The sequence below is a fragment of the Phoenix dactylifera genome, chromosome 12, assembly GCF_051530095.1.
Source record: "Phoenix dactylifera cultivar Ajwa chromosome 12, Ajwa_hap1_PhDact_Kaust_v1.1, whole genome shotgun sequence".
NCBI lineage: Eukaryota > Viridiplantae > Streptophyta > Magnoliopsida > Arecales > Arecaceae > Phoenix > Phoenix dactylifera.
This window is the reverse complement of record NC_143201.1, coordinates 13141011-13275131: the sequence shown is the minus strand read 5'-3', so window position 1 is coordinate 13275131 and position 134121 is coordinate 13141011. Positions and strand designations below refer to the sequence as shown.

Genomic DNA, 134121 nt, shown 5'->3' with positions numbered 1-134121 from the left:
TTCTCAAGATGAGGTCGCCAGGTTGGAAGACCTTATCCTTGACCCTTGAATTGTCATATCGAGCCGCTCTCTGTTGGTATGTCCTCATGTGGATTTGAGCTCATTCTCTAGTTTATTGTAGTAGATTAAAGCTAGCTTAGAGCCGATTTAAGTCTATTTAGTCGTCGAAATTTTCTACCCGAAGTGACGGAAGCCCAATCTCTAATGGGATCACCGCCTTTGTTTCAAAAGCATGGTTGAAGGATGTCTCTTTGGTGGGAACTCAATGTGTTGTTTGCCCACAAGACATTAAATAGCTCTTTGGCCTAGAGTTCTATTGCTTGGTCCAGTCTTGCCTTTAGCCCCTATAAGATTGTTCGGTTGGTCACCTCTGCCTCCCCATTGGTTTGGGGGTATGCTAACAAAGTGAACCGATGGTTGATTCCAAGCTCGGTGTAGAATTCTTTGAATCAAGCATTGCCAAATTGATGCTCATTATCCATGATGATCATCCGAGAAAGTCCAAACTTGCAAATTATAGCCTTCTAGACAAAGTCTCGAGTTTTTACCTCGATAATTCGAGCTGCTAGTTCGATTCCCATCCATTTGGTGAAATAATCTAGAGCTACAAAGAGAAACTTGCGCTGCCCAATTGCCACTAAAAAAGATCCAAGTATGTCGATTCCCCATTGTGCAAATAGCAAAGAGGCACTCATCGACATCAATGGAACCACCGGTCGCCGTTGGATGCTCGCATGGCATTAACATCGGCCATATTTCTTGACAAAGTCGGCCACATCCTTTTGTAAGGTCGGCCAATAGTATCCCTGTCGGAGGATCCTGTAGACTAAAGATCTGGCCCTAAGTGATTACCATCGATTTCTTCATATACTTTCCAAAGAGCGTAATCTATCACGGTCAGACAGAGGCACTTGAGGAGTGGCTATAAACATGATCTCTGGTATAACTTGTCATCAAAAATGATATAGTGGGAGGCTTGACACCTTACTCGACGGATTCCAGCCCAATCTATAGAAAAATTTTCATCCTTCAACAAGTCGACAAAAGGATCCATCCCGCTCAGCTCGACGGTTGTGTTTATTATAGCCTCGGGCTCGTCGATGCTCAGCATCTCTAGGACTTCGAGGTACGTGGCTTTAGTCAAGCCGACAGTCTCCAAAGTGGCCAATTTTGATAATAGGTCGGCCCTTGCATTTTCCGCCCGAAGATTCTGTTGTACGTCAAAATTACAAAAGATTGAGGTAATGTCCTTTACCTTTCATAGATATTTGATCATCGATGGACCTCGAGCCTCGAATTCTTCTTGCATCTGGCCGACGACTAATTATGAGTCACTGAAGACCTCCATGCTAAACCTCGAGCTCCTTGGAAAGCTTGAGCCTGATGATGAGCGCTTCATATTCAGCCTCATTTTTTAAGGATGAAAATCTAAATTGCAGTGCATACTCCGTGATCACTCCATCTCGGCTAGTTAGTATGAGTCCAGCCCCACTGCCCTCCGAGCCTGATGATCCATCTATATGTAAGATCCACGGCTGCTTTGATTGACGGTCGAGGCCTATACTCCAAGTTGAACTGTCCGAGCTCTACTGCCCACTTTGCCAACTGACCTACATTTTCAGATTTTTGCAAAATCTACCTTACCAGTTGCTTGGTTAGGATTGTGATTGAATAGGCTTGAAAATATAGTCGAACCTTCCAAGCTGAGAAGATGAGGACGTAAATCATCTTCTCTAGCTTGAAATATCTTGTCTCGAAATCTTATAGAATCTGACTTGTGTAGTAAATCAGTTTCTAACATTTTTCTTCTTCTTGTACTAGAACCGAGCTCACAGCAAAAGGAGATATGGCTAAATATAAGTAAAGCATTTCTCTGACCTAAGGTTTTATGAGGAGAGGTGACAAGTGAGATACTCCTTCAGCTGGTCAAAGGCCTCTTGACACTCCTTGATCTATTAAAATTTCTTCAAATGCTTAGGATCTTGAAGAATGGAAGGCAGCGCTCCGCCAATTGAAAGACAAATCTTCCAAGTGTAGTGATCCGAACAGTTAGGCGTTGAACTTTTTTCATAGTCTTTGGTGGCTATATTTCTTGCACTGCTCAAATTTTCTCCAAATTCACCTCGATGCCTCATTGCATCACCATGAATCCCAAGAATTTTCTAGAGGTGACTCCAAAGGCACACTTCGTTGGATTGAGCTTCTCTGGTATTTTTTGAGGGTCACAAAAGCTTCCTCTAGGTCAGTTATGTATCGATACACTGCTTGACCTTTTATAAGCATGTCATCCATATATACCTCCATATTTTGGCTGATTTGCTCTTTGAAGATCCTGTTGATGAGCTGTTTGTAAGTTGCTCCTACATTTTTTAAACCAAAGGATATTACCTTGTAACATAGAGGCCCTTGCCAGTAAGAAAGATTGTTTTCTCGTAATCTTCGGGCGCTATTTGGATCTGGTAGTATCTAGAGAATGCATCCATTAAGGTTAGCAATTGATGTCCCAAGGTCGGATCCACAAGCTGATCAATCGTTGAGAATGAAAAACTGTCTTTTGGACAAATCTTATTGAGGCTGGTGTAGTCGATGCAAACTCACCATTTTTCATTAGCCTTTTTGATAAGTACAATATTGGCCAGCCAATCAGAAGAGTTTACCTCAGGAACAAAGCCGGCCTCTAAGAGTTTGTCAACTACTTAGTCTATGATTTGTTGCCTTTCTATGGAGAAGTTTCTCTTCTGCCTCATAGGTCAGTGAGTCGAGTTCAAGTTGAGCTCGTGAACCATCACCTCGGGGCTTATACCCGGCATATCAATAGCCGACTAGACGAAGACATCAGCATTGGCATGAAGAAAGCTGATTACTTTGGCCTGATTTTCTTCATCTAGGCTCAAGCCGATTTGCATAGTTTGGTTAGCTTCATCTTTTCTTAAGAGGACCCGCACCAATTCTTCGACCGGTTCTTCTCGCTACTCCTTGAGTTTATCTCTTGTGTCCAGCCATTCAACCGGTAGAGTTTCTACCGACCTCTTCCCTTTGAGGGTGGCTATGTAGCATTGGCGAACTATAGTTTGGTCACCTCGGATTTCTCCGACTTCACTTCTTGTAGGGAACCAGACAAGCAGATGGTAGGTGGACACCATAGCTCAGAAAGCATTGAGACCAGGCCAGCCCAAGATTGCATTGTAGGTTGAAGGGACCCGAATCACCAAGAAGACTAGCCTCAAAGTGTTGCTTTGAGGCTTTGGTCCCGAAATGACTGGCAGATTGATCACGCCTTCTATAGAGACAAAATCTCCTGAGAAGTCGACCAGGGGTGTATTGACTTTCCGGAGTTGTTCAATAAGTAGCTTCATTCGTTAGAAAGCATCGTGGAACGACACTTCAGTCGAACTTCCATTATCAATAAGAATTTTCTTTACATCATATTTTGCAATTGTAAATAAAATGACTACAGCATCATTGTGAGGAGTCTGTACTCTTTCCAAGTCAGCATCAGAGAAGAAAATGGCATCTCTCGTATGCTCTCTTCAGGGTAGCTTCGGACTCTTGAGGAGCTCAGTTGTCCTAGGTGCTTGGAGCCTCGATAGGTCCACTAGCGATGGTGTAGATGACCCCCATTGTTGAACGATTATTAATCAGCTCCAAAGGAGGCAAATTAGAGGCTAGGGCAATCCTTCCTCGGTCATGCTAGGTGTGCACATAACGGTCTAGCCGTCCACGCTGGATGAGTGCCTTGATCTTGTCTTTGGGTTGGATGCACTCCTCAATATCATAACCGTGGTCATAGTGGAAGCGATAGTACTTCTTCTTGTCTCTCTTGCTTGCTAGGGCCTTAATTAGATGTGGGGTGTGCAGGTAGCCTCAGCCTTTAATTTCCACAAAGATTTGAGTCCTTAGGGCAGTGAAGAGAGTGTACCTTTCAAACTTTCAAGGAGGGCTCTTGGGCCATCGCATGCTATCTTCACGTTGAGGTAAAGAATTCCTTGACCCCCCCCTCACTCTTCGCGCCCTATTTTGTCTCGTCAGGGAGGTCTCCTGCCAACTGATGAGAGCACAAAAGTGCGATCTACACGCTACCTAAATTAGTATTACTGCTAACATATAATGAGAAATTCACTGGATTAATATTATATTTGTGTTTGGCATAGATTATTATAAATTAGAGATAAAATGCACATTGAGTACAAATTAACTTCAGAAAGATGCCAACCCAAGCCGAGCCATCTATCTTCCACGAAGCACCTCTGATCCAGCATCCTGTGCGTCCATTTGAACGGGTTCATCACAACCTTCTGAAGTCCTCCCACGTGTAGTCCATACACCCACATATCCTACTTAACATGGCTCAACAATTACGTCCTTCCATATCAGCCCATCTCCCCCCACGGCGATCTCCAGCTTCATCCCGTGCGAAAACAGGGGAGAAGAAATGATCCCACACGTCCGCGTGCGATCCTCCGTGTCCTAGGCTCCACGTCTGTTTCCTTCTCCGTTTGAGCATTTCGGGCAAGTATCCAGCATCTTCCCAACCGTCCGTGATTCACCTCCCAGCCTCACGCATTCGTTCCAAGCTGCATCGCATCCCTCTCTTCCGGATTAGCCTCCTTCCTTTTTTTTTTAAGCGCTCCTTCCGTGGTCCAAAAAAGTAAGTCGATGAAGCCTCCAGAGCCGATCCAGCCATTCTCCCAGCCTCCTCCGCAATCCACCCAGCCGTCCGCATCCATGTCCTTCTGGATTCCCTCCTCCGCCTCTGCTTCCGCATCCAAAGATCCAGCATCTCGGCCTCTCCCATTGTCCACGATGCATCCGGATCCACCTCCCGGAATCCTAGCTTTCCGCGATGCATGCCCGCATTCATCTTCCATGGATCCCGCGTCCGTTTCGAAGTCGTGATCCCGTGCACAATCCAACCCTTCCGCATTCTTCCAAGTCTGCGATCCAGCCATCCACATTCATCTTGCATGGATCACCCTCCCACAGCCAGCTCCCGTGATCCCATTCTCCCGCGCACGATCCCAGGCGCCCGTTCCCCCTCCTCTCCACGCACAATCAAGGGATCCATGGCTGGCTTCAAGGCTCTGGCGATCTATATGAAGGGAGGCTCTCAACGTAAGAGGGGAGGTGGGGGGTTCTCGACGGGTTCAAAAATTTAGAGGAGGCGGACGAACAGAGTTCTGGTTCAAAAGAAGAAAAAAAAGGGAAACAGGGGAGCGCTCTGTTTTTCCAAGAAGAAGGAAATAAAAAAAGTATTTTATTTTATTTGTTTGGGGAGTTCCACCGAGGGGGAGCCATGCTCTGTTTTCTTTTCTTGTTTTCTTGTTATTTGTAGAAGAAAAGAAGAGGAAGTTTCTTGTTATTTCTTGTTTTCTTTATAGAAGAAAAGAAGCATTAGGCTTCCAATCTTCATTTTCTTATTTTTGTAATCAAATTTCTTTTTATAAAATCCATCAATTTTCTTTCATGCAATCCATGTTCTAGGTTCAGTTTAATTTATATTTTTTATACAATCTATTAATTTTTCTTTTATGTAATCCGTGTCTAAGTTTTAATTTAATATTCTGCAATTTATTGTATGCATTCTAGAATTCTTATTTTAATTGCAAAAGTTTTATTTCTTCCCTTTGTTTATTTTTGAATAGAAAACTAGCTCTGGTTGGTTAAAGATTAAATATCCTCAAGAAATTATTTTAAATATATATATATATATATATTGTCATGAACTTAATAGAGTTTCTGTTCTCTATTTGTGTGCTCCAATCGTCTCCCTGTAGATTGACCTCCTACAACCACTATTCATCGAATTGAGAATGGTAAGAGTAACATAGAAATATTTGCTTGGTTGAGATTTTGACAACGACACCCTTTTTAAGTCATCCTCAGATCTATCGAAAGAAAGCCGACAACAAATTTTAGCGCCGTTGCCGGGGAGGCAAGGCGAGTCACAAGGAAGATTCAGCGAACGCCACTAAGATCAGGTGTAAAATTTTCAATTCTAGCCTTGATTTATTTTCTTAGATTATTTTAATTTTGCCTTATTTAACTCTTCCTAGATTAAAGTTAAAAAAAAGTAAAAAAAAATTGCTAGTAATTGATAGGGTGCAATCCTCCGAGGTTATCATACCTCTATTGGAGCTCCTCACGGAGTAATCGCCGGAGCTTATTCAACGGGCATTTGGAGATTGACAGACGCATAAGGATTAGTTTTTAGTTTGCATTCAAATTATTCCTATATAAAAATTTAAATAAACAAAAAAACATAAAATTAAAAAAATTAAAAATAAATATATAAATAAAAAAATTTGCTTGATCATTTAATTAAAGGAATTTAATGTCATGCCATAAAATATTAAAAAAAATTTATGATTGTTGCATGTAGTGTAAAGCATTTGCATAAAATATTCTAAGGATAGAACCCACTAGGAGATTGACTGACGCATAAGGATTAGTTTTTAGTTTACATTCAAATTATTCCTATATAAAAATATAAATAAACAAAAAAAATAAAATTAAAAAAAATAAAAAAATAAATATAGAAAATAAAAAAATTTGCTTGATCATTTAATTAAAGGAATTTAATGTCATGCCATAAAACATTAAAAAAAAATATCATTGTTGCATGTAGTGTAAAGCATTTGCATAAAATATTCTAAGGGCAGAACCCACTAAAAAGATAAGGTCGGGATTTCATCACTCGTCCTTAGTCCAAAAATCATCACAGTGCATAAATATCCTAAGCCTAATCATATTAAAAATAATTAGACATTGGCCTTAGGATTTTCGAGCTCAATAGGCTCTTGGAAAGAAGCGACTGAAGACCACTCCAGTGAGAACTTTAGTAATTGGTGATGTCTAGGCAAGTTTTATAACAGTGAAAGCTGTTATGGGAATTGTGGTATTTAAGTAAGCCTCGTGCACCACCACACACCCTGGGACTTACCTGGTCACTAGTTACTAGATCTTCTTAACTGGTAAGCTCAAGTTTAATCTGAAGGGGAGATTAGGAGCTGTCTAATCTAAGAGAGAATTTTAGAAATTTTTACCTAATAATTCTCCACGCAACTAGATTTAAGAAGCTACTAAACCTCACTTAATTCTAAGACTAATAGAGTCAAATTGTTGTGTGGTGTTGGTTGTGGTCATCTATGTCTAGCTCTTCTTTTCTCTTAGGATCTCATTCATTTTAGGAGTCAAATCTAATGAATTATTGATAGTGTATGCATGGTAGAAGGTTATTAAGGGGTAAGTTAACACCATTTGATCCTGAGATTAACAAAACTTTTCATCACAACCAGCGAACTGTAAGCCAACCGTCAATCTCTACAATGGGTGAATATATTAGAACTTTGAATGAGTTGTTCGCACCCGCATCCGCTAGTCCCCCTACTTGCATAGTGTTACCAATTAATAATCCAACCCAATTCGAGATTCGAGCTGCAACAATAAACATGTTACCCAAATTTCATGGATTTGAGAGTGAACAACCATATATTCATCTAAATAAATTTTTGACAATCTGTCAAACGTTCAGAAATCAAAATTTAGATGAAGAAGGTATTAAATTAAGGTTGTTTCCCATGACTTTAGAGGATCGTGTTGTTGCATGGTTGTATTCTTTTGCTTCAAATTCCATCACATCATGGGAACAACTATCTAGAAAGTTCATGGCTAAGTTCTATCCCATGGTAAAGACTGAAAAAATTAAGGATGCCATCAGAACTTTTAGAGAAAAATTTGAGAAGAAATTTTTCCAACTTTGGAAAAGATTCCACGATCTTTTGGTCAAGTGCCCCCACCATGGGCTTGACAAGGCTGATTTAGTACATTTCTTTTACAAAGGATTACCTCCAGCACATAGGAACATGATTGAATCCATGCATAAGGATAGGTTCATGAACCAAACCCCTGATCAAGCCTATGAGTTTCTTGTGGACTTAGCTGAAAATGCCCAAAATTGGAGTAGCTATGGTCAGGAGGTAGATAGAGATAATTATGGGTCTAGAGAACCAAGTACCTACGGAATAAAAACAGACCCAGAACTCAAGAATGTCATGTCCAATCTGGTGAATGGAGTGAACAACCTGAGCAAAAAGTTAGATGCTTTTACTGTTTCAACTAACTCGAACTCACACAAAGAGTCAAATCCCATCATGAAAGTGGAACACGAGCCACAGGGCTTATGTATCTTGTGTAACAGTTCTGAGCATCTAGTGGAGTGCTGTCCTAGTTTACCCAATATTAAGGCTGAGCAGGCAAATGCTCTAAATTTATATAATGCCTTTAAGAAACCCACTCCCAACTCATTCAGCCCAATTTATCAACTGATAATAAGTTTCACCCGAACTTCTCATACAGACAGACTGAACCTATTCAGCATCAGGATGGTCCACCAGATTTTCAAAAGAACTTTCCTAGGATAGGTCCATCACAGATGAACCAATCATTGGCTCCACCTATTCCTACTTATAGTGCCCCTATCCCTCAGCAATCTATATCGATGGAAGCCATGATGGCTAACATGATGAAGCAGCAACAAGACTTCATCCAACAGCAACAACAAACCAATATGGCTCAAACCCAAACTAACCATTTTCATGCGCAAACAATTGCAAAACTTGAGGTTAGTCTGAGCCAAATAGCTAACTTTCTAGGGGATAGGAAGAGAGGTGAATTACCCAGTCAGCCAGTGCCTAATCCTAGTAGGCAATAGAATCAAGGGCCGAGAGACCAGTTTCAGATTGACTCAAATGAAAATCCAACCCATGAAGTCCAGGCAATTACTACTTTACGGTCTAGCAAGCAAGTGGACAACAAAGTCCAACTTTCTGTATAAGAAAAAGAGGAAAAGCATGAACCGAACCCCACTCTGAAAAAGGGACAAGAACAGGGAACACAAGGAATAGAGGAGAAACCAATAGAGACATACACACCCAAGGCTCCCTTTCCTAGAAGACAACAAGATTCTAAGAAAAATCTCAGTATGATGAAATCATGGAGGTTTTTAAAAATGTCCAAATAAATTTACCCTTCCTAGATGCCATCAGACAGATCCCCTCCTATACAAAATTTTTAAAAGACCTCACTATGGTGAAAAGAAAAACAAGTATTCCTAGGCAAGCTGTGATGGAGGCACAAGCATATTCTCTCATTCAACAATAGATTGCCCCAAAATACAAGGATCCTGGTTGCCCCAGCGCTGAAATTAAAATAGGAGAAACCATCATTCGGAGAGCCCTCCTAGATTTAGAAGCTAGTGTAAACCTGTTACTCTATTCTGTTTACACAAAGTTGGGTTTGGAGGAATTAAAACCCACCAATATCACTCTCTCGTTAGCAGATAGGATGGTAAAGTACCCTAAAAAAATTGTGGAGGATGTGATTGTAAAAGTTAATGAGTTCTACTACCCTGTGGATTTTGTAGTCCTTGAAACTGAACCAGTAAAAAAATTCAAAAAATCACATTTCGATGATCCTAGGTAGACCATTTTTGGCCACTTCAAATGCTGTGATCAGTTGCCGAAATGGAATAATGACTCTAGCCTTTGGGAACATGACAGTCTAACTCAATGTTTTTTACAGTAGTAGTCAGTCAACTGAGATGGACGATTTGGAAGAAATTCACATGATCGAAAATATAATTAGCAGTTCTTTTGAAAAGTCAAATTATTCTGATCCATTAGAAAGATGTTTGGCTAATTTCGGTCAAGATTGTGAATCAAGTCAGGAGGTTAATGCATTATTAGATTTCATTCCTGTGATGGATACTAGTAGATGGGCTACCAAGTTTGAACCATTGCCTATTACGGAATCTCAACTAGTGCCATCCAATGTGAAACCTCCCCAGCTAGAACTTAATGACCTTTCTGAAAACTTGAAGTATACATTTCTTGAAGACAACAAGACCTTACCAGTTATAATTGCATCGAACCTGACTAAAGAACATGAAGAGAAGTTGTTAAGTATCCTTAGGAAGAATCAGGAAGCTATCGGTTGGTCTATAGCTGATATCAAGGGGATTAGTACTTCTGTGGTCCAACATAAGATACATCTAGAAGAGGATGTAAAAATCTCTAGAGAACCACAAAGGTGACTTAATCCAGTCATGAAGGACGTAGATCGAGCCGAGGTCATCAAGCTTTTAGATGCAGGGATTATATATCCTATTTCTGATAGTCAGTGGGTAAGCCCAGTTTAAGTCGTACCCAAGAAGTCCGGCATCACTATAGTAAAACATGATCAGAATGAGTTAGTCCCTACTCGAATCCAAACAGGATGGCGAGTATGCATCGACTACAGGAAGCTTAATGCCATGACTAGGAAAGACCATTTTTCTCTACCCTTTATCGATCAAATGCTAGAATGTCTAACTGGCCACTCTCATTACTGTTTCCTCGATGGTTATTCTGGATATAACCAAGTTCCTATTGCACGTGAGGATCAAGAGAAAACCACGTTTGTCTATCCTTATGACACTTTTGCCTATCGTCGCATGCCTTTTGGGCTATGCAATGCACCGGCTACATTCCAGCGGTGCATGATGAGTATTTTCTCAGACATGGTGGAGAAATTTTTAAAAGTTTTTATGGATGACTTTTCTGTATTTGGAACAAATTTCGATGAATGTCTGCACCACTTGACACTTGTTGTAGAACACTGTAAAGAGAAAAACCTAGATCTTAACTTAGAGAAATATCATTTTATGGTAGAATCAGATATTGTTTTAGGACACATTGTGTCACAAAAGAAAATTGGGGTGGATAAGGCCAAAGTAGAATTATTTGCTAAATTGCTACCTCTCAAGACCGTTAGGGAAATTCGATGATTGTTAAAGCATGCGGATTTTTACCGCCGCTTTATCAAGAATTTTAGCAAAATATCGAAACCCTTATGTGATTTGTTGGCCAAAGATGCTATTTTCAATTTTTCGCCAACTTGTATAGCTGCTTTCGAAAGACTAAAGTTTGAATTGACTTCAACACCCATCATAAGGTCTCCTGATTGGAGTCGTCCTTTTAAAATCATGTGTGATGCATCTGATGTTAGATGTATGCCCTAGAAGCCAATCTGGCTGACACATTGTTAATTCTAGGGACATAATTTTGTACTTGACTATTTATTATTGAATAAATAAAAGGCATCTTTTCATTCATATTATTTATGTGTCTATGAATCGTCCAAGAAATTAATAAGATGATGATGCATATTCTCAAGAGTTGAAAATTTGAGCCATGTATCATTGGTGATTAATTTCTAAATGCTCCTGATCAATGGATCATCACAAGGACGGTGATCGATCCGATCAGTGCACAGATCACTTTCTTATAGGATGGACGAGACTTGAGTCCATAGTGTAGGGACACTGAAGTGATAGTGCAGGTGCTTGTTAGAGAACAAGGGTACTGAGCGTGACCAAGACAAGAAGTTACTTGGATGTCTATCCACTCGTCAGTGACTTGCTTGATGTTGCAGTAGTATGACTGGTCCTTTGACCTGCGGTGCTTCGGCTACTCACAGTGAGGTTATTGTAGTTTGACTACACGTATACATGGTCTCTAGTCATATGGGTCCTTGTAGTGTAGATTGGCTGCAGTAAGTTCACTGTAGGAGTAGGATATGCACTTACATGGAATCTATCGACCTTGATAGAAGAGGAGTGATCCTATGTGATTTGTTAGACTGAGTTCTAAGACCTTGGCCAGGGCAGTAATATAAAGTGGAGAAAGAGTTTTCCACTATCGAACTCGAGTCAAATAAATCTTGACATATGACAGACGAAGGGGTTTGACGAGTTATCCATGACCTCCGTCCTGTAGGGATCCACGATAGAAGGACTGTATCACATGATAACTGCACCTAGAGGTTCATCATTCTATTCTGCTGGGTAGCCACTACATGCTGCTAAGTGTCACTGGTGGATGGTGGGACTCATAGGGATTATCTCGATGATCGATAAGCCCTAATGAGTAGAGTTGGAATCGTTCTGACCCATTGAAAGGAGTTTTCAATGATATTGTGATAGAGATCACAATATATCTCACTACCAGTCAGAGTAGAACCTATGGGATCACACACACTAGAGGCATTGACCGATCCGATGGTTGAATCGTGATTAGGAATCACAAGTAATCAATTCGATTGATAATAAGCTGAAGAAGGAACAAAGAGAATTAATTAATTGGACTTAAAACAAGAGTCCTACTTGGAGTAGGATTTCTAGAGTCCTAATTGGATTAGAACTAGGAATCCTACTTGGATTGAGATTCCTACTTGGACTGGGATTCCTACTTGGACTGGGAATCCTATTTGGAGTAGGACTGGGATTCCTACTTGGAGTAGGATTCCTACAATCCTAATTAGATTAGGAGTTTTGAATTAAATTTGGATTCCTACTTGGAGTAGGATTCCTAGAGTCCTAATCGAATTAGGACTTCGAATTCAAATTAGAGTCCTAATTGGATTAGGACTAGAATTAAACAAGTCCTAATTGGATTAGGATTTCTTAAGTCCTAATTAATTATTAATCTAATGAATCAACATGACTCCTAATTGGATTAGGATTGAAGAGTTCAATTGAGTCATGGTTCATTCAAGTTCTAATTGGATTAGGACTAGCATAGATTGAACCCAATTGATTCATGATTTGGACTAAACCAAATAGGAGCCCTAGATGCCTTTATAAGGCTTTGAAAGGAGGTGCCCTAATGAAAAGATAAAGCCCTCCTCCTCTCCATCACGTGGCCACCCTCCTCTCCTCTCTTTTCAGCCACCAACAACAAAGGGAAGAAAAGGATCTTGGTGGCCTCCTTCTTCCTCCACCGTTTGGTTCCAACGCAAGGAAGAAAAAGAAGGCTGCAGGGCTTCGTTCCTCTTCTTCTCTTCATCCTTCTTCTTCCTCCTCCCAAGCACAATCAATGATTGATTGAAAGGGAGGATATCAGCCATCAAAGTTATCTCTGCAAGGGAGCTAGCACCCCGGGGAGATAGAAAGCTTGGATCGGTTTTCTGCTTCGTGTGGATACCCGTAGAGGCCGGGCACTTGAACGGCTTCAAGCGAACCTTCATTCTAAACCACGATCATCAGTTTGCAGTGATCATCTACCCGCACAAAGGTGAAGATATGATCTTCTAATGTTATTTAAAAGTTTTTAATCCTTATCTATCTACGAACGGTTTTTAAACAACGTTCATGCGATGAACGGTTGATCCCGCACATGCCTCTTCCGCTGCATCTGAATTTTTGAATTTTCTGCGGCATGGGCGGGTTCCTAACAGTGGTATCAGAGCCTAGGCATCGTAGATTAAGGTAAGGATTAATTATTAATAGGCTTATTAGATCTGAAAATTGAATGATCATGCATGCTGAAAATTTTCTGCATGCAGATTTTTCTAGGGTGCTGATGTTTGCATGCTAATTTTTATGTGATAAAAAGATGATTCTAATTGCATTGTTAATGGGATTACAAAGTTTAGAATCATGATTAGCATGATCAGCAACCTATGTCATAAGATAATCAATTAGTTTTCAGATCTGAAAATTATAATTGCTGCATGTGGTGATGATCATAGGATTCAAACCCTTTTGGTATCAAATGTAATGACCTGCGATGTGATCTGTGATGTCATGTAATTTTTCAGATGCTTGCATGCATCTTATTTGATGTTTTGAGAGGCCTGCGTGCCTCCTAAAAGGAGATGTAATTTATTATTATTTTTATTTTACATCTGGTTGTATTTCTGTAATGTGATGTACGTCAACGATCAAGTTGAAGACAAGGCATGAGATGAACAGGGGTCTAAGCGGTTGATGGCGATTGGATCAAGAGTTGGTCAAGGATCGAATCAAGGAGGCTTGGATTCAAGAATTGAAGACCAATTGATCGATTGACGTGCATGTGCTTGTAATACGACCTAATTAGAATCCATGATCATCACCTATTTAATGTTTAGCTTTATTTTGATGCTGCAATTATAACTGCCTGCAATATGCCGTTTGCATGTGATGTGAATGAGAGTCGGGTAGATAGGTTTACATGTGATGTAACAAACCCAATTGAGACCTAAATTAAAACCTCCTCAATCAAGTCAAGAGTGAACCAACATGAGCAAGTCATATTAGATTAATTGATCTAATTGGTGTCTAGGAAAGCATGAAAGGTGGTTACTTAATTAGGACCTTACTCTCTGAGTAAGGGGAGCCTCCCACCTGCTTACCTGGCCAATTGTTCGATTACCTCTTATTAAGAGCTCAAGTTGCAAATACTAAGACCTGATTAACCAATATTAAGGCAATAGGTCTTCCACTGTAGTAGAGCTGCTAAGGCCTTTCTGATGTTGATTTGTCTCGGCTGGATACAGTGGTCAAGTTGCATCGGGGGGCTGGACCTCTCTATAGACATGAGATGTTGTAGGGTAAAGATGGGGTTGGGCACCAATAACTGTTAGGTGAGGACCCAATGACGACTTTATTCTTACGGTTATACGGTGGGTCTGACTTAACTAAGAAATGAGACCAATAACTGTTAGGTGAGGTTTTCATGGCTTAGAGACCAAGTTACACTGCAACATGCTTGAGAAGCATTATACAAGAGTTGTACATTCATCAATCTATGTGTCACCAATAACTGTTAGGTGAGGTGGCATGTAAATCGGTGGGACCGCAGTACCCACTAGAAACCCTAGTCGTGTAGGATTTCCGTTTTTCTACCAGGGGAGTGTGAGGAATTCGAGAAAATAGTGGGAGGTATATTTGTTCTAAAAGACCCTAGAACAAATTAGAATCAAGTACAAAATTCTAACTAGAATCTTTACTCTCTGAGGATTATAAAGTCAGCTTCTAGACTCTTAACTCATATCCTATAGAACAATCGTTTGACCAAACCCAATTATAAAGACTGGCTCCGCAAATTTCAAAATAGTTTTGAATTATGAGAAATTCGGGTATATGCTAGACCATGGAATCCCCGTGTTACCAATCCGTCCGATCACTGATCAGTGTAAGACGCTTGTTAAAGTGGACGAACAATGACAATAAAGTTAGGTGCCGCACAATGGCATCCATGTCCAATGCATTACAATGCCAGCATGAGAACATGAAGACTGCCAGGGACATTAAATCACCTGCAAGAGTTGTATGGTGATCAGAGTTACGCAGCTCGGTTTGAAGTATCCAAGAGGCTCTTCAAAGCCAAGATGCACGATGGGCAGTATGTCCATGATCATGGTTTGACCATGATAAAGGACTTAAAGAAGCTTGAGAAGCTCGGCATGACCATGCACAAGGAACTGCAAATGGATTTGATCCCATAATCCCTTCTAGCTTCATATGAACAATTTATAGTAAATTACCATATGAACAAGATTGTATGCACCAAAACAGAATTGTTAAAAAAATTGGTAACTACCTTAGGGACGCTGAAGAGTTCAAGGGGCATCGTTCTCACTGTTGAGTTGATTTCTACTTCCAAGAGAGAGTCTATTTGGAAGAATAAAAAGCCTGCGAAGAAATAGAAGACCGACAAAATGCCAAATGAGGAAGTTCCAAGAAAAGGCCAATTGCAAGGAAAAATGTTTCCATTGCATCATGGACGGCCATTGGAAGAGGAACTATCCTACATACATGGGAAGGCATAAAGAACATAAAGGGTGACAGACCTTCAGAAGGTTTGTCAGATATGCTCAGGATACTTAGGGACTGTTACCTAGTGCTAGCAGAAATTTAATTTCTGTATTTTATTTAGCACAGAAAGATTTTTATTTATTTGAAAATTAAATTGATTCAAAATGGTTTTATGATTGACAGTCTCTATCACATACATATGGATGTATCTGTGAATATATCTGAGCAAACAGTGAATACTATAGGATCTAATAGATCCAAAAATGAGATAAATCTAAAGTATTTATGGCACCTCAGGCTTGGCCATATAGGAGAAGACAGAATAAACAAATTGGAGAAACATGAGCTTTTGGGCTCATTGACTTTCAAGTCATATTTGATTTGTGAATTCTGCCTTCAAGGAAAGATGGCCAAATTATCCTTTATAGGACACAGGGAGGTCCACTGAAATACTTACCCTAGTACACACTGATGTGTGTGGCCTATTCGATGTGCAGGCTAGGGGTTGTAATTTTTTACTTCATTTTACCGATGATTACTCACGGTATGAATATGTGTATGAGACACAAATATGAAACTTTTGAAAGGTTCAAAAAGCTTAGATATGAAGTAGAAAAATAAGCACAAAAAACTCATTAAGGTTCTTCGATCAGATCGAGGAAGTGAATACCTTAATGGAGAGTTCCATGATTATCTCAAGGAGAATGGTATAGTTTCATAATGGACTCCTCCTGGTACACCTCAGCTCAATGGAGTGTCAGAGAGGAGGAATCGGACTCTATTGATATGGTCCAGTCCATGATGAACTTCACTGATTTACCCTTGTTTCTTTAGATAGATGCCCTATTTTCAGCTATTTACTTGTTGAATAGAGTTCCCTCTAAAGTCCATTCCTACCGCACCATATGAGATATGACATGGTAAGAAATCAAGATTTGGGGATGTCCGGCCCACGTCAAGAGACTACAGGTAGATAAACTAGAGGCTAGGACCATAAGTGCTCGTTTTATAGGATATCCTAAAGAGTCATTAGGATACAATTTTTTCATCTCAGAGGATCACAATGTGTTTGTGAGCCGTCACGCCATCTTCTTGGAAAAACCAGTTTATCCTTGATAGAGGCAGTGGGAGGAAAATTGAGCTTGAAGAGAAAGTCTCTGAAAAGCAACGAGTCATGGATCCTATCGAACCGATTAATACAGAGCCAGTACACGATGTCCCTCAACCACCTCGCAGATCAAGTAGGGTCTCCCATCCTCCCGATAGATACTTAGGTATACTAGAAGAGGATACCGAGGAAATGTTCCTAGTGGGAGATAGGGATCACATCCCAAAACCTACGACGAGGCGATATCTGATATCGATTCCAAGAAATGGATGGAAGCTATGAAGTCAGAGTTAGACTCCATGCATTCCAACCAAGTTTGGACCTTAGTAGATCCACCAGAAGGTATTGTACCTATTGGATGCAAATGGATCTACAAAAAGAAGATAGGTTCGGATGGAGAGGTAGAGACCTATAAGGCAAAGCTTGTGGCGAAAGGGTATAGTCAGCGCGAGGGTATTGACTATCAGGAGACCTTTTCACCTGTAGCCATGCTGAAATCCATCCGAACATTGCTTGCCATTGCAGCATTTCATGATTATGAAATCTGGCAGATGGATGTGAAAACAGCTTTCCTGAATGGAAATCTTGATGAAGACATCTATATGGAACAGCCTTTGGGTTTCACTTCCAGTGATGGAGATCACAAGGTCTGCAAGCTGCAAAAGTCCATCTATGGACTAAAGCAAGCATCTCGGAGTTGGAACACTCGTTTCGATGATGCAATCAAAACGTTTGATTTCATCAAAAATGAAGAGGAACCGTGTGTTTACAAAAGGGTTAGTGGGAGTGCTGTCGTATTTCTCGTACTGTACGACATCCTCCTGATAGGGAATGATATTCCCATGCTAACCTCGGTCAAGGTCTGGTTGTCAAAAAGGTTCTCCATGAAAGACCTTAGGGAAGCATCCTATATTTTGGGAATAAAGGTCTATAGAGATAGATCTAAAAGGATGCTTGGCCTATCACAGAAAATGTATATAGAGAAAGTGCTGAAAAGGTTCAGCATGAAAAACTCTAAAAGGGGTCTCTTACCCCTAAGGCATGGAATTAATCTCTACAAGAAGATGTGCCCCAACACATCTGAAGAGATTCATCGCATGAGCAAGATCCCCTATGCATCAGCAATAGGGAGCCTCATGTATGCCATGCTATGTACATGACTTGATATAGTACATGCTGTGAATGTCACGAGCATATGTCAATCAGATCCAGGCAAAAAGCACTGGATAGCTGTGAAGAACAGTCTTAAGTACTTGAGAAGAACTAAGGACATATTCTTGGTCTTTGGGAGAAGATCAGAGTTGAATGTAGAAGGATGCACACATATTGATGATAGAAAGTCTACATCAGAATATGTGCGATGGTGGTTCAGTAAATTGGAAGAGTTCCAAACAACCGATCATTATAGATTCTACCTTAGAAGCTGAATGTTAAGCCGTATCTAAGGGTGCAGTGGAAACCTTCTGGTTAAAAGTTCATTGCAGAGTTAGGTGTAATATCATTAGATGCCATAACACTTTACTGTGATGACATTGGCACCATAACACTAGCTATGGAGCCAAGGTCTCATCAGAAGTCCAAGCACATAGAGCGGCGCTTCTACCTCATACACGACTATGTTGAGAAGAAATATGTAGAGGTGCAGAGAGTAGACTCCGCGGATAACGTGGCAGACCCGTTCACTAAGCAGCTAAGTCGGCAAAAGACTGAAGCCCACCTTAAGAAGATGGGGCTTAGATATATGACTGATTGGCTTTAGTGCAAGTGGGAGATTGTTAGATGTATGCCCTAGAAGCCAATCTGGCTGACACATTGTTAATTCTAGGGACATAATTTTGTACTTGACTATTTATTATTGAATAAATAAAAGGCATCTTTTCATTCATATTATTTATGTGTCTATGAATCGTCCAAGAAATTAATAAGATGATGATGCATATTCTCAAGAGTTAAAAATTTGAGCCATGTATCATTGGTGATTAATTTCTAAATGCTCCTGATCAATGGATCATCACAAGGACGGTGATCGATCCGATCAGTGCACAGATCACTCTCTTATAGGATGGACGAGACTTGAGTCCATAGTGTAGGGACACTGAAGTGATAGTGCAGGTGCTTGTTAGAGAACAAGGGTACTGAGCGTGACCAAGACAAGAAGTTACTTGGATGTCTATCCACTCGTCAGTGACTTGCTTGATGTTGCAGTAGTATGACTGGTCCTTTGACCTGCGGTGCTTCGGCTACTCACAGTGAGGTTATTGTAGTTTGACTACACGTATACATGGTCTCTAGTCATATGGGTCCTTGTAGTGTAGATTGGCTGTAGTAAGTTCACTGTAGGAGTAGGGTATGCACTTACATAGAATCTATCGACCTTGATAGAAGAGGAGTGATCCTATGTGATTTGTTAGACTGAGTTCTAAGACCTTGGCCAGGGCAGTAATATAAAGTGGAGAAAGAGTTTTCCACTATCGAACTCGAGTCAAATAAATCTTGACATATGACAGACGAAGGGGTTTGACGAGTTATCCATGACCTCCGTCCTGTAGGGATCCACGATAGAAGGACTGTATCACATGATAACTGCACCTAGAGGTTCATCATTCTATTCTGCTGGGTAGCCACTACATGCTGCTAGGTGTCACTGGTGGATGGTGGGACTCATAGGGATTATCTCGATGATCGATAAGCCCTAATGAGTAGAGTTGGAATCGTTCTGACCCATTGAAAGGAGTTTTCAATGATATTGTGATAGAGATCACAATATATCTCACTACCAGTCAGAGTAGAACCTATGGGATCACACACACTAGAGGCATTGACCGATCCGATGGTTGAATCGTGATTAGGAATCACAAGTAATCAATTCGATTGATAATAAGCTGAAGAAGGAACAAAGAGAATTAATTAATTGGACTTAAAACAAGAGTCCTACTTGGAGTAGGATTTCTAGAGTCCTAATTGGATTAGGACTAGGAATCCTACTTGGACTGAGATTCCTACTTGGACTGGGATTCCTACTTGGACTGGGAATCCTATTTGGAGTAGGACTGGGATTCCTACTTGGAGTAGGATTCCTACAATCCTAATTAGATTAGGAGTTTTGAATTAAATTTGGATTCCTACTTGGAGTAGGATTCCTAGAGTCCTAATCGAATTAGGACTTCGAATTCAAATTAGAGTCCTAATTGGATTAGGACTAGAATGAAACAAGTCCTAATTGGATTAGGATTTCTTAAGTCCTAATTAATTATTAATCTAATGAATCAACATGACTCCTAATTGGATTAGGATTGAAGAGTTCAATTGAGTCATGGTTCATTCAAGTTCTAATTGGATTAGGACTAGCATAGATTGAACCCAATTGATTCATGATTTGGACTAAACCAAATAGGAGCCCTAGATGCCTTTATAAGGCTTTGAAAGGAGGTGCCCTAATGAAAAGATAAAGCCCTCCTCCTCTCCATCACATGGCCACCCTCCTCTCCTCTCTTTTCAGCAACCAACAACAAAGGGAAGAAAAGGATCTTGGTGGCCTCCTTCTTCCTCCACCGTTTGGTTCCAACGCAAGGAAGAAAAAGAAGGCTGCAGGGCTTCGTTCCTCTTCTGAGGATGATAGTGTTATTTTGATGATTAACAAGCAATTATCTAGAGTATGCTATAAGTTAAATTGATACTTCATTTATAAGTTCATTACTCTCAGTATATTTGGTTAATTGAAAATAGATACATGATCTTGTTCATTTGAATGAATCTAACCTTGAGATGCAGCAAAGTGTGGATTGCGTCGACCCAAAGGATGATTAGGTCGACCCCGGCACATCAAGAAATCATTTGGCACACTTCTGCAAAAATGGCACAGATGAACAGTGAGTTGGGTCGACCCAAGAAAAACATGAGTCGACCCAAACATCAAGATCCTCAAACAACTCAGAAAATGGTTCTCTGGATTTACTGAGAGGGTCGACCCAAGAAGAAGTTGAGTCGACCCAAGTAAGCCTTGAGTCGACCCAAAGAAAGGTTGAGTCGACCCAAATGAAGAAAGGCTGAAATTCAAGATTCTGAATTTTCTGAAAGTTGGGTCGACCCAAGAAAAGTTTGAGCTGACCCAAGGTTGGGTCGACCCAAGAAAAGTTTGAGCTGACCCAAGGGAAGGAAGGCTGAATTTCAAGTTTCTGTGTTTTCTGAGAGGGTCGACCCAAGGAATGTTTGAGTCGACCCAAGTGAAGGTTGGGTCGACCCAAGGACAGGTTGAGCCGACCCAAACACGGGCTGAACATAACGGCTAGTTGTGCAGAAATGCTTTTTGGACTCCCAACGGCTATAAACGGCTAGTTTCTTCAATCCAACGGTCAGAAAGGACTATTTGGAGGTTGGAGAAGTATTTAAGAGGGAGTATTCATTAGAGGAAGCAAGCTTTGGAAAAATACATCAAGTGCATTCAAGAGAGAACCCTAGCAAGGCAAGCTTCATCCAAGTGCTTCATTCAAGAATCAAAAGAAAGTGGTTGAGCAGATTCAAAGAGTCATCAAGAGCTCCATCCACCCTTGAAGAGTGAAGCATCCTTGACAAAGAAGAGAGAAGTCACATCAAGCGATAAATATTCTCTAAACTCTTCTTTGTAGATTATATTGTTATATTTGCTCATCTAGGAGTTTAAATCTTCTTCCTTTGTTTATTAAACTACTTGTAAAGGTTGGTTGGTTAGCCCGCAAAACCAACGGAATAGGTTGATTGGTGAACCCGAAAAACCAATTGTAAAGGTTCGTTGGTAAGCCCGTAAAACCAACATAGGTTGTTGGTAAGCCCGTAAAACCAACGTAGGTTGTTGGTGAACCCGTAAAACCAATTGTATAGGTTCGTTGGTGAGCCCGTAAAACCAACATAGGTTTTTGGTGAACCCGGAAAACCAAAGTGTATAGGTTCGTTGGTGAGCCCGTAAAACCAACATAGGTTTTTGGATTGTGAGCCCAGAAAACAATCCAACTGTAATCCGCGGGATTATAGTGAATTTCCAAGGGGACGCTTGGGGAGTGGACATAGGTGCTAAGGAGAGCACCGAACCACTATATATTGTTGTGTTTGTGTTGTGCTTGTGCTTACGTTTATTCTTGCATCATCTTCTATCTTTGCACTAGTTTAAATCATTCAAATAGTTTAAGGAAGCATCCACCGCACTTAATTAAGAAAATGTTTAAAGCACTAAAATTTAGAAGAAACCAATTCACCCCCCCCCCCCTCTTGGCTTGTCACCTTGGGCAACAAGTGGTATCAGAGCAAGGTGCTCTAATAGTACTCATTGATCTCACAATCAAGAGTTAAAGATCATGACAACCCAAGTGGGATATTCTATGAGTGAGGGACAATTAATTGATAGACCTCCACTATTTGATGGTATAAACTACACATATTGGAAAGCACGCATGCGCATTTTCATTCAAGCACATGACTACGATTTATGGAGTATCATAGTCAATGGGCTACACACAAACACTAATCATGATAAAGAAAGGGCTCAGCAAAATGCAAAAGCCATGAATATTCTATATTGTGCATTGGATGATAGTGAACTTAATAGCATATCTTTTTGCATAACTGCTAAGGAAATATGGAATATGCTTGAAGTTAAATATGAATGCACTAACGTTTCTAGTGAATTTGAAACTAGTTCCAAAGAAGAAGAGCATCAAACTGAAACTGAAAATCTATGCTTTGGAGCACATGAAGATGAGGTATGTACTCGAACACAAAGTGATTTTTCATTCAAAAATCAAGTACATACTGAAGCTCAATCTGATTTTACATTTGATGAACTTCATGATGCTTTTTCTGATTTATACTTAGAATATAAGAAGCTTAGTTTAAAGAATAAAAAGCTAAATCAGAAAAATCTATCTCTTGCTGAAAGCTATAATATAACTCAGAAAAATAATAAATTACTTTCAGAAGACAATGAAAGGCTAACTAAAGAAGTTAACAAATTTAAGCCTATAGTTGAAAAATTTACTATCAGCTCTGAAAAACTGAACTTAATGATAAATAATCAAAGAGCTGAATTTGAAAAGGCTGGATTAGGATATCAATCTTGGTACACACAAAAATCCCTTAATGATATATGTGTTAAATCCTCCACTATCTATCCTAAAACGGATTCTAATTTATCTGATGAACTTAATGAACAAAAACAGAAAATTAAAAATCCATCATCCACTTATATTAAATCAATGTTTGTTAAATTTAATAGGAGTATGCAGAAATACATTCCTTATAATCCTAAATTCTGCAAGCCTATGGACAAAATAGCCATTAAGAAAATATGGGTTCCAAAAGGAACAATAATAGCTAACCTACAAGGACCCAAAAGAGCTTGGGTTCCTAAGTTGAAAATCTGAATATTTTCTGTAGGTGTGTCTAGCACTCAAGGCTCCAACAAATCCTAATTTAGAAATTGGGTGCTCTAGACATATATTAAAGAATGAAACTTAAAATATACTTTAGAAAAATAATTGAAATGAAAAGAATAATGAAATTAGTAATCCTTGCATCTCATCATTCTCTTTGCCTTAGTATCTAATTAAAACATAAATTGGAGGTATTAATCAATTTTGTGATATAGGTAATATTTTTAAAAATATAATCAAATCACTTCATTTTATAGTATGCCTTACTTACTGCTGGATAAGTTGCTAAATGATTAATCAATTTATTAAGAATAACTCTATGAATTCTCTATCTACTTGATTGAGAGTTTTTATCAATGGTATTATCTTATTGATCATAGACATGAGAATGTATACTTGGTATGCCTTTAAATATATGCACTATGAATACCAAGATTAAAGAAACCACTTTTGGCATATAAAATCAACTCATACTAGTATGGACTTAATCTCAAAAGACCTTGTCATTGGTTCACTTAGATTAATTTTCGCAAGGTCAAAGTTTGCTATATATGTCATCTAGAAAAATAAACTAGATCTTTTATTGAGAATATAGTTTATCACTTTGATTCTATGTAACAATCTGAATTTTGATAGAAACAACTATTTAAGATAATTTGATTAAAACTTAACTGGTATATCTTATTGATAATTATCTTAAGCAAATAGAATCTAAGCTAAATTGCTTTTGAAAATAAGAAATTGGTTTGACTTTGATAAATCTTCTTATTGCCTCACATGGGTGTCCTTGAACCATATTATTTAATAAAGTTATCTCTTCAGTTCAAGTGACTTGTGCTTGCTTATATTTACGCAATCTCTTGAGTAAAGTGACTCAAATTCAATTATTGTCATGTCTCATGTTGAGTCATCTAGTTAAGAGATATGTTGTATGAATGTTTTTGTATCCTAGAGAACCTAATGAATTGCCTTCAAGAAAAGAAAAAGATTTTGCTAATGATACAGGATTTGTGAGCAAGAAATTTCAACTTGAAGGACACCTCGATGAAAGATACAACAAACATTCCCTTGGAAACAAAAAAAAAGAGGAAGATTTTCTTCAGCTAAGGGTGTAAAGAATCTAAAAGGTATTTGGCTTGAAGAATGCTAAATGTACTGGTAATCTAAACTCTTCTTTTGTGAGTTAGTTGAGCAAAATTAATAGTCTGAAATTATATGGTAGCATGATTAAACCTTTAATTGCTAATCATCTTAATATCATGCTTCATTCTCATGCTAGTGATAATTGTTTAATGGTGTGATTAAATTGAAGTTTACTTTTTCCTATATAATGCATAATCATGAAATACACAAGTTTATGCCTCAAATCTCTAATTCAAAATAACTTGTGATAAGCTATGAATCATTGGGCATAATGAAAATGCTGTTTGCATGATATACATTTATATGCAGCATATTAGATTAATTCTTTATTCTGCTCTTTCATATAAATTACTTGAGAATAACAAAAAGAGGGAGAGATAAAGAAAAGAAAATGAACAATTATTCAAGGAAAGTAAAATCTAAGTAAAGGCAAATGCTCCAATCTTTAGGAAAAGCAAAACAAGCATAATATATTTGGCACATTTGTAAGACTAATATGAATATTCCTTTGGAAGAGATAAAATCCGTAATTAATTACAAGAAAAGTTTGAAGTGAACATTTTAACCCTTCTATATTGCTCATCATAGGGATGGTGTCAATGGGGAGGCTAGTGGTAGTACCCGGCACTATTTGACCCAACTATTCGGTGTAGGGTATATTAGGGACGGCACAAGAGGGAGGCTAGTGGTAGTATCTCGTGCCCCTTCCAACTCCACCGGATAGGGAGCAAATAGAGTATAGAGCATAAGAAGGTAAAAATGAAAGTATATAAGAAGAATCAAGTCAAATTTTTAATCACTTAAAAACACACTTTAAGGATGAAATCAGTACAAGATTATATTTAAATAGGAGGAGTTTATTTGAAAAGAATTGATTTTGATCATTGACATGCTTGCTCTTAATATTTTAATGCATGACTTAACACATAATATATTTTGCATATGGCATGATGTCTTGAATTATGGGTTCTCAATATTTTGTAATGCTCCATGCTTGGACAATTTGATTGAATGTTTGAAATACTACATAAAATTTTTATTTGGTATTATTGAAAAGAAATTTCAGAATTGTCGTTCACAATCATCTTTAAAATCTGAAAGTTGAATAAATTTGTAAAAAGGAGAAGAGAAGGATATCTCTATTTAGGCAAAATGAATTGATTTTGTTTTATCCTTCAACTTGCCTAACTTTGGTATATAATGTTCAAATTCATACCAAAACTCAACATAAATATGAATATTCTGAATATGCTCTTATATGTTTGAAATATGTGTTTTCAATCGTAATGATTTAAGATGAGCTACAATGTGAAGATACATATCTCAAATTACAACTTTGAAAGCCTCCTTGAGAATCTTTATGAAATTCAGAATCTGATTTTGTATAAAAGCTTAAACTCAATATGAATTTCTAGATAAAACTACAGCTTAAGAAAAATAGAATAATTCTGATGCCTTGATTGCTTGCCCCGATACGCATCTGAAACATATCATTTCTTATCTTCAAAGTGTACTAATATTGGTCTGAATGATGTGTCTTTCGATGATCTTGATTGCAAACAAATATTTTTAATATATGATTTTATTTTGATATTGAAAAGATTTATTGTGCTTCATATATACATTGCTGAAAAACTGTGATTAAGAAATTGAGTTCTATAAATATATATACTTCAATGATCATCTATATGTTTTTCCTCTCCTACATTATTAAAGACTTCCATCAAAATATATATGTATATATATATTATTAAAAGAATGAATGATCTTAAGTCTAGAAATATTTCAGCTCACTCAAATGATTCTTAAAAGAAAGAAAATGTAAATGCTTTTGAAAGAATTTGAGCTTCAAATGAATCATTTTCTGATTAATATTTCAGTACATTTTCTCAAAGATTAAGAGGAAGCATAACTTGTTCTTAAAAGATTAAAAAGAGTGATTGCTATAAATTTTGAATAATTCTAGATCACTCTACATTCTTGATATCATAAAGTTTCAGTTTTATTCACGTTTATCATTAAAATCTGAAATTCAACAAAAGATAAGAATAATTAAAGAAGAATGCATCTTTTAAGGGGGAGCTTTAGATATTCAGTATCTTATCCTAAAGTTACTTTAATTTGATGCATACCTTGAATTTTATGGATTGATTTTGATGAACCTCCTTATATTGCAAGACTTGCTTTAATTATATAATAAGTTTATACCTTGAGATGAGTTCTATAAAGGTTGTCTTATCTCAAACCTTGAGTCTTATGAAAATAAAATATATTTTCGAGATTGACAATTTTATTGAACAAATTCTAAAACTCTCAAATGGAATGATTAATTAAGGGGGAGAAAGAAAATTTCAGAGGGAGAGATCATATAGAACTTAATCGTATAAATTCGCATCTAAAGATGAGACAAAGAATACTAAATGTAAAGTGGTATTAAACTTTGTGCTTCATTGAATATCTTTTGAAAGTTGGATTTCCATCTGTATTCATCGGTAAATCATTTATTTCTGAAAATTTAATTGAAAAGGATTCCATCTATCTTAGTTTTGAAAATTTATCTTGGAATCTACTTATGAGTTCTTATTGGCTTGCACTTTGGTGTTTCAATCCTGAGCCAATTCATTTTAATTGATTTTGATGCTATGATCTTTAAAGGAGTAAAAGAAAGTTTTTAAGAGAGCTCTAAAAGAACTTTCAAAGCCTTGAATATTATATCCTACATTGCATAAATTCATATTTTGGTATCTATGCTCCAATACTTTTATATCATGAGAGAACTTTGAAGTCATTAAGAATTAAGGATTCAACATAATCTTATGTTTTTCGAGTATATAAGTTTTGATCTTTATTTGCTCTTACACTATACTCTGAAAATTAATTAGATTGCTCTCATCTTGTTATATACTTAATATATATATATATATAAAGATGTTGAGTTTTCATTCGTGCCTTCTTTGAATATTATTCTTGATACTCCTTGAAATAACTTGAAAAAGATTCCATCTACACTTGATTTGAAAAATATCTTTGGAATCTACATTTAGAGATCACTTCTGGCTTACATCCTTAATATCTCATTCCTAAAGCCAAACACATAGAAATAAGATATCATTTTATTAGGGATCGTGTGCAAAATGGAAACATATGTATTGCGCATATATGTACTGAAAAACAATTAGCCGACATATTCATAAAACCCTTGAGTTAAGATAGATTCTGCACGCTAAGGAGAGAATTAGGTATATGTGATCCTTTTTATTGAAGAAATATAAAAGGGAGCCAGTAGTCTCATGATACATTCCTCCAATTTTTAAAAATCCATGAAACATGAGTCAAACTTGTTATCTATAGATTCCTTACTCATGTATCATTGTCCCAGAAAGAATTTATAAGGATTGGAAGCAAGAAAAATTTTTAGAAGCAAAAAGGAAGAGAAAAGAAAAATTCTGCACTTGGGTCGACCCAACCCAGAATAGGGTCGACCCAACGTTGAGTCGACCCAAGAAAATTCTTGAGTCGACCCAACGTCGGGACCCCACTATTAAAAGGGGGACCCGTGAGCTATCTAGGGCACTGTTTACCCTTTGTCCTCTTCCGAAAACCCTATTTCCCACTCTCAAATCTTCTCCAATCATCTCCAAACAGTAGATTACTTCAAGATCTTGGAGAAATGGGACCCGAGAGAGCCGTAGCCAAGCGATCCGAGAGAGTCTCACGATCTTGTTTAGAGACTAGGATATGTATCTAGTTCTCATATGTATTTGGTGGTTATCATGCATCTTTAAATCTTGATTGAGGAACATTGTACTTATCTTTATTTTGGGCATTAATGTATGAAAATGTTCCTATTTTGATCAATGTAGTCTGTAGTTTGTTCTTTGTTGCATCTTTTCCCATATATATATTTTTGATGATAACAAAAAGGGGGAGAAGAAAAGAAAGAGTATATCAATTTAAGAAAAGAAAAAGTATTTTATTTGAGAAGTAAAGAAAGAGTATATAAAGGAGAAGAGGAGAAAAGAGTATATAAAGGGGGAGAAGAAAAGATAGAATATTCACTTTAAGAAAAGAAAGAGTATTTCATTTGAGAAGTTAAGAAAGAGTATTAATTTTGGGAGAAGTAAAGATAGTGTTTAAAGAAAGAGTATTAACTTTGTGAGAAAGAGTGAGTAAAGAAGTTATGAAACAAAAAGAGAAATATATTGGCAAACAAATTGAAAATCATATAAGAAAGCTTATACATCTAAGGGGGAGCAATTTGCAACAATGAAATTGACTAAATCAAAAATTTCCATCAAAGTTCAGAATTTGGCACATATAAATTCAGAATTTGGCACGCACCTCTCGCACCCCGATACATAACCTGAAACTCAGAGTTTATCTCAAATTTTTGAAGTTTCATTGCTAATGAATTATAAATGAAAGGGGGAGCAATTCAAAAAGTCAAATTGGCAATATTTGAATGATATAGGGGGAGATTTCACAAGTATATATGAAAAGCTGAAATTCAGCAACTTAATCCCTTTTATAAACTGATTTTAAAGACAAGTATCAATACACTTATACTCTTTATTTTGTAATCATCAAAAAGGGGGAGATTGAGGATGATAGTGTTATTTTGATGATTAACAAGCAATTATCTAGAGTATGCTATAAGTTAAATTGATACTTCATTTATAAGTTCATTACTCTCAGTATATTTGGTTAATTGAAAATAGATACATGACCTTGTTCATTTGAATGAATCTAACCTTGAGATGCAGCAAAGTGTGGATTGCGTCGACCCAAAGGATGATTAGGTCGACCCCGGCACATCAAGAAATCATTTGGCACACTTCTGCAAAAATGGCACAGATGAACAGTGAGTTGGGTCGACCCAAGAAAAACATGAGTCGACCCAAACATCAAGATCCTCAAACAACTCAGAAAATGGTTCTCTGGATTTACTGAGAGGGTCGACCCAAGAAGAAGTTGAGTCGACCCAAGTAAGCCTTGAGTCGACCCAAAGAAAGGTTGAGTCGACCCAAATGAAGAAAGGCTGAAATTCAAGATTCTGAATTTTCTGAAAGTTGGGTCGACCCAAGAAAAGTTTGAGCTGACCCAAGGTTGGGTCGACCCAAGAAAAGTTTGAGCTGACCCAAGGGAAGGAAGGCTGAATTTCAAGTTTCTGTGTTTTCTGAGAGGGTCGACCCAAGGAATGTTTGAGTCGACCCAAGTGAAGGTTGGGTCGACCCAAGGACAGGTTGAGCCGACCCAAACACGGGCTGAACATAACGGCTAGTTGTGCAGAAATGCTTTTTGGACTCCCAACGGCTATAAACGGCTAGTTTCTTCAATCCAACGGTCAGAAAGGACTATTTGGAGGTTGGAGAAGTATTTAAGAGGGAGTATTCATTAGAGGAAGCAAGTTTTGGGAAAATACATCAAGTGCATTCAAGAGAGAACCCTAGCAAGGCAAGCTTCATCCAAGTGCTTCATTCAAGAATCAAAAGAAAGTGGTTGAGCAGATTCAAAGAGTCATCAAGAGCTCCATCCACCCTTGAAGAGTGAAGCATCCTTGACAAAGAAGAGAGAAGTCACATCAAGCGATAAATATTCTCTAAACTCTTCTTTGTAGATTATATTGTTATATTTGCTCATCTAGGAGTTTAAATCTTCTTCCTTTGTTTATTAAACTACTTGTAAAGGTTGGTTGGTTAGCCCGCAAAACCAACGGAATAGGTTGATTGGTGAACCCGGAAAACCAATTGTAAAGGTTCGTTGGTAAGCCCGTAAAACCAACATAGGTTGTTGGTAAGCCCGTAAAACCAACATAGGTTGTTGGTGAACCCGTAAAACCAATTGTATAGGTTCGTTGGTGAGCCCGTAAAACCAACATAGGTTTTTGGTGAATCCGGAAAACCAAAGTGTATAGGTTCGTTGGTGAGCCCGTAAAACCAACATAGGTTTTTGGATTGTGAGCCCGGAAAACAATCCAACTGTAATCCGCGGGATTATAGTGAATTCCCAAGGGGACGCTTGGGGAGTGGACGTAGGTGCTAAGGAGAGCACCGAACCATTATATATTGTTGTGTTTGTGTTGTGCTTGTGCTTACGTTTATTCTTGCATCATCTTCTATCTTTGCACTAGTTTAAATCATTCAAATAGTTTAAGGAAGCATCCACCGCACTTAATTAAGAAAACGTTTAAAGCACTAAAATTTAGAAGAAACCAATTCACCCCCCCCTCTTGGCTTGTCACCTTGGGCAACATCTTCTTCTCTTCATCCTTCTTCTTCCTCCTCCCAAGCACAATCAAGGATTGATTGAAAGGGAGGATATCAGCCATCAAAGTTATCTCTGCAAGGGAGCTAGCACCCCGGGGAGATAGAAAGCTTGGATCGGTTTTCTGCTTCGTGTGGATACCCGTAGAGGCCGGGCACTTGAACGGCTTCAAGCGAACCTTCATTCTAAACCACGATCATCAGTTTGCGGTGATCATCTACCCGCACAAAGGTGAAGATATGATCTTCTAATGTTATTTAAAAGTTTTTAATCCTTATCTATCTACGAACGGTTTTTAAACAACGTTCATGCGATGAACGGTTGATCCCGCACATGCCTCTTCCGCTGCATCTGAATTTTTGAATTTTCTGCGGCATGGGCGGGTTCCTAACATCTGATCATGCAGCCCTTAAGTACCTTCTCACAAAGAAGGATGCCAAGGCAAGGCTCATTCGTTGGATCCTATTGCTCCAGAAATTTGATCTCGAAATTCAAGATAAAAAGGGATTTGAAAATGTAGTGGCTGACCACTTGTCCAGACTGATTGTTGAGTCATCTGCAGAATCCTTACCTGTATCCGAAACTTTACCGGATGAACAACTAATGATGATTTTCCATACCAATATTCCATGGTATGCTGACATAGTCAACTACCTCGTTACTGAACAAATGTCCAGCTCTTGGACCAAACAGGAGCAATTTCACTTCCTAGCTCGTGTGAAGTGGTATTTTTGGGATGAACCATATTTATTCAAATACTGTCCTGATCAGATCATCTGACGGTGTATCCCTGAATACGAACAAAGGAAAGTCCTTTCCTTTTGTCATGACCATGCTTGTGGTGGTCATTTCAGTGGTAAAAAGACGGCTGCAAAGGTTTTACAATGCGGATTCTATTGGCCCACACTATTCCATGACTTATACGAGTATTGTAAAGCATGTGACCGATGTCAAAGACTAGAAAAAATTTCAAGAAGAAATGAGATGCCCCTGAACCCGATCTTAATTGTAGAAATCTTTGATGTTTGGGGTATTGATTTTATGGGTCCTTTTTCTATGTCGTTTGGGCACCAGTAAATACTTCTTGCTGTTGACTATGTGTCTAAGTGGATTGAGGTTGTCGCGTGTAAGACTAATGATCACAAAGTGGTGATCAAGTTTCTTAAGGAGTCTGTATTCGCTCGCTTTGGCACCCCTCATGCTATCATTGGTGATAGGGGGAAACACTTTTGCAATAGAATATTTAAAGCCCTTGCTAGGAAGTACAACATTACCCATAAGGTCGGTACACCGTATCATCCACAAACGAGTGAACAAGTTAAGATTTCCAACAGAAAAATCAAGACCATCCTTGAGAAAACTATCAATCCATCTCGAAAGGATTGGTCCCTTAGGTTAACAGATGCATTGTGGGCATATCGTGTGGCCTACAAAACACCAGTTGGAATGTCCCCATATAGGATTGTCTATGGCAAGGCTTGCCACTTACCTGTCGAGTTAGAACACAAGGCCTATTGGGCAATCAAACGCCTAAATTTCGATCTCGATAAGGCGGAAGAGAATAAAAAGCTTCAGCTCGATGAGCTTGAAGAAATTAGGAACGATGCTTACGAGTGTGTTAAGAAGTACAAGGATCGCATGATGGTCATGCATGATAAAATGATCACTCGTAAGGAGTTTCACGAAGGACAAAAAGTTCTTTTAGGGCTCGTTTGGTTCACGGGAAGCATTTTTTCTCCTAAAAATATGATTTCTGGGAAACAAATTCCTATAAAGAGGATGCCTAAGAAAGTACTTTTGGCATGTTTGGTTGACCATGGAAAAGTGACAAATTTCCAAAGTGCTTATGTTTGGTTGACCATCCACTTTCCTAGAAAGTTATGTATAATTTCTATTATGCCCTTAATAAAAATTAGGTTTTTAATGCCTCTTTAATGCTTCTTTAATGCTGAAGGAACTTTTTGGAAAAAAAATAAAAATGGAGTGATTTCTGCCTCATAGAAAAGTAACTTTCCCATGTTTCTCATGGAAAAGACTTTTCCATAAAATGTGGGAATCATATTCCCATGGGAATACAACTTTTCCTTCTCTCTCCTTTGAAAACTCCAATCAAACAAGAGGCATCTCATTACTTTTCCGTTGACCACACTTTCCCCCCTTCTTTTCCCGCGAACCAAACGAGCCCTTATATGATTTTCGATTACATCTATTCCCTGGAAAACTTAAATCTCGCTGGACTGGCCCATACACGGTAGAAAAAGTGCATCTGCATGGTGCAGTGATAATATGCAATTCCAAGGATGATAGGTCGTTTCAAGTCAATGGATATCGTTTAAAACCATACCTTGAGTATCTGAGTCCAAAAGTCGAGGAGACACTTCTGACTGACCCTGTCTATTATGAGTAAATTGGAATTGTTTGGCTGAAGACATAAAACTTAGCGCTTTTCGGAGGCAACCCAACATGTAAAATTACTAACAGGCAGGTTTGGAGGTATTTTTTCCAATCTTCAATTTATCCGGCCATAACAAGGTCTAATATCAGGTAATATCTTCTCCGCCCTATTACTGTTTAAATTTCTCAACATTAAGGACAATGCTGAATTTAGCTATGGGGGTGAGAATATTTTAGATTTTTCTGCCTAAAAAGATTTTGTGCCTAAAAAAGAATTTCAAATTTTTAACTCAAGTTTCAATCTTTTTTGCTGTATAAACTAGAAATTGCTCTAACAATAGCTTTGAGTTAGAAATATGATAGCAGTTCTAGCTTGAGTTTTCGTCCCACCTGTCTCCTGCTAACATAATAGAAGATGATTTAGCACCTACACGTAAGCACATGAATAGTGGGGTATGTGAACTTGCAACTAATATGAATATTTTTAATCTTCTGGATAATTTAAACTTATATGTGTGATGAACACCCTAAAAAAAGAAGAAGAAAAAAATAAAATGAGTTTATTTTAAGTCTTCTCACTGAGTAACCGGATCTCTTATCTAGCAAGCAGCAAGTGTTCGCGTAAAAAGATGAGAATGACTGAGATTAAACTCTGAGTGACTAATTTGGCCTTGGAGCCTAGTTGACTTGAGTTATTAAGTCTGTTAGGGTGTCTCTACACCTAGTGCCCTGAGCCATCTGGATCGGAAGTTATTGGCCTAACACTCGCTACATGGGTCAGTTAGAAAGCTTAATAAGGCTAGATATTGCACAAGTTATTCTACTTAGTATTCAGTATGATGAAAAGTTAAATCTTGGGTGTTCATTACCGTTTAACTCTAGAAAGTCTTGAAAATTAGAGTGATCATGTTGGAAGTAGGTGAAAGCCACTCATTTATATGATACTATCTTGCACCTCACTACATTCTTGACTTGTTAGCAGATAGATAAGGTGTAATGAAACTTGAGTTAGCGTCTGCTTAAATATGATAGCAATAAGTCTCTATTGTCCTTGCAATTCTAGGTTCATACAGTAATACTTGTTCAAATTTCGAGTTAAACATTGGAAATCCCTGACTGATGAAGTTTGTGGGTAACTTCACTACAAACTCATACGAGACAACACTCGTCCACTAGAGTAACCTAGAGGTTTAAAGGCTTGTTGCACGTGCTAAGTGCAATCATGATTCCCTACAAAAATGGGTATGTATCTCAGTTTTGTGTACTTAACTTCAATAAAAAGCCATAAGTTAGACTACATCTTTTGTACTCTCATTTTATCATTTGCCTGTTAATTGCTAGATATTGCAATAAGCTAGTTGGGGGGTATGATGAGAGCACAAAAGTGCGATCTACACGCTGCCTAAATTAGTATTACTACTAACATATAATGATAAATTCACAGGATTAATATTATATTTGTGTTTGGCACAGATTATTGTAAATTAGAGATAAAATGCATATTGAGTACAAATTGACTTCAGAAGGATGCCAACCCAAGCCGAGCCGTCTATCTTCCACGAAGCACCTCTAATCCAGCATCCCGTGTGTCCATTTGGACGAGTTCATCACAACCTTCCGAAGTCCTCCCACGTGTAGTCCATACACCCACATATCCTACTTTCCATGGCTCAGCAATTACATCCTTCCATATCAGCCCATCTCCCCCCACGGCGATATCCAACTTCATCCCGTGCGAAAACAGGGGAGAAGAAATGATCCCATGCGTCCGCGTGCGATCCTCCGTGTCCTAGGCTCCACGTCTGTTTTCTTCTCCGTTTGAGCTTTCCGGGCGAGTATCCAGCATCTTTCCAACCGTCCGTGATTCACCTCCCAGCCTCACGCATCCGTTCCAAGCTGCATCGCATCCCCCTCTTCTGGATTAGCCTCCTTCCTAGCAGCTTGTAACAGCGCTCCTTCCGTGGTCCAAAGAAGTAAGTCGATGAAGCCTCCGGAGCCAATCCAGCCATTCTCCCAGCCTCCTCCGCGATCCACCCAGTCGTCCGCATCCATGTCCTTCCGGATTTCTCCTCCACCTCTGCTTCCGCCCGTGATGCATCCAAAGATCCAGCGTCTCAGCCTCTGCCATTGTCCACGATGCATCCGGATCCACCTCCCGGAATCCCAGCTTCCCGCGAAGCATGCCCGCATTCATCTTCCACGGATCCCGCATCCGTTTCGAAGCCGTGATCCCATGCACAATCCAACCCTTCCACATTCTTCCGAGTCCGCGATCCAAGCATCCGCATTCATCTTCCACGGATCACCCTCCCACGACCAGCTCCTGTGATCCCAGCATCCCCAGCCTCCCGTGCACGATCCCAAGCACCCGTTCCCCCTCCTCTCCACACACAATCAAGGGAACCATGGCTGGCTTCAAGGCTCTGGCGATCTATATGAAGGGAGGCTCTCAACGGAAGAGGGGAGGTGGGGGGTTCTCGACGGGTTCAAAAATTTAGAGGAGGCGGACGAACAAAGTTCTGGTTCAAAAGAAAGAAAAAGAGAAATAGGGGAGAGCTCTGTTTTTCCGAGAAGAAGGAAATAAAAAAAAGTATTTTATTTTATTTGTTTTGGGAGTTCCACCGAGGGGGAGCCATGCTCTGTTTTCTTTTCTTATTTTCTTATTATTTGCAGAAGAAAAGAAGAGGAAGTTTCTTGTTATTTCTTATTTTCTTTGCAGAAGAAAAGAAGCATTAGGCTTCCAATCTTCATTTTCTTATTTTTGTAATCAAATTTCTTTTTATGAAATCCATCAATTTTCTTTCATGCAATCCATATTCTAGGTTCAGTTTAATTTATGTTTTTTATGCAATCTATTAATTTTTTTTTATGTAATCTGTGTCTAAGTTTTAATTTAATATTCTACAATTTATTTTATGCATTCTAAAATTCTTATTTTAATTGCAAAAGTTTTCTTTCTTCCCTTTGTTTATTTTTGAATAGAAAACTAGCTCTGGTTGGTTAGAGATTAAATATCCTCAAGAAATTATTTTAAAAATAATATATATATATATATATATATATATATTGCCATGAACTTAATGAAGTTTCTGATCTCTATTTGTGTGCTCCAATCGCCTCCCTGTGGATCGACCTCCTATAACCACTATTCATCGAATAGAGGATGGTAAGAGTAACATAGAAATATTTGCTTGTTGGTTGAGATTTTGACAACGACACCCTTTTTAAGTCATCCTCAGGTCTACCGAAAGAAAGCCGACAACACCAACGAACTCACAATAGGTGGCCATGGCTTCCTCCATGTTAGCATATTTTCTTGCTCGTGCCAATATTTCAGCAAAGTCGGCAGGAAAGCACTTCTCCAAGGAGAAGAGGAAGCATGACCATCGTAAACCGCCCTTCCTTGCCGACATCGTGACCTATTGATCAGATCATGGACCTTCAATGTTGCCGCATTGAAACAGTTGACATTATCCCTAAGTGACTCTTTCTCCCTCTGCTTGATGTCGAGCCGTGCATTAGAACCACAACGCTGCCTTCAACTGGAGACAAAGTGCACTACGAAGAGACGTCCATGCTACTAGGAGTGAATGGATTCAGGCCGAAGCCCTAAGAACCAAAGCTGAGCCGCTTTGCAAAGAATTGCAAGGAAGGCTTTGCAAAGCATGGCATCGGTGGCTTCATGCAGCATCATGAAAGCTTTGAAACTCTCAGGATGATCCAGAGGATCCAAGCTGTCGTCATACGGATCTACTTGGGGCATCTTGAAACGAGATGAAATCGGTTCTTTCATGATCTACCAGGAGAAGGGGGTTCCGAGAAGAAATTGAGATCATTGTTTGCCTCCGAAGCTGGTCCCCTAAGGGCCTGAATTTATCACCCCATCTCCTCGATTTTTCTATCGAGATAGACGTCCAACTGAGGTGAGGGCTCTGCATGGCGAAGAGGCGAGAGGCTTGAAATAGAGTCCTTGTTGGAATAGGGGCTTGGAGTACGTCGTTTTCCATCCCAACCAGGACTTCATCGGGTTTGCCGACTCTAGGGAGATGCTCTGAGTCTCGGCCTTGAGAGTGGTGGTTGATAAGGCACATTGGCGCATTGGTTGCTAAGAGTGGTAGTTGGGTAGAACAAATTTTGCCCGAACTGGTTTTGGCCATGCCGCAGTTTGCTACAAGCCCTAAACTATCGTGGTCAAAGTCTGCACTTATTGAATGATCAAGTTGAACTGCTCATTATTCACAGGCGCAACAGGTTGTTCCGGTGAAGTTTGTTCTAGGCTCCGCAATGATTTTCACGAGGCCGGAGCGCGGCATTGCCAGGCATGTCCACCGCAAGCTCCTCACGATCTCATGTTGGTGATTCCTCCCTTCGCTTGATATTTTTGTAGCTGGGGATTCGTCCTCTAACGCCAATCTATTGCCACAGAATCTTAGACTAAGGTCGGAGTGCAGCTCGGCTGAATGAGGTAGCAGAGGTGTGGAAAAGTTGATCTCCTTCAGAGATGGCCTACAAGAAGTCCGCTTCTAAAGAGTTTCCGGCAGGGGACCCTCCGATGCCTAAGTTAGAATAGAGAGAAAACAGTGTGGAATGGAGATATTTTGGCAAAGTAGAGTTCTCTCTAAATGAACATCACATAATTTACTTGAGGACCCCCTAAACTATCTTTTTATATAGGGTAGTCTATTTTGTCATTACTTGAGTTGATATGACGTGCGTTAATGGCCAGTCGTACGTTTACAGCGTGGGCATCATTTTGTGTGGGCAGCATACGGCATTGATCGTGCACGGACTGCAGTATTGCCACAACTGTCGGTTGTCAAAACAACAGTCTTTATCAGCACATACTGATCGACTCCTCGGCTAGGGCCGAAATTGTTCTTCTGGATTTACACTGAAGTCAAGAAGGTCAATCCGATCCCAGATCGAAGTGTCCAATATTTTTTCCATCACCGTATTTCAGCAATAGTCATTTATCCAGTGGTTAGGAGTGGATATCCATTTTGACCATCTCATTAGAGCAACAAAAAATAGCACCCATCATCGCCATTCTATGATTGTGTATATATATATATATACCTTATCATTTATAACTTGAACTTTACTGATTTGTGAGAATTTAACAATAAGATTATTTTACCACCATGGAATTATTCCAAATCAAAATAATGACAATTATTGCAGTTAAGATCCACTATTATAATAACAGTCAACAGAAAAGCTGCAGCTATTTGTCAAAATAACTATTCATTCATAAAATATAATTGAAACTATTGATTAAATAAAAAATTATTTCAAATTAAAAAATAGAAGTATTGTTTTATGTATCAAACCATGTGAATTTTAAATACTAATCAAAATACATTGATATATAACTGTCGTCACAGCAATATATAATGATCATGCAAGAGGTGCTATTTAGGCATCAGTTATTCAGATATATAACAGGCTCGTGTTGCTGGTAAAAGTTTTACCAGCTTGAAATGGCATTGTATAAGATAATGATGTCAAATCTTTGGGTATTAGTAAATTGTAGGCTTAGTTATATTTTTTTTAAAAAAAGGGGTAGGGTAGGCTTCTTTCATGGCCATGAAGTAACGATGAAAGAATGGTAATTCTATAGTTTTAGTACAATAGAAGGGCGACATAAACTTTCTCCCAAGCATGCTGGCTAAAAAATGCAACACAATAATAAAAGTAAATGATGGTGGATATATATAGACACCCACATACAAACGTGCTTACGGATGCATACATCTATACATATATATGTACATATATACATACATATATATATATATATATATGTATATTGCATACGCACATACATCCATACATATGCATGCACATAAATATATATGTTGTGTCAGTCCATACATATGCGTGTGTATGCCACAATGAATCATGGAATCCTAAAAATTATTTATTGCAATTTGTATGTCAACAAAAAAATCAACTTTGATACCAACTGTAGCCTCATTAATGTTGTTATAAACAAACCTATTTGTTCAACCATGATAAAATCAGTACATCATCATTAAGTGCCCAAAACAAAAGACCACATTTTAATATATAAACAAAGTATTGAATTCCAAGGACATATACAGTTACCAAGCACTCCCTGCTAAGCTCGCTAATAAGAGAATGTGATGAAAAGTTTGAAAGTGAGGATCAACATGGATGTTTCATTTTGATTGGGCCAATTGATTATTTATTTATCCATTTGTTTATTTACTTATATTTATTTATCTGTTTTCAAAAAAAGAATTGTCGAGGTATGAACCATAAGGGCTCTCCCCCTACTTTTTTCAGAGAAAGGAAACTGAATGCGATGTGCTGCATGACAGGGGACTGACTACCCCTTTCAAATTGAGCACTTAAAAGTTGACCCATTTAAAGATGTTAGGGACTATTTGGTTGCTTGCAATTACCAAATTGCAGTTGTACTTGGTTGCCATTGAATTGCAGATGCTCAAAGCAAGTGTTTGGATGTCTACAATTACAACTGCAAGTTGTGGTTCAACTGTAAAAACAGTCTCAAAACTTGTAAGTGGTACTGTAGGTAGAAATGATCGCAGTTCCAACGACAATGAATTTTGTAATTGATAGCTTTTTGGAAGGGATCTCCTCACTACTTCGACCATCCCCTTTACTTTCTCCTCACCCTTACAATATATTATAAAATAAAACATTTCAACTAATTGTCCTCAATAATGGCAATTCAATGATTTGACTCCGCTAAGATTTTTAAGGTTGACAGCCATATCAAGCAACAGTGAGCTCCCAAACCAAATATGTAGTTAGATGCGGCACCAAGAAATCATATTTACTCCAAGAATACATGCTTCAACATAACCTAATCAACATTAACCGAGGGACAACCTTTGGAACACATAATGCAAACCTATCATTTTCCCTTTCACGAGAGGGCAATAAGAGTTTTCATCATGGAACTCACGTCAACCGACATATGTGCTCGAACACCAGCATAAAGTTACATATAAATATCAATAGTTATCTCATTCTTTGATATTTTATGTTCAGCCACTATCTACAGACATGAGATGCAACAAAATAACAAAGGATATCTTCGCACTCCCTCTATCTCCCCCCAAACCCAGGGAGAGACATGAACGAGCTATGCACATGACAAACCTTTTTTTTCTATGGTTACCTAATGAATGATACATGTAATACTTATGAAAGTCCTTTTATTTATAATATCTTTACTAATTTTCTGTTTTTGAAGTAAAAATATATATAATTTATAAGGATTTAGATATTTTGACATCTCTCTCCTCAAATATATTTCCATACAAATAATCATATATTCTTTTTTTACTACATCTTGCATGAGATTTTAAGTAGAGATGCAGCATAGAGGGAGGTTCTCCCTTTTTGACCAAAAAGAGATGGTATGTTCGTAATTGAAATATTTAAGGATCTTTATGGTTGACTAGAAGATATGGCAAAGAGATACAGAGCGATCCTAATCTCTCTAAACAAAATAAGTAAGACTTATTTGAATGAATTCAATATTTTAAGAGTGAAAGACTTAACAGGAAGCCAGGGTTATAAACGAGACCCACATTTAAACAAACAACAAGCAATATTTATCAAACATTTTTTAAAACTCTTATTTGGATTCATTATCAGTTCAATTAAATTAATCCAAGAGGATATTTCGATTATTTACAAAAGAACAATCAAAAACTCTAGGATGACCAAAAACTCCAAATATTTGCTTTTGGAAGTACTATATCTGTATATATGTACATAGGCATTCATATCTAATTGTCTGAATAAAGTATACAAGATAATCCTTTGTACAGAAAAAGGATTATCTCTCATTCAATTATACATCTAAAGAGCCTAAATGGTAAAATCGAGCATCAAGTTGGGACATCACTCCATCATTGAGAGCAACTTGTATTTGTACAACAGTAATCATCAAATTTAAATTTTGAACCCGCACATTTCGCATGTCTTGTATACTGAAACAATATTTTTCCAAGCACAATTTCCCCATCTCCATTTGTCAAAAAAAAAAAAACAAAGCACTTCTGCTCCAAAAGTCAGAAATCCTTGCGTTGCCTTTTAGGTTGATAATAAAAATGAATACGAAGGCTGTGTTCAACATACAACTTGATGAGACCTTCGATTATATAGAACATTACCTATAATCAGTCAGTATAGTCGTTTCCTGCAGTCAACAGCTCCACAATAACATGGCATCTTAATAATTTTTCCATCTCGTCCAACTACACTATCCAAAGCATAGCCATAGTCATATGTGAGCTCCTGCACATGACATGGAACTTTTTTAAAAAAAAGGAAAGGACAACTTTTATTTGCAGTTTTAAACAATTCAGCAAGATGCTTTAAAATAAAGGAAGCATCAAATTTCTATATAATTTTGTCAGGAGTATATCTGACAGTGGTTGATATGAACATAAATCAAACATTACAAATAACGTTCCTTCGTAATTTTGAAGCAAATTCGACATTCAACTTTGACGCCCCAAAAGTTCTACTTGAAATATGCCATTCTATGTGGCAATTAAAATGCTTGTCATTGCTATCATTGTAAATATAATTCAAAAGTCACAGTTTGGTTTCAAAACTTAATAAGTCATGGTGATAATGAACGCATATATAAATATAGGGGCACAGGCACACTTACACATGAACAAATCATGAAACATATGCTACAGTTAGACATGCCAAGGGGTTTGGGTTGTCTCTTTCACGTGAAAGAATGATTTATCTTCTTTTGCGATGTCCACCACTTGATCGTGCCTCTCACATATCTCAAATCACTCCAAACATTTTCCATCCACCTGCACAGCTCTCAAAGTGCCCATTGCGCAATCCACCAGTTGACATCATGAAAGGTGAATCATTCTTTCGCACAAAAGATACAACCTGAAGATCTACCTATTCATGCAATACTTTGTAGGAATAAATAGTAAACATAGGTTAGTAGCCTTAGTTATGGTCAGTGATTAACTTTGTAATTGTAAAACTTATTTTTCTGATTATAGAGCACAATTTGTCAGACATATCAGCTTAAATTTCTCCACAATATTTTTGTTATTGCATCTCCATATCTTTATTTTTGTTAATTTTTCAAGTTTCGTACTCATCATTTCACTTCCTCTACATCCCCTTCGGGATAATTGAGGCAGGTGGGCTGATGGACAATAATAGCATTGAAAATATCATCTGAAATTAGAGCATGCCCCTTCTAACGAATAAGAAACGAAAAAAAAAGTAGCTAGAAAGGAACAATGAAATAGTTGGTCTATCCTTCTAAAGGTGTCTGTATGAAGAGCATGGCACATGCCCTAAAAGTAAGGTGCAATATATGTGTGGGCACGTACATATTTCCCTAAACAGCTGCGTGAATGTATGGATGTGCATATACACACGGAAAAGCACATGTAAATACACATTGACAAATATATTCAATGAACTAATGACATTAGACATATGTGACTACAGAAGTAACAAAAGAAACGTACATTTTAATGCAGACACATAGAAAGGCTTATAGTTTCAAATACCATCACTTACAGATCCGCACATGAATCACAACACACAACACACTTGAACCCCCCCAAGGAAGCATGGATATGGATAAGACATGATACAGGTATGCAGATTCAGCAAATCTTGAAAATTAAGATATGATACGTTAGAATAAAGCAATAAATAAATCTCTTTTTTCAACATATATGATTAAAAAACACCCAACAAGCATGATTAGTTCATAGTAGAACACAATATGACTCACACTCCACATAATGACATACGAGCATAGTTCATACAATGAGGCAGCAAACAGTTATAATTTAATGCAGCAAAAATTAATCGTTGCAATATGATTGGTGAGAAAAAACATAGCACAAACTATTGAATTTATAATCCCAAATCATTGAACTTGATCTAAATATTTTAAAACAAGTATAAATTAAATTTAACTAATTTAGATGTTTCCAAGATCAAACTAAAATATGATATCACACCATTGAAATATCAATTTTATTTTTGTTTGATACATGACCAAAAGACCTCAAAACTTCACAAATTTTGGTTTCTAGCTATTTTATATATCATAGATCATGATTAATGGTTTGGATTTTCATTTTGAGAGGTCCTTCATTGGTTTCCAATGGGAAGCATTTGGAGCAAAATACTCACTTGTCTCCAAATGCTTCCAAGAGGAAATCAATAAAGGATCTCTTAAAATGAAAATCAGCACCATTGGTTATGATCTAAAATGTACAAAATAATAAGAAACTGAAAATATTTACTATGGAGCTCTCTTGCCTATGCTTCTAGCCAACAAAAATTGAATGGTTGCAATGTAACTAGTAAGAAAAAACATAGCATAAATGATTAATTCAAAATTCCAAACTGTTGATATTGATCTAAATATTTTAAACAGATGCAAATTAAATATCAACTATTTTACACATTTCTATGATATAGATCAAACTACAACATGATATTACACCGTTGAAGTTATTGATTTTATTTTCATTCCATGCATGATAAAAAGACCTCAAAAATCCGTGATTTTTGGTTTCTGGCCATTTTACATATCTTAGATCATGATTAACATTTTTTATTTTCATTTTGGCAGACCCTTCATTGATTTGCACTAAAAAACAATTGGAGCTAAATGCTCTTAAAAGCATTCCAGTCTAACTCTCTCACAAAGCAATATATAAATTAGTAGGCAAGCTAGCAATATAATTTAAAAAATATACAGAAATGTAATAAGAGAATATGCAGAAAATACATAAATTAATAAGAACAGGGGAGGCAAAATTCAAGATTCCATAAAAATGTAATAAAATTTAAAAATTAAAAAAAGATCAACAAGCAAGTAATATAATCAAAATTCTGTTATTCAAAAAATCAAATGCAGAAATGTGAAACAAATCATCAAAGCTCTCTTGGCGGCATCCTACTGCTAGTGTTTAGTCGCGAGTGTCTTGCATTAGTGTCTACCAAGCCTCTACCTCCTCTCATCCACTCCCTCTCTTCCCTCTTCTCTCAAAATTAAGGCGTGGGAGAGAATGGGAGACCAACTCATAGATCAAAACCCGCTTGACCAGGGCCAAATAACCCACTATTAACACTAAAAGCATCTCGAAAGCATCCAAGAAGTATTTGGGGATATCCAATAAGTATCCGAGCCCAAATAAATAATAAAATAATTGAGACACTTATTTTTTTTATCAGACATGCATCAGGGCCCCTATCAAAGATATATCTGTATCTAAGCCTCACGTGCCCACCCCATCCCACCCACTAACTCACCAGTTCCTCGCTCTCCCCACCACTGATGCCAGCACCCTATCATCATTCACACCAGGACTTTTCTTTAGAGCCAGGGCTACAGGACAGAACAGAATGAGTCAGTCTTAGTCCTGCCAATTTGTCATCAGGCTAGGCCTGGGCTGGGAACAAATGGCCAAAAGCCATGCTCAAGACCAACGAATTCATCTTGATATTGATCTGGCCCGAGTAATGCATAGGTCTATTATTTAGCCATCTGGACATCGCCTGAATGTTATCTAAGCCAGCAATTGTTAAAGCTTTACTTGTATTTTGAGCATTCTCTAACACACTATGTATGAAAAGACCTGGAAGCCCTTTGACCCATTGATCATGGAGCTTTCTCTAAAATTGTGCTTCTCGATAACTATATCAAAGAATTCTTAGACTTCCCTTTTCCATGAAATTTTAACCCCATGGTTAGGGTTTCTTTGCCCTTTAGGGTCTCTTTAGATGATCAATGAGTTATCCAATGATAAGATATATCGTGCCAAAGAATTCAATTCAAGCAAAAGAAGCATACTGAGGAAGAAGTATCATGGATTGATACAGAATCCATTATCTCTAAATTTTGGGAATTAAAAAAAAAAACAACATTCGAACCAAAAGTCTTACTTATGATTATTAGGTTCAAGAGCATCAAATCCTCCCTGAAACCCTTTAAATCCTCTAGCCCCAGACCACTTTTGATGAAGTCTTGAACCATTGGAGATGTTATATCCAAATAAAATGATCCAGCATCCAAAAAGGCCCTTAAATTTTTCCTGAAACAGCATTACATACTTGGGGTCTAAATCCTTTCTTGAAGACTTGTTGAGTTACCACAAAGGAGTGACTCGACAAATATAATTAAGTACTTACCATTATGCCACTTAAGTCTAAATTAACCAAAGGTTGAAACTCTATAGTTTAAAAAATTTCAGGTTTCAGGCTTGGTAAAGGGAGAAGGCATAGAAAATACAAATGTATATAAAAACATACACATGCATCTACCGGTGTTAGGTATGGGCGCATGTAAAATAGTAAGGTTCATCTCGTCCCCAAATCTTAGGAAACATGGACTTGGCTAAAAATGATCCAAAAATTGGGTGCAGCCGTGCAGGTATGGGGACACACACGAGTATTGTCAAACAAGTCGGACCCAGCCATGCTGTCTCCTAATATGTATTTTATATCTGTAATGCACATAATTTGAAATTTATTTGTCTTTCTTTATTCCCAGTTGTTTCTTTAGCTACAAATTTATTTTCAGGACTAGTAATTTAAAATGTATCCAAAGAAGGACTGGAAATATTTTTTGGGCCAACAAGTACTGCTAGTTAAATGGCAAAACAGTTCAGGTATAGTTCTTAATTTTCCTATATAACAATTTATTACTTGGATCAAAACCACCCATCAAATGTTCCCATTGTTAAAAAGTCGTGCTGCCATCAAAAAAGAAGGACAAAGTAAAAGAGGAAAAGAAGGGAACATGTGCCTCGCATGGGTTGGCAGCCCAACTATACTGAGCTGTAATCGTTATCTCCACTTGACGCTGAAACCATTGAAGCCAGATCCACTCCACTGCCTCACATAAGCCCAGGTACGTGGTCTGCACCCCCTCCTCCCCCGCACCCCCCCCCCCCCCCCCCCCCCCCCCGCGCCGGTATTTCTCTCACTAATCTCTATGATATCTGCACTTATCTTTATGTTCCTCCATCTCTACCTCCCAGTCAGATCTCATGCCTCTCTCCACTGCTGATATATTTGTCATGTCTAAGTGTTTGGATAACAGGTCCAATACAAATCTGATACCAATATGCATGTCGTGTCATGTTCACATAGGGATGTCAGGGTTAGATGAAGAGCCTAGGTATCACAGCTTAAAAGATTCAATCAAGATCAACATTTAAGAATAACTTAAAATGAAAACACCATTTAATCAAACTTGAAATGAAAGCGCCATTTAAACAAGGTTTAAGGATTTAGTGTATAGACACCGATTCAAGTTTAGGTCCAGAGTCCGGATGGTACAGATTAAAAGATTCAATCAAGTTCAGCAATTAAGAACTATTCAAAATGAAAGGACCATTTAAGCAAGGTTCGAGGAATTAGGATATGGACATTGATTCGAGTTTCCACATATAGACCATATGCTTGGTGATTTTTAGCCAAATCATTGGACGAGACAATGATTTTAGCATGATTTACACTTTGATATCACTAATATTAGCATCTACTTCTTCGGCCCATGTAGGGCCTCACAAGGCAGCAAGGCTCGCAGGTCCAACATGCACAAAGTGGCCACATGAGACATGTCAAGCACAAACTGGGCCCACAACCCAATTAAGCCCAATGTATCCCTTATAAGGTCCGTGACGTGAACATGCACGCGTACATACATATAAGTGGCCCTTCTTCAATTGCTCATAACAGGAAGGCAGCATACACAAACCACTAGTTCTAATGGTACTTGAAGTGGCCTATATAAGACTCACTAAGCATAAAGTAGGATTGAATGTCAAGTAACACTTAAAGTGGACCCAACTAGGTGCATACAACATAAGCTGTGTGTACAAGCAAAATACTGTCCAAATAAGGCTCCTTAGGCCTTCATTAAATTAATTGAAATATATTCACCATCACATACCATGTTAGAACAAATTGGAGATTGTAAATCAATGAAAAGCATGTGTAAACACATTTATTAATCAATGCATGCAATTTAGGGAAAGCCCAATCGACTAGACTCATAGAAACCTTTTATAGATTAAAATGTTCCAAGTATATTATCATGTTCTCTTGTGCAGCAGATGACAGTAATATATCAAAAGCAACCAAGTTAACAACATAACACAGAATGTCAATAAGAAGTAGCATACATACAAAAGAAAGCACATGAAGATACAACCAGCTAAAGATTTAACTACAGATAATTTGAAATTCAGGCAGTGCCGTTACCTGCAAGGGAGGTATAGTGTCAGCAGCAAACAACATTATCTTGGCCATTTTGATGTCATGATGCGAGCTCAAAACACATTGTACAAAGAGATTTGGTTGGCAGCTATGATTGATGAACCTTGCAACATTGCCAATTGAGCCTGCATCAATACAATACTCTGGCACTTCTGACTTTTTATCATCAAAGTTGGTAAGAAAAGAGATATCCCCAGGCCGCCGCTGTCAAAACAAACAGCAAAAAACAAATTTAGAACAGTTTCCAACTGTAAACAAATACACCAGTTAAAAATGTATAGCTGAAATTTTTTTTGGGCGGAAAAATTAAGTTATGGAAGTGTATAACAATGAAGCAGTGAAAGTGAAGAGGCATTATTTCATCCTCTTGACAAGGCACAACATTTATGAAAACTCATTGCAGCCCTGTAAGAACCCCAAGAGTATGTTGGTAATTAAAGTAAATGCACACAATACGAAATCTATGTGAAGCATATAAGTGATAACAGGCCTTCCAGAAGTTATTGCAATTTAAACTAACATCAAACAACAATTCATATGCAAGACTGGTCATTGGGGAAATCTGATAACTAAGTCACACCATATATGGTATTGCTGCTAGATTTTGAAAGTTTGGTTTCATTTTCAAACATGTATGGTGAGTCGCCATTCAATAGTTTTAATAATTCCAATCAAGAAATAGTAAAAAAAATCCAATAAAAAAATTTGAAAGCAGCATAAAAAGAAAGAAGTAAAAATCAAGGGAAAAAAAAAAAAAAGAAACGCACCACTTTCAAAGTATAACATATTATTTGGGGCCTTTGAGTATATTGCTTTTGTGGTTTTCTATAAGTACAAGTGACAAAAATGCATGTACATTCCTATATATTACGGGTACAGGTAATCTGACTGATTTAAAATTTCAACAAGCCCCATACGCTGTACAACTTCTTGACAAAACAAAAGATGCAAAATATATAAAACATAAAAATGTTAGCTATTTAAAACTTTTAACAACTTAGTAATTCACAAGTACAAACTTAACCTGCACTCTGTTTATAAAAAGTCATGCAACAAAAAAAAACATACAACTAAGGGAGATCACAGAAGCTGTTTTTATCTGGAGAGAGAAATTAAAAATCAACTCAAAAAATAGAATTCTCTGGTGAGTGCAACAGATTGTTATGTCCTGACTTGAAACTACAATGTTGCACATTTGAACAAAATAATCGCTTTTGACACAACAAGATATGGAATGACAGTCCATGGCACATCAAAAATGAAATCTCACTCCATCAGAAAAAGTATAGGCACTTGGCCTAGCTGTTTTCTGAGTGTTGTTATGAAGAACAAACAAATACAAATATTGGCTAATTCAAATCTAGATTATCTCAAATGCTAAACCTCATCAGGCTAAAAGTACCAGAAGCATGTATTGAAGCACCACATTTTTTCCAAATTTATATGGCAAGGCATAACTAGAGCAAAAGGTATTAGTGAACAGTCAATAAATAAAAAAGCTCATTTAACCTATGTATACAAATGTGTGTAAATGTGTGTACATCTATCATTCTACCTACAGACATGCACCCACACATACCCACATTATATCCTCCCACATATACAAGAAAGCATCAGATGCTTTTTCCCTGCTCTCTGGAAGTGTTGGGCACTTCATGACACTTGGACACCACCAATGCTAGAGCTGCAAAGGGACTAGGTCACCCTGAAGATTTGATCTAACCCAACTCGTGTGAGATTATGGATCGAGCTGAATCTTAAGGTTGTAGTTAAAATTTTCCATTTTTTGAGGAAACCTTGATCTTACTGAACCTCAACCCATATGCAGATCAAGATGGTCAGGTAACTGCCAAATCTGACAATTACTGACCAAACCCACATATATTAATATTTATATAACCTGATGCTAAAAGCAAGTATGTAATTTACATGACATTTTTCCTCAGTGAGTAGTATTGAACTAACATGACTATAGTACACAATGGTCTCGTTGATTGCCTAATATCTATAGTTATAATAAATATACATTATTTTATGGTACCTAAAGGAGAATTATATAGAACCTAACTATTTTTGGTGTCTACAAGAGTCCTGACCCCAAAGATATGTCATATGTCAATCCCAAGAAACAAATTGGGCCCAATGCAAAAAGAATGGAGTTGGATCTAGACCAACACAACCCAAAGCATTTTCTACATCGGACAGCAGAAATAGAACAGCAACACAATATATAACAGGTTCAATCTGATGTAGATATCGGACCAAAACTTAATTATCAAGCTGTATTCTCTGCGAAGTAACTGAATATCATATGAAAAATATGTCAAAACAAAACTAGAGACATAGCTACAGATTGCTGACTGGCATTCATGCACAGACCTTGACTTTCTAGAGCATAAGGGAAACGTGAACATAGGTAAATGAAAGATCAAGCAATTTCCAGGCGTCAATCTCTACTTGGATGAGTTATATGTATTACTCTCATAAAAAAACAACTATTCTGGAACAGAAGGGGGGAAAGGCCATTTCTATGATAAGCTCCTCTCTTCCATTCCATATTATTCTCATAAAAAACTACTCTGGAACAAAAGGAGGGTAAAAGTCATTGCTATGATAAGTACCTCTCTTCCGTCAAGGCCTTGCATTGTTTGTAGGCAATCTATATCAAAAATATAGTTGTTTTCAGAGACATTTTCAACATCATCAGTCTTCCTAAGAATTCCAGTATATTCACAAACTGGAGCACCAGAAGGAATGGTGTCCCACGACCTAACAGCCCAACCTTTATTCAATGTGCGGAATACCTGTAGTAACATGTAGCAACAGAAAGATAATGAAGGACAGACCACTTAGAACAAAAACAAGTGGCATAAGCAAGAAAAATTATTGGGAACCAATAAGCAGGTAATTACAACCTCTAGGCGGTATTTTAAACCCTGCTGGGATGTTCTGTTTACACAGTCAATACTGCATCCACAATTAGGACCGCACTCAAACACAACAGCTTTAGCTTCAACCAATCTAAAGAAGCAATACAGGAGATTTTAGTTCTGAGAAAAAGATGTAACTGAACCTGCATTCTAATAATAAACAATGAATTTTTAAGAAATCATGGAACAATAGTATCACTTGAGGCCAAAGAGAAGGGTAAATGCCAAATACAACAATAAACCTGTAAAAACTGATCGAGAAATATTAAAAGATACTACTTGGATACAATATCACAACTAGGGTTAACCCCAGCTACTAATTAGTCCATGTAGCATGTGATAAACGCTGATTAGAGCTCTTAAAATCGTAAATAATTAAACAATGATATCAGCAATACAAAGAAATTAGAATTTTAGACTTCATGAACCGATGACGGGCACTGTGAATGCCATACCGCCATGAACCACCTGGTTTGATGCGTATTTGGTTCGAAAAATGACCCAAACCACTCCGAATCAGACGGTTCGAAGCAGAACCATTGCAAACCACACAGTTAACACTGGTACAGGCCGGTTTGGTTGAGAGAAGTCTGAGAAGGCCTCCATTGCCTTCTCAACACCTCTTTTCTCATTTTTTTTAAATCTTGAAAAATTGCAAAAAAAGAGGCGATGTCGACGATTTCAAGCCAGATGCATGCCAAGAACAGTAATGTGCCTCTCTCCCACTTCATTTCTTCTTTTTTTCCGTTTAGATACCGAAAATTAGTAAGAAAAAGCAAAAATAGGTCATACAAAATTTTTTGATTTTAGCATGATTTCTTGATATGTTGCAGATCTAGGGATGATCTACATGACGGCACTAAAATCTTGAATTTTCGTTAAATATGTAATTTTTAAATTAAAAACATATCAGATTTAAAAATAAAACAATAATCAAAAATTATGTAAAATCAGAAGCATGTTTAGAGATATGCAAACTACTCTCGACCAAAATTTGGTGCCAATTAATTCATGTTTGGGCATAATCATGTGCATAATGATATAGGCCTAAATTTGAACAAAATCAAAAAATTAGTAGCCTTCCATGCATACCCATAAGCTAAGAAAAATATATGTAGCATCCATGATAGGATGCTACACAGATCTAAGCTCAAATTAATTTTCTAAATTTTTTATATTTAAAAAATTAACTTTTAATTTAAAAATAATAAAAATATATAATTAATAACAAAAAAATTAGTACTATGTATATATAATTCTGAAGTGTTTTCTAAAGAAGAAAACATATTTTTTCATCACAACAAAATTTCACTATTTTTTAAATAATTAATAAAATGACAATAACCCGAGATAACAATAAATGTAGCATCCCAATTATGGCTCCGCATATTTCTAAATTAAAATAAATTTTCTAGATATTTTCTAGTTAAATATTGATTTAATGTAAAAAAATAATTAATATTACTTAGTTAAGTGTACAAATTTAGAAAAAAATTAAAAATTAATTGCATATATACCAATTGACGTAAAAATATTTGACCGATAAACTTGCAGCAATGGGTCCATCCTGGAAGGACCCCAAATGTGACATTGGTTGAAAGTATGGGCAAATGCTCTCAGGTCAGCACCACTAAAGATGCAGGAAGTGCAATATTGAGTTCAAGAGAGGTAGGATAATCAGACTGAAACAACATCTGACCATAGTTGAGATTTTGAAATTAGCAGTGGTAGTTTTCCACGAATTATATTGCACTTGATAGCCTCCTTAAAAAGAAAGCAAGCTTGCATCAAATATTTATCAAAACTGAGTGGGAAGAGAGTAGATATGCAAGGGCTAGCACTAAAGGAAGCCACGTGGTGTGGGCTTGGTGACAAGCCAGCAGTTTTGGCAATAGGCTGAGAGGATCCTGAGAGCCATCAAGCCATTATATGGAGTGCTTTAGGCCATTAACAGTGAGAAAAGTTGACATGAAATGAAATTTTGAAACCAACAATGACACGGTTTGCCACAAATTACATTGCACTTGATAGCTTCCTTGAGAAGAAATCAAGTTTGTATCAAATATTTGTAAGTGCTGAGTGGAAAGAGAGTAGATATGCATGGGCCGGCACTAAAGAAAGCCACGTGGTGGGCTTGGTAACAAGCCAACAGTTCTGGCAATAGGCTAAGAGGATCATAAGAGCCCTCAAGCCATTATATGGAATACTTCGGGCCATAAACAGTAAAAGATATCCCCAGATGGGCTTTCTATACCATATGATGATGGTGGTGAAGGATCAGATCAAGCAAGCAAATCCGAAGTATGCTCAAAAATGCGTTGAAATCATTGAGCAGAGATAGGGACTACAAGATATGTAGGAAATTGCACCTAGCAAGTAAGAATGTATATGAAATACTTATTAACTCCTCTTATAGTTGTAAATGTTTTACTTAAACAATTGCAAACTATATCGGCAACTTACTACCTAACCTGAATTTTTAGTACAGCAACCTTGGAATCGATATGGATGAGAAACTTCTGAATGCCTTGTGCAATGTAATCTACAAGATGGAGTATGATCCAAAAATCGCAGCCCAATGTCTTCAAGAGGTAAGTTAAGTGGCATACAGGCAATCAATTCGTGTCTTCAATCATTAACATATTATAATATCGCTTTTCTATATATGAAAGGAGGGCTACAATAGCTTTGGCTATGGACCAATTGTCGCAAGAAAAAAACTATGAATCCAGGTATATTAGATATCAACTATGACTATTAATTGATGTTCCATAATAACTACTATTTATTATGTAATTTTTTCCAATGCTTTTGCAACTAAGTGGTAATTTCATTTTGGAGAGTTAGCATGAAACCTTAGGCAGCTAACAATCTGGATCCTTTCACAGATGGTCTTCTTTGATGGCTACGAATGCAACTAATCTACGAAACAACTAGTCTATCTTCGCCCTTATCCACAACAGAGGAACAATCTCACGCAGAAGCATCTCAACGATCTTGTATATGTCAACTACAATCTGCAGTTGAAGTTGAAGTGCATTAAAGAGGAAGTAGAACTGAAGCACAATGATCTGCTCCAAAATGACTTCGTGCAGGATGAAGAGGATCCCATGGTTGATCGGCTTGAGGGCCAGCAACAACAATCAGAGCTCGACGAGCCAAGATCACCTCCACAATCGGCGAGTTTTATAACCATGGAGGCTAGGATCGATGCAGAGTAATGGAAAGAATGTAACATTCCACACTCAAATCCAACCGATCAACCAAGGGGTCAGTGGGGAGCCGATTATCACAAAGCTTCATATCTGGGACATCTAAAGCTTTGATCAAGTTGCTCGGACGAGACCACCACGCTATCTGATCCACTCAGTCAAGAAGGCATCGTCCATCCTCCAGCAGAGCCAGAGAGGGGCATGAAGGAAAAAAAAGTAGTTGCTCAGCCTACCTTGAAAGGAAAAGAAAAGAAGGCAGTTGCAACCACATTATAGAGAGTGGGGACAGTTCACTCAGACTCAAAACAAGCAGGGCAACAATGATAATTTCGATGATCATGCATATGATGGCCAAGGAAGGAATGGATATGAAACTACCATTTATGAAGCATAGCCCCAGGGTAGTCTTTGATTCACTGGAGAGTCCCAGTTCACTCATGCCATGCAAGATAGGGACCACAATCATAATATAAAACCTGCATGGATGCCATTGCATACAGTAGATGGGCACCTTGAGATCTTCTACGATACAATGCCACTACAGATGAGATCGCACACAGTGTAAGGTCCATGGATGTATCAGGTTGCAAACCATACTACATCGGATCCTATTATCCACAAACAGGTTACAACCCATACGGATATAGTGTGTCTGAGGTGTCGTCTTGCAGTGGCAGCCATCCTATGCAACTTAGAGCACTTTATGGGTTGGATTTTACTACCAGCATATTCAAATGGGTTGCCCTACAGCCTCAATATCTAATGGATGACTTCTCATAGGAACAAAGCCAGAGCTAGAGTGCCGAGACCAGTTATGACCCAGAATACGTACCGTTATAGAATAAACTTACAGGAGTTATAATGCCATGTGATTGGAGAATAGGTACGATATGCCTCATGGATATGAAAATGATCCCAACATCTATGAAAGATATTAACACACCACCAGATTTTAGATGTCGGCATGTATATTGTACCTAAAATGCATTAAATTAACTGGATGTTTCTTATCACTAGTTTTCTTTATATATATATTGATTGGTCTACTTTAATTGTATTTCACGATAAAATTATGATCAACTTAGGATCAAGAAGCTTCAAATACACAAATCGCATAAAAAAATCAAAAAAAAAAATTGCACATTCTTTAATATTTCTTCAAGAAAGGGGTTTCTAAGTTCCTTTCTTTTTTCAGCAAGGCACGGCATGGCATATGTCGGTATGGTTTGTGCCATGTGAACTAGCAGCCAGCATGCTCCTTTCAACAATACTTAAAACCTCAGGTTCATGTTATATCTGAATTTTATGACAAATCCTAATTAATAAAGTAATTGAAAGTAAAACCTAACAAATCCTAATTAACAAAGTAATTGAAAGTAAAACCTAGAACCAAATGGCTTTATTGACCATGTATACAAATACAAAATACATTTATATATATACAATAGATATATACAATACAATATAAACATATAAATAAGATGCTAGATCAATGTCACAAATTTGTCATGTGAGTCCATTGTAAGAAATAGATGCTAGCAGTTCAAGAATTAAAAGAATATGATGATGACAGTACGCACCTGCCACCATCCTTGTGCACATATGGGAAATCCGAGCCATTTAGACTAGCACAAGCACAAGTTCTTGGATCTATACAATATCGTTTGCATTTACACCCAACAGCATTTGCAGGGATCTTCAAATTACCGGCAACTTGTAATGATTTCTGGTATGTAAAACCTAGATATGATTGAGAAACCAAAAGAGGTGAATGTATTAGCCATTAACATGGTAAAGGGCAGCCCAGTGCACAATGCTCTCGTCGTTGCAGGGTCTGGGAAGAATCAGATGTATGCAGCCTTTCCCCCACATGCGAAGAGGATGTTTCTTTGTTTTGAAACTGTGACTCTGCGATACCTAGGTCACAATGGAGCAACCTAATCGTTGCACCAAGACTCGCCCTCATTTACGATTAACATGGTACAATCATAAGAACTATCAGGCAGAATGTTGTGTGTGCACGAATCTTAGCAGTAATGTGATAGCAGTAAACACAACCATCAGAGGCAACAATCTACTTAATAAAAAGACAAGGCTTGCACAGGTTGCCAGGTCAACAAACAAGAAAATCATCAATATTTTCACAAAAATTGTTCTGACACCATTGACCCAGACCAACCAGTTTGGGGCTCCAGGTCATGGGTCTTTGATTCAACAGCAAGCTGACCATAGTTGAACCAGTTGGCTAACTTTTGTCTCAAATAATACAAGTTCTTGTTCATATTTTGTGATGAAGCTCTCTCCAGGGCACCACATCCATGCACATGGATCATCTCTCTCTAGACCGTTCTAAGCCTCACTCTTTCCCCTTCATTCCCTCACTCTCTCATTTGCTCCAACTCTAGCATGACAAGCAAAACCTCAGCCCATGCTATTTGCACTGATAAGGACTGAGGCAAGACGAAAAGGACAAGTAACCCATTCAAAAGGCCCAACTTAAAATCTCAACTAAATCCAAAAGAGCGATGAGATAATTCAATCATGCATTTTTGCAAGTATGCTATTTCCTTTTTCAGCACCTGCATATTTTGTGTGCAATTTTATGGAATAGCAATGCCAATAACTCTGATTTAAATGTTCACATGCCCAGCATGTAACAGCTAAAAGAAATCAATCTTCTGATGCATCGTATACTACTGATGCAGTGTTATATTTGGTGTCAGTTGGCCATATGGATCAAGATAAAATCCATCAAAGCCTGCTGCTGCAAGTCCAGCAGGTACGATTGAGAAAATACAATTTGGTTACATCTAAACAATGAGTCACATGAACTAGCTGCTACATATTATACCCTAACTACTAAAATTTCAGATTCAACAGAAATGATCATAGTAAAATCTGCAGAAGGTAGGAGCATTACTCAATAACTGCCAATAAACAGCCCACAAAGTAGAAATTTCACACCCTTCCAATCTGCACAGCACCATAGCCACAACATCTCAGGCACATAGACTCCTCCATGAGCATTAGAGAACATAAGAGAGAGAGAGAGAGAAGAGTAGTGATTCCTAGACTCTAGCCACCGATCAAGTATGATTTCCTACCTCATATTATATGCTGCCATATATTCTAGTCTGCCTTAGCTACTCTATTCTGCCACCCATGGCATCAATTGTCTCTAGACTTCCTCAAGAGCCTAGCCCTCAATGAGTTCCTCCACGCCATCAGCTTCCCAAAGTAATCTCAAGAACTCCTCGAGTGGGTTCATTAACATTAATGCAATATAGTGGCAGGTTGGGTCTTAATAAAGATTGTTACCTGTCTTCTGATGAAACTGCCATTGATAGGTTTATACTCATCATAAATAGGGGGAGATTTCAAGATGTTCAATAAAGAGAAATTTTAATGATCATGGGGTGCACTTAGGGGAGGAAGGAGGAAGCAAGATGCAATGGGAGAACAGGGCTTGTGTTGTAGCCCCAAATAATTGGTCATTGAACAACAATTAACAAATGCATAGAGAGCAGGGGGGAGGGGGCAGGAGGACAGGAACTAGCATGTGCTGTAGACTTGTCATTTCCCACTGACCAGTGATTGCCCAATACATAAAGAACAATTCTAAAATGATTTTTTGAGAGTAACCAATCTAGGGAAAGTCAAAGGATCTCTCACGACCTCTCAACCAGATAACAATATTCATGAAACATCCATCCACCCCTGCAGATTTTTTTTTATTTTCTGCATTGGTAACATTCATAACCAAATAACTACTGTGTGATCTGTTGTAATTTCAAATGCATGCATGTCCGGCTATGAAATTTCCAGTTTCAATGAACTGAATAAACCTTCATGATATTGAATGCGAAGTCTGTGAGTTGTTTTCATTTCAAGCCCATGCAACCAGGAACCCTTGAATTAACCTTAACTAGGTGTGCATACAATTGTTTCCAAGTGAGGTTATTCAAACATGATCAAGGTAATAGGATCTAGATTTCTAGACCTTACCAAGATTCATTGTCTCTCCCAGGGTCTGCGGTACCATCGGTACCGGTGTACCGGTGAAGACCGGTTCTGGTACGGTACCGGTTACCGAACCGGTCGAGATAGGAAAAAAAATACCTCGGACGGGCGGACACGCGCGCATGTCTATGTTACCACAGAGTGGCATTAAATGCCACTGTGCGGGAATTAAAGCCCACGCGGGGCAGCCCGCATGGGCTCGCTGCCCCGTGCAGGGAACCGTGTGCGGGCGCGGTTCCCTGCGTAGGGAATGCGAGCGGGCTCGCAGTTCCCCACTCGCTCCCGCGCGCGGGGTTTTTTTTCCCTTTATTTTTTTCCTCCTCTTCTTCTTCCCGAACCCTCCTTCCCCTCTCTCCTCCACTCTTCTCCTCTCTTTTCCGGTTCCTCCGATTCTCCCGCAAGCAAGGAAGGACGAGAGGTCCCGCCCGCGAGCAAGAAAGAGAGGTCCTCCTTCTCCTGGTACTTGCCTTCTCTTCTTCTTCTATTACTCTTTCTTTTCTTCTTCCTCTTCTTCCTCTTCCTCTTCTCTTCTTTTTTTCTCTTCTTCCTCCTCTTCTTCCCAGCTTCTACCAGTGCCAGTCGCACCGGTTTCAGTTCGGTACCCGTTTTCATAGTCAAACCGTACCGGTAGCTGTCAGCACCGGTTCGATACAGCCTGAACCGACCGGTTCTGGTCGGTTCGGTAGACCATGGTCCCTCCCATCTTTATAGTGTTCAATTTGGCAAAACAATGATTTTATCATCATAAGAAGGCATGAGCGGGCAGTTTCAATTTCCTCCATATGTTATCTTTATTTCCTTCTCATTTATCTCTCATCTCTGTTTATTTTCCATCTTTCTTCTCCTCTCGAGACTAGAACCTTGGTAAAGTGGTATCATCCCTCTAGTCACTTCCATTATTTTTTCTATCTTTCTAATTAATTTCACCATCCAACTTTGTATCCTCCACCACCGTTCTTATAGCAGGATCTAAGCATACTTCAATATCTAGCTCCGTAGTTCACTCAGTTAATTTCTTGTTGTTAGCATGTGTAATTTTAGGACATCACACTTAGTGCTGATTGTTAGACAAAGATACCGGTAGTGTGGATAATAAATCCTAGGATTAATTACTTTCATGGAAAATCGGTGGTGTATATGTTTTCAATTACTTGTCTTTCATGATATGAACACTAGATATCAAGCATGTGCTTTTTACTAGCTTATTTGTTTATGTGTTCACCAAAATAGACCAAATGCTATTCAACTATTGTCATGACTAGTACTACTAATGAGTGAAGAAAATGCAAGAAGCCGCCATATTAGAATCATCCTCAACCAATGTAGTAATCATGAATCCTACATAATGACTTCAAGTAAGAGCCCAAACTAATAATACAACTTGCCTGTAGGAGCAACTGGTGGATCGTCCACAATATTTGTCGCCGGAATAGGAAACGTTTCTTGCCCCCCACTAATATCTGGACAGACCAACCTACCCATAGAAAAAATTTATATTGGTCCACAATTGAACAAGCGAACATGACAAGAAAGAAAGCCTAGAAAAAGCTAAACTATTGTACAAAAGTTACATGGTTCTCCAAACCATGATGAATTCAAATTTCATATAAGCCCTACAGCAAGGGGGGGAAAAGAGGCAGATTAATCAGCTTCCCGAGCCAAGTAATCAACAAAGAAACATAGTAACATAAAAATATGTATTAAACTAGTCAAAACCAAATCTAAGCATACTTTGATTTAAAAAACCATTCCTAGTAATGTCCTATATGAAAAGCATACTGCTTTGAAATGTATTAGATGGAAAGATTTTTTTCTAAAATGCCACATAAAGAAACTTATTTTATCATTCTAACGGCAGGTTTGGTTCTGTCAAAGAAAAATCCTTACATCTTTCAAAACAGAACAACACTGCAGGAGAAAAAATGTGTTCAGCAGCACTTGTTAAGTACATCCCAAAAAATAAATAAAAAAATGCACAGCTTCTACAAGTAGCTAGAATAACAAGCCTTTAGATTATTTTTACTTCAAGCTCCTATTTTGATTAGCTGAAATGGTGATCTTATTTAAGAGCAGAAACACGGATGTGCGAATGAACAAGGTCCGAGCTCTGTATCTAGACCCAAGTACCAACCAAGTTAACAACTCAGTTGTACTAAAGGATTAAGGAACCCCTCAGTTTGGTACGTACATCTAGGTTCATACCAAACCAAGGTTTCTTGGTATAGGGGAGGTTAGTATGGGTAGTAACTAGCCTAACCATGCCTGAACCACTCAACTTACTTGGATCAAGAGGTCCACGTGCAAATCAAGGTCAATATGCCACGAACCAGCCCTGAACCACTTCCGAACTGGGGATACATTTACCTTGTTATTTACTCATTCCTCAACATTTGAAGATGGAAATGAGAGAAAAAAAATGTAATTGTTAGTACATTGATCTTCAATACTTTGAAACGGACTTAAATCCATTGAGATACTCTATTAGTTACACACCGTTTTGAAATTAAAAGCAACTCAAAGACCATATTTGTTACTTGAATAATATAATAGTAAGAAAAATAGGTTTTACTCAAAATTTAAAATAGCTAGAAATAAAAAAAAATGACAAGCAGTTATATAGATTATAGAGTGAACGTTTAAACATGCAACTAGAGAAAGAAGTGGCAGGGAGGGTGGGAGGATGGGGAAGAGAGAGAGGGAGAGGGAGAGAAAGGAATAGAGTGGGGGTAGAGAGAGAACAAGAGAACTTAGGGGCAGAATTCAACATCATAGAGGTAGTTGAAGTCACAAATTGAGAGAAATGAGGAGGAGGGAGGGGGGAGAGAGAGAGAGACACCTGAGGGAAGAATTGAACATCATAGAGAATAAGACTTCTAAAAAAATGAAACAAATTAATAAGGTTTTTAGCATAAGCACACAAATAGATAAAAATCCATCAACAAGTAATGTGTTGAAACTTATTTCATTCAATCATTAACTATAATTTCAGAATAAAAGGATTTATTGAAACTTGGAAATAAGAAAGACACTCCAATCATTAACTACAGCAGTACAAGTAAGATCTCCTATGGTTAGTTAAAAGCAAAACATGCGTAGTAGCAGTATGTATATTTTTGTTTGTCAAGAAGCAAAAACTTATTTGAGGGTGCCAAATATAGCAGTTGGGAAACTCATTGGGGTTTGATACTAAGGACCTAGGTTCAAGACCCACTTCGATCTTTAATTGGTTTTGGCCTATCCTACTTCTCAATAAAAAAGAAGCAAATAAATTTATTATCAGATACTGTTGTTCTAAAACCTCGTCAATCTTGGCAATTTAAAAAGTAAAGTGATATCAGAAAATTGAGACCCCACTAATTAATGTATATTGAATCTTTATAATAGAACAGCTGGAAGAATTTTAAAATGGATAAAGTATGCTATCTTTAATAGTTGCATCAAGACAAATAAAGTATGTTTTACATTTGATTATTGTGAATTACCCCTTTCTTTCTTTGTTTGCTGGTCAAATGATTAGTGCTACCTCCAGACTTCTTTATTGAACATTGATCCACCAGTCAATAAGCATCGTCTATACAAGATCTATTATTTTTAGTATCCTAAATGTTTTTTAATACTAATATTAGTGTCATATGCTTTACATGTATTTTAGAATCCAAGTTGTCAGTTATGTAAAACACACACAAAAAACCATGATACTCTCGTCAAAACAATCACGGCAATATGTGTTGTACCTGCCCTTGATTTGTACGAGTTCAATCCTCAATATTTTGATCCTTGGTTTCACACAACATTACTAAAACAAATAACCTTTGATTGAAATTGCATTAAATTATTAGTCAAACCCATAATTTAAATCCCAAACCAAAATTAAGTTCAACCCTTCGTGTAATCTGAACTATGACTTCATGTGTCAATCCAGAGAACAGCTAATCAACTCGAAGGCTAGAAATGCAATTTCAGTTTCAAGTGAGCATGAGTTAAACTGATTTGTTGACCTCAATAGATCCTTTTGAGGTTTGCAGTTTCACCTGATGCCGCATGGGTGTGGATACGAGAATCGAGTTTGAACATGTGACCAAGTGTCTAATTCGATAAGAGGGGAAAAAAAGGAGATGTAGGGAAACATAGAAAAAAGAAATCTAATTGAATAATATATTTATTTTAAATATTATATAAAAAATTAGAAGATATATAGGTCAAGGTCTTCCACCACGTGTTTCTCAATATTTACAAGAAAATGGATATTTTGAAAAGTTATTTCAATATCTATATCCTTGGCCAATCTCTAAAAAGGATATAAGGTCACTTTCAACATTAATATGGTGTATTGAACTTATTATAGGAATAGTCCAATTATCTACATATTTGTAAAAGCAAGAAAAAATATATATATATAGGTATCCAAGTGCCTAGCATGTATCCGATTCGGATACATATCCAACATGCATTCTTGGAGCCGGATGTAAGTGTCCATGTAACATAGGTTTTAGCAGGAAAGAAAATAATAACTTATAAAATACAAAAAATAAAATCTTTTCTGCTTGGTTATTATAAAAAGGTTTGATAATTTGATGCCTTATTAAAATACCAAAAATTATTAAAGAACACAGAAGGAGAGTCCGTCTTTGAATCATGCCTTAAAATTAGAAGGAAATATAATTAGAAAGATAGAGCAAATTGCACAATTGATTAGATACCATTTGCAATTTATAATTATCCTTGATCATAAACATCATATATACGTAGCATATATTCAAGCTAAAGAACATTTTTTTATCTATCAACATCCTGATTTGTCATTCTTTTGTTATTCTAGTATTTAACAAGATGGAAGTAAGGTTCACAAAGTCTTGCTTAGTTTGAATCAATTTAGATAAATAGAATCACGGTATCTTTTTTCAAAATTTATGTTATCTGTGATATCTTGCAACCAACACTTGTGTGCTTATTAATCTGCCAAAAAATCAAAATTCTAGCTCGGACATTGCACGACATGACACAACTAGACACTCTATTTAAAGCATCTTGCTAACATCAGGAAATGTATTTGCACTTGGCACCTTTTGTTTGGAGTGTCATGAAGGAGATGCTAAGTTTGAAGTGTTGAAAACTTTTAAAGTGTCAGCTTTTTTAACATAAAGCTTCGAGGTTTTATGGATCCTTTAAGTGTCCTTATGTTACTAATCGAGTCATCAAGATTACTATGAAGATTATGTTGGCATGTTAAGCAAAGTGTTAATAGGCTGTTAACATAAACTTATCATAAATATTTCAAGTGAAATTCATTATGTTTGAAATACAGATGTATCACGATCAATTATAAACATAAGAATCACGATCAATTATGAAGATTATGTTGGCATGTTAAGCAAAGTGTTAATAGGCTTTTAACATAAACTTATCCTAAATATTTCAAGTGAAATTCATTTTGTTTGAAATACAGATGCATCACGATCAATTATAAACATAAGTATCACGACATATCTTAAGTAATTTTAAGTGAACGTAACAAATAAATTAAAGAAGTTACAAACTCATGGCTATTCCATTTCGTTTGTTATATAGCATCGATAGCTTTCCTTCTTCTAGGTTTCCGTGTCTATGCATGCCCACATGCCATGTCCCCTGCCTATATTTTGACACTATCATTACACTTGGCACATCATATCTATTAAGTGTCTAGGTCAAGGTTCATTGGACCAGTACCAGAGGTCGTACCGGCCAGCTACCGGTTCGGTATTAAACCAAACCGATGTGAACCGAAGACAGCGGATTAGGATAAAAGGAGAGAAAACCACCTTAACCCTAGGAGGAGAGCCAAGGGCAAGGAGAGAAGACGAAAGGGAGACAAGGGAGACAGAGAGGGGGAAGAAAGAAAAGGAGAGGGAGAAAGAGAGAGATATACGAGGCATCAGCATCAATTGGGGCCATCAGAGTTGGTGTTAGCATCAATTGAGGGCGACGGTGTTAATCAATGGTGGTAGCATTGGCATCGGGTACTGGTACGGCTTCAAAGCTCCAATCATGGCAGGAGGAGGGGGGGGAGAGGGGGGAGAGAGAGAACGAAGGGATTGGGGGGCTCTTGGTTATTAAAATGAAATGGAGTGAAATATATATGGATTGGTTATAAAAATGAAAAAAGATTGAATAGTTCTATTCTTGCTTAGAAGGGTAATCCAATGAAATATGCTTAGACAAGCTTTCCAAGCCTAGATGGATTATTACTTTTACACTCATGGTGCTAAAAATAGGTATATCCAATTAATACTCTACTCTTATGTACTTATCATGTTACTTTACAATTTATTGAGTGATGTTTGGTACTCATATTCAACATACGCGAACATTCATGTGATATGTTTCACATATTTAGCACTAATGTTGTCCATTTTCAGCTATAACAACCAAAACTACAAAACTATGATCCTAGCCATCAAAAACACAACAAAAAGACATAAGATAGCTTGCCTTGATTTGTTCTTAGACTTTTCTCACCACAACTACAAAAGCTACAGTGAAACAGCCAAAATAAAAGGAATCAGGTTTTCAAACCTTGTCCACAATACAGTAAATGCCACTTCAAAAATTTCTAGTGACCATTTCTTTAAGAACATTAAAAACTCTATAGAATAACAATTTAGATGCCCTAGTACATTTCAGTCTATGACCAATTAAACAATATATTCATGTAGTTGTTGATTGGTTGAGAGGCACTTCGTAAATCATGAATAGACGCATAGCCTTGAGTACCAAAAAAACGACATCCAGAAAAAAAAAGGCATATAGTACATTTCAGTCCATGACCAATTAAACAATATATTCAGGTAGTTGTTGATAGGTTGAGAGGGACATGGTAAATCATGAATAGAATGCAAAGCTTTGAGTAGCAGCAAACATGACATCCTCTTGTTTATGATATTTGCCATCTTGTGGGGGAGCTGGACTCATTCCGAGTCGCGCACATCTTTCGGGAGGCAAATAGTGCAATGGACTGGGTCGCCTCTTTTGCAACGCACCACTCTGGAGAGGGACATGGTAAATCATGAAGAGAATGCAAAGCTTTGAGTAGCAGCAAACATGGCATCCTCTTGTTTATGATATCTGCCATCTTGTGGGGGAGCTGGACTCATTCCGAGTCGCGCACGTCTTTCGGGAGGCGAACAGTGCAACAGACTGGGTCGCCTCTTTTGCAACGCACCACTCTGGAGCCGTCCTATTGGGGGGGGGGGGGGGGGGGGTTGGAGCACGTGCCGGTGGCACTAAAGCGTATTTTGTACTATGATTATTCTAGACATACTCACGACTGATGTAGTGAGACGCCGGTGCACAAAAAAAAAACATGACATCCAAGAGGAGGCAATGCAAAGGAATATACCCCCTTGTTCCCAAGGTCTAGCGGACATACCTAAATACATGTTAGAGCACTTAATTCATTTAAACTGAGTGTTGTGACCATCCTAAAAAAGTTGATCAGTTGTTTGCTCAAAATATAGAATAGACATGACTTTATCTTTGACCAAATATATTTTTGACAACGCTCCAGTATGTGAGAAGGAAATGTTTCATCTTTCATGACCTGGACGTTGATTATCTATCACGTACTCATAGTCATATTTCTATACAACCCATTCAATGATTAGACTCATCCATGAATTCTTACGAAAAAATTTATTTCACAAAAGATGTATCAAGCTGAAAATTTGATTGTACTATGAACCGATAACCACAAGTGAATACATGCAAGGAAATGATAATCCAAGTTTAAACTTAAAAGAAATGTGCACTTAAATGCAAAAGTTTCATTAGCATCTAATTTTTTGTATCATACGAGCATAATTGCAAGAGCTATTTAAGAAGCACTTTTGATGGATGAAAAATTCTTTTCCACAGAGTTGCAGAAAGATATCTAGTTCAATCATATCTTATGTACTGACCTTGATTAAGTTTCTAAGCAAGGTTTCAAATACCGGCACTAAAACTTGAAATGATTTTTTGCTGGAACGGTACGGAACCGTGTACAAAACATGGTATGGGACTGTACCACATACATACAAACACACTATGCACCGGTGCTGGAGATCTGCTGGAATGGTATGGTACCATTCATACCATCCTGCTCCGGCCGTATTGAAACCTTGTTTCTAAGACCATGTAATTTAATGAACAAGCTCAGACAATTATTTGTACCTTTTGCCTAGAACATAAGTTGCCATTTTATATTCAAACTTCAGATCTGAAATTGCAAATGTACCATGTTCAAAGGTTTACAAGGTTGCATTTTGAAAGATTACATACGTGAAGGCTTCATACATACTGTCTAACCTGTTTACTGTAAAGTAACATTTTCGAATCTTAATGGGATCCAAAGTCCAACCAATTTTATGTAAAATAACATGTATGAATCTTAATGGGATCCAAAAAACAAAAAAAAAAAAAATACAGAGCAGGTAACACCATGAAAACAGGTAACTAACATCACCTAGCATACAAGTCAAAGGATGCTATTTTTTGACTAATCCAATCAAATAGCAATCCAATTTTGCAGGGTCTTTTTTCCCTATCAAATGTTATAATATATCACAAATCCTACAGCGTCATCTTTTAAAAGGCAATTGCACCCAGACACTTAAATGAATTAGTGCGGTGTGTGTATCATGCTGGTATAGCGCTTAAGTATTCGTTTCATACCCCTGTAGCTCGGAGATGGATGTAGGAGCTTGTGAACGAGCAAAGCGAACCTGAAATTGATAGAAACCAGTAGACGAGTAATAAGTTCAAAGACAATAAAGCATGATTAAAAAAAAAGTACAGCTTAGTTTATCTCTAACATTCAGATGTTCCCCTTTAATCATTAACACAAGCTATACACAATCGTAAATCTACTCCTATACCTCCGCATCATTATAGATATCCCAGTATAAACCCCACTATTGCACATTAATATAAGAATACCCCTCAAGTTGTGAAACAAGGGCAGCAAGCAACTTCTCAGCAAATTTGTGATTTTTTGAGAAAAGGCTTGACAAAATGAACATTTGACTAATCTAGTATAAAGAATAGTCATTGATAGTGCAAGTGGCATCCGAAAAGCACTATCTGAAATAATATTAGGTGCAAGGATTAAAAGTTGCACAGGCTACGAGACAGAGAGCATTATTGTCAGCTTGTCACTATTGATGGTCCAGATCTTATGGTTAAGATTAAACTAAATTATTTACAGCATCCCATCCTTGGATCAATTAGATGGAATCGTACGATCTAGAACGACATCCCAGATCATATCCCTTAGATCAGAAAATTCAACCTTATCATGCTATTCACATATCAAACAAATACAGGAAGAACCATTTTTATGTTTCATTTGAATTTTTCACCCTCAAAATTCCTTATTTGTCACTAATGAGTAGGGGTGCAAATGGGTCGGGTCGGGTCATGAGTGACCCCGACCCAACTCGGTTCTTTGTTCGGGTCCTAATTTTGGACCCAGACCCAAGTCAATAAAAGATTGGGTCAGGTCGAGTCGGGTCGGGTCCACCACTATAATTTTTGACCCAACGGGTCATTCGGGTCAAATCAGGTCCATGTATAACCCGGACCCAACCCAAAAAATTCGAGTTCGGGTCGGGTCTAGGTCGGGTCCCATTTGTACCCAGAACGGCTTTCCCTTCTAGAACCCATTCTCCCTAAGCATCCACACCACCACGGAAGGTGGCAGCGGGTGGCTCGTCTGTATCCCCTAGTTGGCACTGATCCCACTCACGGAGACCACCAGGCACAGCCAAGAAATCACCCCCAGGACCGGCAAAACCCACCATCCCCTACCCGTCGCCATAGCCCTAGAATCTATTTGCTAGTTTGCGGAGACTCGGGTCCAAATCGCCTCTAGATTCACCTCATACGCTGCAGATGCCTTGCAATGGCTGTTGAATCCAAGGAAAAAGTTGGGTCTCGACAACTACCAACAAATCTTGGTCCAAGAGACCCCCCCAAAGCAACCTCAAGAAAAAGTCACAACCACACCACTAATCGCAGGCCCTGGATGCGAAAAAAAATGAAAGACTACAGTCAACTCGTTTAAAAAAAGGACGCATTCTATTAAACCAGAAAGAAAGAAAAAAGGATGAAGAATAAGTTGGAGCTTGCAAGAAGCGAGACGCCAAAAAAAATAAAAAATAAAAATAAATGCAAGAAGCTGATTGAATAAGGCTCGGGAAAAAGAGCTCTATGAGATCTCAGGGGCTTATTGAGACTGGGTTAGTGTGATGGTTTCCAACCTCCAGAGGCGATGGTGGAAAAGAGTTCCATAAAGATGTAGAGACACGATACGAAGATGAGAGAGAGAAAAGAGACGAAGGAGCTCGGCCTTACACACCAGTGTTGTCCTCGGAGACGCAGACAAATAGAGTGAGAATAAAATATTGGAAAAGATTCGCGACCACACCGACCAATCCAAGCCGCTTATACTGCTGCAACAGGGACTGGATCAGGGCCTCGAGAAAAAAAAAAAGAAAAGGTGTTGTATGGTAGCAATTCCTTTTTCAGGACTCGGTCTAGTTCACAATGCAAGAAAAATTTTAAGTAGTTTGTACCCAGCAGCCCACAAGCCCAAATAATTTTACATATTCAGATCGGGTCGAGTCGGAGCGGGTCGTAGGATTGAAAACTCAAAATTACCCAAATTTCAAATGGGTCGAGTTGGGTCGGATATGAATTCAGTAAACCCATACCCAACCCATCCCCACGGATCCTCCAAAACGGGTCGGATCGGGTCGGGTCACGAGCCAACCCGACCCATTTGCAGCCTTACTAATGAGGTGTTAACACATTAGATTAGAAATCCCAACAGAGTTATCTAACTTTTGAGAACAAAAAAAGGAAAATTGGGTGTCTTAGGAGTTAAAAAAACTTAAGGCAAAAATATTATATACTTGAAATAATTTCTGGAGAATAGAATAGTTTTTTCTATAACAATTTGCCTGAAATGAAAACCAAATTGATATATCTGGTGTGGTCAATCATGCTTCAAATTTATTGCTTATTTAATGCCTAGGAGCATGAAATATCAAGCTTGCAATGCCACATAAAATTGACCTTTCAGTGAGGAAGAAACTTATGTTTGTTCCTTCAGAAGCAAAAAGGAACCCAGTGATTTTTCATATGAAATCTAGTGATAGCGATGACAATGATGTCAATAGCAACATGAACATTATTAATCATTTTTACCTGCACCATGGATCTTTATCATTGTAACTTGTTTGGTAAAATTAGAATATTAAGACATAATAGGACTCGCATGATGGTATACATTATAAACAATGTACTCAACAAATGGACATGATTTATTCATTGGTCTTGCTACATATGGGCATTCAGTGGTTGAAGCTACAATGCTCTGCATTTACATGCAATAGGTTTTCTTATCATTTTAAAATCATCTAATTTACCAAATTTAGATGTTTCAAATTTTCCATATTTCATAAAGAATCATCAATTTTTATAATTTAATCCATGATACAATCAACTTAAGAACATTGAAAAACTGATCTAAGATAAACAAAATGAACACAAGGAGAAGAAAGAACCTTTTTATCAAGATGTATGCGATGAAATAGATGCTTGTTTAGACAGGGCCAGCCCGAGCCTTAGGCGACCGCCTCGGTCGTTTAAGGCCTCGGCCCAAAGGAAGGCCTCCGGGAGGCAAAGAGAAGATAACCACAGAAGTAAAGGAGAAGGCAAAAAGGCACCGACTTGCGATGAAATAAAGAGAGGAGAGGAGAGAAAGAGATTAAGAGAGAGAGAGGGGGGGAGGTTCCTTGCCCTATTTTCTGTGTCTGATCGTGATCAAAAGGAAGAAAAGGCCCCATATAAAAGGGAACAGGAGCTGGCTACGAGTCTTCCCCCTTGATGGAAGGGAGGTGGAGAGTTTCCTGGCCTGCAGAGGGGCAATTTGGGAAGTTGGGGACAGTAGTTTTGTTTTGGGTGGAGAGAGAGAGAGAGAGGAGGGATTTGGTTGGCTTGATACACATGTCTGAAGCCACTCTTATCCTTCATCCCTTCTCTTTTTTGGTTTTGGTCTTGGTTTTCCTTCCCTCACATTACTCCTGATCCAGATGGGCCATCAGGAAGAAAGATAGGAGGATTGGAGATGGACTTCTTGGAGGGTGGAGATTCTTTTAATTTTCTCCTCTCTGTTTCTTCCCCCCTCTTGGGTGGTAGAGAGAGAAGAGGAGGGAGAAGAGGGGGGGGGGGGGTGGTGAATGGCTGCTGTGCTGTGATGTTGCAGTTGCTGCTTGGGTACTCACTTGAAGGGGAGATGGTGGGATAGGACTTTTATTAATTAGATGGAGTGAATTTCCCATAATACCCCTACTTTCTCTTATAGAGAGGTCCCTTTCTGGACAAATTCTTTCCTTTACCTTGACTATGAAGTGCCATGGGATAACCTTTTCCTATTCTGCTCTTGCTTGACATGGTAAACAGTATTTAATCAGTTTTATGGGCCCTTCTTTTAAAGTAATTACTTTTCCGTGCTTCTATTCAAGAATTATATTAAACTAAAAAGGCTTCTTGTCTATCTTTGTTAGATTCATGCATAAGGTTCGCTGTACCGATCGATACCGGTCAGTACCGAGCGTACCGTACCCGTACCGATGGGTACCGGTATCGGTACACCAATGTCGGTACGCCTGGCGTACCGCATACCGTACCGTACCGACACTCGGTACGCCTATATTAGTGCGGCACCGGTACGGGGTTCGGTACCGGTACGGCGAACCTTACATGCATCTTTGTTGAAATAGTGTACTTGACAGCTCTCTATTTCCATATCATTTTTTTAAATATTTTTTACTTATTAAATTTTTTATTATTAAAAAAAGGCCTCATTCACTGAATTCGCCTTAGGCCCCCAAATGTATTGGGCCGCCCCTATGTTTAGATAAGCCAATGAGTTGAAATCACAAGAGTCCACATTAGACATTGCAATAAGCCAACCCATCGCTCATCCTATGTATATATACACACACATACATACGTACATAAATCCATAGATAGATGCACATATTAAGAAATGTCTTCAAATCCCAAGATCAATTATCTCATTGAGTGACCGAGATCGAGATGAATCGAGATCTCGGTTTATCTCGACCAATACTAAAGTGGGAAAATTTGGAGGGAACTGTGATTTTCTATTAGCTAAGCACTGATTTCAAGATATATCAGTTAAGATGATCAGAAACGAGAGAAAAATGATTGAGTATCATTCAATGTGAATATATTGTATCAGATGACATTTCAGATCTTTTTGGTTTACCAAGATGATAGGTTCATTCTACATATATCATACAGAGGTGTACCAGATATTGATATAAACTGAAACCTAACTGAGATGAAAACCTTGATATTAAGAATGAAATCTCCTGTCCATTAAATCAATGCTGATACCAGCATTATAATGATTAAAAAGCTGTTAATTGTGACCAGGAAGATTGAACTATGTATGTGTATTCATATACATTATATTAATTAATTACTCAAACTAATATGTTTAGAAGCAAGTTTTAAAATACCAGTACCAAGCCCTGTATTAATTGCCAAGGGTCAGGACAGTACTGGGACACTACCATCCCAAGAGATGCCAAATATTTTTTATTTTGGTTCAATTTCGTTTGAACTCTTTTTGGTCTAAATGAGTATTGGAGTAAATGGTGATATGTTTTTGAGGAGGATTATGACATCAAGGTGGCTAGACCACTGTGAGGGCGGCCAGATTTGCCCTCATTCCTCATCCTTTATCCTCTACTTCCTCTTCTTTCCCTCTTGGTCTCTGCCAGCACCACCCACCCCCCCATGACTTGCCAAAACAAAAGATATAGCAGCACCCGACTGTTCTCTTTCTCTGTTACTTCGAACTCAAGTAATCCAATCAGGTCATGCTTGGTACCTGTCCAACCAACATTGGAACAGCTGGTCCAGACCAGCTTTGGCCAGGACAACTGGGACATCCTATCTTATTAATAGACTGGTGTCTCGCAAGTGTCCTGATCCCGGTTTCTTATTGAAACAAAATGGCACTAACAATACCAGCCCATTTCAGGAGGACCTAAATCCTTGTTTAGAAGATATAACCTTCATGACAATAAGAACCATAATAACAGAAGGGATGGTCTGAAAGACAATGTGTTGAAGGTGCTCATTTAAAATTGGCTGCTAAAAGGATACACAATCTCAAACAAAATTCTGCTTGAAGTGTGCAAAAGAACAAAAATAATATCAACAGCAAATAATTACAGAAAATCAAAGGTCTGAGTAAAGCCCAAAAATGGAATTACCAATAATAATGCTTTTGAATATAATATAGAATAACTTACTAGTCTTGCTTCTACATATGGTTTTTGCAAAGCAACAATTTGCATAGATTTTTCAAGCAAGGAAAATTGTCATGTTTGCAACTTCCATGTGACATATATTTTTCCCTTCTCCCTTATTTCCATATATCATAATTCATTGTTATAAAGTAAGTTAACCACTGCTTGCACATATTACACTTACTACATATTATCCATGAGAAATATACAATAAGGGCACTGTCTCTCTACTCCGCAACAATTCCCCTTTTAGTCCTTGTAAATCTCATAAATAAGATCTGGATAGTAATGGACCAAACCTTCAATCTATTGCTTGTTTTGAGTTTTCCTAGAAAGTACAGCATCTTCCGACAAACTAATAAATAGGTATGATTTATTGAGTGAGAAGGCAAAGTGTCATGCCATGGGTCAGCTTCAATTTTTTGCTTCATGAAATGGATGTTTTCACCATGATACTCTTAGCACCCTTCAATCAAAATTTATCTACACTGTAGATTATTGACCAACCGATGTTCCATAAGCATTTAAATCATAAAAGCAATCATCACTTAGCATACAATAAATAACTTGCCAGGATGGTCTCGCTACAACATGCTTCCAATAATGCATCAAATTATTAACTTCATTAATTTGCAAGGTACTACAAGAATCTCCTTCCTCCTTGGTAATGATAAGGCAGAGTCAAGGTTTATATACAATGTAAAATGTATATTTACCATTTAGAGATATTACATTGTTGTATTTTTATATCATTTCTCCTCCATACAAATTACTTTATAAAACAAAAAAAGTTAAGAATGATATATATTTCTTGTACTTAATTTCGTAGGAAAAAGAGCATAATGAATAAATCTAATTAGAAAAAAGACAGCAAGCAGAAAGAGGGGAAAACAAATTGGTTAGGAAACCTGGCCAGTCATCAATCTTGGCTGTGCCTCAAGCCGCTTCAGTTGGTATTTAAATACCGTAAATCCACTTATACCCTTCTCGGCCCAATAACTATCAACCTGCAGATAGATGAATAGGGTATTAAAACACAAATCCAAAAGAACAAAGAGAAGAATGCACCACATGACAAAATGAGATAAGAAAAGACAGTCCACAAATAAAATATAAAAGGCTGCATTATTAAAGTTTCTATTGCCTTAAGGTGTATCATCAGGCTCTTTCTTATTAGTAAAATGTCCTACTCGAATTGTTCTACAAATGTTTTCATCATTAAATCAGTATGTTGTTCGGGATTAAAAACATGAAACAAATAAAATATAAAAAGATGTAAAGACATTGGTGGGGACAGATACTTTGCATTGAGGAAGAGCTAACAGATAAATCATTGCTGCCGAATATGAAAAAGAGAACAAATTAGTTGTTTATTGGAAAGCATCATGCGAGAAAAGTTAACCATAGCAATAACAAACCAGATCAACACTATTAATTTCACATAAAACCGCCATTGTTCAGTTAAAAGGGAAAAAAACAAATATTTTACTCATAAGGCATGCTATAATCACAAACTTGGTGGTCATAAAATTAATGGTTGTTCTTAATAGCAACAATGCACAAAATTTCCCTAGTTGCCCATCAATGATAAGTTAAAACAATTTTACCCACAACCAACATAAAAGTTAGCTAATAACATCACAGGCAAACAACAGTTAAAGTGTGTGTAAACCAAGTGCCACTGCTAAACGAGGGGTTTACTTACTAGGTGAATGTTTGTACAAGCAGATCAAGAATTCAGATTGCCAGCAATATAGATCTAATATGTATGATGAAATGATCAACTATAAGCGGAACATATAGGATGTATCTGTCATTGAAATGTCATCACAGTCAAAACAATTTCATTATATTGTACAAAGCACATGGTAAATGCAAGTTTCACATAGATGATCGTGATTGTACATGGATTTGTACTACACTAATTACATCATCGATGAAGAAACAACTAAAATGCATATGGACCAGGTATTGAAATACATGCTGAACAAGTGGGTTTTATACCAAATGTCAAAGAGAACCTTCAAAGGGAAAAAAATGGTTAAAATATGTGATCCATATTAACCTTGTATAAGCCATCATATGTATAAACTTTTCCACAGTAACTGCTTGCTGACTCATGTCCACGGACAACTCTAACTGGCAAACAATTTTCCATGCTATTCTGCAAAGTGACAAGAAGAATCATTTCTGCTGACAATGCATGTAAACAAAAACATCCACATACGTATACAACTATACAGAAATAGATGCAATCACGGACATTTAAATATTGACATGTGTGTCTACACATGTACTCATGTATAGACATTATATACCAGCTTTGGTGTGCAAAAGTCAGTTAAAAAGGGAAAAGGTTTTCTAAATGATGATCATAAGACCTCATATACATATCCACTACATGCAAGAAATCCACATGAAACATTTATTCTTAAGGGAAGCAAAAAATGATTGCCAATGTGACGGACATGGTGATCCATCCTAGATATATGCAGCAGAAGTCTAGGACCTTGTTCATGATTATCTACATGTAAAAGCACGCTCAGAAGGTTTAAAAAAATTACTGAGCTATTAAGTGATTCTGAAGTTGATTTTACTCTCCTGGAAGCCTACTGAGATCACAAAAGTACATGATCCTGCAAACTTAAATACCCACAGTAATGTCGGTCCATATGCACTATCCTAGGAAACTTTCTTGGTTTCCAAACTCTAGCTATCTCCATGCCAAGAGAATGCAATGCTCAAAGGAACAGATCTATTACTTTAGATGACTTCTCTTCCTCTCTTTTTCTTGGAGAACAAGCCTATGACGCCTCCTCTTTTTTTTCTAATTTTCTACATGAAGTTGCTCTAGTTTTTTCGGCACCCTTATGCCGCCCCACTTCCATGAATATATTGAACTAGTATTAAGGTTTAATGGTTGGCCTTATATTGGCTGCAACCTAGTATCCGAGTCCTACTAGGATACTACAATAGGGAAGGTGGCCGATGCCACGGTGCATCCTTTTGTGCATCGAACTCCCTAGGGAGTTCAATTTCCATCATGTCGCAAAGAGGAGGGAGGAGTGGCATACTTAGGAAAAGTGGTCACCCACTCTCCAAACCAAGGAATGCCATCTCATCCCAAACTGCCCAATTTGGGGCATACTGACCCATACCAATTAGTAATCGGGTCAAGATGGCTAGTTGTGTTGGTATGAGCCTCAAACCGGTCCGAACTGCCGGTTCCACTTGATTCATGCAACCCTTCCTCTCTTCCCATTGCCCTTTTTTCTCTTTCATGCCTAAAATGTGAAAGAGAAAATGAAAGAAAATTCCGCCAAAATTTTGTATTTTAGCATGATTTCACGGTATGATATAGATCTAAGGATGATCTATGCAACAGAGAAGAAATCATAGTTTTTCATCGATCATGTAATTATTTAGATTAAAAATAATAATAGATAAATTAATGTTCAAAAAATTTCTGAAAAATTGGTAGCATGTTTTGGGTTATGCACAATACTTACTAAGTCGATTTAATAGCAACTTATCTAAATTTGGGCATGATTATGGCCACCCAAAGCTAAGCCCAAATTCCAATAAATTTCCAAAATGTGTGATGATTAATAGAATTTTTCTTTTACTCTAAAAGACTTTTAATAGCTATTTTTGTTTTGTTCACTCTATCTACGTCGATAACATTACAAACAATGGAGACTCTAAAAAAGGTCTTCCCGTGTAAAGAGATCAATAGAATTATAGAATTCCTTTATTACCTTGACAATAGTTACTAGTGAAGATTCACACTTAGACCAGTTACGAGTAGTTAAATCACATACTTAGCCAAAAGGCCGTCAAAATACTAGTTGGTGTAGAAAGTGAATCCTTAAATGGCAAGGGAGAATGCCTAGGCAATGAGGTGGGCACCTAGAGTTAAAAATCTCAAAAATTTATTGACGTTAATAGTTAATACAATAGCCTTGTATAATCAAGCTATCACAAATATAATAGCCATAATCTACAGATTTCCCTTTTTTCTCCCATTCGTTGCCCTAAACACTCCTCTTGCCACTAATGATGGAGAGGAGGGCTAAGAGTAGCGAGAGGGCAGTTTGATGAATGATAATCCTTCGATAGATGAAATAAGCATTTGAGACAAAATTAGAAATAGACACCTAAGTAGCAACAAAGCATATAATAAGAAGCTAGGCCCCAAAGGGACTGCCTAGGCAGCCACATGTCACAACCTTGTTAGCTAGAAGTTCAATAGAAGGCCAAGTTACACATCCTGAGAAGTAGCTACTGACTTTACTTCTTCTTACAAGTGATAAACTTTATATTGCTTTTAGTATCAATACCAAAAGGGTTCTTTCTACTCTTTCGTTAGTCCAACCACACCCTTTTGATTGAATGGAGATAGATAATTCCATGTCACTAACTTAGTTCTCAAATGTCAAAGTTGTAATTGACAATTAATTAATTTAGTTGGCCACTACTTTTGGTTATTAACATGCAAAAAAGAAATCAGAAATTAGACACTAAAATTTCAATTTGGAAATGAAATATGTCATTTCCTAGTGCCAACAATGCCTCTTATCTATACTCTATTATTAGATAAGAGAGGAATATGACATTTTGGATTCCGTTTGTCAAATTATATGACTAGAATTACTTAGTCCCTCCCCTCACAAATATTTGCAAAACAATACAATTAAAAAGTTAGATATATAATCTGCATGTGCCTTTATTTACTCCTTCGCCTCTATTTTTCATCTACATGATTGTTTGCAGAAATCCCAAAGAAGTGGGTTCTATTAGAAAAACTCTATCCATCTCTTATCCATATCCCGGACTCTTTTTAAATTTAAAAACAGAAAAATATTTATCTAAAACATGTATTTAGCTCTCTTATCTTTTAAGTCTTTGAACTCTTTTTTTAATTAATTTACTTTTTAACATACATTGCCCATGTCCATTGCTAGTCTGATTTAAATACTTTATACTTCCTCTTCCTGATAGAGAATACTCACCGATATGCAAGTCATAATCATATAGCTCATCAATTCTAAGCTCTCCCCTATGGTGAAGTTCCTTGGGAGCAGTGTCAAACCCATTTTCGCCATCCATATAAGATTGATAGAGTGCTCTTGTTTATAAACTATTACACAAAATAACCCTCATGATAGTTTTACAATAAACTTTGAAAGCTTGGTTTCAATATCAATTTTGGACGGAATTGTGGAGTGTTGACTTGGCAATGTAAGCAGTTTCAGCAGTTTTGTTCTAAGTTTCAAAGCTAAGATGATAAACTTTGAAAAAGCATGTAAAAAAGGAAAAGATAGAAGCCAAAATAAATGAAGTGAATACAAGCTATTACCCAGTAGGTAAGCTTTGTTTGGTTCATAGGCATGAAAGATGAATCCAAATGGAAATCAGAATGGACTAGGAATGGAAGATAGAGAACTAGAATCATCACTTTTCTTCCACTGCTGATGCACAGGAAAGGAATGGCAATTCATCATAATATTTAATTTAACTAGTCATCTTTAGAAATGAAAACAAGTTTATATTAATGTTGTTAATATACTCTTAACTAAGAGGTAGGAGTAAACTAGCATATAACCCTGTGTAGTTTATTCTCCTTTTTCTAGCTATTCTTAAAATGTAGTATAAAATAGATAACAAAATTAGAATATAATATAATAGATATAAGAGCCTAATCATTTTCTAAAATAAATTTTTGATACTGATGTTACGATATACTATCACTCAACAAAATTCTAATAGTCTATATATATATATATATATATATATATATATATATATATATGATATCGTAAAATAATATATAATTGTAAAATAATAATTAGATCATGATGCAACCTACATATAATAAGAAATAGAAAAGTATTGCATTAGAGGATATTTAAATGCAATATAGCAGGGTCGTTAGTGGTTGTACTTCATTTTTAAGTAAGATCATGATCAAATGCAATATGGCAAGCTACAGTACTAGTGTTTGTCATTAATATTAAGCAAATATAGTTATTAATAACATTATTAGTTTCTGTATTAAAATAAACTTCTTAATAAAGAATAGTATTAAATAGGAGCCCTACTTATTATCAAAAATAAAAAGCTCCATTAATAACATTATTACTATAGACATCCATGTGGCAAATGGAGAGCACAGGCCAAGTAGAGCCTTCATTTTAGTATATATATACTAGCCTATAACCCGTGCGATCTGGGCGGTGCAATTTTTCTCCTTTTTCCAATTGTTCTTAAAAAGAAATAGAATAATTAATAGAAACAGAATAAATTATAATAGATATAAGTGCTTGATTATTTTCTAAATAAATTTTTAATATTAATATTATGAAATACTATCATTATACAAAAGTTTAATAGTACATGTATATCTATCGATATAATAAGATAATATATTATTATAAAATAACAAGATTATGGTCCAACCTACATATAATAGGAAATAGAAAAGTATTGCATCTAGGGGGTATTTAAATGCAATATAACAGGTATTTTTGTACTTTCACTTTTAAGTAAGATCGTGATCATAAAAATACAATAGAAATTAATAGAAAAATATTAGTGCAATCTAATGACCAGCATGGGATATAAGCAGAATACAGAACTAAAAAAAATTGTTTTCATTAATATCAGCATACTTTAAGCAATATGGTTATTAATAATATCATTAATTTCTATATTAATTTAGTACTACTAATAATATGGTTTAATAAGCTAAAAGCTTCATATTAATGATATTATATTATTATATTATGATAAAAAATATACTAAATAAGAGCCATACTTATTATCCAAAATGAATAGCTCTATTAACAACCCTATTAGTATAGGCGTCCACATAGCAAATGGAGAGCTCTGCGCAAGCAGAGCCTCCATTTTAGTATGTATGTTAGATTTGACAATTCTAAATGCTTTGGAGGCCTCTCATTATATTATTTATAAATATAATGGATTATTTAATCACGATCATTTTTTAATGTTGTAATGGTTGTTATTTCACATGTTCATTGCTCGACCTAATAAGATAACATTCTAAATTCAAAAGTTAACAAATTAGTTATTCCCATTTTATTCCATAAATGCTATGAACTAATTCATACCAAACATAATTTTCATTCCCATTTTATAGAATGTAGCTATAAAATGGGAAATAAATTTATAAACTATATGATGTCACTATTGTGAATGACAATGTCTTTTGTTTAGTTGCTTGCATTAGTGTTGATTTTAAGTAATCTAGTTAAGGGCTTTAAAAAGGCCTTGGAACCATGAAGGTTTATGTTTATCAACTATCTAGTTATTTAACTAAATAAGAAAAGAAAGAAACAAATTCTGACATCATATAGACTACATACTCAAAGAAATAATGCACAACCTATTATGAAGGTAAAGACCAAAATAAAACTTTAAAAAAGGTAAAATGACTAGATTTAGTTGGTTTCAGCCAAAACATGGAAAGTAGCTCAAACCACCAGAATTGGACAAAACCAAAAACTAAGGGCCCACTATGGTTTGATCGAAGCCAAAACAGTTTTGATTTTAACCAAAATTTAAAACCCAGTTTCCCTTATCACTCAGTTCACAAGAGAGCTACAACACAGCATTGCTAATTTTTTTAATAAAAAAAACTTCAAGACCAAAAGACATCTAAATGTTTTAGTAGCTCTCAGAGTCCATAGAATTAGTGACTATAACCAAGTAATCGACGTTAAAAATGCACGCCATGCTAAATTCAGAGGCCCAACTATGGGCAGAAGTTGATGGTGGAATACAAGTTATCAATAATGATGCTTGAAGCTATGTTTGCTAAGCATTGATTTTAGACACTAATGAAGTTGTTTGGATGCCAATGAGTTTTACTAGAATGGCTATCCATAAAACACGATTCTCTGTAAAATAGATTGATGAAAGATAGGAAGAGACCTGTTTTCCATCAAACTCATTTTTCAGGCTTTGCCTTTTCAGCTTTGGCAAAACAGGTTTATGAAACACAACCAAACAAATGCTTGGTAAAACTCATTCATTTTGAGCTTTTATATACACATTTTGACCAAGCTTGTCAACCAACTAGGACCTAAGTTCCTAATGAAGATTTATAATGACAACTAGAAGGGAAAAAGAAAAGTATCCTCGCATTTAGGACCTGTTTGGTACTGTTTTTTTCCTATTCCTTATTTTAAATATAAACACGGAATTCAATGCAGAAAACATGTTGGGCTACCACATTTCTGTTTCTATTTTTTTAAACAACTTCTATTATTTCTGAAAAAAGCGAAAGGGAAGATTTTTCGCTTTCAGTTTCTGAAAAGTGGGTTTTCGCCATTCTCCTCCCAACACCTCTTCTTTCGCCCAATCTCACCCTCAGCACCATCGTCCCTACCCAACCACACTAGCTCTCCAGGACTCGCTGGCCATCTCTATGTCCGATGCTGAGCTATCCCTCATCCCCGGCCGCGTCGCCGGCCCATCCCCACTTTCTTTTTTTCTACCCCTCCCCCAACTACCTCTCTGTTAGACGTCAAGCTCTCCCTCGTCGCCGACCACGTCGTTGGCCCCATCCCCCTTTCTCTCCCTCGTCGCCGGCCACGACGTTGACCCTTATTGTAAGAAAAAAAAAAAAAAAGCAAACCAAACATGTTTCCTGTTATCAAAAATCTGAAAAAAATAGAAATAGAATTTCTGTTTTCAAATGTCTAAAAAAAAAGAAAAGTGACAACAATGCCAAGTGCAGCCTTAGCGTGAATTGGACAAACAAGGAATGATCAGATGTGCTTCTTGGATAGAGACTAACAGATCTCGACAACATTCTATATGTAGTTATAAGGCAAGTGGTGTAGATATGCTCTGGACTAGGTCACCTTATCAGTGACAGATAATAAAATAAAGTTGGGAGATGTTTAATTCATTACAACCAAGAGGTGCAATTTAACCTCCAACATCCCAAAATCAACAATGGCCCAAGTAGAGTGGAAGAATCTGTCAATTCAAGTTCAGCCAATCTCGACAATGTCTACCCTTGCACATTAACATCTCGAACCTTGAATGTCTAAAATTAGCCTACAATTGAGATGTAGTTTCCAGTGAATAATCCAGTGAAGATGTATTGTTTAGGCTGCATCACATAAATTTAGTCAAATCATCAACAAAGAGTAGAGAATATTGAAGACTGTCATGTTACTGATAAGAAGGCATCCACTTTTTCCACCTTCGAGCCAGTTGCTGTCCTTTTCCCTTTTGTTTTGTCAGCCAGTGCTTTTTGAATATCACTCTCCGAAAGCGACTCTTTTCTTTTTCACCAAGCGGTGGCTGGGCAGTGATCTTTGTGGTAGCGGGGGTAGAACTCGGAAGGCTGGCCGGGGTTGTGTCCTTCCGAGCGGACGAGGTCGGCTCGGTGACCGAGGGCTTGCGTGGAAGCGACATTGCGACCGGTCTCGCTCAGCGAAGAAAGAGAGGTGCAGCTCTCGCCACGTTCGGGTGGGGCTGCTTTTGGTTCGGAGAATGCTTGCCTGTTTCGGCTTTACGCCTTTTTCCCATGCATGGAAGGTGGAGGGTCGCAGACCGCTCGACGAGTGGAAAGAAAAGAGGTCGCGGAAAGCGCCTTCCCCTTTTTGGTTGGTTTAAGGGGCTTTTTCCGGGCAAAATCTTCCTCCTGGGCGAGGACCTCAGAGAATCTCTATTTCAGCTCTCTTTTTCTTCATCAACAAGCTGAGCATTGAGGGGATCCATTTGGGGTCAGGTAAAGGTATCGAACCATCTATTTAACCCCAAGACTTCTTTCCTCCAAGGAAAAATGGAACCGATCGAGCTGAGCTTGTATGTAAAAAGGGAAAAGGAGATTCAACGAATGCTTGACGCCGGTATCATATTCTGTGCGTGCCGGGCCCTTCGGATGTCGATATTTTGGCCGAGTTCCCCGTAGCGTAGGCCCCTATGTTACGCGGTCTTAATAGGCTTAGCCCGCAAACAGATATACTGGCTTCCGTTGGTGATGGTTGTTAAGGTTGACGCCTCTCTGCCTGCTCCTTATGTCGATACTCCCGTCTTCTCGAAAGGTTGTCAAGTCCTGGTCACAAGGTTGATCGAAGAAGGTCCTCGCTTCCTCGGAGGAGTTGAGCTGGTCTTTGGATTGGAGTAGAAAGATGGAGAAGATTTGAGGGTCCCTACTTTCTTGCTCTTTTTTCCTTTTTTGTCGACATGAGTTGGGCTAACGGGGTTGTTCCTCTCGGACCTGACCAATCCGAAAGACAATAGCATCTGCGTGGCAGGCAAAGCCCGAAGGCTGCTATCCCCTCGGCCTTCTTCGTTTTCGATGAAAAACAAATCGACATCTCGATCTCCGAAAGCGTTTTCCTTACCCCGCCGCATCTCCCTCCCTTCGTCGAGCCTTTCCTTTAGTGGTTGTGAGGAAGGTGGATACCTATGAGTCTGCGGCATAAAAACAAAACCGCCCAACATCGATCCGATTGAACTTCTGACTCCTCGCTCTTCGCCCCTGACCCTCCACCCAAACCCGGGTTTTGGAGACCCACGTTCTACCGAACTGAACTAAGAGCGCTTTCTTACGACAGGAGAAAAAGCTGTAAAGAAGAAAAGGATGATTTTTGTACCGCATGCATATAGTCGGATATCGGTCAGCAAAGATCAAAGCGAGATCCAAGCTCAAAAAGAAGGTCTCTTCTCCTCTCGGGGTTTATGGATGGATTCAGTCAGCCTCACTCCTTCCTTTTGAAAAGTGACGCTTTGCGTCTTCGCTTCCGAGGGTTAGGGTCAAGGGCCGTTTCGAGCAAGCTTTCGCTTTTTCTCCCGTTTAAGGACAAAAATACAAATAGTTAACCACTTTGTTTAAGCAGGCTTAGATACAAACTTGGAAACTCACAACAAAGTAATGTTTGAACATTCAATCTTGGTTGCTTTGATATCCTCCATCACACAGTTTGGTAGCATCAAGGCCTGTTGGTTTAACTTCATCTCCATTGTTTTACAAGTCAATAAAACCAATCTCTGTTTTTGTTCCTTTTCTTTACTAACCGTAGTTATCAGGCTTCACGTAAGGCTCCATTCTGGCCCAGTGCATGTGAGAACTAGTGGCGAAGCGATAGGCCAGCAAGGGGCAGACTAGTCATGTGAACAGCTAATCTGGTCACCATAAAAATCTACTAGATAGAATGGTGCAAACACCTCACAGAATAGATATTGTGCCACTTCCACCATCTTTATTTTCAATTCTTTCTTCTTTTCATTATATCATTATACTAATTTTTAATCTTAATATGTTTTAATCTTATTTATGCTACTTTTTAATCAAATCCTCTGGAGAACAACCAGCAAAACTCACATAAAATCACACAACATTTGTAGAAGTATCATGTCCTATTAGCTAAAAACAAATAATGGAAAACAAATCATAAGAAAAACAATAACTAAGAGACAAACCTTTAATGCCAAATTACCACGTTCCATCTTTTGATCCCGGATCTGATGCTTATTACCAAGCAAATCATGTCCACCTTGACCAGTATAAACAATATTTTCAGAGTTGTCCAGGTCATCTTCGTACATGCCCGACAACACAATGCATACTGCAAGTGGAAACTTGTAGCCCTTGTATTGCTCCTACCACAATAAAAAGTTTAATAAATTCTTGATTATTTGCATTCTATTTTGAGATTTGGAGATAAGCACTAGAGAAGCAAAAAGAAATCATGCCTTGAAACAAGCAGAAAATGAGAGAAACACACTAGCTTTTTTAGCTGAAAAAGCTTTAAGTATACAATAAACAAAACATACAAAAGCAAAAGATATGCAGAGAAAAATATCATAAAGAAAAATATGCAGATTTATTCTTACAAATCAAATAAGCGAGTACAACGGTTTCAAAAATATGTAATAAAATGGTCGATCAATCATTTTCTTAAAAGGCCCAGCATAAGGTTTAAATAGCAGTTAATCAACTAATGAAATTTAGTGGATAAACACACCAACCATGCAGCTACGCATGCAAAAAACATTTACTCAGAAGACTGTTTAAAAGAAAAAATAAATCAAATGCACTAATATCTAAATTCTATATATGTAATAAAATGCACTAAATGCACTAATAAATCAAATAAGCGAGTACAACGGTTTCAAAAATATGTAATAAAATGGTCGATCAATCATTTTCTTAAAAGGCCCAGCATAAGGTTTAAATAGCAGTTAATCAACTAATGAAATTTAGTGGATAAACACACCAACCATGCAGCTACGCATGCAAAAAACATTTACTCAGAAGACTGTTTAAAAGAAAAAATAAATCACATGCACTAATATCTAAATTCTATATATGATCAATATAGGATACGCAAGAAAGAATTGGCAAAAAAATAAATATTGAGAATCTTATGAAGATATCAAGAGCAGACATACATGGCAATCAAAGAATATGAGAAATGAAAAGAAAAAAGAGACTAAATATGAAAAAACCATTGGAACATAATTATTTAAAACATTCAGCAAAAAAACTAACTGCATTTTGAAGTACTATAGAACAACTACATGGCTTAAACCATTGAAACTTCATTCCAGAAACCAACAGTCAACCTTAAATACCCTGACCAACAAGGGCTAGCCAATATATGGACCCAGTTAATCCATGTTAGAGAATGATTTGCACTCACTCCTAACATAAAGCCTAGAAACACAATTGTTACAGATAATCCATGTTTGAGAATGATTTATATTCACTCCTAACATAAAGCCTACAAGCACAATTGTCCTAATCCCTTACTCAAGGCAGCCTTAAGCAAAAGCGAGATCCACCATGAAGCAAACATGGCAAGTTGATGAGTAAGGAAACCTACTATACTTCCAAAACTATACAATTCAAGCTCACAAAACATTAGACCTGGAAAGGCTCTAAAGGGAGAGGAAATATGGCTAATTTGAGATGGGGGCTACCTTTATTTTTAAGGGACAAACTATAAACCAAAAATACACAGAAAACATAAAACTCTAATTTGAGGAAAGGTGGCTAATTTGAGATATATAATCCACCACCTGTATTTTTAATGATTAACAAATGAACAATTAATTTTTACTAATTGCATGAGGATATACTCTGTATATTACCAATTTTGCATAGGATTGTCCCATGTAATCAATTCCATTCAACCAGTGACTATGAAGACCTACAACCACCATTTCTGCTCGTGAATAGAATTGGTGCCCAGCATCAATTCCTGCCAAAATATAGGCCAACTGCTTAGTCTATATGTCTTCACAAATGCTATTGACCTATTATAGTACAGGAGCACTAAATAGAAGTTCTTCAATAAATGAAAATACATACAAAACTTGGCATTCATTTAAAAAAAAAAAACATCAGCTAAATAAGACTAGAACAGCATATCACAATTTTATTACACTACCAAGCAATACTAACCAGGAAGATGGCCCATCCTTTTCTCAGGGTACAGAACAGTTCCAGTCTCAATCATCTGGAAAACAAATTGGAAAAACATAATCATATTGTAATCTTAATAGAGTATAGCTGTAAGTCTGTAACTTTGATGCTTGAAAGGCATAGCACTGCCAATTATGTTTTGACATCCCAAAGATGAATCAACTTAAAATATTAATTTCTGAGCAAACAAAACCACAATTCTAAAGGAAAATCTGCATCCATGTAACAAAATTTGACACAAATCAAATATTATATATTGATCATGAAAATCAACAGCTTAAATATTTATCATTTACTATGTTAGGAAACCTAATACTTTGAAATCCACATAATGAATTAATAGGAAAACAATAAAGTATCAACAGTTACAAACTTTTGATTATTTTCCTGTCATTGTATCACACAAACCTGACTACTTACTTTAATAAAATCAAAAAAAAAATACACATAATAATATGAGATTAATGAAGAAATGTCTTGCCAAATCAGCATTTCACTTGCTATTAAACTGAATAAGCACAACCAATTCGATTGATGTCTTTACCATCCAGGAATGTTCATAAATCACCACAGAGAACCAAGGAAGAAGTGTGACAGAAAAAACCCATGGTGTCATAGATCTTGTATTATTGTATTCACCTCAATGGGAGAAATTTTTCTTTCATACCGAAAAATACTTCTGCCATTTTGACAAATAGCATAAAAAGAATTATCATTTTATATTAATGTTCCGGTTACTTGATGTCATATTTACAATACTTTCCTGGTGAATCAGTCTTATCTGAATCTAACAGGTGTACCTAACACACTCAAGGTTAGTTAATATCTCAATTACCTAACATACTCAATGTTAGTTAATATCTCAATTAAAAAAGTCCAATCATTCTTTCATGTTTCTTTTTTACTAGGACAAAAGGAAATCCAGACAAAATTGGATGAGAGAGCAACTTGAACCCATGTCATTGGTACCAACCGTCAATGGCTTCTACAAACTGCACCCATTGACACCCTCCATTTCTTTCATGTTTCAAACGTATCTTTTAACCTCATGCATGTATGACTTGTTGAGAAGCAATATCAATTAGCAAAATCCATAATCAACATAACATATCACTATGAATTTGCTTTTCTGAGTTTCGAAAATATATAACTAGTCTAAATTGCATGTTAAGTACATCTGCTTCTTTCTAAAAAAGCTGATAAAAAGTATATGTTAGTAACATAGTATATTGATTATTTTGCCATAATTTTCGTTTAGCAAGCAAAACAATTGCAAATGATAGATAAAAAGTAACAAAACCAACCATCATATAGTTAGAAGTACAAGCAAATCATGTACAACCTGAAAGACAAATTAAACGAGGCAAAAGGAAACATCACTTAATTTTTTTTTATTTTCAGAATATAAGCATGTTTGGTAGAGTCAATTATTTCTAAAAACATAAACATGATGATAATGTCTGGGGCGGTGGTCGTGGTGGCTGGCAGGGACAATGAAGGCAATAGTGGTGGTGGTGGTGGCGGCAATGATCCTGAAAGCACTAGCAATGTAGCGGCAAGGGGTGGTGGCAGCCACGATAGTGGTGGTCGAGGCACCAATAATATGATGGTGATGAAATAATGGTGATGGTGAGGTGGAGGCCGTGGTGGCGGTGGTGTGGCGAAGGCAGTGGGGGTAACAACGGCAACGATTGTGTTGGTGGTAGTGTGAATCGCAGTGGTGGAGAGGACAACGGTGATGGTGATAGCAGATCATGGCGACAACAGTAGTATCGGAGACAACAACAATCGTAGAGGCAACGGCAGCTATGGCGGTATAGGTGGCATCAATGCTGGTGATAAAATACATGAGTTTCTAATTTTTGAAAATAACAAAAGTAAGAATTTTTTTACTTTTTCAAAAATAGCGAAAGCACAGTTAGCAGAACCGTCTTGAATCGGGCGGTTCCGACCGTTTCAAGCCGTCTCGACGGCTAACCGACACGGTTCCAGCAACAGAAACGAAATCTATTGCTGGAAAGGGAGAAGGAGAAGGAAAGAAAAAAAGAGAGAGAGGGAAAGAAAGGGAGGGGAAGGAATAGTAAGGGAGATGGAGGCCAGCCGGCGGAAGCCGGCGAGCCACGCGGAGGACGCTCCTCCGAGCTCTGCGGCACCACGGCCGAAACACAGGTCAGGTCTCCTGTTTCGTTCGAAAGATGGGTCCAGCCACTTTTTTATTTTGCGATTTTTAAATAAAGTCAGCAAGCGATCGAAACAGAAGTCCAACCGCTTTTTTTAATTTCACGACTTTTAAATGAAGTCGAAAAATCGCTTGCCGATTTCATTTAAAAATTGCCAAATAAAAAAAAAGGGTTGGACCCCTGTTTCCAACAAAATAGGGGATTCGCCCTGTTTGTCGACCGCGGAGGTTTTCTTCGCCTCCTGCCTAGGTCGCCGGCCTCCGCCACCCTCAGTCGGCCTTCCTCCACCCTCAGTCGGCCTTCCTCCCTCTCTCCCCCTTCTCTCTCTTTTTCTCTCTCCCTCGCCTCCTCTACTATGTCGGTACGGGCCCAGCACGGCACAGTGCAGGCCCGTACTGACTAGTCCCGCCGAGCAATCGGTACGGAGCCCGATACCGATTCCGCCAGCATTGAACGAAAGTAAGAAGTTTTTACTTTCATTTTTCTAGAAATAATGAAAATAACTTTTCAAAAATGAAAAATAAAAATAATAGCATCAAACATGTGTTGTCTCAGTTTCTATGATTTTGTTTTAAAATAAGAGCTAATCCAAATTGCACTATAAGCATTCCAAAAAAGATAAGAGCAACAAAAAGAAGAAAATAATACAACTCAAACCAACTATTTTTACTTAATTAGTGAGTATGGTAGTGAATACAACATATTGTGAAAAGATGGACACAACAAAAAGGAGTAAAACACATACCTTGCTGATTGCCTTAAGATCAGGCCGTTTTGATGCTCGCTTTACATCCTCTTCACAACCACCTCCCCTCTGCACAAGAATTAAAGCAAGGTGCTATTTATAGATGATCTTAGATTTCTTCTTCAACATAATAATTCAAGCGTGTTTGGAAATACAGATGCACATCATCTTAGCAAGTCATACATCGTATTATCAAAACCAAATTATAACATCTATATTGTTGCACGATGTTACAATATCAGTTATTGCAATTCTTGGAGAAAAGCAATTTTGATGGCTTTCTAAAAATCACGAGGGGATTGCATGTTTGCTTTCTTGAAACTAAGTATGTTATTTATTCATTTTAAATAAACATGTAGTTTCAAATGCCCACTTAAAATTATCATCCCTAATTATATTTTTAGTTGTAAGACTCTACGTACCCATTAGTGTTAAGATTCCTTTTAAACATTTGAAACTCTAATTAGTGTCTCTCATTCTTCTTGACCTCTCTAAGTCACTGATAACAAAATTTTGTAAAGAGCATGCTCAGAGAGAGATAGAACACATCTTTGTAATACAAGATGACCATCAAAAAAATGAAATAATAAGGAAACCAGCAAGAATGAGTAGATGAATTTATTTCCTATCTAAAATTGTATATTTCTCCTATTCTAGGGCTCGTTATAATATCCTTGCTTTATCAAATAAAAACAATACAACGGAGCACCAATAAATAAGATATAAATAAAGGTTATGTTTACCTTAGAATCCTTCAATTCCGATACACCAACCTCTAATATCTTGCCCTTCCTTTTTTTGGTTGAAAAATTGAAATAAACTAAGATGAACATGTTTCAAGCAAGAATATATTGACTAGCTGAAACTTACCTTAGGATTTGAAGATTTAGGAACTTTTGAGAGTTTAGCCCCCACTTGCTTAAATCTTTGCTCTTCCTCCTGTCCAGAAATTAAACAGAATATCTAATAGTATGTTACACAACACAAAAGGAAATGAAGCAGCAAGCTACATACCCATGTTTTTATATACATGGGATGCTTTTGAACATAGGGAACTCTTATACAGTTTTTGGTTGAAAACAATTTTCAGATCTATGACTTAATATAATTCACTGATGCCTTCTGCTTAAGTATTTTTCATGTGTTAAAAAGCATTTGCTACTCAAAAATACTTTTTCAGTTTTACATTGTGGACAATGAGTGTCCAAAGTTCAATCCCAACCGATATATGTAGTTCAATCCAGAGCAGAATATGAAGTTTTTCTCTTTTGTTTTTTCAAATATATATGAACTGTATTTGCAACAGGGATCTCATAGATGTAGTCTAGCAGGTTCAAGAAAGGAAATCTCAGGAGAATGCAACAACTTTCTGCAACAGTGAGGATTAGAGGATTCTCTTATGTTGGTCCACAAACCTGAACAAAGTGAAGGTAATGACTATTGAAAGCCCTTAGGGTTTCCTTCACCCTGGCTTGTGCACTCTTACCAGGACCTGTCTGGTCCCGATCACCACCTTCTCCGTTTGCTACATTGCCACCACCTCCGTTCAGCACGGCCTCTCCTTCTACACCACCACCAGTATTCAAATCTACAAGCTCATCAGACCGAAACGAGGCCGAGGGAGCTTCAGACACTTGCTTCCCGAAATCAAGCTTCGCTCTCTTTCTCACCACCTGCTTCTTTGCGCCAGTTTCCACCTTCTTCCGCCCATAGTAAGGCCTCTCCTTCCCCATATATCTCAGACTACACCTCCTTCCCCCAGAAGCAGTGGCCTCAACTGAGGCAATCTCTTCTCCACCAGGAGACACCGCCGGTACCATGGGTAAAGCGACCGGAACCCTCTCGACAGCATCTCCCACCATCTGAACAACAAACCACCAACCATCAAAAAAAAAAAAACCCATAAAAAATACACACAAGAAAAGAAGATTACGTTACTAGAACAAATGCAGCACGATCTCTTACCTTCAAACCCTGAAACGATCTCAGAGAACAGGCGCACGAACTAGAATTCCAATATCTAATATTTCTACTAAGCTTCCTGGAGATAAAAAGGCCAGACTTAACCCCAAAACCTCCGATACTCGAATCGATCAAACAAATAGATAGCTCATGACACGAGAATCAAAAACCTAGGTTTCTAGGTTGGAAAAACGAAGACACCAAACACGAGAATGGGATCCCGAGTGCAGGACAAATCTGGTGAAATTTGTACCTGGAGAGAGGACAAATCCAGAGCTCGGAGAGAGCGAGAGGACGATATCTAGGGATTTTATCGGCAAGACGGAGATAAGAAGGAAGAGACCGCTATAAACAGATAGCTCAGAAGCTCCAACATCGCTTCGTCTCCTCCGCACCTCGCTTCGTCTCTCGCTCTTTTTGGCGTGCTGGGTGCCGACAAGCGACGGTGGGGAAAGCGGGAAGTAGGAAATGAAAAAGGGGGCAGGGAGGGGGTGGGAAGGGTGGTTCTATATACACCCCCCCTATTGCTCAGGACACCCCCCAAAAATTAAAAAAAAATTAAATACTCTCTACAACCCCCATTTGCTAAGGACACCCCTAAAAAATTAAAAATTCCTAAATTACCCCCCACCCTCCCCACTCCCTCACCTAAATTGCTCTCTACACCCCCCAAACCCCCCCCACCCCGCTCTTCCCCTCCAAAACACCCGCCGGCTTCTCCCTTCCGCCCAAAAAACCTCGCCTCAAGCACCTCGCCGGCGGCCAAACCCCCTCCGTCTCCCTTTGAACTGTTCCGCCCAAAGCACCTCGCCAACGCCCAAAACCCCCCGTTCCCCCTTCTCCCTCTCGTCGCCGGCATTCTCCCGATCTCCGACCACCTCGCCGGCTTCTCCCGGAACCACCTCCCCGGCCATCTCCCGAGCAACGAGCACCTCGCCGGCGCCTCCACGACCACCTCGAGGTAGCTCCCCCCCTCCCGGCTTCAGCACTGGTTCTTTGAACCAGTGCCTTCGGTTCGGCCCCATGGGGCCGACCCGCTGCAATTGGGTCGGCCCCATGGGGCCGACCAAAATATATTGGTTCGGCCCCATGGGGCCGACCCAATGTATCTTGGTCCCCATGGGGCCGAATCCAAATTTTTTTTTTTTTTCTGTTGCTAGACTAAGGATTATTTTTATTCCCAAATTTTAGCCTAGATCACGTCCTTAGGGTGAATTGGATACCCAACATCAAGGACAAGTTTTTCATTACTAGATTAGATAGTAATTTGAGAAGTAGGGATAATTTAGAATCATTATCATATAGCATTAACATGGTGCATCCAAATATGATGATCTTGTTACCTTCATCGATGTCATTCTTGATCTTGGAATGATTATCTCATATCAAATGCTCTATCAAATAATAAAACCACAACATTAGTTAACGAACAAAAACTAAAAACAAAAACTAAGAACTGCGGCATAGTTTTAGGTAAAGTCTATTATTGAGTTATGTCTTGAGTTTACGAGTCGTATACTTTTGAATTATCATTTATGTATGCAATTGAAGTAACATTGAATTATTTATCACAAAACCCAATCATGTAGATTCCAAGAAGTAACTTGTTTCTTTTTTGGCTTGTTTTATCATTTATCATTTATGTATGCAATTGAATTATTTTCTTTGATATAGCCTAACATTGAATTTCTATATTTTCAGACATGGATCCCGGTCCCTCCAGAGTTAGACCTACGGCGTCAGCTAGGAGACGTCGTGCTAGGATTGCTTCTCCCGAGCCTGCTCATATGCCATCGCCCTCTCATGAGTCAGAGCATGATGATATGCCCGCTAGGGGCGAAGACGATGAGTCCGTTGGACCATGTCCAGGAGGTCCAGAGGATGAGTCCGTCCTGATCAGTTTCAGGACGCATATAGCAGCTTCCATCTGGAGGCAACAGGTATTGTTTATTTGTTATAGCATTATATTTTGTTTATTGATGTTTTATAAAGTAGTAGTAATTATACATTTATTGTGTTATAGCATTACATTTCCGTAGTGCCTGCATGTATCCGTCCACGCCGCAACAAATCTTTCCTTGTATTTGCTCAGCCAAGTATCTGACACATACTGTAGTGCATCTGGATAGGTACCGAACTCTCTCTGCAGTGCACTCCAGCGATCATTATACTCGTCTTCCGTGGAGGACAGCACTAGTACATTCCAACTCATAATAAATTTATCCCATTTCTCCTTTAATTCGAAAATTTTTTTGCACTTGGCCAAAACATTCCTACTAATATGCCATCTACATAATAAATGTCTAGCAGTAGGAAATACTCTATGAATTGCATTCATCAAAGCCAAGTCTCTATCTGTAACAATCAACTCAGGCAAAACATCATCAGCTATGACACTGTGCAATCTCTCTAATGCCCAAGTATAGCTTTCTTCCCGCTCAGAATTTAAGTATACAAAAGCAATTGAAAATGTCATGTCAGTAGATGTCACCCCCACAATCTCTAAGAGCGGAAGACGATACCTATTCGTCTTGTACGTGCAATCCATTATCAACACACGGGGAAATGCACGGAACAAATCAATGCTGCCAGGGTGTGCCCAAAATAAGTCATGCACAACATCCGTATTAGTACAATTCCTATGCCACTCAATATATTTAGCCTCTTATAATTTACCTAATAGATGTTGCATTTCAGACCTCCCGGCTTTCTCTACAACCTTAAACCGTTGACGTACATTGTAGATAGTCTTGATAGTCGTAACATTGAGGGCATCTCTTTCCTTCAATGTGGATAATATGTCCTTTGGACGAACCAAACTCTTCGACATATCCACTAACAATTCCGTCTCCTGCTCAGATAATCTCCCTGCATATGAGTGCCCCTCCAGATTCTCTGCAGCGGGATGATTGTGCACTCCACATACGACCAGTAATATCCAATCATCCGCAGTATCCAATTTCTTTCCTCTTAATGCAAAAGGGCATCCACACTTCTTTGTCCCACAGGCAGTCTTTATTCGCTTTTCTTTTTTGGTTCGGTACGTCCCACCCCTCTCACAACCTAACGTAATTCTGGGTTTCTTAGAAATGGTACCTGCATCGGATGATTTGATTACAATAACAAAACCATTTCGCCTTCCAGCTTCACGACACCAATTACACAAGTCCTCTCTACTCTTGAAGATCTATACATTAAACAATTTATGTAAGTACACAGTTGTAAAAATAGCTCGCTAAACTAATACAAAATTGCACAATACATTATAATACCTCGTAAGTTGTAAATTCGCTTGTGTAATCCAGTACAAATTCTGATCCAATTATACTCGATTCGGTTGTAGCATAGCCCTACATATAAAATAATTTATCACCAAGAATTAATGAATCAGAGGATCTGTTCGGCACAAAATTCAGCACGGCACGCGATTTGGCACCAGAAGCCTTCTGTTCGGCTGCACAGTGCCGAACAGAAGGCTTCTGTTCGGCTGCACAGTGCCGGACAGAAGCCTTCTGTTCGGCACTGTGCAGCCGAACAGAAGGCTTCTGTTCGGCACTGTTCAGCCGAACAGAAGCCTTTTGTTCGGCGATCCAGTGCCGAACGGAGCACGAACCGTGAAAAAAAAAAATTTCGAAACAAGGTGGAACACGTACCTTTGCGGCCGATTCTTCGTCCCAAATCACTAGTTGCTTGTCCATGCTTCGAATGGGGCTTAAATCTCCTTCAAAGATCGCCTAAACGATGTAAATGGATCGAGGGGTTTAAGGGGGGTTTGAGGGGTGTTTTTTTTTTTTCTTTTCAAAACGAAACAGAGGAGGAGGAAGGGGGGGTGTACTGAGAAAATTTCAAGGGCAATATGGTAATTACACTAAAGGTTAGTTTGGGTATTTTTTTTTGGTTTTTGGGGGGTGTCCTTAGCAATAGGGGGGGTGTATATAGAACCGGGAAGGGACGCGTTGGTAGCTCTATATAAATGCTCCACTGAATTTGGACTTATTTACGCTATGGGCCACTGCGGGGGTGGCTTTCCATTAGGGGAGGTATACGATATAGCTTCTCGGGTTTATCATCTCTAACATCTCCCTGACGTCTCGTAATCGATTATAGCTTGGCACGATTTCAGCCGGTCCCAAAAAAAAAAAAATATGGTAACCTACTAAATCAAATTGGTAGTAAAAAAAGTACTTAAAAAGAAATATATTAATTGCTCCGATCAATAGATAAGAAAAAAGTTTAGCTGCTCGTTCGCAATCCTTGCAATTCTAACTATGTAGATCAACACCCTCTATTCTACAATACCAGGCACAGCACCCCCAAGTATAATAAACTCTGGATGCCACTCTCTTATTCTTCAATCTCCTTTTCATCCCTTTTATTTCCTCTCAAAACTCTGGCTGACTTAAGTATCAAAAAGTCTCCAACTAAACATATTCTGGTGACCCTTAATTGTTTTCTCTAATTGCATATGAGACCCGGCACGATGAAATATTTCTCCAGCCCATTGGAGCATAGCAGCATTGCTTATCAGCCCATCTATTTATCAAGTCAGGTTTTGGGCGGCAATAGGAGGAGGTAGAGAAAATAGCAGTATCCTTATCTAAGAATTATGTGATACGAGATTGATGGTGACTGGAAACAATTTAGTGTCACATAGTTCAGTTGTTACGTAAATCATGTAATACTCCTCAAAAAAGATTAATGGCCATAATTTAGCTATTATGTAAATTATGTGATACTCCTTGAAAAAGAAAGTGATGGTGATTGGAAAATTGGGGGAGTGGGAAAAGGTGGTGATAATTTAGCTCCAAAAATTATGCGAATATACATAATGGATGGGAATTAGGAAAGTGTGTCTGGATGGATGGATTTCTATGGTTTTTGTTACGCCTTGGAACCAACCAAGCCGACATGGTAGACCGACCAATAGAAACTCGACACGAAGTCACAACTTGATCAATAAAAACTTGCCACATGGCTGACCTAGAGGCATGCAAAGAGTCTTTTAAATTTCAAACTATCCCTCTAACTAACAACAACTCAGCCAAGTCTGCGAACACTTTCCATATGACTGCATAATGAACAAGCGATCTTCCCAAGCAAGATGCACAGGTGAAATGCCCGAGCATGATCTTCGAGAGACGCACGAATTATTAATTTAAAATGGGTGATGTGTATGCCTTATTTTCTCTGTGATAAGTGCCAACCCTCACCTATATAAACCACTCCTAGGGGGACCCTCTAGGTAAATCCTAAGCTCTCTAAGTGCTTTTGCATTTTTTTTTTATGCCGCTACTTTACCGCTCTCATAACACCTTCGTTGTTTTCTAAGAGTTGAGTCTGACTTAAATATCGAAAAATCCCCCGCCATATGCTCTTCAATAAATGGACTTTCTTTGTCTATGGTTTTTCATGTTGGGGCGTTGCATTGGAGCCACCATCCGAGCATATCCTTTCCTATCCTTTTTGCTTTGGAGATGTGCAACAACCTGGTCGGGACAGCAACCGACCGATCTCTCCAGCAACCTCTTCAGTTCGGCACTTGGGTCGGGCCGGATCTTAGCGACAATATTTTCAATTAAAAGTGATAGGATTCTTTTTAGCAATATTGTGCCTATAACATGTTTGTATGCTATGCTTCCTCTGACAATAGTACCCTTTGTAACTAAGATCCACAATACCACATTCTAGGTCTAAATGAAAAGGTTGTATATCCACCAAAAAGCAAGCTAGATCTAATCATTCATGCATCACAAACTTTAGATCTAGGCATGCAAGCAACTACAACATGGTTCTACAAAATAAAAGAACATAACATGTGGGAAAGCAAGGATCTAAGCTACACAAGCAAGATAAAATCTTAGATATAAAAGGGAGAAGAAGCACAAACAAAGAAAAAGAAGTAAGCAACTAAGAAGTAAAGCAACACAACGAAATAGCAAGCCCTGCCGACGGAGTTGTTAGACTCCTGTTTCAAATTAGATTTCCATGGAGTTGTTAGACTGCTGTGAACACCTCTAGAGCAATGCTATTGCAACGGTCCTTCTATGGTTAAGAAGTCACTGTTGGCTGTCTAAGGCAAGGAGAAGCTACAAAATAAAAAATAAAAGAGGGGATAAGGTAGATTTTGAAACCTAACTAGATAAGGCTTAAAGGTACTATAAAAAAAAGCTTAAAGAGTGAGGCACCTTCACTAGCCTTAAACACAAAAGCTAGGCTTTTTTGTACCAAAAAAAAAAAAAGCTAGGCTTCCACCTTCCTATATAGAAGGGCTTAGGGTGCACCCACCATGGTGGATGGGGTTCCAGTCCCTCATACTCCCTAAGATTTTGTGCATCAAGGCTTTGATAATAATCAGAAGGCTTTTTAGAGGGTAAGATCAAGAGGTCATGTACTCTATTCCCCCATCTAAATGCCCAAGAAACAAAGAAAAAATAATGATTTATAAGCTAATAGGCAGACATACAAGAATTAAGTATAGAAGACGAGGGCAAGCCAATATATCATCAAGAAGCAGAAATTTTTTTTATTGATCTCATTGAAACTAGAAAGGTAGCAACATCATCGTATGGATCAAAATAAAAGAGAGGGTGAAAAAAAGTCTCTTCCTCGCTTTTGGCCTTCTTGGATCTCAAATTAGGGCTGCTTTTCAAGTTGGGAGGATTTTGATCTCCAATTCTTACTTTCAAGGGGTTATTTACTTCTAAAAGGATAAACATTGATTATGAATTTGATTTTTTTTTAATTGAAATAAGGTCGAGACGATGCAAATAGGGGTGGCAATCGAGTCGAGTTGAACCAGACATGAGTCAGGTCAAATACAAGATAGATTAAAAAAATCTATCGGAACCCAATCTAATTATTGAACGGTTTACAAATACAAGATAGATACTAACCCGATCTACACTAAGTTGAAATAAGATAAATAGGTCAAACACTTAAGCATTGCTACCCCAATGCCAAGTGGCATCCTAGGCTTGGCTTAAGAGAAGAGCCATGGATCAAGGCTTAGTTCAATGGATGGAATGCTCTCACTTAGACCTCATGGCTAGAAATGCATCTCTCCTTTTAAATTTTGGAAGAAAAGTTAGAGCTAAAAAATGTCAGATCTATCTATTTGATATTCTCATTCTTTTTTCTATTATTAAAGATTTTTGGGAAATGTTTAGGTATTTTAATTGTAATTTTTTGTTAATGAATTTAGGGATGAAAAAAAATACAAATTTAATAGGATGTCTTGGTAATGTGAGAGCCACAAATCAATTTTGAACCCAATCTGAGCTTGTTTAAATAAAGTTTCAAAAATCATCATTGAGTTGGTTAAAATTAAAATTATAACTCACACATGTGCAACCTACCAAAGTGGTAATATGGCTTTTATAAAACTAGCCTTACTATATAATGTATATAAATAAGTATAAATTATACAGGAAAAAAATCATTCGAAGTACTCTTTTCTTGAAATGACTTTTTTTCAATTTTGTTTCAACTCTGTTCTCGGTATATAGAAAGCCAACCACCTCGTTTAACCTATCAAAATTGTGAATTTGATATTGGCCTGTCTTTACTTTATGAACAGGGTAAATGTCTAATTTAGTCTTCTTTGTTTTTATGCCACTTTAAGAGAGTGGCATTTTAAAATGTTAGCTTACCCATAAATAAAATGTTAATAATATTAAATTAATATTAAAATTATTAAATTAGAAAATAATTTTTATCGATAAAACTTAAAATGATAGTTGTAATTACTATAGTTTTAATAAAAAAATTCAGGTTTTTAGCAACAAAAAATTTGGTTACAAAACTTTTTACTTTCGTCGCTAGACATTTTTAGTGACCAACAATATTTCATCTTTAGATGGTCACGAAAAGCCCATTGCTAAAAATTTACTGATCGGTTCTTTCAATTTCAAAAATAAACCACGCAATAGCACGTATCCTGTAGGATAGTGATTACGAGTGTCGGTCCACAGGGATTGGAGACAAGTTATTTTTCTTAATTAAATAATTAGTTCAAAGGCTTAAGCTAAAGTAAAAAAAAGAATTTTAAGTTATCGATTAATGAGGACTAAAAAGTAAGATGAATGCAACAGTAAGAATATTTTATAGAAAGAGATGTTTAGGGTTAGAATCTACCGATGGATTCGTAAGTGTGATGCTTTCAATGACTTAGATGCGTGTATGATCTGATTTCTCTTAACTACAAGTTAGGGCAATCATCCAAAAAGTTGAAATCTAACCCACAGTATAAGTCATCTAAGCCTGGTACAAACCATCTTCTCGAAGGATAAGCATGGTCAGTCCTATTTAGCATGATTCATCTGATGATTAATTTCTCAAAGATAAATATGGTAGTTGCATAACAATCTCCTCCAAACCACAGGTATTGGATTCGATTTCGATAAACTAGATTAACTCATGCAAAGGCTTTCTACAAGAGAAACATCTTACACAAATTAAAATGGACATTTCAAGATCATAATTTCTTTAAATATGCAACTGTCTTACAACGCTAAGAATCAAAAAATTACAACATAAATACTCATCCACGGCTTCATCAAACCTCTAAACCAAGGTTCAGCCACTCATGATGCTCGGCAACTTTAGTCGGTTTGCTGAGATGCTCCATGACATCCGCCTCAAGTCCTCCCCCCTTTTCACTATTTGATTCGCTCCCAGCCTCTCTCTATTTTTTTTTATTTTTTTATTCCCCTTTCTCTTCCAAACAGAGCATCCTTTGTTTTTTTCGTTTTCTTTCTTTCTTCCCTTCACCGAAACAGAACTCTCCCTCTCTTCCTCCTCTTCAGCCGATGGCCACCCTCCTCCTTATATAGAGTCCACCTTGAAGCCAACGATGGATCGCGTGGAGAGGATCGTCCGAGGTGCTCATTCGAGAAGGGAGAATGGATCACGGGCTGCTGATTCCGGGGCGTGATGCTGGAGGCATATCGCGGACGAAGAGGATGAAGGGCGTCAATCCATGGGAGAATGGCTGGATCTTGTGTTCCTTGATGGCTAGAAATGGAAGGAGGTGGCTCTGGATGAGGGGCGCCGCGGGATCGCTGGGAGGCTGATGCAGAATGTCTAGATCTCGGAGAAGACGAGGACGGAGCTAGAGACGGATGCCGATCCGGAAGGAGCTGGTTTACCGGCTGCTGGGAAGCAGACTAATCCGGAAGAGGGGGATGCGACACAGCATGGAATGGACGCGTGAAGCTTGGAGCATGGAAGGAATCCAAAAATGTTGGCTGCGGCTGGAACAACTTGTTGAATGCAGACGGCTGGGATCGCGGAGGAGTGGTCACTGGCTGCACCGGCTGATAGCGGAATACCTGGGGATGAAGACGATGCTGCAGATGCTTGGATGCAGAAGACGCCCGGCTGGATGCATCGCGGGAGAAGAGGAATGGAAGGCTGGTGGGAGCCGATCACGGCTTGGAGCTGGGAATCGATTCAGATGAAGAGGATTTGGTCTTCTACTCGGTCGCTAGCTGCACGAGCTCCTGTTGCTTTGAAACGAGGACGGATGGAAAGGATTCGAAATCAACGGCTGGAAAAAGGTCTCCCCTGTTTCAGCGCTGGGAAGGAGAAGAAAGGATTATTTCTTGCTCTATTTGGACGTGAAAATGGTCATCTGTGGATTTCAAACAAAGGTCTTCCCTATTTGGAAACGTGATGCGGAGATGAAAATTTCTGAATCGTTGGATTGCCTGGGGGAGCCACGGACAGTGGTCAGTGCTTGATCTCAATCCAGATGGCTGAAGTTGGGTGCATGCATGGCAACTCGGCATTGCGCTCAAACCCACTGTTATTGAACTGAGACGTGCCGGCTGGTACGCTCGGAAGGCGGGGACATGTGAATTATTTACTTCTTACCATATTTTAAATTTATTTCAAAGATTGTTTAATTTTATGGTGAAATAAGTAGTTATTCGTTTAAGAACATTGATAAGTGCTGGAAAAGAATATTAAATTATAGATTAATCAGCACTTATCACACCCCCAAACCTATGTTTTGATGTGAGGGTGACATGTGTCATATGATTTCCAAAACTGGGTTCCTAATTTTCAGGAATTGATCTCGAATTCAAATTTCAAATATTTGAATTCAGAATCTTCATCAGATGAGAACCTTGGATCATGCCCAATCCAATTGGGTCAAGTCCTATTAATTAGGTCAAGCCCAATCTTCTTGGTTTAAACCCAATCTAATTAGGTCAAACCCTAATGTAGCCCAAATTAAATCTAATTCAATTTGGCTCAACCCAAGCTCTATTACTCAATCAAATTAAGTCAATTAACAATCTAATTTCTTATTAATCCTCCAATAATTCACTAATTATTTTATAGCAACATTTTACTTAGGATAATTTGTCAATTGAATTGACCAAATTATCCCTGGATGATTCTTAATCGTTCATCAGCCTTTATGATCAACCTAGAAAATTTCTATGCGTGTGACCCTATAGGTTCGAACCTAAGCCGGTAGCACGGGAACGATTTTCTGTACTAATCGATATGACCATCTAGCAATGGTACCCGACGTCCGGATAGGCCGAATTATTGCGAAGCAATATTCTGGAACCCTGGACTATGGTTACCGTATAATTCATCCCTATGACTCCTAATGCCAGGATGACATCAGAGTTCTGTCAACTCTGTAATAGTACATCCACTCTGTGATTCAATTTTTACAAATCTTGTGACTCCTCACAAGGATTACCCTGGTCAAGATTTTGCTAAATTGAACACAAGGGCATTATCTCCTGTCACCAGGAGGGGTCAATTCCATCTTGACTCACACAGCGACTTCGCAAGTACTTGACTGCACCCAGTGACCTTCCGTCCTTGAATTAGAAATTCAGTTTATCCGGTACCAAAGTACAGTGAGTTGCTTACTAATCATCATGGTGATCTCAGGTCTGAGGGACACATATATCCATATCCATTTGGAACATTTCTTGACAGCAGAGCATTCCAGAATTGGTCACGTTCAGTAAAATGTATTCCTACACTTCACCAGTGTGATATATTACTGTCTCCACACTCCTTGGTTAAGAGGACAACCAACGTATATGTCACACAACGACCTAAACTTGATAATGATGTTGTCCTATTAACAGCATATCATTTGGTCGTAAATTGGTTTAAGGACTCACAGATAAATCCTCCTTTATTATAAAAGAATCCTAAGGACTTCATCATACTACAAGAGTTCATTTAAAGATGTACAAAAAAATGATGAATAATGCCAAAATAATACTTTATTAATTTGTCAATTCATTTACGAAATCAATCATTAACATGCTGACGATTGATTCTTAGGGTACAATTCCCAACAACCAAAAATACACTTTATACAAACTTAACATGAGGGCTATTTACTGATGTTGTAAACCCCCATAGTCGATGGATTTTGAGGTGCAAAGTATTTATGAGAGTTGTTTTTTAATTAAACATAGTTCTTTATTATATGTATAAGTGATTTTTTCATAAAAATCTACTGAATTACAAGAAATTTTTTTTCCTAGACAATGCATATTTTGGGGTTGCAAATCACCACAAAATGAGAGAAATATCATCAATTGATGTAAGTGAATTTCTAGAAAAAATGGAACTAAAACAAAAACACGGAGATGTGTCTGAATCCTGAACAACTATGCTCTTAAATTAATTAGTAAACCCGTAATTAAGTTGGTCAAAAAACAATATTCTTTAATAAAAGAAATTTTCATTCCTAGAGATAATGTTGAGACACCATATGATTAATATGCAAAATAAAATAATAATAGAATCTAAAGTTTAGAAGAATCATGTATCTCACATAGGTTTGGTTGTTAAACTCAAATTCTTATTCGCAAGGGTCAAAGCTAAATCCATTTAATAGGAAGTCTCTTATTTAGAACCTTGTTACTTTAAACATCAGGCTTTAACTGTGGTATTCATAAAAGCAAATAGTATCATGCTTTGGCCATCAACATCATCAATGTAAAAATCTCCAAATACCCAAAAATATGTTTCTTCCCACCTGGATTTAGTCATATTGATTAATATATCATATTTATAGAAGAGAAAAAGGTTATTTTGTAATAAATTATCTTATTTAATATAAGAAAACTATCTTATGCCTGCGCTATAAGAGAGGAAGGGAGATATTGGTGCACTACTAAAGACAGAGTGCATGTAATCAATTTCACATATGCATGGCCCATTTTATTTGGTAAGACCTCTCATCCTTCCCATTCTTATCTACTAATTCAAATAAAACTGCAGCTGAAAAGGTGATAGAGGATCGTCTAATAAGAAATCTAAGCGCATTTTTTTTAGGCACAACTATATAAATTATAAAAATTATTTTATTTAAGAATTAGAAAATTTTATTTTTATGTGGATTCTAAGATATAGAATTTTATGAGGAATCTAGTATTTTATTTTTATGTGGACTTTTATTAGAATTTTGAGTTGTTTATATAAACCCACTGTATTAATTGAGAATATGGTCTGCGTTATTGAAATTTGAAAATATAAACTAATGAGTTGCCATGTCTCTCTCTCTCTCTGCCTCCTCCTTCTTTTTCTCTTCTCTTTCCTCTTCTTCTCCATCCTTCTTCGTCTCCTCTTCTCTTCTCTTTCCTCCTCTTCTTTTTTTTTCTTTTTCATTTGTCATGCATCAGTTTAGTATCAAAGCTTGTTCTGTCCTATATTAGTTTGGTACCAAAGCTTGTTATATCCTACATCATTTTGGCATCAGAGCTTCTTCTATCCTGCATCCAAACATTCTCTTATCATGATGAAACTATAGTTTAATCTCTTTCTTATTTTAAATTTAAATAAAATTAAAACACAAGGCTAACCATCTTTTTCTTGTGCTACATGCGCTAAACACTAGTTTCTTTAAAATAAATAAGGATGAACATAAATGTAAAATTATTAGCATAATTAATTTCATTGACCGAAGATTAAGCTAGTTCAAATGATAAGGTCACCTAGAAAATCTAAATATGTTAACTTAAGAGTCAAGATGTCTCCCATGACCTATCTTTGACGGCCACAATGCTAATCAAGATCCGGATAAAGAAAGTGGCACCCAACAATGAACTCCTCAAAATCATTACATATCATTATCATTGAAATAATATTTAATTTTCATGTTGTTGTACTATTAGTTGCTTTCTAAACATAGACAATGAGTTTATAATGGTTTATATTAGTAAAAACCAAAATGACAGAATAACGACAATAAAATGTACAATAGATTTCTTGTTGGAGATGAGTTGAAATAACTAAGTGCTATTTTTTTGATTGGTAACTTTCTTTCTCGCTTGTATGAATTAGCACGTAATGATATTTCTTTTGTATTACAACAACTATGATTATATTTTCTATACCCAGCAACCAGAAGGACATTATAAATATTACTAATTATAATAGATAATTCATAGTTTAAAAAGATATGGAGTTTGAATATAGAATTTTATTATATAATTAGATATTTATAATCAAATGTTATTTCCTTTCATCAGAATAGCAACACTTATAATGGAAGTAGACTTGGCACAAGGGATAGACATGAAGGAAACATGGTTTATTGCAATCACCCTTTTGATTTAAGATTTTATCTATTCCATGTAAATTGATAAATATAGTCTTGCTTTTACCAAGTGCATTCTTCCTTTTTTTTTTTTTGCCGAGAAAAGTTGAGTTGTAAATTGTATTAATCAAAAATAAAAGATATACATAGAAGGAGACGAAAATGCTTGGTTTAGAACTCAGTAGCATAACTAAAGGAGCTAATATAATATCCACTATATATGTCTGCTACATATAAAGTACAAAAGGCTTTGCCGGCATTAAAACCCATTATTTGAAAAAATAAAATAAAAAATTAATATTATTTTTAATTATTTTTATGATTCTCGGCCAGAAAAAACTCTGCTACCGCTCTCTTTCCTAGGCACCCTCTCATGAAATAAAACATATATTTTTGAAAGCTCAAGTCCCATATGCTAAAAGATAATAAAAAATCCTTGCTTGAATATGCATCGCAAGTGCAACTCTAATTAGAAATAGTGGTTAAACAACTTCATCATTCAAGTGCTCATAAATATATATTTGCATGTATATATGCATATGCTATATATATAATAATAATAATAATAATAATAATAATAAGATTTTGTTAGGTTATGCTATTATTTTTCTCGTGCCAAACTGCCGATATGGCATTCGTATGTCATATCGTGATCAACCTTCAAAGCCTTAAATATTCTTTAGACGGATAATTCTAATCCTCTTTTTATGTTCTTTTTTTTTTTGGTGGAGCTCTTTTGATGTCCCTTGAATCATCATCGTGGACCACATTGCCATCCCTGGGCACTCTATAAAAATTACAAGCCAATTAGCTTAATTTTATCCAAAAAATTAAAGTTGTCGAGAAGGAGAATACAGTCACTGATGTATGCTTTTAGAAGATTACAGCCATCCATTCTATCTTGACATGTTCTCAACAATAAAAGGCCACCATAATCTCCTTTCTTTTTTGGGATAAAAATATGCGGCCGTAATCTATGTTCAAACTGCATTCTGCTTCATGCAGCCAACAGCCACTGCCCCAAGCCAAATTTAGATAACGTCCGTTACATCATCATCCGCATTGGAAGCCATCCATCTCCTCACCATTCCTAACGGTACACGTAACGCCGTCTATTCACACCGTGCCGCCTTCAACGAGCTAAGCCGTTGGAGCGGGGGCCGGTCCGCCTCTCACCCTCCCCGCCAAATTTTCGCCCCCACCTTTCCCTCTTACTCCCTCTCTCTCTCCAATATTAAGGTCCATTCCTCCCTTCTTCATCTCTTCTCCCTCTCTTTCTCTCTCTCCCGGCCGAGCGGGCGAGACCTCCCTCAACCTCTCGCTCGCTCTCGCCGGAAAAGAAAATAAAAAGAAAAAAAATCACAGAAAAGCCCTTGTGGAATAATTTAAGATAAGGGAGGGGCCGAAATATAAAATTGGCAAGTGGGAAGGCGGGAGAAGGGGTGGAGGGAAGGTTGGGAGGTCTTGGTTGGTTGCTTGCTTGTGATGAAGGGGAAAACGGTATCGAAGCTTTGGAAGCTCTCGCACGGCACGGATTCCGAGGCCGTGCCTTCGCCGAATTCTCTCCTCGCTCTCGCTCTCGCCCTCTCCTTCTCCGCCTTGCCTTATGCCGTAATCCATTCCTCGTGATCGCTTGCTTTAAATGCCGCCACTCTCTCACCCTCTCGCTTTCTATTCCGTCGATTCGAGGTTTCCAAGAGCTCGAGAGGAGAGACCAGCTATCTGGTGAGGGTTGGGCTCTCGAGCTCCCTTTTTCCTCTTCTCTTTGATGATTTTCTGGTGGAATTCTGGTAATTCTTCGTGATTATTTCGCAATTTTAGTGGGAAATGGGAAAAAAGCTGGAGAATTTGAGGTCTATGTGGCGATTTACGTTGAAATATGGTTTTAGTGCTTAAAATTTCACACAGTGTTGTCTTTTTCGACCTATCCTGTGTTTCGGGATGACCGCTTTTTGAATTTGGTGCTTTTATTGAACAAAAAGACAATTCTTTGCTTAAGTCTTTCTTTGTTGATTTTCTGAGCTGAATTTTCATAATTTTTGTGGAAAGTAGAAGAAACTGTTGTCTGTGCGGCAATTTGGGGTTGAATTTTGGTTGTAATGCTTAAGATTCCGCCCAAATTAGTCTTCTCCACCTTTGTTTCTAGAATGTGGACCTTTTTTTCGATGAAAAAAGGAACAATTTGAATTTCTGTTCTGAAATCATATTATTTCTGAGCTAATTTTTTGAGCTAACCTTTTTTTTTCCCGCTCTGATTATTTATTTCAAGGAAAAAGAAAACTAGAATTTGAAAAATTTAATTTGTTTTTGTTTGTTATTTATTTGTACTGGAATCTGTCTTAACTGGTAATTATTTGTGGCAATAATAGGTAGCTCTTCTATAGGCAAACTTCCTGTATTAGTTACGGAAGGAAGAGGGTCATCCGAGGAAGGCTTGGGTGGGAAATTTTGAGGTTGCTTGGTTTCATAGTTTGGGAGTTCCCAGGATGCCGTCTGAAGTCATGGATCAGAGGAGCCTGTCCTCCATATGCTTGCCGTCAGGGCCCCTGTCTTTCTTTTCGGATGAATTTCGCCTTCCTGCACAGGTATGCTCCGTACTCATCTATATTTTTTCTTGCTATTTGTAGGAGCAGTTGAGAAGTCTCTTGCAGAATCTGGATAACACTGCAAGTGATTTGTTGATAGAAATTTGTTTATAGTTTAATTCCTGATGATCACAAGTAAGAACTCCATTTTCATTCACTGATAATTAGTTTGTTGGACCAAAAAACAAACACACCCAAATCAAATCATATAATTTTAGCAGTAATTTCTTTTCAATATATCTTTCAAATGCTTTCTGCTTTTACTTTCTTGTTGTTTGTGAATTCAGTTCATCTATGGCATGAGGTGCCTATTTGGCATTTCTCTTTTCTTCTCCCTTTAATATTAATTTTGCTTCTTTGGCCTTCAACCATTGCATCTCTGTTTTACTTTTGGCATCATATTTACAATTTTAACATATCCTCCTCCATATCTTGCTAGCAGAGGCAAGTTGGATTTTGGAAGAAAGAGTCCGTGCCTGATCATCGTGGTGAGTGTAGCTTTACCTGTAGTGGGGTAAATTTATTATTCTTCATCAATTTATAACATGCAGAAGATGATGATACTCTTTAAGCAAAATTAAGCCTTTCTTGCATGCCCAGTTATTCATCTTAGTTCTGATCCAAAGGCTATTTTTAGTTGTTGTCCCCTTAGAATGCATTTGCAGGACCATTTTGAACACATTTTATCTCCAGTGGGGTCCCTTAGCTTGTTAGCTTCATGCTTTAGTTCTCAGTATGGGAGTAGATATAGGACATAGATATTCCTTTGTATTGGGTTTTGTTAAAGTTTGAACAGGTAGGCCAGTGAGCAGCATAAATTATTTATATTATCTGAATTATGTTAGAACATAGATACAGAAGAATTTTAATGCAACTATGCAGGAAAAAAAAAGAGACTTGGAATACGCATGTTCAGAGAACAATTCACCTATTTTAATAGACATTTTTTTTAAAATTTTATTACCTGAGTTTGTGGTCTTAGAAAAAATACATTGGCAGTATTAAAAAGTTAAATCTCTTTTCAGGTGATCTACCATTACCAGAGATAATTAGGTGCTGAGGCCGTTTATGTTTTATAATCAGATGGTGTGCTTCCTTGAATCTCTAGCCATGCATCCAAACGCCCCATAGCAAAATATATCATGGTGCAATGCTCTGGATAGCCTGTAATCGACTTTCTTTTTATCAAAAAAAAAAAAAAAAAAAACTGAACATCATCATACCTTTTTAATTTTGTCCATTTTCAGAAACCTTTATTGGCACTTTTACCATTATCTGAAATAATAGGGTGCTGTATGGATGTCAGGTTGGACAATATGCTGTTCACAATCTTTATCCTAGCACACTGAACAAATTTACTTGTATCTGAGAACTTCCATATGTCTGTGCATTCTTAGAATTGCACATCAGTGCAAAAAGCAGAAGTAGGCAATGATCATCGAGGAATAAAGCCTGTGGTATGGAAATGTGAACCATTTGAGGAAAGAGAGGAGCATTTTTGTATGCAGCCCACTAAGATTAATTTGAAGGGAACAACAAAAGTAGTAAGCTAAAAGTTAGTGCACAAGACAATAGCAGATTAATTTTGTTTGGCATCACTTTCATTTTTCTTATTTTCAGAAATAGAAAATATAAATTTTGTTTCTATTTTATTTCTAAATTTTATTAATATAAATATGTTCGATATAGTCAATTATTTTAAAAATATGAACATGATAATGGTGGTTGAGGACTTGAAGTGGTGGTAATAGTGGTGGAGATAGTGGAGGCTGTCATGGTGGTGGCGATAGCTGGTATATGGTGGTGGCTGCAGTAGCTGCAATGATTGTGGTAGCGGTGGTGTCGGAGGCAGTGTCAGTGGTGGAGACGAAGATGACAATGATGGTGATGTTGGTGGTGGATGACAGCAGCAAAACAATGATAGTGGCGGTGGTGGAGATGCAGACAGTGGTGGCGATGGTTGTGGCGGAGATAAAGGCGGTAGTGGTGGTAGTGATGGTAGCAATGATGGAGGTGGTTTCTATGGTGGTAGTAAAAGACATGAGTTTCTTTCTTTTGAATATAGTGAAGAATAAATTTCTTACTTTCATATTTTTAGAAGTAATGAAAATAATTTTTAAAAGTAGAAAATAAGAAATAATAGCTTCAAACATATTTTTTTCTTTTTTGATTTTGTTTTTTAAAAATAAAAAAGAAATAAAAGCAGTGCCAAATAGGTGGCTTCTATTTGGTTCCATCCAACCCATCTCAGCTATTAGATATTATATATTGTTATGGTATCATGAATTTAGTAAATTCAACCATATGTGTTGTAAACTTAATAACTAAATTGATATTACTTAAACATGTCGTTTTTTATTTGAAACGTCCTGCACAAAGTGTCTATCATGTGTATCAGGAACTAAAGCTATTCCAGTTTCTCAGATGGGTTTCTGGGGAAGCATTAAGGAGAGTGAAAGACAAGTGTCCCTGCATCTATTGTCTAGACAATCTCTTAATCAACTGTATCATTTGGTTGGACATTTTTATATGTTTTAACAGTCAATTCTGACTAGCCACAATCTTTATCTTTCATCTCTTAATCCTGAATTGCCTGAATACAGGTCCTCAGCATTGTGTACACTTCAGATTGCTTGTGTTTATTGTTGCTTGGCTCTTTTATTAATTCTTTTTTTCTGTTCGGGTCGAGATAGATCTTCTTTTTTTTTTTTTTTTTAAACTTCTGTTATTTCGGCCGATGAACTAATTGAGATTTTCTTGTTTACTCTGTGCAGTATCAGAGGGATTGTGTTTAATGTCAGGAAGCAAGATAAATTCTTCATTTCTGCTAGAAAAGCTATGTTCAGTGGGAGGAGACTCCTTGGAATGCTTAGAACTTACACATCCTTATTTCTTCGAAGACGAAAAAACTAAGATCAGTCTTGAGCATCATTTGATGGGGACTGAGAGGACTGCCAGTCTATCCATGTCCTCTTGTAGCACTGCTGACAGGGATGAGTCCCAATTGAGTCTATCTGCTAAACCTGCATCCCTGTTTATGGAAGGGAACAAAGTTGATTTGAATGGGGTCCATCTTGAGAATAGTCTCTTCTCATCCTCTTTATTGGAATTATGTGATAAAAAATGTGGGTTTTCTGCCTTTTACGTAATTGCTGAATCTTGCATATGCAGACTACAGAGCAAGAAACCAAACTAAATTTTAATCTAACCTCTGGGAGGCGTCTCCTACATAAAATCTGCTTTATGGTTCATATTTAAAAGACATCAGTCTGTAGTCGTTTATACTTTAGTTCTGCAAAACTATTCTTTAATTTTGCAGGTTTCATCAGATACATATCCAAACTTAATATTCCTTTGCATATTGATGGTGCAGCACGATTATCAACAGACGATGTTTGTGTCAGTCAACATGTGGACAAAAGTAACTCCAACATTGGAAAAGATGAGCCTTTTGAATCTTCGGAAGGAATCGAATCTCAAACTATTGGAAATCTCCTTCCTGATGATGACGACTTGCTATCTGGAGTTATTGATGATCTTGAGTATATTGCTCAACCCAGGAGTGGAGATGACACGGAAGATGATCTATTCTGTAGTGGAGGAGGGATGGAACTAGAAGCAGATGATAGGTTCAGTTATAAAAAAGCTTCCAATTCTGTTGGTGAAGGAGCCTCTGATGGTCAGCTGTGGGAACCGAGCAGGCTATTTGCTAATGAACAACCATTTGGTGAACATCCTTCCAGAATACTAATTGTAAGGAACTTCAATAGCATTGTTGATGATACAGAATTGAGGGTTCTTTTTGAGGTATTTTTGTTTTCTTTTGCTTTATCTTTTTCCTACTTGTTTTCTGGTACAAACCATCACCTGATTGGCTTTTAACCCGTGAAATTCGCTATTGGTATGTCTTTCTCTATTCTGACAATTTGTGCTGCATATACAGCAATTTGGGGATATACACATGCTTTATACAGGCTGTAAATATCTTGGCTTTGTAATGGTATCTTACTATGACATAAGGGCAGCACAAAAAGCAAAGAGAGCCCTTCAAAACAGGCCATTCAGACATTGCAAGCTGGACATACACTTCACTGTTCCAAAGGTATCCTACTTTTGCATCCTTGACTGTTCTTATGTGCATTGTTATTCACTGGTAGTTTCACCTGTCATCTATATCTTTATAGTTCCTATTAGAATGGTGGTCATTTTTTTGTGCTTCTGGTTATCTATATCTGACCCCTTTTTTTCTTTTTCTTTATTTTTTGTTGATTGCAAGTAATGTTAGTTCAGATGACCATGCTGAGGTATATATTTTACTCATATATGTGATTTGACTTTTGTGAACAATTTACCACCTTGAAGTGGTCATTGAACTTGTGATTAAGATGTCTTTGATATTTTCTTCTTCTTCTTTTTTTTGAAGTAAAAGGAGGCTGAAGCCACCTAAAAGATATCTTTGATCTTTTCAACCTTCATTTCAGCTTCTCTCCTCTAGTTTTCTTGTTTTGACATCTTTCACATGTATAACTTGTAAGAACCCATGTTTCTTTCTTTCTGAATGTTTGAAAGATAGATAATTATTAACAATAAATAGTAAGAGAGACATGGAGTGTTCCATTTGTTTAATAGGGATAAGTGTTTACCTTTCTCATGAAGCCAAGGGGAGTTACGCGAGCCACTTATATGTTTGTGGTTGCAAGGTGAGCAAGTGATTAGTCGGGCTAAGTTCCTGGCCAACAACATTAGCTTCCTCTGACTTGAAGAAGTTTCATGATGTATGACTAGGATTCATGGAGTTTTAATTAATGATGGGTGCATAGTAAAATCTTTTTTGGATATAGAGATTTTGGATAACTCACATCTATATTGTCTTGATTTTTCTTTAGCTACATGCTTTTATTTTCGGAGAAAAGTTTTTTGTAGAGGAAAGAGGATGTGAAAGAAGGGCTCCATCTAGAAAGTTGGGAGAAATAGTTTAAAGCAAAAGGTGGAAGTTTTTCTGGAAAGGCAGTGGGCATGAACTTGGCCTTTAGAAGTAGCTTTGCTACGAGGAGAGGCACAAGGAAGGGGTTGTGGAGGATGTTGGATCATTAGAATATAGGTATCCAACCTTTGTTGAGACCTTTGAAAATGGATTCCTTGACATGGAAGAAAGAATGAAAATTTGCAGGCTTAAGGTTTTGCTGAATTTTTTTTTGAGGTTGTGTCTTTGTCTTGGGATTAATCACTATTAAGGTAGAGGCTTATGACTAACTTTTTCTGTAAGGAGATTGGTTCAGGAGTAGGTGCCTTCTCATGGGGCAATACAAGAGTTTTCTGTTGTCATATATATTTTTCAAAAATACCCATAACATTTCCCACATCTCTTTATGACAATCATTTTCCACCACGCATTGAGCTCATTCCTTTTCTGCTACAATGTTAGGCCCTATGTGTTTGAAGAAGCAAGGAATAAAGTAGGGTAGCTAGTTGAGGAATTGTGAGGAATAAGTTTATCCTATCACTTATGATGTTTCCAATTTGGAGAGATAAATGGGTAAAAATTTTCTAGAAATCCCGAAAGTGACTCCACACCAACTCTTCGTTTCCAATGTAAAATTAGTGGTACTTTAGCAGGATGGATGGAGTATTATTGAAAAAACTAAGTTACTTCCCCACTTATTCTAGTTTATCCTACAACAAAACGCAGCCTTAGTGGTTAATCTTATTCAAGTAAAGAATAAACGACAGCTTTTAAATTGTTAGTATTGGAAACTGAAAATTGTGACCAAGTCATTAGGAAATATAAGGTATTTTGGAAAACTTTGGAAGCCCGATCTCTTAACAGCAATTTGGATTTACAATTATATGTTGATACATAAAGGGCATCCTAGTGCATGAGGCTCCCGCCATTGCGCGGTCTAGGGAGAATAAAGTGTACACAGCCTCCACATATTTTGAGATATCGAGGCATTGTTTTTAATAGATGTTTTGAGGGCATCCATTTGTTTGCTAATGTCCCCCACTTTACTCCTTCCTTTTTTATTTTCATGCAAGCCATAGCAAATGTAGGACTTTCGGTGTCGTTAGTTTCAATAAAGATAGATGCTTGTGACTTTTTTTTTTGGTTGGTGTCGACACCACACTTGAGACTTGAGGGTAATCTCCTTTTGACTCCTAGGTTCCGATTCTGTTTGATGCTGATGGCTAAACCAACACTATCTATTGTACTTCTTTCAGATTTTCAATTTTGGCATCTCATTTCTTCACACAAATGTTTGAAATCATGAGAAAATCTTAGATCCTGAAGCTCTGATCCTATTACTACTCTCCAGCATAGTCACTAGTTTGATATTCAGGAATAATTTGGCAAAGCTGAAAATTTGGAAAAACTCTAGGCAAATTTGGAAAAAAATGGGAAGAAGTTTGGAAAATTAAATAAGTAATAACAATAAATAAAAAATATGATTACAAATATTCATATAAAAAAGATGTTTAAATATATTTGACTTTACATAATTTCATGATAGATTATCTCTTGCAAGAAAAAATAAGTAATTATATTCAGACTAATCAAAAAAGCGTTTTAAGGAAAAAACTATCATGTTCATTCCCAACAAAGAAAAGGTAAATTTTAAGCATTTTCTAAATTAAAAAAGAGAGGGAGTTTTAGGAAAAAAAAGGCAGGCATGAAGAGCTTTAAGAATTTATGGAAGTGGGGACTGGGTAATTGGGCCCACTCTTAATAATATTTCAATATTTATGGTAACCTATCATATCTCTTATGTGGGAATTTGTTGGTTCTTATTGTTTTCTATTCTTCCTTCATCCCTATTGGGCCTAAACTCTTTCCCTTTCCTTGCTTCATTGGGCCCTGCTGCATGCACATGTTTGTGAGTGGAATAATATGAATCTTGCGATTTATTTGTGAAATTGTGGATTTCGCTAACGGTTCACGACCCATTTGTGAACCACCAAATTGTATGCAAAATTGTTTGGCCAAGTCTCAGTACACAAATAAATCATGATTTTTTTTTAACTCGCCGAATTCTGTAACTATGCTCGCCCATCTTAATTTTGACCTCGGTAGTTAAGCCCTAAACTTCAGTCTGCATGACTATGGCAATCTTTCTCTAGGTAAACCTCAGTAAAACCTAATTCAGACCCAGTTGAGGCATTATTTTTTGAACCCCCCCCCCCTCAAAATCCATAATTTGCATCAGCAATCATACACCTCCCATAGTCCCCTACCATAAACTTCCACGATAATCCTCATTAAACTCAAGTTTGCATTGTTTAGGACCCCCTACAGCTCTAATTTATAGTTTTTCTTGGTCTAGTTGTCTGCTGAATTTGGAAGTGCTTATCTACCTCCCCTCCAAGACCTTCGTCTTGCCACATGACTTTGGCTTGGCATGTTTGTTCGCCTGTTATTTTTTATTGGGCATTTGGCAGGCTTACAACATGATGATTTCAGTGCTTCAAATTGTTTTGTGTATATTAACTGACTGCTTTTATTAGGTTCTTGCAGCAAAATATGTCGGGGGTCATTTTCTAGCTGACCAGCAAGCTAATCAACTTGGACATTCATAGACATTAAACATTTTGTACTGTTATGCCTTATACCTGCTGTATGCAGTGTTTATATGTTGTTTCTAATATTTCTTTTTTCCGTCTCACCTACCTAGCTAATCATCATGCACATTCCCAGAAATTAATCTTTTGTAATGTTACGCCCTTTCATTGGCACATGCAATTTCAATATGTTGCTTCCAGCATTAGTTGTTTCTTTAGCTTTGTCTCACCATATTCTCTTTTTTTACAAATACAGTCTTTGTTATAACAAAATATTTTTATTTATATTGATAGTAAGAAGAAAACAGTTTCTTCTAGCATGGTCTTTTTCCTGGATAACCTTATTTATGGATCTTGTTGAATGTTTTCAAATCTGCATGTTATTAATCCTTTTATACTGACATTTTATTCATTTCATAAAGTTGTTCTTTTAGTTTTTCATTCATCTGTACAGGCATGCTGTGTGGTTTCTGATGTTTTAACTGTGAAATTGTTATTAGGACAACCCTTTGGTGAAAGATACTAACGAAGGTACACTCATTCTATTTAATCTTGATTCCTCTGTTTCTAATGATGATCTCTGCCAGATATTTGGTGTATATGGGGACATCAAGGAGGTTAGATGATTTCTAATGTTCTGCTTTTGCACTTTCTTTAGATAAATGCCTGGCATCAGTTTTGCTAATTCATATTTTTGGTCTGCAGATTTGTGAAATGCCTCAGAACCTCCAAAAGAAATTTATAGATTTTTATGATGTTCGAGCTGCAGAAGCTGCTTTTCATGCCTTAAATGGGAGTAGCATTGTAGGAAAGAAAATGAAGCTTGAATCTAGAAGTACAGGAGCTGCACAGTGGTGGTATTATCCAGCCAAGTTCACTTATGTTTTTCTCATACTTCTGTAGACATGCTTCTGTGGTAGTACTAAATATGAACTTTATCATCCGCCCAACTGTCCAATTTAGTGATTTACTGGATGGCATATGCCCCTGTTTTTCAGAAAAAAATATGCTCTTCACAACATTGATAAGTCCATACTATTTGTTGTCAATACTTGGCGTCGTGAATGAGCAAATATTAATGGGCCGAATTAAATATCCACTTAAGGTGTTGCGTCTAGGTGCTTGTCATAGATCAGACAGTGATATGGGTATCATAAGTTTATGGTACTTACATTTTTTCCAGTTTTTGATGATTTACTCTAGGCATACTTCCATAAAGCTTTGTTAGCTGTTCCCATGTACATTTACATGAGTTATTTATCTCCTTAGAATGTTTCCCTTTTTGCACTGTGCTCTTAATTACATAGGTGTTCCTTACTAATTTTCCATCTGATATTTGTGAATTTGTGCTAGTTATGGTTATGTGGGTGGGATTTGATAGTAGACAGAGCACATGCACTTTTTTGATTTGCAGCAAAAATTAAGAAAAAATCATCAAAATTTGAAAAATATCAAATGGATGGTAGGAACTTGTGCATACAAGGTAACATAACATGACATATTTAAAGTCATTTTTTCCTAGATAATTTGTAGATTTTTTAACAATCAATCATTTGTTTATTTTTACTACAAACTGTCTTAATTAAGTAATATGTGATAGCACTATCTAAAATATATTTGGATAGAAACATTGAAAATTAGAATCTGATAGAGACTTAGGCTTTTATCATTAATTATTAATCATCTTTTTCTGTCACTCCCATCTTTCTTATGCCTCATTTGAATCCACTGCTATATCTACATCCATATGTATGTATGTACTATGTATGCACACATGCACCCATGCATCCATCCGTGCATGCATGCATGTATGCACTGATCCTTCCACTGCTACATCTATGTATATCAACTACGTTGTTTTTTTTTTTTTTAATTTTTGTTTTGGTACCTGCAGATTTTGCATTATATCTGGCTCAGCAACCCACCTCACTTCCATGACTGCAAAATGTTTGAAATTGTTAATTGAAGTGCAGGAAATTTGGCCTGTATATACGGATGTATGCATGGATGCATCCATCCATCCATGCATGAATATATGCACTCATGGATTTATGTACATATTTATGTATGTATATAAATGTCAGCATATTAATTATATATTTGGTTTATATTTTGTTTTGGTACCCTGCAGATTTTGCATTTTATCTGGTTCAGCAACTTACCTCACATCCATGGTTACAATTGTTTAAAATTGTTAACTTGAGTACCCGAAATTTGTTCTAGAATTCATAGAACACATAATGATCTTGTTAAAGATTATTTCTAGATGATTTCTTAGCGGAAAACTAAAAACATATATAATGTTCCTGAATTTATACAAAAATCTAATGAATCGTCAGATAAGTTATATTTTGTATTTTGCTTATTGCACGAATCCTGAAAATGGTCAAGTGAATGCTAATATCTTGTGTGTTTTGAGGATCCTATTCGTTAAATGTCAACAGTTTAATAATGATATGATTGGATCCTAATGAGGAGATTTCACTTCCAGTTGTTCTTGCATTTGATTGAGATGATCATACTAGAACAGGAGTCCTAATACCACATTCCTCCATCTGAAGAAATGAAAAAGTATACTTTTATGTTGTATCATAAGCTGCTTGCATCAATGTAAACTATCCTCTGGTTTTCGCTTACATGTATTTTGCTTTCAGCAAAGTTTCACATAGGATCCAAGCATTGTTATCTCAATATTTGTGTATTGTTCGTTTGTTGATGTTTACAGCCTAATTTTGATTCTACCGAAATTGTTGCATGCAATTATTTTAACATTCATGGCCTAGCTTTTAATGTCTATATACGTTGCTGAACTTGTCAATTGGTCTTGTAGAAAGCTGCTGACTAGAGTTCATCCTTCCCTAGTCATACCTATTGAAAAATGATCATTTTCCCTCCCACATTGAAGCCATTTTCTAGGTGACTTTTCCCTTCTTTGTATTGTCTAGCTGATTGGACATTTCTTATTTCGGCAGCTTAATGCAACAGCCATCTTTGGAGTTGGAACAGGAAGAGTCCTGCAGATCCAAACAGGGAATCCATCCTAGTAATTCACCATCAAACTCCTATGGTAATAATGATTTCCCAGTAACTGTTTATTGATGATCTGGTTGTTCTGTTATTTGTAGCATATTCATTTTTGATGTCATGCTATGGGTTTCCACATTTCTTATCTGCACTTCTGTTTCTTCAGGAACAATTCCACTGGTGGCGACTGCATCCATTGGTCTGGATAATGGGTCCACCCAGGACCTAAATTCTTCAGTCAGAGCACCAATCCATCCATCTGCGGGTTCCACATTTCCTAGAATTTCTTCTATTGTGCCCCATAGTTTATCCTCTCCAGTCGGGATTGCCTCGGCAAGCAGTCACAGTAATCAATCTGGTCATGAGCGCAGACATTCTCTGGGACAGATGAACATTGGTTCTCAAAGCAGTCAATGTACTCAATCTGGTCATGAGCGCTGCCATTCACTAGGACAGATGAACTTTAGTTCTCAAATCATGGCAAACTTTCATCTTCATTCACTTCCGGAGCACCATAATGGAAAAATAAGCAGCATACCTTACAGTTCCTCGAGTGCCACATCAACCATGACTCTTAATATCAACTCCAGACCTGCTGATGTCATTGATGGCAGGAGCATCCAAAGAAGTGGCTTAGGTGGCTTCAATAGCCATTCTTTTGGACATATAGGTGGTGGTAAGTGTAATGCATGATATGGATGTTGTTTAAGTAACCACTTGAGACCAAAGCTTAAGTTGATGGTGAATAACTCTTTAACCCCCCCCTCTCCCTTCTTACCATGTAGCCTAAACCCAAAAAAAAAATAAGGACAACAACTGCAATGAGTCAAAATAACAATTGAAAAGTTTCAAAATGATGACGTTGGAGGGTATTTGAACTCATGACCTCTAGCAACCTGAGCTCTAATGTCATGTTAACTAGCAACCAATTTCCAAAACTTAAGCTGATATGGAATGAGTCAACAATGTCTATCATTCTTTTCATGCTGAATGCAGCTTCTGTTCAGCAAAGAATGCATCCTTCCATACTAGCTTAGGATAATACGACCCATCTTGCCATATCTACTGATGCTTCTTTTGACTGTGCATTTGTTTCCAGGTTATGGGTCCCCAAAGTCTTTTAGTTCAGCTGTACCTGAATACAGAAAAAAATCTTTCTTTTTTGTTTCTTTTTCTTTCTCTCCAGCTTCCAGTTTATGCTTCCTGCTTTCAAATTATTTCCCTTTTTCTTTTTATTGCTTTTTAAACATATATCTTTGTCTTGCAGATCTCGGTATTTCAGGAGACAGAAGTTTTGCTCTTCATGGACATCAATTTTTATGGAACGATTCTAACCAATACAATCATCGCCCCCTTGGCCCAATATTCTGGCCAGATACTCCATCATATTTGAACAATTTTCCTGCTCTGCCCTCACCACAAAAAATGAATGGACTTCCAAGAGCACCACCACGCATGCTGAATGCACCTCTACCATTACACCACCATGTAGGTTCAGCGCCTGCCATGAATCCATCACTTTGGGACAGACGACAAACATTCAGAGGAGACTACTTGGAGGCGTGTGCATTGCACCCTGCCTCTCTTGGAAGCTTGGGGTTGGCTGCTGGCTCTGCCCTGCATCCACTTGAACTCGCTTCTCATAACATATTCCCACACACTAGTGGTAACTGTATGGATCCTTCTATTTCTTCTGCACATGTGATGCCATCACCTGAGCAAAGGAGCCGCATGTTCCACCTGAGGAATACCATGCTTCGTCTGCCACTTTCATATGATGCTCCTAATGACCGAATCAGGAGCCGAAGAAGTGATGCAGGTTCCAGTCAAACTGATAATAAAAAACAATTTGAACTTGATATTGATCTCATTATGCATGGGGAAGATTCCCGAACAACGCTTATGATCAAAAATATTCCCAATAAGTAAGTGAATGGTGTTATGACATCTTGTATTATAATTTTTTACTTCCTTCTTTAGCTTCCATGGATTATGTGACTATCTGTTTGTTCTCTGGTTGCCCATTTTTGCTCTAAAATGCTCCTCAATTTTCAGATATACCTCTAAAATGCTCTTGGCCACTATTGATGAACATCATCGAGGAACTTATGATTTCATCTATTTGCCTATTGATTTCAAGGTTATACTTTCCTATCAGATAGAAGCTTTAGACATGCTTGCATTGAGTGTAGTATTCCCTTTTCCTTATTCATATATTGAGATCTTTATTTTCCTTTCCAGAACAAATGCAATGTGGGCTATGCTTTTATCAATATGACTAGTGCCCAGCATATCATTCCATTCTTTCAGGTTTGTTAAATGCACCCTTACTAGTAGATAGTAGAATAAACTTGGTTGCTTTGTTACCGGTTCTATGCAAAGTTTTCCAGGAAATCAAATGTAGGAACTTCTAATCTTGAAATAGATCAGTTATAGGATAAGGTTGTTCTGCGTTTGTTCTATGTGCATGTCATTGTTTTATGCATTTTGCAAGTATGTAGACTAATGTAAAACTTCTCTTGTCATCTGGCTTTGCACCCCTAATAACATGCTAAAGAAACAACTAAATCATTTGCAGACTTTTAATGGTAAAAAATGGGAGAAGTTCAACAGTGAAAAGGTGGCTTCTCTTGCATATGCTCGAATTCAAGGGAGGGCAGCTCTTATTGCTCATTTCCAGAATTCAAGTTTAATGAATGAGGACAAGCGATGCCGTCCTATCCTTTTCCATTCAGATGGTCCAAATGCAGGGGAGCAGGTATGAGCTATCATACAATATCATCAACTCATGTTTCATTTTTCAAAAATTTTGCGCTGTTGATTCATTTTGTGGTGGATGTTATAAATTTGTAAGTTCTGCTGGAGAAAGTTTTCATGCTGCACCATTTAAGCTATCAATGCTTATTGCTCCCTTCATAAAGCACCTGTTTCTCTACCTAATCTTGCTGTTGGTTCCCAAACTGCACCATTGGCCATGCTGCATAAGTTTTGCAGTGGATTCAAGTCATGCAAAAAAGTAGTTTTGCCTAGTTAATCTGACTCATTATATTTTGGTGCTTATTTGATCTTCCCATGCAGGAGCCTTTTCCTATGGGTGTCAATATCCGATCCAGGACTGGAAGATCTAAAACTGTTGGCAGTGGAGAGAACCATCTGGCAAGTCCATCAACCTCTTCAAATGGAGAGGAATCTTCTGATGCATCAGACTCTTCCTCAGCTTGCACCAAGGAATCGGACTGAACCTGGAGACCAACATCAGATCAAAACTTACAACATGATCTCATGTGCTTCACCTTTCTTTTACCCGGTCTTTATAGAAATATGACATAGTATGGGTATTGGACAGCAGATTCGCTTGGGTGCCCTTTGCAGCATTACCAAGAGAGTGAGCTGGGTGCTCTCATTTTTTCTTGGAAACTATACATACTATAATACGAGGATGATGGGGGTAACAGGCATGAGTAAGAGTTTTGAAATTTTGGCTGGCTGTAAGAGGAAAGCATAGATGTATAGGATCTTCCAAACATGGATGATGAAATTTTTTTATGCAGTTTTGAGAAGGTCTTCTCTTCCCATTTTCTTCCCTGTTCACTTATTGTAATTTTTTGTTTAGTCTGAGGCCCGCTATGGGTCCCGTTGTCTTTTTTGGTGCTGTGAAGAGAGACATGATTGAGAGAGAGCTCTATTCAGTGTGTAATAGGCCTTGTTGTGCCTCTTATGTGGTATCTTTGTTGCATCAAATTTTGGAGCCTCTCTGTTATTGTACTTTCTGTTGTTTCTTAATTTGACAATATGGAGTAAAGTTTGATAATCTTGATAGTCATTGTCTCTTCTGGTTTCAGCTCCGTCCTATCGAAGAATACTTTGTTTTGAGAAAAAAAGAAAAAAATGTATGTTAATAATGTGGCATACAGATTAGAACCTGGGTCAATGGTTAAAACCCATTCAACCACTGTCCATCGAGAAACAGCTTGTAGCTGCCTATGGAAGAGATGTAAGAGCATATTGTGTTATATACCGATCCTTGAGTATTGAGATGTCCTTCATTCACTTATTTATTTATTAGATGGTGATTATTGAGATATCCTTTATTCACTTATTTATTTATTAGATGGTGATTATATCGCTTTCCTTTTATTAAACTATATTCTATGTAAGATGAATGTAGTTAAGAACACTGGTATGCACTTGCTCTGTTGCTTTCTTTCTTGAAAAGGAATGTTTTTAGGTCTCCTTAACAGCACGCTGGGCGAAGTCTCTGCTAGCTCTGTTGCTTAAATTTCCCATACTACAAAGATACCTCAGAGTAACTTTATGCTTTACCACAACATTACTTGCTTATATTGATTTAGGGGGATTACCAGTCTCGATGTGGATTATTTTGGCTACTATAGAAATGACTGGATAGGATTCAAGAGTGAGATCTACTACTTAGAGAAGCCAAATTATGTTTTAAACTTTTAGAGGCCATTTGGCTGTATATGATATTCAATTGAAATGATTTATTTATTTATTCATTTTATCAGGCAACATTTTGAGCTCTATAACGTCGCACCACCTCTAAAGGGTGTGCTGGACCAAGCAATCAGAGCTTTTCATCTTTAGGGTTCTGAAATTGGCTGGTCAAAGCAAAACTTTTATTTTCAGGAAAGATTGTTGTTGGAGGGAAAAAGTTGTCCGAGCAGGAGGCAACCAAGCGTCCCCCCGAGCAGGAGGCAACCAAGCATCTCCCCGAGCAGGAGGCGACCGAGCGTCCCTCCGAGTAGGAGGCGACCGAGCGCCCCCTCCGAGCGGGAGGCGACCGGGCATCCCTCCGAGCAAGGGGCGGCCGAATGGATCCCGACTTAAGGGCTTGAAAGTGCCCGAGCGGCTCCTCCGACTGGAAAACATCCGAGCGGTAGACCGCCATTATCGTGTTCTCCCACGAATCGTGCCCTGTTCTTGCCAACAATCATATGGCCTCCTCAGACATTCAGCTTACGCAACAATTAAAGCGTATGGCCTCTCCAAATGCCTAGTTCACTCAACAATCAATGCATGTGGCTCATGTGGCTCACTCAACAATTAAGGCGCATGGCTTCTGTTGTCTACGAATGTTTAGCTCCACACGGCAAGCCTGTTTGGCCATAAACGACAGCATGGTTCCGTAGTAATTCAAAGACTTCGGCCTGATCTCCTACGAAGACAGCATTGATTTACACGATCGAACATTAACTCCCACTGTATGTCCAACCATACGGCAGTACCTTCGCCCTGTCTCATCACAGGTAAACCCGTTCCCCCTATAAATAGGAAATTCCTGAAGGGGGAAGGGGAATTTTTTTCCGACTCTCTGACTCGAGCTCCGCTCCTGCATATCTTTGGGCCATCTCTCTGACTTAAGCATCGGAGGGCCGGCGCCGAAAAAACCCGGCCACCGGCTTCTTGCAGGTCTTCCGGAGGACGCCGCACATCGCCGGATCACCGCCGTTCGCCAAGCCTTCCCGGAGCTCCTCCTTCCCGACCCAGTGGTCGCCCCCGGGTCCAAATTCCAGCAACAATTGGCGCTAGAGGAAGGGCCCGAGTCGCGACCATGAAGCTGAGAAGCAAGGGAGCTTCTAATGCCTCCCGACGTCCTCTGCCTAGCCCTGGACACTCTGTCCAGAACTCACCCCCTCCGGCCGATTCGACTCCCCAAGTTCGGCCGGAACAGTTTGATGCCCTGGTGCAGCAGGTTCAGGCCTTGGCCGCTGTTGTCCAAGGCCTGCAATCGAGGGGCGTCCCGACAGCGCCGTTCCCTCAGGCCCCGGTTCAGCCGGCGCCCCCTGTAAGTGGACCGCCCCTCCAAGGCCAAGATCTCCACGCCCAGGCATCCCCCTGGAGAGAACCCCCAGTGAGGGGTCCTGGTGACTGGCCGCAACCGTCAGAAGCCGAGTCAGTCCCAGGGCAACCTGCGCCGGAGCGGACCACCGCGGCGATTCCCCAGAGCGACGAGCTCGACAAGAAGGTCGAGAAGCTGGAGCGCCAGATCGAGGCGCTCCACGGCAGGAGGATGGGACGCGATGGCGACTTCGAGTTTACCACGAGATCCCCCTTCTCCCAACAAATCGAGGATGAGCCGGTCCCGCCGAGGTTTAAGATGCCCCAGGTGGAGCCTTACAACGGCAAGACCGACCTCCTCGACCACCTCGAAAGCTATCGGGCCTTAATGGCCCTGCAGAGAGCCTCGGAGGCCATGTTTTGCAAAGCCTTTCCAGCAACACTCCGGGGAGCAGCTCGGCTTTGGTTTACCGGGCTGAAGCCTATTACCGTCTCTTTTTTCGAGCAGCTCGACAGGCAATTCGCCATCAATTTCGCTGCTAGTCGACCCCAGCGGCGGACCTCAGACTCCCTCCTTAACATAAAACAAAAGGAGGGAGAATCCCTCAGGGAATATCTGGACTGCTTCACCGCTGCAACATGGTGTTGGCAGCGCCAATGCCGGAACCCACTCACACCAGCACCACCATCAACGTCGGACAAGCAAAGAGAGAATAAACGGATAAGCACTCTCTCGCTCCCTCGACACCAGACTCAAGGATCACCTATTCGCTCCGCTATGAAGGGCAAAAGATTACCCCTGGTATCAATAGGGTAAAACACTTGAGCACTGCAGCGGATTATCAAACCAAAGGAAGAAGAAGGAATAAAATAGCAAAGCAAACACAAAGATGTAACGAGGTTCGGCTACAAGTAGCCTACGTCCTCCACCGCTCCAAATCTCAATTAGGATGAACTGATTACAGAGATAGCACACACCCGAACGATCACAAGCGATCGCTCTACAAGAGATTCACACAGAATTTTCTTTGCACAAGAAGTAGGATCCCAATCCTCTTCTTCTCTAGAACCCTAGCCTCACAAAACAAACAAGAATCTCTCTCAAAATATACTGGAATCACATCCCCTAGGGCTCTCATGAGTCCTATATATAGTCTCAAGACCTTCAGATGATCATAGCCGTCGAAACGCCACCAAAAACACCAAAGAAAACTCGTCCGTATGATTTCCCGCGAGCTCGACTCGACTCGACTGTAGTTCGAGTCGATTCGGGCATGTCTGGACAAATCCTAGTATAACTGGCACGATCTCGGGTCGACTCGACTGTAGCTCGAGTTGACTCGACGATGCTTCGAGTCGACTCGACCAATCTTCGGGTCGACTCTTACAGTCCAGACAGAAACATGGTTTTTCTCAGTCTTCTGGCTTTTCTCCTTCCGGATCGACTCGACGGGCCTCGAGTCGACTCGACTGTAGCTCAAGTCGACTCTGACAGTCCGCCAGACAGAACTATGCAGAATTGATTCTCCTTCAATTCTCTTCATCACCAATGGTCTCCACATACCCCAACAATCTCCCACTTGAAGACCTTGGGTATATCCTCTTGTTGTTTGGCTCTCCTCTGTGCTCCCACTGAAACTGAATCATCCTAGTGAGATAGGTACGATGCCTCCTCAACGTCTTCAAGCATGAAGACCAACAGAAGCTGAACAACTCCTCAGCTTCTCCACCGTGACGATCTTCGTCAACATATCTGCAGGATTCTGACTTGTATGAATCTTCTCCAACTTGATGAGTCCCTGCTCGAGCAATGACCTCACGAAGTGGTACCGTATGTCAATATGCTTCGTCCTCGAATGGAAAGCTGAATTCTTCGCCAGATGAATTGCACTTTGACTATCTGAATATAACATGCAATCCTTCTGCTCCTTCCCAAGTTCCTTCATCAAGCCCTGAAGCCATATTAGTTCCTTACACGCCTCTGTGGCTGCCACATACTCCGCCTCCGTAGTCGACAATGCAACAACTGGTTGCAACTTGAAAATCCAACTGACGGCTCCACTGCCCAAAGTGAACAAGTACCCTGTCGTGCTCCTCCTGCCGTCCAAGTCCCCTGCCATGTCTGAGTCCATAAAGCCCTGTAACCGGATCTCAGAACCTCCATAGCACAATGACATGTGCTCCGTGCCTCTCAGATACCTCAGTATCCATTTGACCGCGCGCCAATGCTCCAAGCCTGGGCAGCTCATAAAGCGACTCACAACTCCCACTGCTTGAGCAATGTCTGGTCTCGTACACACCATAGCGTACATCAAGCTTCCCACCACCGATGCATACGGGATTTTTGACATATTGAGCTCCTCCACCCGCGTCTTCGGACTTTGCCCTTTTGAAAGCTTTAAGTGGGCACCCAACGGTGTGCCAACAGGTTTGGCACCCTCCATGCAGAATCTCCTGAGTACTCGGCTGATGTACTCCGCCTGAAATAGTCTGAGGATATGTTTAGACCTATCTCTGCTGATCCGCATCCCAAGGATCTGTTTCGCTGCTCCTATATCCTTCATTGCAAATTTTCTTGATAGCTTCAGCTTCAATTTTGCAATCTCATGCATGCTAGCTCTTGCAACTAACATGTCATCAACATACAATAGCAAGATAATGTAAGATGTGCCGAAGTCCCGGAAGTAGCAACAGTGATCCTCCTGACATCTCCTGTATCCTATCTCAAGCATGTAACTATCAAACTTGAGATACCATTGCCTAGGCGCCTGTTTCAAACCATAGAGGCTTTTCTTCAATTTGCAAACCAAGTCATCCGTGCCAGCTGCAATGTATCCTTCCGGCTGTTGCATATATATATCTCCTCATCGAGATCTCCGTGGAGAAAAGCCGTCTTCACATCAAGCTGCTCTAAGTGAAGATCCTCTACTGCCACCATGCTCAGCACCGCCCGAATAGAACTCATCTTGACTACAGGAGAAAAGATCTCCGTGAAGTCGATACCTGCTCTCTGTTGAAATCCTTTTACAACTAGCCTGGCCTTGTACCGCTTCTTCCCATCCTGCTCTTCCTTCAGCCTGTAAACCCATTTGTTTGACAGTGCTTTCTTCCCCTTGGGCAGATTTACCAAATTCCATGTTTGATTCTGCTCCAATGACTCCATCTCATCATCCATGGCCAACTCCCACTCCTCCCTAGAATCAACCTCCAATGCTTCCGTGAAGCATTCAGGTTCGCCATTATCTGTGAGCAGCAAATAACTAAGAGTCCCATCATACCTTTGAGGAGGCTTCCCATGAGTACTACGAGTGGACCTTCTTAGTTGTGGAGAGGGTGCCAATGCTTCAAGTTCTTGCTCTGACTGAGTCTTCTGACCAGAATTTGTAGACTCCTCTTCAGGATCCACAAAACACGGCTCAACAGGTTTTGTTTCTGATTCAGTGCTCTGCTGCATTTTCTCATTAAATACCACATCATTACTACGAATGATCTTTCTGTGTTCGGGATCCCAAAACTGATACCCAAACTGTTGACCTCCGTATCCAACGAAAATGTACTTCTTTGATTTGGCGTCTAGTTTGCTTCTTTGACTGGAATCAACATGGACATAACTGGTACAACCGAATACTCGTAAGTGCGCCAAATCAATCTTCTTCAGTGTCCATGCTTCCTCAGGAATTCCAAATTCAAGTTTCTTTGATGGCCCTCTGTTGATCAAGTAGGCAGCAGTGTTAACTGCTTCCGCCCAAAACTGCTGTGGCAATCTAGCATGTATCCTCATACTCCTGGCACGCTCATTAATTGTTCTGTTCATCCTTTCAGCAACTCCATTTTGTTGTGGTGTCCCTGAAACTGTCCTCTGCCTGACGATCCCAGCCTCTGCACAGTGGTCCTCAAACTCCCTGCTACAATACTCACCACCGTTGTCCGATCTCAGGCATTTCAACCTCCTTCCTGTCTCGAGTTCTACCATCGCCTGCCATCTCCTGAAGACCCCAAATACCTCTGACTTGTGCTTCAAGAAGAACACCCAAAGCTTCCTGGTAGCATCATCAATAAAAATAACAAAGTAATGAGATCCACCAATGGAAGAAATCGGTGCAGGCCCCCACACGTCCGTGTGCACGAGATCTAGCTTTTCTTGTTTCCGAGGTTTACCTTCTTTGTTGAATGAAACACGCTTCTGCTTTCTGAGAACACAATCCTCACAGAAGTCCATCTCAACACTCCTGAGACCCTGCAGCTTTCCCAACTGGTGCATCACCTCCAGTCCTTGATAACTCATGTGCCCAAGTCTGCAATGCCATAACTTGGCGTCCACATCTGCTGCAGCAACTCCAATAGAGTTCTCCGTGCCGTTGGCGACATAAAGTGTCCCAACCTTCTTGCCACTAGCCACCGTCAACGAACCCCTGGATATCTTCCACTGATCAGCTGTGAAAGTAGTCTTGTACCCCTGGCTCGTCAACTGTCCAACAGAAATCAGATTCCTCTGCAGTTGAGGCACGTGCCGTACGTCCTCAAGCTCAAGTGAAGATCCAGAAATCAACTTCACTTCCGCGCTTCCCCTTCCTTGTATGGTGCAAGGCTCTCCATCCCCTAGGTAGACTTTGCTGAAGTCTCCCTTCTCATATCCTCCAAGAAGCTTTCATTGGGATGTAGCATGGAAAGACGCGCCCAAGTCTATCACCCAAGACTCGTCACAGGTAGATAAAGATAGAACGAGGGCATCCATGTCACCGTCTTCAGCAAGATTTGCCAGATCCTTACTGACTCCTTCGGTGTGGTCGTCTTGCTTCCCTTTAGGAGATTTGCAGTCCCTCCTAAAGTGCCCCGTCTTTCCGCAGTTCTAGCACTTCGCTCCCTTGTTCTGAGGTGCTCGAGACCTGCTGGATCTTGACTTCGAGTCGCTTCGAAATCGACCGTCCTTCTTTTGTCTTCCCCGGTCAGAGGTGTTTAGTGCACTTCCAGACGACTCCATAGCTCCAGAAGATTTTCTTCTTGCTTCTTCACTCAGAAGCACTCCCACAACGTCATCAAAGATCAACTTTTCCGTCGTCGAAGAGTTGCTCATCGCCATCACTAGGCCCTCCCAGCTATCAGGCAATCAGGAGAGGATTAGCAATGCCCGAATCTCATCGTCAAAACTAATCTCCACTGACTCCAACTGGGCCGTGAGTCCATTGAACTCGTTGAGGTATTCTGCTATGCTGCCGCCATTTTTCATACGAAGATTAAACAACCTCTTCATGAGAAATACCTTGTTTGATGTTGATGGTTTCTCATACATTCACGACAATGTTGCCATTAACTCCATCGTCGTCTTCTCGTTTTTGATGTTGAATGCCACTTGGGATGCAAGTGACAATCTAATGGTGCCGAGCGTCTTCCGATCGAGGACCTCCCAGTCTTCATCGGGCATCTTCTCTGGTTTCTTCGCTCTACCTCCAAGAGGTAAATAGAGATCCTTCTGGTAAAGGTAATCCTCTATTTGCATCTTCCAAAACCCGAAGTTCGTGCCATTGAACTTCTCAATTCGCAACTTCCCTTCATCCGCCATCGCAGAATACCAATAGCTCTGATACCACTTGTTGGCAGCGCCAATGCCGGAACCCACTCACACCGGCACCACCACCAACGTCGGACAAGCAAAGAGAGAATAAACGGATAAGCACTCTCTCGCTTCCTCGACACCGGACTCAAGGATCACCTCTTCGCTCCGCTACAAAGGGCAAAAGATTACCCCTGGTATCAATAGGGTAAAACACTTGAGCACCGCAGCGGATTATCAAACCAAAGAAAGAAGAAGGAAGAAAATAGCAAAGCAAACACAAAGATGTAACGAGGTTTGGCTACAAGTAGCCTACGTCCTCCACCGCTCCAAATCTCAATTAGGATGAACTGATTACAGAGATAGCACACACTCGAACGATCACAAGCAATCGCTCTACAAGAGATTCACACAGAATTCCCTTTGCACAAGAAGTAGGATCCCAATCCTCTTCTTCTCTAGAACCCTAGCCTCACAAAACAAACAAGAGTCTCTCTCAAAATATACTGGAATCACATCCCCTAGGGCTCTCATGAGTCCTATATATAGTCTCAAGACCTTCAGATGATCATAGCCATCGAAATGCCACCAAAAATACTAAAGAAAACTCGTCTGTATGATTTTCCGTGAGCTCGAGTCGACTCGACTGTAGTTCGAGTCGACTCGGGCACGTCTGGACAAATCCTAGTATAACTGGCACGATCTCGGGTCGACTCGACTGTAGCTCGAGTCGACTCAACGATGCTTCGAGTCGACTCGACGATGCTTCGAGTCGACTCGACCAACCTTCGGGTCGACTCTTACAGTCCAGACAGAAACATGATTTTTCTTAGTCTTCTGGCTTTTCTCCTTCCGGGTCGACTCGACGGGCCTCTAGTCGACTCGACTGTTTCCAAGTCGACTCGACTGTAGCTCGAGTTGACTCTGACAGTCCGCTAGACAGAACTATGCAGAATTGATTCTCCTTCAATTCTCTTCATCACCAATGGTCTCCACATACCCCAACACATGGGAGGTCCGGGAGCTTGACCAGTCAATTACCATATCAGCACTGAAGACTGGGGCCCGGTCTTATAGATTTCTCTTCTCTATCGAGAAGAATTTTCCTGCTGACCTTACTGAGATGCTGGTTCGGGTGCGGAAGTATGCGAAAGCCGAGGAAGCCGTTGCTTCTAGACGGAGCGGGGCCGAGCAGACCTCCAAAAAGCAGAAAAGGCATCGTAAGGAGCGCGGCCATCCCAGAAGCCCGTCTCCACGCCAAGAACCCACCCCGTCTGAAGAGTCCACCCCAGTTGCAGGGACCGCTTCGACCAAGGTCCCCGCCTCGGCTGAGATCTCCACCGCGGTCCCGCATACCCAACGGAAGGTACAAAAATTATACTTTCCTTACTGCTCCTCGGACTGAGACTCTCATGGAGATCGAGGGCCGGGACTATTTCCGGCCTCCGCCCCTGAGGCGGGATCCCGGGGCCTAGCGCAATCCCCGGAAGTACTGCCGCTTCCACCGGGACCACGGCCATGATACGGAAGACTGCTTCCAGCTTCGAGACGAAATCGAGGCACTCATCCGCCGAGGAGTGCTCGACCGGTTCGTACGGAACCGGCGTGAAGAGAAAAGGCCAGCGGAGAATACCGCACAGCCCGAAGATCCCAATGCCAACAGACCCATCGCCGGCACCATTAACACCATCCGAGGCGGAACCTCGGTCGGAGGAGCTGCAGAGGAAGGAACCACCCTGAAGCGCTTGCGCGCCTCCAAAACTATCTCGATCTCGGATGAGGACTTGGAGAGAGTTGAAACCTCCCATGACGATGCTGTGGTCATCTCTATGGTTGTAAACAAGTTTGATGTAAAACGTGTCCTGGTTGATAATGGAAGCTCGGCGAATATTTTATACTTTGACGCCTATTTTAGAATGGGGATGATAGAGAAGCAATTACGGAGGATGAACGCCCCACTGGTCGGATTTACTGGGGACTCAGTTTCGGTGGAGGGCGAGATCGATCTTCTAGTCAAGGTCGGGCTCGCTCCCCGAGAAAGTACCATGAGGATGGATTTCCTCGTAGTGCGTTTGCCCTCGGCCTATAACGCCATCCTTGGACGACCAGGGCTCAACGCTCTTCGAGCCATGGTCTCAACCTGCCACCTGCTTATGCGGTTCCCCACCAGCTAAGGAGTCGGCGAAGTCCGTGGAGACCAAGCGGTAGCAAGGCGATGCTACATGGCGACCCACGAGGCGAAGCAACCGGCCAAAGTATCGGTTCCGACATCAGATGACAAGCTCTCGGCCGAAACTTTAGAGGCACGGGTCGGCCCTCAGAAGAAGCGGATAGAGCCTGGTGAGCTGCTCATCCAAATCCCTTTACGAGAAAATTTTTCCGAGCTAACCGTGCAGGTCGGCTCCGGCCTTGATGCTCGCGAGAGAGATCGCCTTGTCAGCTTCCTGCGGAACAACATGGACGTCTTCGCCTGGTCGTCCGCCGATATGCCGGGGATAGATCCGGAGGTCGCGGTCTTCCGACTCCAAGTGAAGCCAACCTGTAAGCCTGTGTGACAGAAGAAGCGAAGTGCCGCTCCAGAGCGACAACGAGCAGCGGCTGAGGAAGTCGACAAGCTCCTCGAGGCCCGTTTCATCTGGAAGATATCTTATCCGGAGTGGCTCTCCAATGTGGTCCTTGTTAGAAAGGCTAGCGAAAAATGGCGCATGTGTGTAGACTACACCGACTTGAATAAGGTCTGCCCAAAAGATAGCTTCCCACTCCCTAGCATCGACCAGCTTGTGGATTCCACCTCGAGGCACGAACTACTATTTTTCATGGATGTATTCTCAGGGTACAACCAGATCCGGATGGTGCCGGAGGATGAAGAGAAGACAGCCTTCATCACCGACGGGGGCATCTACTGCTACAGAGTAATGCCTTTCGGCCTAAAGAATGCTTAAGCGACTTATCAGCGGCTGGTCAACCAAATTTTTAAAGACCAAATAGGCCGAAACATGGAGGTCTATGTTGATGACATGTTGGTGAAAAGCCGAATGGCGCAAGATCACGTGGCCGACCTCAACGAGGCATTCTCTACACTCCGAAGGTACCGAATGAAGCTCAATCCTGCCAAATGTGCGTTCGGAGTCACCTCGGGCAAGTTTCTTGGCTTTGTAATTACACAGCGGGAAATCGAGGCCAATCCTGAGAAGATTCGAGCGCTCCAAGAGATGACGCCCCCGAGGACAGTCAAAAAAGTGCAACGGCTTACAGGCCGAGTTGCAGCTCTCGGGAGATTCGTCTTCCGATCGGCCGAGCGCTGCCTTCCATTCTTTGCGGCTCTCAAGAAGCCAAAGAACTTTTTGTGGTCGGCAGAATGCCAGCAAGCCTTCGAAGAGCTCAAGTGCCTTTTCGCTTCTCCTCCCTACTTACGAAGCCTCAGCAGGGCGAGCTCCTCTACCTATACTTAGCCGTTTCTCCCGTAGTAGTTAGCTCGGTCCTGGTTCGAGAGAAGAGCAAGCTTCAAAAGCCGGTATATTACACCAGCCAGGTTTTGAGGGATGCTGAGACTCGATACTCCAAACTGAAAAAGACCGTCTTCGCCCTGGTCGTCTCAGCTCGAAGGCTCCGGCCTTATTTTCAAGCTCACACGGTGGCCGTGTTGACCGACCAGCTAATAAAGCAGATCCTGCAGCGATCAGATCGTGCTGGTCGAATTACAAAGTGCGCCATCGAGCTCGGAGAGTTCAACCTCGAGTACCAACCCAGACCGACGATCAAGGCGCAGGCACTCGCCGATTTTATAGTCGAGTGCACTATGCCAGACGAGGCCGAGCTCGAACCCGCGCCAGCGAAGGAGACTCCGAGGTCGACGTGGACTCTGCACGTCGATGGTTCGTCGAACTCGGGGGGTAGCGGAGCGGGCCTCATCTTCACCAGTCCAGATGGAGTGGTTGCCGAGCAGGCTTTACGCCTCGAGTTTTCTGCCTCTAACAATGTGGCGGAATACGAAGCGCTCATAGCCGGGCTTAAGCTAGCTAGAGAGCTGAAGGTCGAGAACTTGAAGGCCTTCAGCGACTCCCAATTGGTTGTAAGCTAAATTTTGGGGGACTTCGAAGCAAGGGAGCCGACAATGCAAAAATATCTCCAGAAGGTGCGATACCTCACTTCGACTCTAGGTTCCTTCCACATCCGATATATTGCCAGGTCGGAGAATCTCAGAGCCGACCAATTATCAAAATTGGCGTCCTCCCGCATGAGCGAGCTCCCAAAAGCGGCGACACTGGAGTACCTCCAGATCCCCAGCATAGAGGAGCCCGAACCAGCTCTTTGTATCGACGTTGAGCCAAGCTGGATGGATGAGCTCGTTAGCTACCTACAAAATGAAGTCCTCCCCAACGATGAGCGTGAGGCTCGTCGAGTCAAGCGCCTAGCCTCGAGATACATACTGTATGAAGGCAAACTCTACAGAAGATCTTTTACCTCTCCCCTCCTCAGGTGTCTCCGCCCGTCGGAGGTGGATTACGCAATGCGTGAAGTCCACGAAGGAATCTGCGGAAACCATTTGGGAAGCCGAGTACTGGCATACAAAATTTTGCGCCAGGGATACTATTGGCCAACACTCCAGAAGGATGCGCTGGATTTTGTTCGGAGATGCGACCGGTGCCAGAGGAATGCCAACATCCAGCGCCGACCCTCAGCCCCCTTGACCTCAATTAGTTCCCCCTGGCCATTCGCTCAATGGAAAATTGATATCCTGGGACCGTTCCCTTTGGCGACTGGGCAGAGAAAATTTCCGATCGTCTCCATTGATTACTTCACGAAGTGGGTTGAGGCCGAGCCAGTGGCCCGGATCACCGAGCAAAAGATGCGGGACTTCGTTTGGAAGTTCATAATCTGTAGATTCGGGCTCCCCCACATCCTCATATCAGATAACGGCCGCCAGTTCGACAATGCTCGTTTTAGAGAGTTCTGCTTGGAGCTCAGCATCGACCACCGTTTCACCTCGGTCGCACATCCTCAGGCAAATGGAGAAACCGAGGTAACGAATTGTACTATTTTGCAGGGACTCAAAACCAGGCTCGATCAGTCCAAAGGGCAGTGGGTCGAAGACCTATACAATGTCCTGTGGGCTTATCGGACCACATTCCATGTACCCACCGGCGAGACTCCCTTCAACTTAACGTACGAAACAGAAGCCGTCATCCCGTTGGAAATCAAACTCCCTTCTCCGAGAGTAGAATATTATGATGCCGACTCCAGTGCTACGCAGCTCAGGAACAACCTAGACCTCATCGAGGAGACGAGGGAAGCCGCCCGGATCCGCATGGCGAGATACCAGCAAAAGGTGGCGCAATACTACAACGCCAGGGTCAAACTTAAATCCTTCAAAGTGGGAGATCTCGTCCTTAGAAGAGCTGAAGCCTTCCAGCCGACCGAGCAAGGAAAGTTGGCCCCGAATTGGGAAGGACCCTATCGGGTCGCGCACGTCCAACGACCTGGAGCGTACAAGCTGGAATCCCTCGAAGGGACCCCCATTCCACGAAGTTGGAGCTCCGAAAACCTCCAGGTGTATCATCAATAGGACCCCAAGGGGTTCTCTGTTCTGAGCATAAGTTTTATCTTCTTCATAGTAACTTTTGCTATTCTTCATTTATGATCGCGTTCCTCCTAATAGGAAGTTTCGTGATTTTTAGACAACCTGATATGCGATCCTGCTAGGATGCTATAATTAATGCCGAACGACGCTGGACGCCTCGGCCAAAAGTCCGAGATGCAGCTATCGAGCTCGGCTCGACCTCCGTCAGCTATCGAGCTCGGCTCAACCTTACCTCGACTAAGGTCGGGATGCCCCGAGTATCGACAGTGCGTGCCCAGACCCCTCGACACTTCGGAAAGATGGGGTAGTACCTTCGCAGC

At 38.9% G+C, this 134121-nt stretch overlaps 4 protein-coding genes across 9 annotated transcripts; 2 read left to right on the top strand and 2 right to left on the bottom strand.

Moving 5' to 3' along the window:
• Window positions 1–40646: 40646 nt before the first annotated feature.
• On the bottom strand, window positions 40647–90601 carry LOC103723084 (histone-lysine N-methyltransferase, H3 lysine-9 specific SUVH4-like). 2 transcript variants are annotated; one of them, XM_088708481.2, is made up of 17 exons: window positions 90373–90601; window positions 90123–90198; window positions 89573–90019; window positions 89028–89096; window positions 88158–88226; window positions 85212–85266; window positions 84899–85008; window positions 83225–83404; window positions 73824–73922; window positions 72667–72765; window positions 66081–66130; window positions 58775–58863; window positions 54950–55109; window positions 50143–50248; window positions 49849–50031; window positions 47213–47431; window positions 40647–41224 (listed from the first exon to the last, which is right to left on the bottom strand). In XM_088708481.2, exons 3-17 carry the CDS (start codon window positions 90017–90019, stop codon window positions 41111–41113), a joined length of 2049 nt encoding a protein of 682 aa, XP_088564607.2. In that variant the 5' UTR covers window positions 90123–90198; window positions 90373–90601; the 3' UTR covers window positions 40647–41110. The 2 variants fall into 2 exon arrangements, with proteins under 2 accessions (XP_088564607.2, XP_088564608.2); XM_088708482.2 differs by lacking the exon at window positions 90373–90601 and having other exon boundaries at window positions 90123–90238.
• Window positions 90602–91921: 1320 nt separating this feature from the next.
• Window positions 91922–94050, bottom strand: LOC149751537 (uncharacterized). Its single transcript, XM_089926851.1, has 3 exons — window positions 93773–94050; window positions 93392–93469; window positions 91922–93306 (listed from the first exon to the last, which is right to left on the bottom strand). The coding sequence occupies exons 1-3, from the start codon at window positions 93815–93817 to the stop codon at window positions 92785–92787; spliced, it is 645 nt and encodes a 214-aa protein (XP_089782977.1). The 5' UTR covers window positions 93818–94050; the 3' UTR covers window positions 91922–92784.
• A 10900-nt stretch (window positions 94051–104950) lies between these two features.
• LOC103723085 (protein MEI2-like 4) lies at window positions 104951–120693 on the top strand. Of its 5 annotated transcripts, none has more exons than XM_008813894.5 (15): window positions 104951–105432; window positions 106077–106292; window positions 106735–106780; window positions 109067–109417; window positions 109666–110099; window positions 110236–110394; window positions 114347–114463; window positions 114552–114703; window positions 116819–116913; window positions 117037–117546; window positions 118138–118795; window positions 118926–119010; window positions 119112–119180; window positions 119449–119628; window positions 119949–120693. In XM_008813894.5, exons 2-15 carry the CDS (start codon window positions 106194–106196, stop codon window positions 120108–120110), a joined length of 3117 nt encoding a protein of 1038 aa, XP_008812116.2. In that variant the 5' UTR covers window positions 104951–105432; window positions 106077–106193; the 3' UTR covers window positions 120111–120693. The 5 variants fall into 5 exon arrangements, 4 of the variants coding, with proteins under 4 accessions (XP_008812116.2, XP_026655762.2, XP_008812117.2 ...); XM_026799961.4 differs by having other exon boundaries at window positions 105125–105432; window positions 114434–114463; XM_008813895.5 differs by having other exon boundaries at window positions 105125–105432; window positions 114552–114700.
• Window positions 120694–131578: 10885 nt separating this feature from the next.
• Window positions 131579–132301, top strand: LOC148700433 (uncharacterized). Its single transcript, XM_088708829.2, has one exon. The coding sequence runs from the start codon at window positions 131579–131581 to the stop codon at window positions 132299–132301; it is 723 nt and encodes a 240-aa protein (XP_088564955.2).
• The last annotated feature ends 1820 nt before the right edge of the window (window positions 132302–134121 follow it).

Excerpts from the sequence above, each read along its gene's own strand:
- LOC103723084 (XM_088708481.2), bottom strand. The coding sequence starts at position 90,019 with ATGGTGGGAGATGCTGTCGAGAGGGTTCCGGTCGCTTTACCCATGGTA. Across the intron at positions 83,405-84,898 it reads GACAATCCTATGCAAAATTG|GAGCAATACAAGGGCTACAA; the intron begins GTAATATACAGA and ends TTATTGTGGTAG. Across the intron at positions 55,110-58,774 it reads TCCACCAGTTGCTCCTACAG|GTTTTACATACCAGAAATCA; the intron begins GCAAGTTGTATT and ends AATCATATCTAG.
- LOC149751537 (XM_089926851.1), bottom strand. The coding sequence starts at position 93,817 with ATGGACAAGCAACTAGTGATTTGGGACGAAGAATCGGCCGCAAAG. Across the intron at positions 93,470-93,772 it reads ACGAAGAATCGGCCGCAAAG|GGCTATGCTACAACCGAATC; the intron begins GTACGTGTTCCA and ends TTTTATATGTAG. Across the intron at positions 93,307-93,391 it reads GCGAATTTACAACTTACGAG|ATCTTCAAGAGTAGAGAGGA; the intron begins GTATTATAATGT and ends TTTAATGTATAG.
- LOC103723085 (XM_008813894.5), top strand. The coding sequence starts at position 106,194 with ATGCCGTCTGAAGTCATGGATCAGAGGAGCCTGTCCTCCATATGCTTG. Across the intron at positions 106,293-106,734 it reads AATTTCGCCTTCCTGCACAG|AGGCAAGTTGGATTTTGGAA; the intron begins GTATGCTCCGTA and ends TCTTGCTAGCAG. Across the intron at positions 110,100-110,235 it reads AATTGAGGGTTCTTTTTGAG|CAATTTGGGGATATACACAT; the intron begins GTATTTTTGTTT and ends CTGCATATACAG.
- LOC148700433 (XM_088708829.2), top strand. The coding sequence starts at position 131,579 with ATGCCAGCAAGCCTTCGAAGAGCTCAAGTGCCTTTTCGCTTCTCCTCC.